Source organism: Emydura macquarii, unplaced genomic scaffold, assembly GCF_026122565.2.
Source record: "Emydura macquarii macquarii isolate MOO-44397 ecotype Brisbane River unplaced genomic scaffold, CSIRO-AGI_Emac_v2 contig_561, whole genome shotgun sequence".
In the NCBI taxonomy this organism is placed as follows: domain Eukaryota; kingdom Metazoa; phylum Chordata; order Testudines; family Chelidae; genus Emydura; species Emydura macquarii.
The window spans coordinates 4,774,208-4,907,232 of NW_027130698.1; the positions used below are offsets into that span (position 1 = coordinate 4,774,208).

At 41.5% G+C, this 133,025-nt stretch overlaps 1 protein-coding gene across 1 annotated transcript; it reads left to right on the top strand.

Annotated features, from left to right (window-relative positions):
• Positions 1–3,267: 3,267 nt before the first annotated feature.
• CDH16 (cadherin 16) lies at positions 3,268–63,172 on the top strand. The gene is made up of 18 exons (XM_067540092.1): positions 3,268–3,296; positions 8,665–8,722; positions 12,491–12,589; positions 15,638–15,778; positions 17,784–17,922; positions 21,398–21,556; positions 26,861–27,057; positions 29,448–29,573; positions 31,569–31,719; positions 32,535–32,765; positions 34,545–34,621; positions 36,981–37,169; positions 44,586–44,842; positions 47,793–47,926; positions 51,169–51,408; positions 53,971–54,087; positions 62,608–62,724; positions 63,045–63,172. The coding sequence occupies exons 1-18, from the start codon at positions 3,268–3,270 to the stop codon at positions 63,155–63,157; spliced, it is 2,574 nt and encodes an 857-aa protein (XP_067396193.1). The 3' UTR covers positions 63,158–63,172.
• Positions 63,173–133,025: the final 69,853 nt, after the last annotated feature.

Here is a 133,025-nt window from a genome sequence, read left to right on the forward strand (position 1 = left end):
TGAAAGATGCTAAACAATTCCCCCCAAAAATATTTACCATATAAAGAGTCAAAGCCCTGGTGCTTTATTATTCCCTAGCTGTCTGTTTCTTGGCTAGATTGTAAAACTACCAAAAATAGTTTCACTCAGCTGTATTTTCCCAAAAAGGTATTACAAAATTCAGCCCAGCATCACCATAGGAAGGTGTAGGACATGATCACACTTAAACTTTAGTTTACTATTCAGTCTTTTTCAGTGAAGAGTAAGAACCCAAAGGAATGCTCACTAGGAGCTCAGTGAAGATAGGATAATTTTGTTATGGTGAAGTTATTGGCCACTGTACCTTACATTTTATTCAAGAATGATGTACAGCTTAACCACACATTGCTACATCTCAAAGATCTCACTGCATCTCTATCCCCAGACAAAGGTGCTTGTCTCTATTTACCATTTTGTCTATTTTATTTTGTTGTTGTCCATCATTGTTGGGACAATTTGGTTTCCTTTTAAAATAAAAATAACTAGACCTTGCAAGTGTTGAAATTTTTGAACATTTAAAACAAATTTCCATTTAAAAAAAATGAAATGCTTGAACGGTTTAAACTGCCTCCTACGCGGTGACAGTTTGCCCTCATCCTCTCCCTCTAGGTGTATCTGATATTTATCCCTAAAGAAAGTTAGACAAACACTATTTAAAAATCAAAGGAGGAAACACAGTTATCATGCCCTTATAATTACATACCCTGAAAACGGTCAGTCTGCTTACCAACATATTACCCTCTCCCCCAATGGATTATTACAACAGAGAAAAATGGATAAAGAACATTTAAAAGATTCTCATTTTTTCTTTGTCTCCTCAAAATGTACTGTTTAAATTAATCAACTGGAAGCCATGTGAGAGTTGGCAAACTTTTTCTATTTCCCATATATCATATGACTGACATAAATATGGCAGATAAGATTCAGCCCAAGAACATGTATTTTATACATAACTATCAGTTTTCCCATCCTCCTAAAAAACACTTCCACTAAGCCCCAAAATGATTCATGGGTGGTAGCTGATGGGCAGGGCTTGAGGAGTGGACACAGATTCTGTGCCATGGCAGAGGAAAATCATTTGGAACTATTGGCCCTGGCGGCAGATGAATTAAGTTGGGGGAGGACATTTCTAGGTGCAATGCGGCTCACGGTACTTCCTGGGGGGGGGAATTCAGCTCAAAATGACCTGACACAAATGAGGCATCATAGCAAAGATGTAGGTCACAAGTTTCACCTGGCTGAACTAGAACCTATAATACATTTTAAAACCAAACCAACTCGGCGGCGGCAGTTCAAACAATGAATAAGAAATGGGGGGGTATCTCAGTAGTGACTCTCTTTTATTACATGACCACTTTATTTTTCCCAGTCTCCATTGCGGACACTCAGCTGTCTTCTGCGTACCACCATCAGGCCCTTGGCAGAAAAAAGGTTCCCCACCCCTGTTTTAGGCCATGTTGCATATGGTCTTTTGCGCTTGCTGTTCACAGAATGGTTTATACTGTTTCATTGTGGCTCAGCCAGGCTACCCAGTCCAACTTGGAAAATATCCTTAGAAACTTGATGCAAGATCTTAAGAGGCGATCAGGTCAGTATCAGGTCACAGTTAAGAGCAGTAGAAAGGCTTCCATGATTTTTTTTTTTTTTTTTTAATTCTAATTAAAACATTTTATTCAACAAACCAATGTTTCTCTGCAAAATTTACAACCTGCACATTGCAGCCTTGTGAGAGTCCATGAGAATCTGGAAATGTGAACTAACTATGAAAATATAAAACTGGTTAGTGTCTATCAATAATCTATATATCATGAGTTCTTCTCTGTATTATCTGAGCACCTGACGTATATTCACTGCCCATGCTGAAATGCGAAGACATCACCAAACACAAATAGGGAAGAGTAGATTAGGCTTTTTAATTCTTTCCATACTAATAAAATAAGGTTTTACTGGTAACATAGGTAAGTAAATAGAATTATATTATACACATGAACTGAGTACATGTACATGTGAGTTACTACTATTTATTTGTATGGTAGTACCTAGGAGTCCTCATCATGGACCAGGACTGTGCTAAAGGTTGTACAAACACAGAACAAGAGATAGTCCCTGCCCCAAAGAGCTTACAATATAAGACTTAATGTGGACATGATACTATGGTGACAGGCAGCAGCTCAAGAGCCTGATAAGTATAAGGAAACACCTATTCTGATAAAAATAAAAATGATTCTGTTATGGTATGGCTTGAACTGAGCTTGGTGCTGAACCAGAGGGGACTTGTGTCTCCTCTTTCTCCTTACCCCCAAAACCTGGGTTTGCCTGGCAGACAGGCTAGACCCCAGTGTAAAATGGAGCCACCGCAAGGTTGTCCTGACTGGCAGGTTCCCATGAGGGAGTTTAGCAGTCAGGGATCACCAGGCATAAGGATATCCTGGTCATGCTGAGTGCTAGGAGAAAAGCAGCCTAAAAACCACTATACTAACCCAACACCACTGGAGAATGTGTCTAGGAAGCAGGGAATTCTCTGCTAAACAGTTCAAGGAGACTGCTTAGCACTGCTGGAGTTATCATCACTTTGTAAACAAAGTTTTTGTAAAGTCCCACTAAAAAAAGCCAACCCAGCTCTTTTTTCTTTTACATGGTTTATAAACTTTCAAACAAACAGACTGCACAGGTCAAATTAATATTAAATTCCAAGAATAAGTGGCAGTGGTCAAGCCAATAACTGCTCCTGCAGAACAGCATCTCATTCAATGCACATTTGGCAATACACGCACATTCACTGGATAGCTAAGTCAGCCATGCATTCATGCACAACACAACCTAACTTTACTAAAAAGCATTGCTAATTAATGTTAGATTGAAGACTGAAATCCATGAAAGTAAGGATTTAGTATGGAAACACATGACCACACACCCTTAATCCTAATGGTCACGAATGTTTCACTTTGCACTTGCATTCAACTTGTATTATAATTCATAGGCCCAATTCTGCTCTCAATTAAATCAGTGAGTAGACTCCCACTGTTTTATGGGAGTTTAAAAGAGAAGGTATGTTATTGTCTAAAAATTCCATGAATTCCCAAAATACTAAGAGCTTTTTGATAAACAATTTCATACCAGTTTTTGGAAAATGAGCTGTAAATGAAATGCATAGTTAACCTCTAGGGATCCTGGTTTATGATTGGTTCACGTTTAATTATAAAGTAAATCATTAACCACCATGCCTTTATTATTTCCATTCTCAATGTTATGTTGTGCCCTTCAAGGAGCAGGATGAGGTAAGGAGCACTTTCCTTTTATTAAGAAAAGTATGGAATAGGATAGATTTTTCATCCCCCTGCCCAAATCAAGAGCTAGATTGTGAACTTCTTACTCACACTGGTCCCATTGACGGGACTACATGGGTGTCCCCTGCTAGTGGGTGAGACAGTCATGGTCTGGCCTCGTGAAAGTGAACCCTAAACTAGCAGTTCCTGTTTCCTGGATTTTAGGTTCTGAAGCTTCTTGTTTTGTGAATATGCTCAGAAACATGCTAAGCAATTATTAAAGTGGGGGACATGGTGAGCAAATGTCAAACAGAAAGAACAAACCACAATGACAATTTTGGAAGAAGTCAAAACTTTATGACAATTGTAAAAGGCATGTTACTATTGTGGATATAAACTTCACATCTTTCTTGCTTGGGTAAAGGTTTTGAACATCAATATTTTGTTGGTTTGATTTTAATGATTCCCTAAGTATTCATATATTGTAGGAATGTAGCTTTATGCTAGATGTGATTTATCTAGATGGCAAACTAATCAGAAATCAAAGCTAAAATCCTTTAAATAAAAAGAATCAGTTTTAACTGGAATTTTTCTTTTAAAGACTTGTCACAGCTTTGGGTGTAAAACAAGGGTGAAACTTTTTGTGCTAAGGGAAGCCATGTAGAAGGGTAAGCAGGTTAACAGAAAAAAGGTGAAATTAGACAAACATGCTCAGCGATTCACTATATTATGAAGTGTACCCTTCATTCTCTAGGAAAAAGGACAACCTATTGTAGACCAAAATTGGATCTGGGGGCATCTCCAGTGTTTTAACGGGAGAGGTGATTATGCACTGATCCACTGCCATTTGGAAAAAGAAAGGGAAAAAAACCTTGACCGACACACACACACTCCCTGCTTTGAGGTGTCGGTTTTGCTTTCATTGTGTAAATTGTTGACATCAAAGATTTTGAATTATGAAGATCAGGTTAGAGATGTTATGGTGTAAAATAATCCCATATCATTTAGAACATTTTGTGCTGTGTGCATTGTGTACATGCATGTGTTCTCCCCTCTAGGTATCCCCTCATACCTGGACACCACATTCCTGGAAACGTCATTTCTTGTACCCCTCTCAGTGGGCACTTCCTTGGCTGGGATGGCCTTTCCCAGCTGCTGTCTTCGCCTCACTTCCTCATTAGGAATTCTGTGGCCCAGACCTCCAGCCATGTCATGTAACAGTTTACTCCCCATCTGGGATTTTAAAAAAAAAGGTCCCACTTAAAGTCCAAATCAAATGCCCACACTAATAGTTCTACTCAGATACCACTGCAGTCCTCAACCCCTTCTCTGGGCCCTTCAAGAGCCCCTTTTATCTTGCTGCTTCTCCAGCAGGAATCCCCTGCTGCTACTTTACCATAACTGACTGCCCTCAGCCTTTCTAATTAAGCACCATTACACCCAGCTGGGTCACTAATTAGCCCTTATTTTGCCAGCTAACAAGTGAGGGATAGCTACTAAATCTTGGGCAAGGCTGAGCCCAGCTTGCCTCAAAGGGCCGACCAGCCATGACAGGGACCAATAATTAACTAATACAGTGGATAAAATCCTTGTAGTCAGTGAATGTTTTGCCATTGATTTCCATAGGGCCAGAATGTCACGCAAAGATCCTATATCTTCCTTGCAGTCCCAGATGTCATAAAATCTGATTTTTTGCATTCCTTGCAGGTTGGGTCTATACAGCCTCCAAAAAATAAAAGGGGAGAAGGGGGAAGAAAGAACACTAGTTTTTGTTTGTTTTTTTAAATTAAGATTTGTGAAAATGAGGAAAGAGATGAGCTTATGAATAGGAAGCATCTGAAGTTTCTTCTTCTTGCTCTGTGTTTTGGGCAAGAATGTTTTGACAAATGCATACATCCAGACAAAGCAACTGAGAAAATGAACTCAAAGATTTGCTGATTAGTCTTGTTGCAACAGTCCTGAATATTTGGATGATCTAAACGTGAAATGATGTTTCTATGGCCTGGTCTACACTTACCGTGAAATTTGGCAGCAGTCAACGGGAGATACGCAACCTACATAGAATAGCTTGCATATCTCCCGTCGACTTCCTAAATTCTAATTAGTGCGGCGTCCCCACTACGCTGCACGGATGGGAAATGCCCTTCCATTGACGCAAGCATTAATCTTTTTCTGAGGTGGATTTATTCAGTCAACTTCCAGATCGATTGAGCGGGTCTCCACTTCCACTCAGTCAATCCCAGAGAATCGATTCGGCAGCACCGAATTTGCCGCCGTGAGTGAAGACATACCCTATGTCTGGGGGTTAATTAACAACAAAACTAGTGTAAAGCCCTTGGCTTTATATGAATAAAAATAGAAACTAAGGCCCCAATCCTGCAAAGATGTACCATATGCATTGCTTGACTTTACTTACATGAATAGTCCCACTGAATTCAACAGAATTACACATCTGAGTAAAGTTAAGCCTAAGTATTTACAGCATCGGGGCATAACTGTTCAAGCCACTATTTACTGAACAATCAAAAATCCAAACTAAATTAACATGCAGAAAAATTTAATTTGACCTAGGTCCTGATCCTGACAGGTACATGGGTGCTTAACGCTAGTCATATAAGAGTCACTGGCATTTCAAGTAAAGCACCTGAGTGTTTTACTTGATTAGTGCCTTTGTGATTCATTTTATCAGCTTGTTCTTTCTTTTTTGACATTACTCTTCTCAGTGTTCAATCCAATATTCCTTCCATGATAAATAGATTTAAAGGCATCAGGAAAACAGGGATAAAATAATAACTTACTATGTCCAGTATTCATGTAAAAACAGCAGAAATCAAAATGATTCATCTGCTGTTGGGTTTGTTGCCCTATACTCTGGGAACTGTCAGCTATTTTAATTTATTGTATGTCAGGGATACAAAGACATCAAGTTTCTCACACTGAGCCTGACAGCAATCATAACTGGCTTTTGAAGAATCAATTTTTTTCCCATTTTATTCTCTTGCTGTTGGTCTTTTAATAAATTTAAACGTTTCTATTAAGCCCAAATGTCCTCTCCTCTAATGCAATTCTCTAATAGTGGCCTTAATTGTGGATAAGAAATGTATTTGTTTTTCATAAACATTTTGCTATTTTAATATTGGATATTTCTAACACTTGTAGAATAACTACAACTTGGTTACACCCTGCAACCCCTTTTTCTTTCCTGGAGGTAATTGAGAATTGGACCCAATCTGTCCAATTTGTGCCCACAATACCATCACTTAGTCTACCTTAAGGGCTAATATGCTATAACACTCTTGCACATTAGCATTCCAAGGACATTAGCAATACCAGCTTCCCTCTATTCAGCAAGTTCTTTTTCGCTGAGATGCCTTATAAATATTTACCCTCTTTCAAATATTTCTGTGTAAGGATATTCAAAGTTTAGAACATTGAAAACATTATCATATCTTTACATTAGATAGGAAGCCCCCAGCATTGAAAGGGGGCAAAACTTTTTAGAAACCATAAATGAGAGCTTAGAAATCCTAGCACCTTATTTTGTTTTTTGTTTGTTTTGGAATTGGTTTGGGTTTTGGTCGTCTTCTTAATTTTTGGCTTAAGGGCCTGCAAGTAAATTAATGTGAGATATAAGCAGTGTTTACGTCAGGTTGAGCTTGTGTGAGCCAGTATTTTCCTGAAGTGAATTAAGCATAGTAAGAGGCCTATTACCAGCTCAAGTTGTTTGGATTCAGGAAGAGAGAAAATAAGACTACTGTAGGACTATGTTAAAGGTGACCTACAGAAGAAAAAATGTGTTTGTGGCTCTTTTTGATTCTTTATGTTGCATAAAGAAAGCTTGAAAGTTTTTTAAAAAGTTTTTCTGTTTGATGTTTTTACATTAGAAACAAGGAATATTAAGTCTTGGTTTTTAATTTTTCTACTACTTAACTCCTTGGACTTGAGTAGGAGCTTTCTCAGTCATCCATTGAAGGAGAAGAGGATGCTTAATCTTGAACAGAGAGCTTTCCTCCCAAGTGTTTGCCAGAAGTTTGAGTTAAATAGGACTTAATACAACTAAATAAACAAACCATTTTTAAACAGCATGTCAAAATCCCTTCTCCTTTAAATTGCTCAGGTTTCAGTCTTGTGAAGTTATAATCCACCTAGCTCTCCAATCGTACAAGTAGCTTTCCAGCAAAGGTAGGGAGTCAAGACCTATTTCTACTGTAAAAAGCAAAGTAGAAAAAAGTGATTTAAAAATTCTTTTCAAGTCTTCATCAAACAGCAGAAAGAAGCAACAAGAGCACACCTATATTTTACCCCCTTTGTAAGTCCCTTAAAAACATGGACACACAAAACAAACCACAAGGCCAAAATTCTGTTGCATTAAGTGACCAAACAAAAATGGCTACAGCTCTCCAAGTTTAAGAGCTTTCTGGTCAGAAACTACCTTTACAGTGGTTTGTTTTGGGGTATCAAACCATTGTGCTGTGCTTCTGATGACCCATTCTTTGGCTGAACCTCAGTCAAACAAAAAAGTGTTGCAGACAGCAAATTCCTTTTAAATAGTTACAGAAACAACGATTCTACATCTGCATGCAAGGCGTGACTTTGCACGTATGGTGAGTGCGAGGTCATGGTGTATGGAGGATGCCATTTTGTTTTACTTAAGCCCTAGCACCTCTTTCTTTCCAAATTAAGCACTACCTAACATGACAGGACTCCTTTGATTTGGCCTTTCAGCACTGCAAAAATAATAGCAGCAGCAGCAACAGCAGCATCTGTTACGGTCATTGACTGAAATCTGATGCAGGTCAGCAGAGATTGAAAGTCATTACTAAATGAATGAAATGGGGTTGGTGGTCTCAAAACTGTAATGCTTGCTGGCAGTCCCAGAGGAGAGTGTAAGGACTGCCCTCTGCCCTGGATGGGTGGTCCATGCAGGGCCAGGCTGAGACACATTGACAGTCATGTGTGGGGAGCCTGCTTTAATTCTGCTGGCTCTGAAACTGTTCTGTTCTGTGGTTAGCTGCAGAGCTTCATACTCTAGTTCTATCAACATGCAGTAACACATCTAATAGATAATAGTAGATAAAGTAATATACAACTTTAAAAATGGGGGTGACCAGCTATACCATATAGCACCTCTTCTATTACATTAGGAGTATCTTCCAGTTCTACATTAGATGGTATGCCGGTTACATATTTCCTGGTCAGCTCATGTATATTTCCAAGTCACTGACTATTTCAAATGGGCTCAGATATGTATTTTTAACCATGTTTCACCACATCAATTTTATCTTATGTGATTTCAGAGGAAAAACAGAATTTAAGTCAGAGGGGAAAAAGGTTGGTTTTAAGTGAATTTCAACTCGTGTTATTTTTCATTTAATTTTAGGGTGTGTAAGTGCATGCCTCCTGTCTGGCTACTGATTGTGTGCTCTTCTGTTATTCAAGTGAGTGATATATTTACATATATGGTGCTTATATTGCATATTAGGTGCCTTGCTTTATGTTAATAACTTTACTATGGCACATGCTGTAGGACTCCATGTACTAAACAACCTTGAAGGCAGACAATAAAAAGCCCTTATAACAGAATGAACACAAACTAGTACAATAACCTATCACAAAGTATCAGATATAGCTCTTGAGAACAAAGAGGAAAACAATATTAAAGTCTAAAATTGCTGCACCATTTACATTACAGGTGTGGGATTAAACAAAACAACAACTTTTAGCTTTAAGAACTATTTTGTAATTCCTCACCCATTCATTCCTCCATGTTTCTAATATCCTATGATGCAAAGTGCAGTGTAAATTTCTTATGCCATAAATCTGGCTTGTGCCTTTTAATAAGAGAAGAAACAGGAATCAGATTCTTTATACCTAGAGAGGTTTCTGGCTCAGCATCACTAATAGGGGCTGATTCTGATCTTGCTTACCAATGTGAGGCCCCAGCTCAGCAAGCTCCTTAAGCATATGACTAACTTTAAGCATGAGCTTCCCACATGACTAGTCTATATACTTATATGCTGAAGGTAAAACACATGATGGAGAATCTTGCTGAATCATGCCTCAGTCAGGAGCTATCCCCACTCAGTCAAGTTTACATTGAGGTAAATGAGATCAGTTCAAGTGCGCAGGCAGGGTCTGATTCTTCACTATCAGGTACCTAGTGAAGCTGTTGTACAAAGTGGGTGTAAAATGCTACCAAATCAGAAATATTGCACTCAGGTGTAAATGGCTACACAAAGATGCAATGCTGCAGAAGACTGGACCCAGAGAGTTAAATTCTGGATATGTAGCAGTCTTTAAAAAAGTCTTAATTGTTCAGCATTTCTAACATCTTCCAACACAACAACTATCGACACCTACAAATGCTGAAGCCAACACTCCTCATCATTGCCACATTTACCAGCTGATCCATACTCATGAAGTTGGGTATGGCTGGGTGAATGGTTTGGGGAGGACTGGAATCCAGTCCCATCAGAACAAACTGAGTTCTAAAGAGTAGAAAACTAAATCCTAATGTCCATGAATTTGGGGTTGGCATACATAGTGTCATAGGGCTGTGTTGTGATGTGATGTTGTTTGGCTCATGATATCGTGACACAAATCTCCCCCTATTACTGGTTCAGAAGAGCCCTCAGCTTTGCAAACACTGTTGTTGAACATGGGAAGAAGTTTGGTTTGAATCTACTCCTGAAGCATAGTGTGAACCTGCCCCAGGTATATACATCATGAGCAGAGGAACTAAATATGATTAGGAAAGCTCTGAACACAATAAATCCATAATACATTTGATCAAGGTGCACTTACTGATGCATCAGTTGTATAATTAAGTAGAAAAGGGAACAGGATGATAAGGGCAATGGCCTAATAAGAGTAGACAAGTATGGACACAAGTACATAACACTGCAGGAAGTTAATGATGAAGAGCTTATAGAGGTTAAAATAAATCTTTTTTACACCCACACCCAAACACACTGACAAAACGCCTATCCACATCTCTCTCTCTCTCACACACTCAATTTACTTCATTAACATTTCTTGATGTTAGGTAATGATATCTAGACATTAGGATCAAAGAGACACATGCTTCTCCATTTCTAGTTATTAGTACTCCTCTATTCAGCAAAAAAATGTTCGGGGTGTTTGTGAAGGGCTAAAAGAGCAGTCCCTGCTTATTCGAGGTTTTCTTTCCTTCTTGTCATTTAGAGGAGGATATTTTTATATTGCTGTTCTGTGAATCATTTGTATCTTTTGGGATTTTTTAAAAATATGTTCATTGTCCATTAGAGTAGCATTGTACATTATAATACAATGTGGATTCTCTCCAGTTCAAGATTCAGCTATACCTATTATTTCTCTGCAGTAAAATAATGAGTAATAATAGTGTATTTTCCTTTCTCAGTTGCTATTGCATGTATAATTTGTTAACTCTAGTTATCAAATAAATAAAAGAGTGTCACTTGTGATTCCAATTTCTATAGGGTGGTATATACTCTATGTCCACACACAATACAAAACACACATATGGACCCAATCTCAGAGACATTTTTTACTGAAGACTGTAAGGAGTCCCGATTACATTATATAACTAAACAGACTGAGCAAGGCGTGTGTATAGCCATATTCAGAGGTTTCCTGTTTTTCATTTTATATAAGATGGAATGCATGAAACATAAAATACAACAAAAGGAAAGTTCTATATAAGGCTACTCTAACATCTGTCATCTAGGCATTTTATTTACCATCATGATAGCTGATAGCGGTTACAAAGAAGAGGTCTTCAAAACATTCATTGGTGTGTATTGAGGATAGCTTGCAATTGCAACACAATCACTTTAAGGGTGGGGGGAGTGAGTTTCTGGCCCTGCTTTCAGGCTAAGGGGCTCTGTAGTGAAGCCTGTGATCCAGGTCTCAGCAATCAATGTGGAAAGAGCCAGCCTTGAACAAGGTGGAATAGATTGTGCCTCTCTGCCTTAGGAAGCAGCCTGCTTTCTCTGTGTGTGTGTGTGTGTGTGTGTGTGTGTTTGGTTACTGGGAGAGAGAGAGAGAGAGAGAGATTGTTCTGGATTCTAAGAAGAAAAGCTGGGGGTACATTGCAACCTTCCAAAAGGAGTATTTTATTTTTTTCATCTATCTTCTCTGTTTGTATGCTGTGAACGTAACAGATGTAAGATGGGATTCAGCTAATCTATGGGCCCCTTAAAATGTAGTGGCTCTATTACGAGAGCAGTCTCTTGTCTTTTTCTCTTATCCACAAACACAAGAATCAGATGTCTGTTTAATAATCTGACTGAGATTTTAGTCAGATCTGATTCAAGGTTGATGGATTATAACTAGGGATGGGCCCAAACCATAAAGTTTTGATCCTGAGACAAACTTTCTCAGAATTTCTAGGGTGTTTGGATCTGGAGTTTTGCTCTGGGCGTCCTTAATCATATCAGAGCTGTAGCCCATTTATTAAAGGAGAATCACAACCTGACCTTTAGCAGTTCTCTCACATGTGTACTGCTGCCAGATGAATAAGTAGCCCAGACTTTACAGTAGATCAGAAGTTACATCAAAGAGGGACTACTGATTTCAGAGCTGATCCAAGAAGACTAAAATACACCCTGAAAAAAGGTGTTCAGATCATAATGACAAAAAGCTAATACTCAGAGGTGTTGAGAGCATGAAGCTCTGCTGATTTCAATGGAAGTTGTGGGCACTCAGCACCTTTCAAAATCAGGTACTATGTGAGGATCTGATTTTGAAATCAGGACCTATCCCACTTGCTGCTAGAAACAGGTTGAACGTTGGCTGAGACTCTAGCTGTTCTGTGTCAGGCCACTGACAGTGAGGATAAAAGAAGATGGATATGTAATAGGATGGTCTATTTAGATTGTTAACTCATGGCAAAATGATTGCCATTTCCATATCATCTCCACATCTCTTACCTGAGCAGAGACAGATTAGAGTAACACCTTATGGACTCTGTATACACATTTATTCTCACTAGGAAAAGTCTGAGAATACTGACCCCCATCTAATCTCTTTATATTGGTGTCAATCCAGAGTAACTCCACTAATTTCTATGGAGTCACATTGGTGTCAATGAGATCAGAATCTGGGCCATGATCTTGAAGCTAGGAACATGTTGCCTGGAAAAAGATTAAAGAAAGAAATATTTTCATTTGCTTTTAACAAAACTAAGGCTAAATCCTCTTCCACAGGTTTTCCCACTGTTGTCTACAATATATCCCACCAGCAGCAAAGAACACATTGAGGTACCTGAAAATTATGGTGGTTCATTCCCACTGTATCTGAAGAAGGTAGGAATTTAACTATTGTTTCATACAACCAACAAGATGTGGTGTAAAATACTTCAGACTTCAGTTAAAGACCTAATCAAGACTTCATTGGCCTGATCCTCCTCTTCACTGGTGTAAATAAGGAGTATCTCCACCAAAATTAATGGAGTCACAGCCGGGCAAACCTGGCATGTGACAGAGGAGAGTCAAAGGAATATGTGCCATTGTATATATAGGATCTTTTTGTTATATATCAAAAAGTTAATTTCACTCTTTGTTTTCTCTCTGCTTTCTAATACCTACTAGCTCTCTCCTATCCTCAAAGTGCTAGTATCCAGGAGACAGCCATTGTCACATATAAAAATATATTGAATTAAATATATATATGTATTTGGCAATCTGTTTTTTGCTCCATAGCTGATTAACTATTACAAGCATGTCTTGTGTTATTGAAGTGGTTTGAACGTGGGAGTTCAATGTGGCCAAGGGAAAAAGGTTAGATTAATCTTAATTTGCCTAAAGAGCTGAGAACTCAATGGAAATTTTCTACTATATTTTTGTTAATTTCAATGACAAATTGTTGAAATTTTCCATGGAAACTTCTGAATTTTTAGCAAAAAACAAAAAAAACAAAAACAAAAACAAAAACCTGAAAACTTTTCAGCTAAGTAACAAACCATTTTGATTGAAAGCTGAACCTTTTGATTGAAAATGCTGCTGTGGTACATACTGGGAGCTTTAGTTCAGATACCTCATGACCTCATTCTCCTCCATCGGCTGGGGTCCCTGGTTGCATTGTATCTCCCATAATGCACCAGTCTTTCCTCTTCTTGAACCACAACCAGCTGAATATCATAGGAGTTCCTGTCCATGGTGCATCAGAAGAAATGCCTGTCTGGAGAACCCTGTCCATAGAGAAGAATGAGGCTGTGAAAGACCCAAACATCAACAACTCCATAAGACACTCCGCTGGCATTTCCAAATAGCAACTTTTTGGTTTACGGTCAAAATTTTTCAGTCTCCAGATCCTTAATCTTCACAGAAATATGAAGCAGATCCAATCTATTTTAGGTTTTACTATAGTACCCTTTAAGTACGGTCTTTGCATAATGTATGATGAAAAGCAAAAATGCTGACCAAAATTTGAAAGTAAATGTAAACATCATTTAACCATAGTCACTCGGTTTAAATGTGTATTTTAAATAATCCCATGCCATATAGATATTCTTTGCATTAATGGAATCCAAAAAGTCATTCCCTAGAAACGGGGAAAAGTCAAAAATATATAAGAAAATAAAAAGCTAAGTAATTTTAACACAAAAGTCATTCTCCAACCCAAACTACTAAGAGAGCATGTTACTGAAACAAAGTAGGGTCAGTAACTATCACTGATAGTTGCTTTTGTTTTTTAATTCATAACAACCTATTTGAATTAAATAACTGATCTCTGTTAGAATAGCAAATAAAGCGTCATTTTCTTTCACAGTCATAAGCACCATCTGCCATTCAATAAGTGTTTTCTGTGACTCAGTCTGTACTTAAATTGACTTTGAGCAGATCGCTTCCATTTTATTGCTGTTGTTCTCAGCACCACCAATTAGGATGCTTTAAAGTCAGCTTTGATAGTCTGTAAAGATAAAGCCAGTATCAGCACAAAAAAGTGCGGGTATTTCCAGGCCTGAGTCATTGGTGTCAGAATTACTAATAGCAGAACCACTTTCCAGAGCTGGTACCTTCTGAATGCATGAGCATATGGATTGGTGCCAGCTATAGAGACATTTTAAAAAATAAAAATATTAAGGGCCATATTTTCAAATGGCCTCAAAAAACAAGCCTTGCATGTGCAAGTAACGATCCCGAGGCTGGTGCCTGTTTTGAGTGCACAATTGTCCCATTGTGTGTGCAAATTCAAGTTTTTTGCACATAAATGGATGTGCCTGCAAATATTTGTAGGCATATTTTTTAAGACTTTGAAAATCTGCCCCTCAATTTTTATTGGAATAATTAGAGACTAATAAACTCATCTTATTGTGTGTGTCAAGCTGCCTCTTCTCTTAAAATAACTTATAAAATGCACTTGTTTCATGAAGCATTCCAGCTAATCCTTAATTTCCTACTTAGGCAAAATGTCCTTTGAAGTCACTGGATGTTTTGCCTGATAAATACAGAAAGAATGTGGCCTTCAGGACCAGACACCACTCTGTATTTGTCTGTGTATTGTACTTGCTTGCACCTTTAGATTTTAAGGCCTGCATTTTGAGATCTATGGATAAAAAGTGCTATATAAGAGCTAAGTGTTATTGTTCTTCTTGAGACAGGGATTTCTTTGACACAGATTAGGTGTTGTACAGTGCCAAGTGCACTTGCAGCTCTATGTAAAAATAATTTGTAATAGCAACAGAACAGGAGTCAAAAAGCAAAAGAAATTAAAAACAAATATTAATTTAAAACTAACATTGTCAGCCAGGATCACCATCTGAATGAATTTGCAAATGAAGGGTAATAGATTGCTTTGGATCCATGGTGGGGAATGCCATTTCTGGGCATGTCTAGCTTTGAGCCACACAAGATCCCTTGTCAGAAGATCAGAGCCTCTCCCCAATACGCCCCTCTGCCTCTCCCACTTGCTGGCTCAGCACGGCCTCCCACTTTGAAACTTGGAGACTCAAACCTCTCCCAAAGACAAATGTCACTTCCAGTTGACAATACTCTTCTGGTATCCACCAGTGGTAAAATACTTCCCCAACTTCTGCCTACCCCACAGATGTATTGCACTGTTCGGGGAACTCCCCTGAGACCCTCACTCACCTTATCTACCACAGGGCCTCACATGTCCCTGAGCCACACCTGGTGGTGAACTCCCATTAGTATCAGCAGAATCTAAGCATTAATCAAGGGGAATGAATGGCCCTTGTGGTCAGGCATTACAACAGCAGGCATCGCAGTTTGAGAATTAGTAGCTGTGAAGCCCCAAATGGCAAATAAGATGCATCTGCTAGGAGTAAAATGTTTTCTCCCCTTTAGCTTTGCACTAACATACTCCCTTGATTATCTGATTTCCAATTTCAGATAAACATCAGAGTCAATGGCCAGGCTGACATTCATTTGGCTGGAAATGAAGAAGGTCTATTTGGAATAGATCCAGAGTCTGGCATTCTCTACCTCAATAGACCACTGGATCGGGAAAAACAAGCTTTCTACACCCTTCAGGTATGGCATACTCGGATGGCACAAGCCCCATCTCATCTCATCTCACTGCTCCACGACACATCCCCCAGCTGTCTAATGCCATTGTCATTTGTTCTGTTGGAAGCAAATATTGCCAGATGCTGGATGGAGGAAACTCAAGGACCAAATCCTGAGACCTTCCCTCAGTTTTTATTCAGTCTTTACATTGGCAAACTCCCATGGAAACCAATAGAAGCTACTGGTGCTCTGAGCCTCTGAGATTCATTTAGGTGCCTAAATTTAAATGCCTAATTTGAGGCACACATGTTTGAAAATGGTGGCCTGGACCCCAGGCTCGAGGGGCGGAGACTGTGTCCTACTTGTTTCTGACTCCATGGAGGTCTGTTTCTCTTCTTTGAATCCAAGATGCTGTATTCACATAGACATCAAATGCATTAAATCTAGTCTGCTCCAGTTGATCCAGCATTTAGACAGAGCAAAGCTTATGTACTGAGCTCTGTTTACACGCTGAGCCTTACAAAACTGCATAGGTGCACTGTGCATTAATACACTAATTATTGGCACAAAGCTTCTTTTGTACCACCTTGTTCAGCTGTTGGGGCCAGATCAGGAGAGTTATGGAGCACCTGCTGAGAACCTCCAACTCTCACTGAGTTCTACAGGAATTAAAGTAGCTCACCATCATAGCTAGCCTTTCCTAAGAAACATCTGGACTGCTTCCAGCTGGTTCTTCCTGGCCCAATTCCCTTCTCTCTAACATGTGCTCTGTTCTTAAAGGCACGGTACATACTTCTAACACCAATTTCTATTTATCCTTCTTCAAATTCATCATAAGAATCTAATATACCACACTGCTGTTCTAATGCCCTCAGCCCTGATCCAGAGACCTCTCAGGGTGGTGGATAGATAAGCCTGTTTTCCCTAGGGCAGAAATTGTACTTTTTCCCGTGCAGGGGTTTGGTGATGTTAATGTGTATTTGTGATAATCTCAGGTGAGACAATCATTTCAGTGGACTGCCCAGCACTAAAAGAGCTGGGCTGTTTTCTGCATATGAAATGGGAATGCCATTTAATACAGATATTGGGATGTCTGGATCTATCTACACAGCCTTGTCTGTGGACAACCCAAAGGGCCAGATTATGGTTAGCCCTGTCTGGATGCACAAGAGGGTGCAAGGAACTCTCTCCCTTTGTTCACCTAGTCAGGGACAACCACAGTCCCTGAATGTGTGCTTCCTTAGGGGCTGTTAGCACCAGTGACAGTGGTGCAAGACACCCTGAAAGGCCTGGGGATAGGGGAGTGAAGGCAAGGCCGTGCTCCCCTTCCCCTGCTGCACTGGCTGGGGACCTAAGTGAACAGAAGAGCGGTGCATACTGCATCCTCACAAAGGAAGTACTGGAGCTGTCTCTGATCATCCTCTCCCCACAGCCTCTGGAGGCATATTGCCGGCGTTAGCACAGTGGCCAGGAGAGGCCAGAGGGCACCATTGCTTTATCATATAAACCTCTATGTTACGTTTTGTTTTTCTGTTCCATTTTGAGTATTGCCCTCTACTGGATAGAATGAGAACTGATCTGAGTATCATAGACCCCATACTGCTGAAAACTAATTAGGATTCTCCTTCAGTTCAAGTGCTAGTAGCCTGTGCCTTTTAATGCAGGATGATTTTGGTCCAATCCCCACCAGTGTGGTAAATTTACAGGTGGCCACAATGAGCAGCACATTAGTCACTAAGAAATCATAGTTGGCTGGTGTATATACAGTGTATATTAATCTTACTGTCATGTGACAACAATAAAGAATCACAACTGTCTTCTAACACTGAACAATGAACTTTAAATAAAATAGCATTATCCCTAAACCTCTTCTAGCTTCCCACTGCTTCTGCCTAGAGCCTACCTCAGCACCCCTCTTCTTGGCTTCATGTTATAGATTTAAAGAAACAGTACCCATACCTTCACATTAGCCTTAAAAGGTAGCATGTGCAAATGAGTATTATTGAAATGCAGGTTCTCTTAAAATCAGGTGACTGTAAAAGATGAAGACGAGCAGCTGCTTTTTGACCCTGTAACCATAACAATAGCAGTAAAAGATGAAAATGACAACATGCCAGTGTTGACTGAGGATATGTTCTCTGGAATTCTTAGCAAAGGGACAAAGCAAGGTAATAATGACCTCTCTAGCTCCTTTCTATAAAGATCTATTTCATTTTTACTTTCCTCTGCCATTTGACTCATGCCAAGGTTTTTATACACTGTGCGCACTAATCTTGGTACATTTGATCAAATGTTCCATTTTTAACACTATCCATTTATATAAATTGTATCATGTTTGTATTAGAAACAACTCAGAGATTATCTGCTCTCTGAGGACGATGGGGCTAGAGGGAAAATGAACAAGTACAAAATGGCTTCCCTCCTTTGAGATAACCACAACCATATGTGTGGATGTGAGAAGCTGAGTGCTTTACTCTTTGGGATTAGCACGTTCTTTTTATTTGCCGTTTGGCCGATATGTATGCAGTAAACAAGAGAGAAAATATAGAAACCATGTGACAGCTTGTTCCATAGCCTTTTGCACAGGGCTGCTCTGTAGTTGCTTTCAGATGTCAGTACAAAGCTTCCTGATCACTGATGCTCAGTAGTGAAATGTCAGGAAGGAGATAAGAAGGCTAAAAGGAGCTATCTTAGACGCTAGACTGTTCTATCATTAGTTTTATAGATAAACTTCACAATGTATTTTTAAACAAACGTTATTGCCTAGCTGAGCATTAAGTCAAAAAAAGAATGTTTTTAAAATGGAGCCCAAGGTAATGTCAGGGCTTTCATACAGGAAGTCGGAAAGTTTGATCTGGTTAAACCATCACCATAATCTGCCTGTGCATCTGACTCCTCATGTCAATAAAGACATTTGAATGTGAACTGTGTTATCAGAAACACAGGGAAAGGTTTCTTGAAAATTTATTCCCTCCAAAGTCAGGCACCTCAGTGAAAGGAGTTAACTTCCAAGTGATACATCATGATGGCATGAGATGACAAGGGGCTGGACTAGATGACATCTTGAAGTCCCTTCCAGCCCTACATTTCTATGATTCTATGAAACAGGGGCCAAAGTCGGCTCTCATAGACACTAGTACAATCCCACCTTGACTCAGCATCTGCACTGAGTACATGCAAGTTGCTCTGGGGCATTTCCTATCTTGTAGTTGTAGTAGACGTTGAGGTACTTTGAATTTACAGGCTCACAACTGATGATCTCAATGTGCTTCACAAACATTAATCAGTTAAATCTCACAACTCCCTTGTGGAAGAGCAGAGTGTATTACCCACTTTACAGGTGAAGAAACAAAGGCACGGTAGTTGTCTCAATTTGGGCACCTTGAACTGAGGTATCCAACATTAGTGGAAACTTCAGAAAACTTAAGTCTAAGTTAGTCACCTAATACCACAGAGAAGGCCAAGATCAGAAAAGATGTGTAAGTGAGATGAGATTGCCCTACACTAACAGACTCCCTTAGCAATACTTGCTTCCACTCTATCAATGCCAAAGAGGTCTAAGTAGCATAAGTAGGGATAACTCCCACCCTACTTTAACTTATACTTTCTTCTGGCTCCTCAATGCATAAGGATTTGTCTTGAGTAGCATTTAAAAAAACCCCACATTCTAAGCTTCAAGTGGTGACATGGCATGTTGTATTTTAATGTTAGCTGGTTGAGGTAAACTCTAAGGAGGGAGTTTATGTGTCACCTCTACCTGCTAGCATGTTAAAATACAACTTCTTTCTACAGTAGAATTTTAACACGCATTAGCAAGCATCCTTTTAAAAACATCACTCATCCTTGTCTAACATACCCTAAGTGTGTCTAGGTTAAATACTGGGGCTGATTCTCCACTGACTTTACTCCCCTGCAAAGTGAGAGCAAAGGGGGTGTAAAAAAACTCTCATGTAGGAAAAATAGCATTTTATGCTAACACAGGTGTTAGTCAGGACACAAAGTAAGAGGCTGTGGTACTTACACTACTGAAATTCAGGAGTAGCTGCATTGAACTCCTGGTTTATACTGCTGTAAAGCAGGTGTAAATAAGAGAATAAGGCTCTAAATTAATAATGCAATTTCTTTGTCTGAAATCTGTAGTTGCCTTAAGTTTGACAGCTTGCTCAACGCTTTCATGTGGGTTGTTTTGGTCATGCTGCTTTGCATCATATCCCAGGAGGGGGTTTTTGACAGCGTTCTTTGTATTGTAGCTGTTATAAAAAACGTGGAGTGCATTTCCATATGATTACTTCCACATCTCTCGCAATCTCATGCCACAGTAACAGAAGGTTTCATAGTGTGAAGGCTAAATGAGTTTTAATGGGTACTTGTCGTTTGCTACAATTTGTCACAAAAACGGAGGACCAAGGAAAAACAGGCAGAGAACTATACTGCTGCAATCTGAATATATTACTGGCATTTAACCTAACAGCATTTCCTGATTCTATTTTCCAATTTTTATTAGTCCAACTATTAACCCTTATGCAACTATACTTTCCCCTACTACACTAGTAAAAGGAACATAGCAGAAGTGTTGAGCCTCATAGTTCGTACCATTCATCCCCAGGAATGATCCTTAAAGACATTAGTGGACCATCATTATGGCTTATCCACAAAGGAAGGGAGCCAGGTCAGTTGGCAGGTGCTTGGGACTCTGTCCACCTCAATTCCGGTGTGTGTTAACCCGCCAAATGACTGTGATGTCAGTGTGACATCAGCACTTTACGAATACTGATTATATAATCCATTAACCATGTCCTGCTCTCAACTCTGCGTCTGGGCAACTCCACTTAAACAAGGAGCAAAAACAAGGGCAGAACTTGGCTCTTCTCTGACCACTACTTAAAGGCAGCCGGCGCTGCTGTTTTTGAGTCAGGCCTCAAAAATCATGAGATTGTCTTAAAATCAGGAGATTAAAAATAAAATAATAATACTTTTGCAGGGGGTTATGTTTGCCTTCCAGTTTCTGAGCCTTTAGGGTGCATTCAAGTTACATTTTCAAACTTGTCTCTGCCACCATGAATGCCAGACGTTTACTTTTTCCCCACTAAAAGCTGGGAGTCTCACCGAATCAAATGACTCCAGGGATAAGGACTTTAAGAAAAACACGAACTATTGTGAGAGTTGGCAACACAGAGCCTGTAAAACAGGGATAATAAAGGATGTTGTGAGGCTTACCTCACTGCTTGTACAGAACTCCAAGTGCCTTATGTAGAAGGTGCTGCATAACTGCAAAGGATTTAGTGTACCATCTCACGTATGGTAGGCATCTGAGAGAGCCTTGGGATTTAAAATCTTAATTGATGTAAGTTTACAAAAAAATCTATTATACGTGCATGAATACACAAAGCCAGGTTAAATAAAGCAATCGAGGGGAAGTTATACACACACAATACTTACTCTGTCACTTTTAAATTAAAAAAATTAATTCATGTATAAAATGCCTATAGGTACAACACAGTTAAATTGATTCTAGATGGAAAGATTCAAGCTAAGGAAGGAGAACTAAAATTCTGCTACAGAAAGCATTTTTCATGTTGAATTAAAATGTTTTTTAGATAAATCATTGTGCTACCAAATCCAATCTGATCTTTCTAAACCCAGGAACATCTTTCATGTGTGTCAGTGCTATTGACTTGGATGACCCTTCCACACCAAATGCTGATTTACGGTATAAAATCCTCACTCAGACACCAAGCCAACCCTCAGAGAATATGTTCCAGGTAGACTCAAGGACAGGGGCTATTTCATTATCTGCAGAAGGTAAGATACTGGTGGGTAGCTCTGTCCTTTGTATTGAAGTGTCTGACTAAATCTATTCTTTAAGGTTGAAGGGCCCGAGGTCAGTTGCCTCCTTTTGTGTGCACACATGCAGAAAGCAAGCAGGCACAGTAGACAGAGAATATTTTGACAAGTTTGCTTGTGCTCTCCTTTTGAAAACTGGCACATACGTTGTTTATGTACCAATAGACTGGAAAGCCTCATTGAAATAAACTTGCATATGCACTCTGCTGATAAGGCTTCTGGATAGTGGAAATTCCTACACAGTGGAAAAGTAACTGAGTGCAATAGCCAGTCCATGATGGAATTCCTTGTTACATTTGTATATATTACATTTCCAAAAGCATCTATTACCTTTGACATCATAAGAAAGCCCCTTCCAAGAATCTTCACCAGGACTCTAGCATATTTAGAGGATTTAAAAATCTGAATCAATCTAATCCCATGACATTACTCATTTTAGTATCACTTCATCATGACCTATGAGTTGACTAAATCATCTACCATCCTTGGTGGAATCCCTGCCGTTGGCTTCTAGTTGCCTTTCAACTGTGCCACCAGCTACCCAGCCATATTGTCATACTGCAGGAAGCCATTTAATCATACAGATTTCTACCTGGTTTGTGAATAAAATCCTTTCTGTGTGGAACCAGGTTTTGGTTTGTGTTCAATTTTTCTGAAGCTGCAAATTATAAAATACAGCTGAGCATGTAAACATTGTTATCCTTGAAAAATACAGCCAGATGTTTTCTGTCTACCCACACACTGCATCGCCAGTAATGACAGGTTGTACTCGTGGTTCTGTAATGCAATGAACAGCTTTTTAGAAATTCATTTTGGGCACAGACCAGCAGTCGTTGTGAACTGGAAGAAAGAGTCCACAAAGACCAAGTCCATGGAAATGTAACAGCCATAGAAAACTCAGGAAAGTGCAACTAAATTACATCAATACAAATGGAGAGGGGATTAAATCAATCTTTATAGCTTTTTTAAACCCATAATTTGAGTCATGGAACAAACTGTGCCTATTTGATATCAGTGGGGAGGGGGGAACTAAATGGCTTATGAGAAAAATAACTTTTATACAAAGCCTAGAAAAAAAATGGAATAATATTAAATGTTGGCAAAGAGAAGTCCTTACTAGGTTAAATGTCAGCTGCTCTGTCACAATAGAATACCCATCTTTAGAGTGGGTTTCATCACATGCTACAACAGCTGAAGAAGGAATCTCCTTGTGTGGGTTTCAATACTCTTAGCAGGTTCTGCTGGTTTAGACTTCCCTTTCTTTTACAACTGCCAGGTGTTGTAGCAAATTGTCTAACCCAAGAGAATATTAACATGATTTTAATTAAAGTATGCAGGTAGGTTATTATACAGCAAAATGCCCTCAAAATACAGGATCAATATAGCAGCAGCTAGAAAATAACAAAAGGGTGGAACAGAAAGAGATAGTGGGGCCAGATTTACAGAGCCCTGTATGAGCAAAGGTGCATTGTTTCAACAGTGCATGCACATGTTTGTGATACATACTGTGACAAAGCTCTTCTATCTCGGTGGGTCCAGCACTTCCTTCTAGTGCTAGGTCAGGGAACTGCTTCACCCTTGTGTGTTCTTCCACCCTCTAGTGGTGGGGGAGGGTAATGCAGCCTCTCTAAAATGGCTGCTCCTGCTGGGAGCTAGTCCTGTCTCTGGTTCTCACAGGCCCTTGTCTCTTTGCTGGGGCTCTTGCCCCTCCAGTGACTGGCCAGTAGGGGGTGGGGTGGGGGCTCAGTCCCCCCCCTTGACTCCAGGCCCCAACCCAGGGACCCTACAAATAGCAGCCTTGTGCTGTGGCTTCAGGAAAGCTGCTAGCTTCCCTGGGTTACTTCCCCATGCTCCTTGATTTAATGTCTGTACCCTGCTCGGACAGGGGCCCTTCCTGGCCTCCTTGCCAGGGGAAGCTCTGACAGCCCCACTGGGTGTGGCAGTGCTGAGCCAAATGTCCAGTTCTATCTTCCCCTTCTGGTAGGGTCCTTTCCTTCAGGCTTCCAAGCCTAGGAAAGGTCCTTTACCCTCTTCAGGCAGGGTTTCCCCTCCCCCAGTCTCTGTACCTGCAGGGCTCTCTCCTGCCAGCGTGCTGCTCCTTCTCCTAAACCCTCCTGGCTCTTAATAGCATCTTGCCTGCTCACACACTCTCTGGTAGCTCATCTCGCTTCCACAACTCCAGCCACACCATCTCTCTAGAGGGGCGGCTTTTAACAAGTCCTAGGTGGGGCCTTGATTGGCTCCAGGTGCATTAATTAACCTGGAGTAACCCCTGCTCAGCTACCAGGGGAAAAGGGACTTGCTGCTCCTGGGGCTGATATATGGGCTCTCAAGCTAGCACTCTCTTTGGGGGGCTACTCCCTATGCACCCTTTGCTGCTGCTGTTTGGGGGCTCTGCTGGCCTCCCTCCCTATGGGGAGTGAATGGCCCTGCTGCCCCTGCTGCTGCTACCACCACCTGTGGGGGTGGGGCCCTTCCTGGCCGGCTATTTGCTGCTGCTGCTGCCGCCTGAGAGCTTGCTGCTACTGTTTGCTGCTGCCTGTGAGGAGAAGAAGGAAGACCACCACCACCACTCCTGCTGGGGGAGCACTCAGAACTGCACCAGGAGCTGTGGAGAGGGCTTGCTTATTGCAGGACTGGGAGTGACTGTGCCATCTCTGCTCTTGTGGTGGTGGGGGAAGTTACTATTGTTGCTGTGGGGAGAGGGGTAAGCAGCATGGAGCCCTACCCCCAATCCATCTACTCCCCACCCCACCACCACCGCTAGCGCCCCTCCACCACCCCAGCTACCATCTACATTGCCTCCTCACCCTCAACTCAGCTGCCTGCTTTGTCATCTGGACCGCTGCAGAAGCAAGCGAGGACTTTAACACCACCCAGGTGCATCTGACTGCACAATCTGTGTCTCTCCTCCCTCCCCCAGCTACCTGTGGCTGGAGGGCCCCCCCCACCCTCCAGTTTGCCCTCCAACCTTCCTGGGGCAGTTTGCCCCTCCTCCTTTTCTCCTCACAGCTCACCCTGCCCACCCCTTTCTGCCCACTTTGTCCCTCCGCTCCTAATTTTCCCTTAGCGTTTCTTTGTTTTCATGCCCAGCCCCAGCACTTCTGCTTCAGTTGGTTTCTCTGCCCTGCCCCAGCCCTTCAGCAATACATTGTCACAAAACACTGCATCATAACTACTTATGAAGCTGGGATAGCTGGTCATTTGTGAATGGTGTTACGGCAACAGTGACTGCACATAATTTAGGTGTGCAAATGCAAGCCCTCGGGTCTGAAAACTGGGCCCTGGTTTTACTTATTACTTATTTTTACATTTTCAAATGCTAGATAGGAGTTGCTAATGTATGTGAAGTGCCCTTGAAAGCAACCCCAAGGCTGAGATAGTAGCTCTAAGTTTTTCCATGCGACTGGGGTTCAAGAGTTGCCTTGAAAAATAGTTAGGGGTCATCTCTTAAGAGAGGTCTTGTCTGGATCTTAGATAAAGGTTAAAGGTCACAGGAACAGGAGACCAACCACGGGGATTTGTTTGCATCACTTATAGCTGGGCTCTGTTCTAATTAGACTAATCAAAAGGTGCATATTTAGTGCAGCGACAAACCCATAACGAGGCAGGGTCAGCTGAAATGAGGCTAGAGGAATATGGAGGCATCTATTGAAGTATTGCTCCCAAAGTGTCTTAAATACATTTTACAGGAATTGACTTTCAGTGAGATAAAAAGTTGAATTATGGAACACAGCCTCCCTATAACAGGGACCAGGGGACCCCCGGCTTCAATTTTTATTTATTTACTGATTTGACTCCTGGTTCCTATTATTTTTCCTACTAAAAATGCAATTTGAGATAAGCCTTAGGCTGCTGGTGTGAGGCAAAGTGCTGTCCCTGGCTCTCCCCAGGAACCCGCACAGCACCGATCTTTGGATTCATGTCCTGCTTCATTCAAGCACCTCTTTCAGGTATTGGCTGTTTTTGAGACAGAATCACTTATGGGCTTAGACCCTCATGTCCAACTTGACAGAGCTGTAAGGAGGGGGGGAAGGTGTTTTTTAAAGCAAATCTGGGGGCCCCTGCAAAGCCAGCTCCTACTACAAGGCCCAAGGTTCAGTGTGTGAATTTCTCCTCCCCCTACCTGTTCCATACTTCCCTGCCATCCAGCAAGGGGGACATGTTCGCACTTAGACTGGGCTGGTGGGCAGGTAATAATGGATGGGTTCCACCCTGGAGAGTGGGGTGTGACAGGAGCTAGGGAAGGGGGAGATGGTGGTTTTCTGTTAAAGAACAGTAATGGGGGAAGTCTGTGATATGCCCCAGCCAGGGCTGCACTATAGTGAGAAACATCCTGAATCCCTGGGGTTTTAAGTTATTCTCCCCTCAAAAGCTTTCTGTCAGAATGAAGCAGATCAGCATCGATCACTTTCAGCACTACAGTGTGAGCGGCAAACATCACACTGACATGGCCACCAGCCAGGAGCTGGTGGGGCCCAAAGGCCGTAGGACCCAATACAGCTGCAGATGTGGCAGCATTAAGTGAATGGACCCTAATGGGGGGAACAGGATAGTCCTAATGAAAACCACGGAAGCCTTTATTCTGACGTTCTGCAATGGGATAAAGTTGTGCTACACTACACACAGAACAGTTAGTCGGTCACGGGAAATTTGCAGAACAGATTGCAGGTAAGTGATGGCAAATTCCAGTCACATCCTGGACCTGAGCAGAATTCTTCCCTTGCTCCAACTCTCATTTTTCCCCTTCACCTGCCTCCCTGTCACACCCTTCCCCAGGGAGCCTACAAACAGCATTTCCCTCCCATGGTAGGTTCTTCTACAGTCTGCAACTGTCAGATGGTCTGCCCCAGGCAACGCTGCTCCATGTGGCTTTCAGCAGCAGAAGCCACCTTGGAGGGAAGATTCAACAGAAAATATTCCACCACTGCCAGCAACAAAAGATGATATCAGGGAAACAATATACTTACCACCAGTGCCCCAGCTTCCAACTGGAGCGAGCAGAGGTGGCACTTTTACCCGACTTTGTTGTGGCAATGGCAGAGCTGAAGTTAGCTTTCATTGTGTGAGGCAGTGGGGTGGGGGATGTAGAATATAGGAAGTTACAGAATCCCTGACTCCCACAGCAAATTTACTGGCCTAATTATTTGGTCAAACCTACCAAAGAAGGGGGGATACTGTTTTCATGTCCCCACTCCAGTTTTCATGTTTCTGCTAAAAGGGATGCAAAAAGATATTTGACAAGATTATCTTTATTTGCAGGTAGCTCTTTGCTAGACTCATCCCAGGTCAGCCATTATAAACTAGTTGTGCAAGTCAAAGACCTGGGAAATCAGTCTCTGGGATATCGTGCATTAGCGAACGTGGAAATTGCAGTTATGGAGAACACCTGGATAGCTCCAAGTCCTGTTCTCTTTCAAGAACACCTAAATGTGACTTATCCAAAGATCATTTCAAAGGTGAGTCAAGGAGGCAGATTTTTCAAATGCATGTTACTTGGCTGAATTGAGGACATCATGTTCCTTAGAACTATTTCTGAGAGTTCTCCTGCATTAGTAGGATGGGCTTTGATCCTACAAACTCTGATGCAGGTATATGAATAGTGTCATTGAATTCAATATTACTTACACGTGCACTTACAGAACTGAAGCCTGGGAGAGTAGCTTCCTTATGAAAGGATTTTTGTGGTCGAAATATAAAAAGACAAAGTAAAACCTGCATGGCAGCAGGGTGATTTTAATTAGGAGTGCTGAAAAGGATTATTGTTCTGTGATCTTAAAGTGATGACTGATGGATGTATGTTTCATCCACACCATAGTATTAAACACCCATTGGTTTTTTCAGACTACCATATATATTTATCTATCACATGTTAAAGCTCAGCACCAGTGTTTGCCATTCATACCCCTACAGATAGAAACAATAGCTGGTATCACTGCTAGATTTCCCCAGCTTTCTTCATCCCAACCTGCCTGATTTCCTGTAGAGCCCTCCCCATTCCAGCAATGCCAGAAACCCAGCACTGTGTAATGTACAGACAGAAACCTGCTGTTGTTCTGTTTACTGGAACTCTGAAGGGAATCCCTCAGGAATGAACAGATGAAGAGAGGGAAAAAAGGTTGCTTAAAATAACATTCTTATTTTAAACACTGCTCACAGACTGCACTGTCTCTCCTCCTCCTCTCTGGTGGCAAGTCAAGAAATGCAGTAAGGGAGTTTTCAGCCACACAACTCCATGTACATAGTTTGGGAATAGAGTCATCTGGGTTAAGAAGCACAAAATCTAAACAAACTCACCCAAGAAACACATTAGTAGTAACATAAATAAATGGGCGTTTAAATTAGAATAAGGCCTCCATAATGGCTTCTCCCCTGTTATTTTGAGACTTGATGAGGCATTATACTCATCCCATTTATAACAGTTACCATTCCACTTTCTCCTTGTTAGGAACTGTTCTGCTCTGTTCATGGAGCTGAAAGGGTTTATGCTTGTGAAAACAACTGACAGGCCATATTCTACCAGGGCTGTACAATCTAAACAAAAGTGTTTGTAGCTACTACCTTTCTATGGCAACAGTAAAAAATTTGCTCTGAGTTTGCTTGTCCACTTTCCCTTATAATATCTGGCCTACAAATTGTTTATCACTTTTTATCAGTATGATATTGCAGATCTTTTTAGCTCTAGTAATTTAATTTTGGATTTAAATCAATCTCAAGTGATTTAACTTTCAGTCTGTTAAAGAATGCCAGGCAAATCTTTTGCTGATTTGATTTTGCTTTGGCTTGTGAGGATGTACAGATTATACCATATAACTAAGAGGAAACCTGTCCCAAAGTTTCCTAAAAATTTCAGTTATTTTTAGCACCCAGTTATCCAAGCATTATTATCCTTTTTAATTTAATTGATATAAATATTGATGATTGGGATACAGTGGACATTTGCACCTCTTGTCTGAGGCCTGAATAACAACAATATGGCCTTATAGTGCATGTCACTGAAGGATCTCAAAGCACACTTACAAACATTAAGTATTTAAGCCTTGAAACACTCCAAGGGCCAGGTAGGCAACTACTATCCCTATTTCACAATAACAGAGGCATACGGGTTAGGGATGGCCTGATTTTTAGAAGTGATGAATACCAGCAACTCCAATTAAAGTCAATGGGAGCAGCTCAGCTTTGAAAAATCAGGCCATGAGTGACTTGCCAAAGGCCACACAGTGAATCAGACAGTACTGAGGATACAGCTCAGTTCTCTTGATTCCCAGAACCATGTTTTCAGATAATATAAATTGTTTTTAAAAGTTGCTTGTGGCAAAGCACAATGGCTTGGTTTTCAACCACAGCTTCTTTAAAGACAGATGTTACATGTTATCTTGGTGTCAGAGCAATGGCGCTTGTTCCAAGTTTCACCCCCTATGACTACCTCTAAAAAAGTGAACACAATTTTAAGGACAGGTGCTGAACTGGTAACTCCATAGATCAGCAGCCTCCATTCATGCATCACACAAGGCAAGTATGGGTGCTAACTGTGCAAACAACCCCATGATGCTCTGCCAATGTACCTCATCACTGACCTGAATGGAAGACCTGTAGGGGTGAGAAGACAGTTCATTTTCTGTGTGTAGCCAATCTCTTGTTTCTCTACTGAGACTACGCAAAGATGCCAATTAGTGATCATTGTGACAGTGGCTGTTGCTGACCACTTGTCCACTAGGACTGAACTGAAACTATCAACTTGTTTCACTGGTGCACAGTCTGGAGATGGAGCCTTTCCTATTTTAATGACATTTCCCGTGAAACTTGCAATACTTGTCATTTGTGTGACTGTCTGTCCCCTTGATTCCAGGTTAACTGGAATAGCAAAGAAGTCTGTTACTATCTGAAGGGAAGCTTTCCTCAAGGCCTTTTTTCAATTGACCTACAAGGGAATATCTATGTGACACAAGAAGTGGACAGAGAAAGTCAAGCAGAGGTAAATATGAAAATAGGGACCAGATAGGGAGTTTAGCTGAATAAGTCTGAAGTTTCAGTACCCAACCCTTAATTAGCACTTGAAGATTTGACAAAGGAGAAGATTCACTGGATACTTATTCACTAACTAAACTGCATATGTGTGAAACAGAATCTTAAAGTTAAAACCATGCAACTAGAGTCTCTATCTACTTATGTTCTTATATGGCTCTCATCACTGCAAGATAGGGAAGTACTATTATCACCATTTTACAGATAGATAGGGAAATATGGGTTCTATTAAATGACTTGCCCAAGTTCATATAGGAAGTTGAGCCAGGAGTTAAACCTAAACCTGTGCCCTATCCCCTAGATTAGCCTTCCTCCCTTATTAGTGATAGATTCTGCTATCATTTATACCAGAGCAACTCTAGCTTCTTTATATTCAACCTTCGGCAAACTCCCAAGTATAAATAAGCCAATATTTTGTTTTTCTTTTATCCAAATACAATGGATTGCATTAATACTGTCTGTCTTTGTGAGTCAGTATCACTCTGACCTCTGCTTGCTCAGGTAGCTGTTTCCACTGGATTAAATCTTAAAATCTTCAGCCAGATTGTATTCAGTCATGGTTCTGGTGAATGCCATTACTATTAACAGGCATTTACGGGAATAAAATTGGAGTAAGGACCTCAGGCTTTGGCCCACTGAGAAGAACAGAGACAGATTTTGGGCTGTGCTGTGTTGCAAATAATCCCCAGATGAGACAGAGCGTTTAGATGTCTGTTTGGGTGCATTCCTGAGCAAGGGGAGCCTGGATGGAGCACTGTAATTCTCAAGCAATCCCTAGCTGTAATTGGCCTTTGGGGTCTCTTCTGAATTTGCTCCCACCAGGCACCTGGGCCCCATTGTCTGCACATTTTTGAGCTACATGTTGATAGGAGGCAATGTCCTGACCACAATGCCAAGTGTCACACTTTTCCAAGGGGTTTATTTAGGACAGAGTCTGCTGATTGTTCAGTATTAAGGGAACATATGGCCTTTGTATTTATAGAAGGACCCTTGGCCTTCCATGTAGTTGAAAAGCCTGCAAGCTGGCATTTGGGTATCTAATATCTACTTTCTACCATCAGTGATACAATTTTTACCTTCAAACTCTAGATTCTTATCACTAGGATATATAAAGCTGATGTCCAATGCACCATGTCCAATGAAGTGGGGGTCTGAAGATCTGTTACAAAAAGAACCTTTATCTTACTGTCATTTGAACCTTGATCAATATTTATCTGCATAGTTTATAATCAGAATTAAATTCTGGCTCTGTCTTTCTGAGGCATGCTAATCCAAAAATGATTAGCTCATGGGACAAAGTCTCATGTTCAGGATATGACCCAAGATTAACATGTTTAGGTAAAGCTTAGTTTCCAAGTTAGACTGTGCTAGCAATAGTACCAATGTCATGGTTCACATGCAGCACAGAGTAGCATAAGAATTAATTTCATATGGATCACTTCCTCCAGCTGAAGGAACAATCTGTAGAACAGGGAAGGGAAAGGGGAAACAATTTTAAATGCTATGGGTCCAATCCTACACTCTTTTCTCCAGAAGAACTCCCATTGGTTTCAATAGAAAAATTGCCAGATTAAGGAGTGCAAAAATATACACTATGTAAAGCATAAGAAGCTGCATTGAAAAATTCTGTACAACATAATAGAGAATGAAATTAATTTGGCTTGTTATCACACAGAATTATATCCCTGCTATAATATTCTATAGAGATGGCTTAAAATCCTAAAGAAAGCATCTCATTCTCTATTAAAGTCTGTAGACTTTTAGAGAAATTTCTATAGAATTCCCATTTAATTTTTACATAATAGTATTGGTTCCATCTCATTTGCATTCAGTAGGACTTTTCCATAAGGGCAAATAAAAATGTTAAACTCTATTAAATGAATAAAGTTAATTACCTCTTAGGTTAATTATAAAGTTTCTTACGAATTCATTTGAACGTTGTCAGTATGAGATTCAGATTTTTGCTGAGAACAAGGATGGAATGCTGTACACTGATCCGCTGGAGCTCCTGATAACAGTGATGGATGAGAATGACAACAGGCCAGTATTCTCCCAGGAGATTTATCAGGTAGAACTTGAGGAGATCACAGCCAAAGGTGAGAGTCATCTATCTACTGCATCACAGGCAGCAAAATGCTTATTATGGTCAACATATGGCTGGAAGCAGTACTAATAATATGGCCATTCTCTACCCTGGGTCCAGTCATGCAATCCTTAGTACGCAAGACTTCATTGAGAGCTTTGCCTGCACAAGAGGCAGGAGATGTAATTAAGAGTCATAGATTTTTAAGGCCCAGAAGGGCCATTAGGATCATCTAGTCTGAGCTAAAATAAAATTCAAGGAGAGCATTTGAACTCAGTCCCCTTGCATTCAAAGAAGAGTGCTTGTTCCTGTAAGTCATTTTGTAAACTGCATCCAGAAGTGAGTCATAGAAAACTAAATACTTTGTGAATCTGTTATTCACCTTAAAACGTACAAATTAAATATAAACCAATAGGATTAGTAAAAAAGGGAAATGAAAACCTTTGTAAATTAATTATGGGAAAATTTGGCTAGTATATTACCTAAAAGGATACCTACTGGTACTAATATTACCTAAAGTACCTAAAATATCCATGTTCATTTCTCCTATCTCTTTGGTCCAGTTTCTTGTTTTGGTTGTATTCCTGTGAAGATATAATTTGCCAACATATTCATTGAATCCTGTATATTATTAAGTAGAAATTGGTCCAAACTGCAGATCTTGGGAAAAGTTTGGATCTGGTTCTAAACGTTGCAGCTTGGGCTCATTTCTTATGCTAACTGAAGAGTTGAAATGACAAATAAATCACTGCTTTAAAAAGACTTCTTTAACTGCTGCATATACGGTTTCTTTATTCACTGGTACTGGTGATGTTTTTCTGTGTGCAGGAAGTGAGATTATCACAGTAAAAGCAGAAGATGCTGATGATCCAAAGACCAACAATGCTAAAATTGCATATGAAATATTGAGGCAGGAGCCTCAAGTGGCAGAAGGCTTTTCATTTCGTATCGGCAAAGACACTGGAGTGATAACATTACAGGATTCTTTACAGAAGACAAATGCTGCAAAGCACTATCACCTCCTTGTTCTAGCAGCAGATCTTGCTGGGACTGAGGGGGGTAGGTGTTATGAAGGATCATGGGGTCTATTCAGTGATGTGTTATTAAGCTGTTTTAGTGCCCAATGTCAAAAAAACTCACCTAAAACAAACACTCCCTCAGTTAAATACATTGACCAAGTTGCAGATGGCATGAAATTGTCACAACATGTATCACTTCCCAGGACTGAAATTCACTAAGTCTAAAAACAATTGCCTTTTTTGGGAAACTGCTTAGCATAGTAGGCCTCCTACATGTAAATATTTAGTCAGACAGTAGCTGTGACATCCACATTCTGGATACATCTTTGTTATGTGGCCACTGCCATGAATCAAGATGATTATTTAGCAGTCACCCAATGACACAGCACCATTAGAGCTCCTGAACCTGCTGGTTTTAGCCATAGGGTGCAGCTTAGTGACTGCGACACTTGGCATTTCTATAACATTTCATGGGAGGATCTGAAAGCACTTTACAAATACTAAAGACCACTTATGAGTCTGGTAGCATACCTGCACAAGGACGCCCCTGTAAACCCCCACACTGGGTCCTGGCATTGCCGGATGCTGTGAAGAGGTGGGAGGAAAAGCAGCTGCTGCTAAAGTGTAGAGATGGGGTGGGAGTAGAGCCTGAGGTCTGCCCCTCCAATGGGCCAGCCTGTGCAGCTGAGCCGTAATGGAGGAAGCAGTAAGCTGCAAAAGGAGGCTGCCACAAGTGACCCACTCCAGGAGCCAAGCACAGGTCAAACTGCGTCTGTCAGAGTCTTCGTTTGGTACCTGCCTTGCTCTTGGCACAGTTCTGTGCTGTAATTTATTCAGTCTGGATTGTAAAGTTTCACTCTCTCTCCAGTGAAATTAACCTGCTACCACCCTGGGAAAGAAATTAGTATTATTAACAGTTTGTACAAGGTTGGCAGAGCCAGGTCTAGAATTTAAGGGTCAGATTCTCAGACACTATAAAATTGGTGTAACTCCAGTGAAGGAAATGGAGCTCTGCTAGTTTACACCAGCTGAGAATCTGGCCTCAGTTTCATCTACTAACCAATGTATCTTGCTCCATTCCACATGCAGATGATGGTGATAAACACATTACAGCCCCTGGAGAAAAACAACCCAAGTATAGTATAGTATTCCTGAATTCTTCTGAGTGATCGCATGCACGAGAGACATATAGTACAACCGAGTGGGAGGCAGCATTTCAGATTGGAAGGGCTGAGGTAGAGAAGAGGGGGAGGGAAAGACTATTTCTGAGTGGATCTGTGTGTTGTACATGTTAGATATATTTTTTTATATTTGTGTGCGCGTGCACATTGAAATACAGGCAATTTTGGAATTAAGGAACTGCTATTTCAGCTCCCTTTTATGATGTCTGCACCCATAGAATTGCATTCCATCCCCTTGAACATATTTGTTGCTGGCCTCTGGATCCTTTCCAGTTTCTCTACATCTTTTCTATACAGCAGTGACCAAAATTGGACACAGTTCTCCAGCTGAAGCCTAACAAGTGGCGCAGTACTGACCCCAGCATGCTATGCTTCTGTTAATGCAACCCAAAACTGCATTTACTTTTTTTGCAACATCACTTAGACTACGCTCTCCTGGCTTCTGTAGTCTTCAGATAAGGCCCAGAATAGTAACAGATTCCTGAATAGTAATAGATTATCATCTCTCTTCAAAAGCACAATATTGCTGACTCTGTAGCAGGCATTCTAGACACCTTTCCATTACAGAATAGCTGCTTCTGTATCAAACCCTTAGTTTGGTCAAGAAATCTGAAAAAAATCTTCTGTTTTGTTTCCAGGTTTCAGCAGTACTTGTACAGTTTTGATTAATGTTGTGGATGTAAATGACAGCCCTCCTGTGTTCTCACAGACAAAGGTAACCCTCTCACTCAGCATGTGAGTGATTTACAGGATGTGTAGATCAGTGTCTTTGAAGGTACGGTCTAGTCTTAAAGACATCCACAAAGTGATGAATATTACAGAAGTGTAAAGACACATGCCATATTCATCTCTCAGTTCTACTGATGAAGGGAACGCAGAGCACACTAGATTCAACAGTCCAAGCAAGAGAGAGAGAGATGTAGTGTGGGGGTAATGAAATAATGTCTTTATTAATGAAGAAACACAAACCAATGTCCATGAATAGGTGGATGGGGCACACGGGTAGTTGTATGCATGCATGCTTGCAAATGGAGTGTATGGAGGCTTATATTTGTGCATGGATGGGTACATGCATGCTTGTGTGTGTGTGTGTACTGTTGTATTTGTGTCTTGTACATGTGTACTGCTGTGTAGATAAAAGGTGTCTGCAGGTTTGGAGTGGATGCATGTTTGACTAGCAGCATGTAGTTTTGCTAGCTTCATGCGTATATGGGGGGGGGGGGCTGTATATGCAGGTGTGCATGTGGAGATATGGATGGATTCCTGCATAGGTGTGTATGTTGGTGCATAGATGGTTGGTAGGTACTTCTGTTGGTGTGCATAGTGCTGTATTTTCCAATTCAAGATACTGCTATCCTGCCTGCACATCCCAAAGGTGATAACAGAGGGGATGCAAATAACCCCCCTAGAAGAGTAGGGTGTGTGCATGTAGGGGCGCTTATGTACACATGGAGTTATAGTACTGTCAACACCAGATCTTCAAAACTCCTGGAGTCAGGCCCCGCACAGCATGAGATTATTTTAAACACAAGATTTAGAAAAATAAATAAATAAATGTGGGGCTCTTTTTTTCCCCTTCCTAATTTTTGAACTTGTACGAGGTCACACTCAGGTCACAGTTTTAAGCTTTTCTCCACATACATAAGGGCAAAAAATGTTCTCTTCATATTTTTAAATCAAAGTTGAGATTGTCACATACTCTGTCTCTAGGAGCTGGGCTATAAGCAGACCATCACATTTCACAAGACTCACAATAAACTCGCAAACATTAGCAACACTGAGTTGGGTGTATAAAGACACGTAAAGAATCAGTAAAACACTGAGAAGTGACTCATGAAACTTTTAACGGTAGATGACAGTTTGACTGACTGTAGCAGCTTTGACAACATCCCATTTACTGATTGCGACATTATTCTATAAAAGCAGAGGCTTGCTTGCTTCAGACAAACAGTCCTGATGAACTGAGTACTACTTCAAAAGGAATGACGACAGATTTTGCTTGTAATTTCAATGTTTCCCTGGGTTGCTTAAGGGCAAAATAAACACAGCACAAAACACAGAAGCGATTCCAAGTGCTCTCGATTGTTATCAGCCCTGTTAAGATGTTGTCACTCTTATTATAGAAGGTGCAATGTTTGATCTCAGTGGGGACAGAATTTAAAGATTAACACACCAGAGTTGGAAACTTTATTCTGATAGCTAGCTGTCAAAGGAGTGCTGACATCCTACAGCGTGGCACCCTGGTGCACTGAATATAATGCAAAGTAACCCTGCAGTTTAATCACTTCCATATGTAGATAGATATAATAAAGGTTAAGGGTAGGATTTTCAAACATGCTCAGTGTTGGCCTAACTCTGCTCCCACTTAAGTCAATGATAAAACTCTCATTGACTTCAGTGGGAGCAGAAATAGGCCCACAGTGAGTGTTTTTGAAAATCCTTCCCTTAATCTCTATGTATGAGACCTTGCACTTCATCACAAATATTAATTTAATATTTCTAAGGTTACAATAACAAATGCATTTACAAATACATTCAGATACACAGTGCTAGAGAGTCAAAGATCTGTCAGAGTAAAAAATGAAAAATGGAGCATTTGTCTGGATTTCTGGTACTAACATGTTTATTTACTATTTATATAAAGACTGTCTACTTACAAATTGTGCATATGACTTTTCTATGCAACAACATATTTATATTACTGTAACTTTCTCCTTCTTCCCTTATCCCCTTCGTTTGCTTTATAACCACTTGGTATGTTCATATGTAAGATCACTGAGGCGTGGACAATTTCCTCTACATGTCTGTACAGTGCATTGCAGAATAGGACCTCTAGACACTATCACAAAGAAATAATACAAATAATAATCATTAGTTAAACCAATCCTAGATTAAATGAATAGAGAGAGGATGATTATTGGATAGTATATCGTTATAACCACTGGAGCAATCATCATGAATTATACCAACTTCTTTTCTTTTTCTGCACCTAAAAGTAACCTGAGGGAAGGTGTAAAACAGTAGCACAATAAGAAATAGAACTTCTAATTTCTCCTTCATCTTTTTAAATGCAGTATGGGCCATTCAGTTTTCCTGAGGATACAGAAGTAGGTACATTAATAACAACTATTGCAGCAACAGACGAGGATGAAGAGATGAAGTTCAAGTTCATAAACTTTTCTGTGGAATCAGGAAATGAAGATGGAACTTTCAAAATTCTAAGCAATCCACAAAATGGCACAGCCAGCATCTGGCTTGAAAAGGTACTATGTGCTTTTAGTCTGGAATATGGTCACTGAAATCATTAGGAGTTATTTTGTGTGTAGGAATTGCAGGAGTAGGCCCTCTAAGTTTAAATTTGATCAAATCAGTAGCCTGCCCCACTATTTTAATATACTCCTATTTACCTCCTCCTACTCCTACTACATCCCTTTCCTCCAGTCTGTCAATTACACTAATATAGATTCCCTTAGACTTAGTGGGCCAAAATTGGAAGCGATGTGTAACTGGGTGCAGGTCACCTATTCGTAAGCAAGTGTGAGTGTACTGAGTGAGGGCTGGTCTACACAGAGACTAAGTGCATGGCCAGCTGGGGTGGAAAGCTACAGAGCACTAGCTAACCGTACACTAATTGGCCATGCAGATCCTGCTACACTAAAAGTTCTGTAGTGACAGCAGGATGTCAAAATGCGCTATAAAACTTTTAGTGCATGGTAGCAGGATCCACACAGCCAATAGTATGTAGCAAGCTAGTGCACTATAGATTTACACGCCAGCTTGCCATGCACTAATTCTTCATGTAGACAAACCCTGAGTCTTAGTTGGTTTTACTCATGCTCAGGAATAAGGTGTAAATTACAGCAGTTTAGACTCACTTCTGAATTAAAACCCCCTGTGGCAGATTTTGATCTCAGTTCTTCCAAAGTAAATGTAAAGTAATTCCAATGACTTTAGTAGAGTTATTCTGCATTTACTCTGGGGGAACTGAGAACAGCATCTGGTTATTCATGTTGTGTTCTGCATCATGAGACTGGCTCTCCTGAAAAGCGTTAGGAAGTTGGTCGCTGCTGAGGCAGTAACAGCATATTGATGAGAACAGAATTGAAGAGTGATAGCAATTCTAAAATAATTAATTTAATGTAATATACTTTTATTTAGCTGGTATTTAGCACATTCTCTACTCATTACAGTTTACTTATGGTGTAATTTTTCCTCTGTCTTGTGGCATCATGAGATAATGTAAATGCCATTAGCACTGATCTGTCCGAACATAAATGAATCTGACCAGCTCTATATGACATTCCAGATTCTACTCAAAGTGTATGAATTTATCTTTGATGGCAGTCTCACCTGTCCCTAGTTTATGGTTTAATGACGACGGGGATAACTGCGACTTTAGAAGCAGCCCAGCTCCACCTCTGACCATTAATCCAAGGGACTTTTGTTCTGATTTTTTTTTAAGTCTATACAATGTTTGTGAAAGGTTAGACCTAGGACATGTCTTCATTGCAAAAAAGGTGCTTTTTTACCTTGTGGTAACTAATGCATGTGAGCTATCCTGAGGTAAAAACACTAGTGAATACATGGCACTTTAGTTTTATGACAAGTTAAACTAGGCGAGGTCAGAACTATATCCTTGCCTGCCTAGGGTTGACTCATGTAGTTTACCTCATGGTAAACTAAAGTGCCTTGTCTTCTCTGTGTTTTTAACCTCAGGATAGCACATGCACATTAGTTACCCTGAGGTAAAAAATGAATCTTTTTAGCAGTGAAGACAATCCCTCTAAAAAAGATTGTCCCCCACTGCCCTATATTTTAAAAGATAGTCTCATATGATGCCTAATGTTCCATTACCAGTCTCCAAAAAAATGCCACTATGAAACTTATCTTTTTTCTTCCTTCTTCCTAAACTTGATACTTCATTCTTCTGAGGATCCACAAAAAGAGCTAAGTTAATGGACACTGACCTAAAAAGAACATCTGCAACAGGAGAAAGGAGTTAGCATGATCTCTGCTCACACTTTCCTCAACACTTCTGGGAGGAATTCTTTGCTAAAATATCCCACTGCTAAAATACCACTGGTACCAATTATGGGAGCATTAGTTTAGCCAGGGCTCTAAGCAGCTTAGAGCAGCTGCTGATGTTTTAAGCATGGTATTGTCTAACCCTGCTCAAGGTCTACATGACACGCTGCTCATGAACACCAGTGACCACTGATATTATGTCTACACTAGTACTCCTACCAGTGGCAATCTCAATAGGAAAATTTGAAGGAAAAAAACCCAGACGAAGCCACTGTGAGCAACGTTATAGCAAACTCCTTATTCCTATCAGGGATATTTCTTTTACTCTGCTCTTTTGTATAGACTCAGCAGAATGCAATATAAAGTTACAGAAGAAAGGGGGAAAGACAATACACTACTTTTCTAAAACTTTGAAGTTAAACTATTTCCTTTCTCATAAAAAATCTCAACTCCTGGGAATTAAGTTTCAGTTTTTCTATTCTCTTTAATCTGGCAATTTTGTCTTGAATTTTAAAGTAGTAAGTAGTCAGGCACAGACAGAGTAAATAATTAAGTCACTGCACTTGTAAAATAACAAGCAGCAGAATTATTGATATGGCCATCGTCCCTAGGAAAGGAGATTGCCATTAGAGATCTGACCCTGCACTCCTTGTCTTCAGTGGAAATTTTGCCTTGTAAGGACTGTACGATTGAGCCCTAGCATATTATCATGTAACCATTTTTCTTCAGCTTTCAAGAAGGAATAATCTAAGCCATTAAAAGCAATGAGGGTTCTGTCCTGGGACCATATGAGTCACTAATAAATAAAAGCTACAAACAAAGGAGATTATCTTTTAGTAATTATATAATGCAGTACATCCTTATTGGTTTATTTCTGTGTAAACCAGTCTTACCTTTCCATTGACGTCAGTGAGAGAGTAAAAGCTGAAAGTGCTAATACTTTTCAAGAAACAGCAGTATAAGTGATAATATCCTTTTGGTGAAGTCAGCTAAAGCCATATCTTTTTACGTGCTGTGTGCCAATTATTAGGAGAGTTAAGCCATTGACAAAAGTTAGCAGCATAAAGTTAAACATAATATTTAAAAACTAGGGGCTTAATGGCATGGAGCTTAATTTTTAGCATATGACTTTGTATACACAAAGGTGAGAGGTGATAAGTGACATAGGAACTAGTTCAAATAGTTCTTTGTTCAAATTGCAGTGTCTGGCGCATCAATACAGAGTTTGATGGTATCAGCTATATTCTGGGTGGACATTTTGTCCACAGCACCAAATATACCCCAGTGATCAGGAATGATGTAATGAGAACTATTCAGAAAATGCAGATCTTGAATCAACAAATTTCTTTATGGGATTCAGCCACTGACAGACCATTAGACCCTAAAATCTGAAATACAAAACCCAACCCTGCCCAGAATGCTCTATAGGCGTAAGTCATAAGCCATGATCCAGAATTCATTGAAGTCAGTGGAAAGACTTCCATGAATTTCAATGGGCTTTGATCAGACTCCTGAAGCACAAAACTTAAGGAGTAAATTCTAATCTTGATCAGAGGGATATCAGGCAAAATTCCATCCTCAGATTAGCACATCACTGGAGTTAAAGGGGTAGCTGAAGTCACAAACATATATTCAAGACAGCATTTGGCTCATAGCCAAAATGGAAGAATCCCCTTGTATCTAGGCTGGCCTTATGGTGAGTGACATGGAGACCACCAAGGGCGCCGTGGTTAGGGGACACAGTGCACAGCTCAGAGGTGCGCGTTGCCAATGGGCAGGGGAGCACCCATAGCAGTGAGTGACAGCGGGGAGCACCATGCATGGGTGGAGTTTGGAAGGTCATGGGGGTGTTGCCCACCCAAACATTCAGACATGACATGTGGGGGGTGCTCAGATTTCTCCCTGCTTCCTTCCCGTGGAGGAACATTTGGAGGGGAGTGAGCGGTGATGCACAGAGCACCTGGCATTGCTGCTTGCCTCCCCCAAACATTCCTTCGCAACCCCCCCGGGGCTGGAAGGGGGAAGCGAGCAGCAATTCCAGGTGCTCTGTGCATCCCGGTCACTTTCCTCACCTAGGATATGTGGCATCAGGAGCTGATCTCCTGCCTTCCCCTTACAGAGCCCACAAGGAGAAACTGACCAGTCACCATATACCATGCCACCCTTACTTCTGCACTGCAGCTGCCGCTTTCCAGCTGCCCAGCCAGTGCTTAATTTGTGCCAAGGTTGAGCCCTGGCACCTCTTTCAATACCAATTGAGCACTGCAGGGGGGCAGCAGGGATCGGGGGTGATAGGGGTGCCAAAATACAAGTTTGCCTAGGACGCCATTTTCCCAAGGCCAGCCCTGTCTGTACCAAAGCAGAGGATACGGTGCACAAGGCCAGGAACACCTGAGTTCTAATCCTCTGTCTGACACTAAGTCCTACTTGCTATGCAGCTGTGTCACTTTCTCCCACGTCACAGCTTATTCATCTCTAAAATGGAGATGATACAATTCACTTTCCTCACACAGGTGCAGTGAGAATTAGTTAAAAAGCGTGATGCGTATTGAAAATGTAAGTGTGAAGTGTAATTATTACAGGACTATGGTTAAACCTACTGGGAGAGAGCGTAACCTATCGGAGACCTTCCTTCTCAAGTCTACAGTTCAGAGAGATACTGTAACAGAGGTAGTTACACATAATCACAGAGGTAAGCTGTAGGAGATGGAAAGGAACCCTGCACCAAAGAGTGAGTGTAGCCAATCCCAGAGTGCGATTTCAATCCATGAATGTATTTATTTGGTCTGTGTTTTAAAAGTAGCCCTTGCAGAGTAATGATGATTACATTATTCAAATCCTCTTTTAAATCTTTGAGATGAATGTTAACTTGGTTTTAGTGTTTAGTAAACCAGCACGGTTACTAATAATTCTGCCCCATCTCTGCAAATGTGCTGCAGTATGTGTGCTCTCTCTGACGCAAGCCAGACACAGCTGGAAGTAAATCATCGCGGTCCAGAAGAGTTGTAAAATCAAAACTCATCATTGTTTTCAGAGTGCTCCTCCTTGCTAACTCTGACTTGGGGCCTTTGGTTTTCTTGTCAGAAGTACCAGTTGGCTTGGTTGAGGCCTCTTCTTCCTCCTAAATTCCTACTCCCTTCTCATCCTGTAGACTTTTGTTTTTGGCGAGGGGAAGGGGAAGAGGCTAATTTGATGATTTTTGACATATAAGGAAGTGAGAAATTAAAGCATTTTCTGTATCTAGACAAATAAACACATTAGAACTGAGTTTCAACTAAATTCAGACATGAAAAGAGAGCAGAAGATGAGGCTCTATGGGTATGTCTATACTGGAGCTGGAGGAGGTATAATTTCCAGCTTAGGTAGACATACCTGCGCTAGTTCTGATTGAGCTAGTGAGCTGAAAATTGCAATGTAGCTACAACACTTGGGTGTCAGAACAGGCTAGCCGCCCCGAATACAATCCTGTGTGAAACTCTAGATACGTAGTTGGGTGACTAACCCTTCCCTGTGCCCTGTGCCCTGCTATGGTTACATTGCCATTCTTAGCATGCTAGCCCGGGTGTGCCTACTTGAGCTGGAAACTACACCTCCAGTGTAAATATATCCTAACACCAACTCCTCTTTGTGGCCTGGGGGGGCAAGTGGCTCTGCTTCAGTTTTCCATCTGGAAAATGGGGATAATACTATCAACCTTGTATTCTGGTTGTTCAGTTTCATTAGTGTCAGTAAAAAAACAAAAAACTTGGAAGACAAAAAGTATTAGATCAGTGCTAAGTAGTGGCAGTAGCATTCTGTATTTACATGTAAAAATGTCAGACAGCCATTGCAATTTATATGCAGAATAAAACAAAACATTTTACATAGCATAATAATTTAAATTTATATAGCACCAGGATCTCCCTTCAAAACCATTATTAATTACTCCCATAGGGCTTGACCCTGTGCCCACTGAGGTCAGTGGCAAAGCTCACGTTGATTTCAGTGGCGCAGAATCAGGTCATTAGTAGATATGTATTAGCCCCACTTTACCCCCAGGGAAAGCTGAAGCACAGATTTGAAATGACTTGAGCAAGATCCCCAGTGACTCAACAGCAGATCTGGGAATGGAACTAGTATCTCCGGGCTCCCAATAGTGTGCTTAACTGGCAGACCACAGTTCCTCGCTGGAATGAAAGATGCAGCGTTATATTTTTGCACTTTGGCTCTTTTAAAAGATCCCATATTACAATTGCATCTTCCTTTCAATAATGTTGTCATGCCCCTCATTATGAGGAAGGCAATATGCCATAGTCTCCCCAGGCTCAGTTTACGAGAGGAATGCTTACAGAATAAGTTAGTTTATTAGCAGAGGGATTTCCACACACACAGAGGAGGCAGAATGCTCATGGGGAATTGTGCCATGACCAAATAAGGAAGAAAGAAGATTTCCATACCCAAGCCTTAGTGAGATATTGCGTATAATGGGCATCGCTCTGGTTTGTTCCTGCTGTGCTTGCTGACCTGCAGGTGTACATGTTAAATCACAAATACTAATAATGAAATGGGAAACCCTTTCACAAATGGACTAGCATATTTGATAGTAATGGTCCAAAAATACAACCGTAATTACTGTAGTAGTTTTATAGAAGGGACTAGAAAGATTTATTATACAGAATACAACATAAATGCCTTGAGGGGTAAGCTCCTCAGTCAAGATACCTGAATGCAGAACTGAGCTGTAAGAATGAGAGAAAAGCTAATATCAAGGTTATGTTTAGGCCAGGGTTTGAATTTGTCCCAAGTGGTAGAAATCTCAAATTCTCACCATCTGAAGCTCTCATGGAAAAAAGTCTGTTCCCTAGAAATTTAACTCGTAGACAAACCAAATTTGGGAAAATATGTCCCTTCTAGCTTTGGATCCAACCCAGAACAAATATCTAGGCATAGGTTTGTATCTGGCGATTCAAATTTCCGCTCAGTGAAGTTCAAAGGGCTTTAGATATAAGTTGCTGTTTTTTGTACCTCTCCATTAGGGGTTCAGATGAAACACTTATTTCATTCATTCTTTTTTTTTTTTTAATCATTCAAACTCAGTGATTGAAATGGCTCACCTTTAAATATAATGACTCACAAAAATAGCTCATTCGAAAATGGTTTCTCCCCATAGATATTTTTGACTTTTTGGCAAAAAAATTGAAAACCACAAATTTCTAGTCAGAAATGGTACCACAGTGCCGCATGGGAGTTGTAGTTTGTGTGCCTTCTATCCCCTTTCTCTGTTTTAGGCTGCACTTCTTGGCCAGACTACGTCTCCCTTGATGTACCACAGTCTCCTTTCTTGCTGAGCCACAGCCAGCTGAACATCACTGGAATCTTTAGTTTTGATGCATCTTGGGAGATGTAGTCTGATGCAGGATCCTGGCCCACAGAGGAGTATGGGGGCATGAGGCAGACAGACTACAACCCCTATGAGGCACCAGCATTTCTGAATTTAAACTTTTTGGCTTTTGGGTGTTCAGCTTTTTAATTAAAAGAAAATATTTTCTGCAGAAAGCAGCTGTTTTTAGTGAAAGACTTCATTTAGTCACAAAATCCAATTTTCTGTCAAAAAATTTGTCAGGAAATTTTTGACTAGTCTGACTTACAAAGAAATCCAATGAATGTGATTACAGGAATTTGACTATGAGACTGTTCAGGAGTATGTTTTGATTGTCTCGGTGAGAAACAATGTAGAGCTGGTTGGGAGAGAGCAGGATGCCAGCTCTACAGCTACATTGCACGTGTTGGTTAAGGATGTAAATGAAGCACCAGTGCTTACACAGAAAAGGTATGAGGTCAGCATACCAGAAAGCATAGATTTGGGAACAGTGCTACTGACTGTTAAGGCGACTGATCCTGATATCTTCTACACATCATCATCATCATTAAGGTAAGACTTTCCCTTATCTAATTAGATTGTGCTATGTTGCATCGTTTATGACTGATGATTTTTTTTTTTTGAAGCGCTCTGAAATATTCCCATTTGAGGAGCCTGAAATTATATGTTCATTTAGCATGGTCATTTCTGGTGTCTTTACGTGGTGGTTAGCCCAAGGGCAGGCTTTATTAGAGACAACCACCTGATTCTTTGATATTTGGGACATGACCATCTTTAGTAAATGAATCTGTAACCATGAAATGACAATGTGTTGAACTAGAATAGTCACACTAAGGAATTCATCACACTAAGGAACTGTAGGGGATGATGCCTGGAGAGCTGATTGATCAAAAAGAATAATATGAGATGCTGGTGTGATTTTAGAGGGAAATACATTATTTCAACCCAAAAGGACACTCCCCATCCTGGCAATGTTCCAACATTTGGGGTCAGGCCCTACCCTCAGAAAAGCCCGATAGAGGATGAAGTGGATGGCATTGTGAATTTCCCCTACAAGGGAGAAAACTTTTGCCAGAAGGGTAAAACACCACTTCCATACATTGGAAGATCCATGACTGGAAGAAATATGGCTGGGCAGTGAGGAGCCAGAAGACAAACTGTTCTCCTCAGCACATACCACACTCAAACTTGTAGACATTTCCTTGTGAATGATATTGCCATCTTTAGTCCTGATCCAGGTGGACAGATTGCTGCTGAGTTCAATGGGCAATAGATCAGGCCCTGTGTTAGCAATTTCCTAACCAGGTGGCTATTCTGTACTGTGAAACAACCTGAGGGGCAGAGGTGGGTAGAAGTGAGTCAGAGTGGGAGCAAGGAATAGAAAGGTGGCACAAGGACTCCACACAACTATCCCAGCCCTCCATGGCTCCCCCAATTCAATTCCCTGTAGAATTTCCTGTAGAAACAGCATTACCCATGGGTTTGAGGTCTACACCCACACCTCTCTTGCTAGTAGCAGTGAAGTAAATCCACCCCTTAATGGGATGATCTGTAGGAAACTGAGTTGAAAGATGTAGACTTTTCTGGTCTTTATTCAAGCTTTTCCAGTGTAGGCCATAATCTGACTTCTATTTAGGCAATATAATGCAGTCAGTATCACATATGCAGTACCCACTCTTTGATAAATATAATTACATTTATATCCTTTACTTTCTGAATAAATGTAAAAGCCAAGATGTATAACATATCCTAACTGTGAGATTATTTTGTTCACTGGGACATGTGGCGTTTGTTTCCCTAATGATGCTGGAGAGGTTGTGAAATCAACAAATGCACAGGAACTATCTGTACCTGCATGTGAACGTTACCTTTAAACTGGGGACAATAGATAGAAAAATATATTTATAGATGAATACATTCAAAATGCTAAACTCATCTGCACAAGCCCACGAATCATGGGTTTTGTTTTTTTGGATCAAATAGGAGATTAACAGTTCACTTTTTATTCAAAACCCTAAATGGAAATTGCAATTGTTTAAAGAGCATTCAGGGTAACAGAATGAAAAATTCTTGCATGTTTTAGAGGCATGTGCCTGGGTTTCTGGCTAAAATGGAGGAGGTAAATTATAGATGTCCTGGAACCATGCCAGAAAACAAGCAGGAATTAATGAGCTAGTGTATAATTTCCTTCAAAGCACAGTCTATAGTTCAAATTACCTCTTATTTGTCCCCGTAAATATGTACTCAAACAGCATTAAAATAAGAACACAGTTTTAATCTGATCTTTTTAAAAATGGACTAACCACTGATCTAGTAGTGTTTGTTATTAAATATAAACAGAAAGGGAATCTTACACAGTGGATTCCTGAGGACCTTCAAAATTCTGGATTTCCATTTTGCACTCATATTTGAAATACAGTTTTCCCTGGGAAAGCCAGAGGTAACTTTAGAAAGTGCTCCATGGCTCTATTCCAAAAGCATCCTACAATGTGCTATCATTGTTTTGTCATCTCCCATTCTGGCTATTGCAGTCTCCTCCTCTCTGGCCTTTCTAACATCCATATTGTCCCCACAGGTTCATTCTCTAGCTCCCCTTTCTCCACTATATCAGATATCCTGAGTATCAAAGTCCATGAATATGCAGGTGTTGGGTTCTTTCAATGCTATGGAATTGTCAGCTGGCATAGAGTTGGTGTAGCCAGCTCCAGGAATCCTCCTTGCAGTATGCCGGGATGGAACTCGAGTTGGTGCAGCTGATGATTTGACCCTAAAAATTCCACCACCATCCACCAGTCAGACAATACATCAGATTGAAAACAGATGTGTGTGTTTCTCTCCACCTCTGTCTCTTCTGCCTGCCACCCCTAACTGGTCCATCACTCTTCAGGCCTGCAACTGATTTTACTCATGCAAATTCAACTGAAATTGATCTACACAGGCCCCATACTCCACAGGATAAGAGGCCCTCTCATTGACTTCAGTGGAAATCACCTGTATCCCTCTATGGAGAATATGGCCCCAGGAGAATTTCTATCTACTGTCCCCTGTTTAAAAGTAATGCTCCTTTAAGAATTCCTTAAAGGGAATGTTCACATAAAGTTGTGTTCACATTTATTTATATAATGAAGTGCCTGTTTTTGAAGCTCTGGGCTTGAATATTTCAGACTCATTAGATATTTTATCAATTCCATCTTAATTTTTGATTTAGCTGATTCTTTGATTTAGCAGATTGGAGTTTTCTTCCTTTAACCTCACCTTCGTGATTTTGACTTTACCCGAAAGTCTGAATCTTACTGTTCAATGGAAAGGTAAAGTGAATTATAGAATTAATAGCAGCATCATAAATTTGAATGGTAGGAATAAAGCATGTTCTATTCGCTGTGAACTTGCAATGATATTACAGGTTAATAACTAAACAGAGTGGGCGGTGGTCTTATATTTCATTTAATAAAATATTAAACAAACATACTACAGATTACCTCTATCACATTGCACTTTGCAGTTACTCCCTAAGAAATGATTCAATGAATTGGCTTTCCATTGACGAGCATTCTGGAGAAGTTAAAGTCATGCAGGCTTTGGACAGAGAAATGGTGCAGGATGTTTACATGGTGCAGGTTATTGCTCAGGACAAAGGTAAGAATGTGTGTTTGGTTTTGGATGAGAGAGGTTTCTTTTCCTTTCAAGCAGAGGGAAGAGACAGAGGACTAAACTCAGAGGTGATGCATACGGGGTTTGTAAGTGGCACATTGGTAAGTGGGTATGTGTCTAAATAAGATATTCCGTCCACATTGGTATAACAAATACATTTGGAAAATGGAGGCAGAACAGTTGTACTGACTCTAGACATAGACAGACCTCAGTTTGGCTCTGTGTCTCTCCATGGAGGCTGTCTAGAATCTGATTACAAAGACAGGAGCATCATAAGTCTATGAAACCATGCATGATTTCACTAATTTTGCAGACAGTATGGAGAAAGAGATTTTTAGCTTAAGATTTCATTCCTGCTTACTTTAGAGACCTGGAACTAAAGATTTGTGTAACCAGTGCTGAGCTTATGGTTACATTATGAGGCCAAAACTGAGAGTTTTGTCATGCCCATATATGAAATGTGCAGCAGAACACACCTTTGCAAAAACCCTTCCTTCATGGATTTAGTGGTGGTCCATTTACTACTGGAAAAGGCAGGTTACACTTCCTGGACCTATGCATCATCTACACAACCATGTCTGGGATATATATACAGACTGCAAGGATTACTAGTTGTGATGATCTGTTACAGTCAAATTCTGCTCTCTTTTACATGGTTTAAATTTGGAGTAACTCTGCTAAGTCACCAGATTCACTCAATGTAGTTGAGAGGAGAATCTAATATTTTGTTTCACCGTCAAACCAACCAACTAACCTCAGATATCACATTTTTCCTCCAGGGTATTTTCTTTGCCAATTTTAAAAATAAAGTGGCCACTATGGAGCTGGGAAACTTAAGGGAAATTGCTTAATGTCAGGAAAATTATTTTAAAATACTTTACAACATACCTAAAGAAAAACTATTTACTTTTTCTGTGCTGAATGGCTTTGATTAACAGTCTGTCTTTCCATCCCCCTCCACGCTAAGAACTGTATATGCCTGGCATTACTGAAATGTCTAAACTTAAAATTCTTTCAGTTGTATTTAACAAGAGGGATGGCTGAGTGATATTCCATTCACATTCAGCATCATAAACAGCATAACTTGATTTTGATTTTTCTAACTCTACCACCACTGCAATCAGTGGACACAGGTGCATGATCCGATTGTATGGATGGAAAATGAAGAGATTGTTTTTTAAAGACCAAAGCTGTTAAGCAAAGCACAGTTGCACTTACATAACAGCCATTTAGTCCTACGAAAGCTGCTTCTCAGCAATGATTCACACTTCAATGATGTCACAAACAATTTTACCTAAAAAAAACCCAACTAATTCAGACAAGAACATTTCTCTTTCAGCATATCTGATTCACACCTGTGTCTGACACCAGACAGAGAATTTACTATTGTCATTGTAAATGAAAGAACCATATGTGAACGCAAGTATTGTAATTTACAAAAAATGTTCTGTGTCATATGAAGCTGCAGTCATCTAGCTGCAGTGTGTAGTGGATGAAAGGCTTGGCATTCATATTGCCTAAAGCCAACACCACCACTTGAATGGTAAATCACTGAATGCATTTAAAAGGGCAAGGTCAAGGAGATGACTGATCACATTTCTTTATAGACAATTGCAGTGAGAAACAAATAGGATGATTCATTCCAAAATATAAATAGCCACAAGCGCTCATAAAGTCCAATCCTGCAAGGCACTGAAGCTAGTAGGAGTTGGGTGGCTCAGTACCTTATGGAAGGAACTCAGCGCATCCCAGGATCACGCCCTGATTCCTGAGCTTAGTGTTCCCTGGTTACTGGGGGAGGGTCCATTCATGGTACTTTTTGTAACCGTACACATAGTGTTCTGAATTCTGTTGGCTGACAGGCCAACAGTGGAATCACCTCCACAGTGCGAACACAGACACTCACTGTCACTACTTAGTAAGGGATCATTTTTTACCTACTATGACTTCATCTAATTTATATTGATAAAGGTGTTAGTAACTCAACTTGAGGGTCACCAGACCTACCATGCGATATGAGGAGTCATTCTGGCTTTTGATATTTGGTTGGGGTGTAGAGTACATGGACAGTTTTTGCATTTATCTTTGTCCATTAACTCTGACAAGGATTTCATCATTATAGATCTAATATTTGGGAAATATTGCCAATACATGTTGTTCGTTACAATTTCTAAGAAATATCGGTTAGTTCACCTCAGAGTGTCCTCCTCGCATAGGCTGAAACTTACCTTCTAATCTAACCTTTGAACATCTTTGTCACCCTTCTTTAGATTCTCTGGTCTATGAACATCCCTTTTATGAAGAGCTTAAAATTATAGGTATTCCTTTGAGTGTGGCTGTATCAAGGCAGCAAAAAGAGGCGTTATTATCCCTCTGTCCTACAAGTGATGTCTATATAATATATCACATGATAGTACTTTGGTCTGAATGCAGCCTCAGTTAAAAAAAAAAGTAAAGATTGTTGGTTTTAATTTTAACAATGCACTAAGAAGACAACTGGGGCCATGTTTTCAGTTGTTGCCACTACATGTGAAGCCACAAAAATGCATGCATATGTGTGTGCACAAATGAGCATCTGGTCATGAAGACTGAATGCTGTAATTGAATGCATTTCAATATTTCACTTGTATGCTAGCAATCAACAGGTGTAAATGGTTTGAGAACACCTGAAAATTTGGCACTGGGAAGTCTACACCGAGTCCCTACAGGGAGAAAGGACTAGGATTTCTGATAAAGCTAAATAAGGAAATGGAAATGTGCTTTCATACGCCTCCTTACAAGTTACTTCAATATTCTCAAGACCAAATGATTCATGCTGTATGACCAGGCTGAAAGTGTGAGGAAGCTTCCAAAATACTAGCTGTTATATTATCTAAAATTTATACCATGATTGCATTATAGTGTCTGATTTAGAACTGTATTCTATTAAGGCTTTCTGTGAGCCTCATTTCCTTTATATGACTGTCTGATTTCATGGTTCTACTCAAACCTTGCCACTCAGTAAAAGTTTTATGGCCAAAGCTTTCAAAAGAGCTGAGCAGGCAGAGTAAGGTTCAGGTTTTCAGGGTTCAGCTCAGAATGCTGGATGCCTGTGGGGTACAGAACACTTTTGAAGATCTGGTCCCAAATTTCCAGAAGGGCAAGGTAACATTGTAAACAGATGTAATTCAAGTTTAGAAGTAATTTCACTACAGTTTTATTTGCTTCACTTTGTGGTTTTCTTGCAGGTACCCCATCAATGATGGTCACTGCTGATATAGCGATCCACATTTTGGATGTCAATGACAACTCTCCATTCCTAGTAGGAGACTACTCCAAATCCCACCTCTGCACACCACAGAGGGAAAAGCAATCCATCATTATCAGTGCATTTGACCCTGATGGGGCAGAAAACAGTGTCCCATTCATTTTTGCTCTTGCCAATAGCCCCATGCTTCGGAGAAACTGGAGGATCAACCTAATCAATGGTGTGTGAATGGTAAATATAGGCTTCATTATGGAGAAGTGATAGAATGCCCTCTTTTAGTCCCCCTCTAACTTTGTCTTGGGAAATTTGTTTGGGCTGAGAATTCCTATATTGAACACGAAGGCCAAGGAGAATGTTTGTGTGAAGTAAAATGGGAAGGACATCTGGCAAATTGCTTTTGCATTAGAGGTCACTAAAAAGTTATTCTGATTTCAAAATCTGCCTTGTCCCTTTTTTTTTGGTCTTACACTAACAGCTTTTTTCTACCCCTTCAAACTTTCCACATGGCTAAACCCCTTGAAAACCCATGATGTATTTGAAGGAGAGGAGTTTTAATTAAGCCAAGTGATTCTATATTGTTTGTTATGGATGGGTTTGGGGATCCAATCCAGCTCCTTTTGATTTCAATGGGAGTTACTGACCCAATTCCTGCCCTTAATAATGCCAATGGGAATTTTTGTCACTGGCTTCAAGTAGACGCAAGATCAGCACTTGGTGTGTGTGAACATGCTGCCTTCTATTGATTGGTTTCAGTCTAGACTGAGAGCAATAGCTGACTGCTAACAGAGTTCTCCCTTCAGCACAGTGATGGAGGGCTGTATTTTTGGAGTGGGAAGGGGCCAGCATTCCAGCTCTGCACATAAGGGCAGTTTTATCAGGGAGAAGCAGGAGGGTTTTTTCCCCTAGTTAAGACTGAAAATATAGTCCCAATATAATGTTGATTTTGATCTTGTAACTTTTGCAAAAAAGTAATATCCTCATGCATTCCAGCTCTTCCGATTAAGTCTCAATGGCAACTAGCAGATTTTCTGAAAATGCTGATTAAACTGAGTCAGCACTTGGAGATCAAAAGACTTTAAAATGGCTCCTTGTTGTCCTTGTTGAAACTTTTGCAAGTTGTCTCCTGTATGTTTGTGCCCATCTAACTAACCCATTCGACAACATTACACAGCAAATTTCAAACATTTTAAACTTTGGTTCACACAAATGGCCGTTTTCCAAGGCAGGAATAGTAAAGTGTTTAAGAAATTGTCAATATTTGAAAGCCAGATATGGTTACTTGTCAATGAAGCTTACGGAAAAAGGAATTACAGTAACAGAGAAAGGATTTGTCATCAACCTCTGAATTAACTCAACCTGGTTACGTTTCAAAAGTGACAGAAAGCTTTCGCATCTAGTAAATGGATCTACAAGGTGCTTGATTGATTTACAAAGATGCACAGACCCCAGCTATATAAAACTCTAAGATAGAGAGAGATGGGTCAGTAGGGATTTTTAATATAATATTTGTGTTACTTTGATTTTGGTATCTGGCTATTTTTTTATTTTAAGGGATATTGCTAATGGGAAATATTAGTTAAAATATTTTATTGTCCACTGACAAATATATTAGGAAGTCCTTATTATTGCTGCTTCTTGAGAATAATGTTGTAAATATATTTTAATAGGAAAGCGTATATTGTTGTTATGGTAACATTATATATGTGTCCTTGCAGTTGAGATTGATCAGTGTGTGTGTCCTTCATGGGTATTTCCTCTCTTCTTTGTGTTGCATTTGTTTTTTGAAGTTACTTATGTAATGGGGATTATTTTGGGTCAGAGTTAAAGTTGCTATATTGTGACATAACACGCATTTCTGATAAAAATTATGGGTGAGATCTTCACTGTTGTTCTGATCTCTTTATGCTAGGTAAAATTGCTGGAGCGCAAAAAGGGGTGCTACAAATCCTGGCTCCAAATGGGGGACATTCTCGTGGTGCATGGTCTGTGGAAGACAGCTGTAAGGCTGTCTCCTAAGGACTCCTCTGCAAACCCTCGACAAGAGTGGGGGGTGAACCGGGAGGAGCACGTTGGAGCACACAGGGCTGCAGAGAAACCAGGCAGTGCTACAGACTCTATGGTGGCCCAGGGAGGCTGCCATAACTTAGCCCCAAAGTACACTGGGGGCCTCCTCAGCAGCCTAGGATCAGGGGAATGCAAAGCCACAATAGCCTCCCTCCCTCTGGGCTGTGAGTTCTGTGTTGCACACTTTGGAGGTTCAGCCCAGCATCTTACCCAGGGTATTGTTACATGGGCGATGTAAATTGTATGGTATCCTTAATTCCATTTCCTTCCCTTTAAGTGTATAGGCTTTGTAAACGATGTGACAGGCAACTGCACTGGTGTCACTTGGCAACCTTGGCTGGCTTTTGTAACAAAGATTTTGGGGTTTGGATTTTACAGAGCCGAGTGCTGCAAGGTGCAAAGTGCTTCCTGCTTTTAGAACACACAGCACCTTGCGGGAATAGGCCCTTGATCAGCAACAGCACTACTAGTGTTGATGCCTTGTAATGATGATGGCACCAGAGATTACTCTGTAAGTAGTGGCACTGGCAGCCACTGGAAAGTATACTGAATATTTTCAGTGTAAGGTTAGAAGAGAGGATGTGAATGGAAGCCACAGCTGGTTTATTACTTGCATTCTTTCTTTAAAATAAATCCTCTCTCTCTCTAAAACCACCCCCACCCCAGCTCTGATATTTGTCCTTCTTTTTCATTTTGCATGTTCTCTGTTACTCCGCAGATACACATGCTTATCTCACCATGGGGATCAGCTGGCTAGAACCCAAAGTGCACCTTGTCACCATTATCCTGCAAGACAGTGGAACTCCATCTAAAACGCAACACATTCAACTGGCAGGTAATAAGAAAGCATTTCATAGGTAATGGTGTTGAGAGGGTTCTTACAATTCAGTCCATTGATCTGCTCTTTTCTCCCCATTAATAAGTTAAGGAGTTAAACATCTTCCTTTGTAAATTATGGTCTTTACTAGCCTCTCTCTTTTCTCCTCTTTTTGCGTGGCACCTGTAATGTAGCACCTGCAGTATAATGTTGTCCCATATAGCATTCAGTTTATTTTCTGGGTTTTAGTCTGGAGGGTGTTTTTTATAATCATGCCGGAATTCTGTTATTTAAGCCTTTCTCATTATATACCCCTGTACAGCCCCTCATGCACCAGATGGGAGCATCTATTTTTAAAGCTATCAGTAAAGACATCTGATGGTAAAATAGGTCTTGCTTCAGGCAGTGCAAAGAGTTTGTAATAGAGAGAGATCTGGGACAGGGAGAGACACGGTGTCAAGTGCAACCTCAGGAAAAGTCCCTGATTTGACAAGGGTGCTCAGATGTGCTGGCTGCAAAGTTGGACTGCCAGCTAACTGTGAATAGCAGCAGCAAAACATCTTGGGGTGGCTGATTGCTCATCATCTCAGCTAGAGAGACAGTGCCCCCATGGCAACCCTCTGAAAGGCAGAAGGATCACTAAGGCTATGTCTACCCTGATGGCGGCAAATTCGCCGCCATCAGATCGACTTATCTGGATCGACTGAGCAGTCAGTGAAGACCCGCTCAGTCGATCCAGAAATCGACGTATTAAGACCACCTCCTCAAGTGGCGTAGTGTTGCGTTGACGGGAATGCGATTCCCGTCGGCGCAGTGCATTGAAGACGGAGCGCAGAACAGAAGCACAGAAGTCGACGGGAGTTAGCAAGTTTTTTGCATAGTTTGTGTAACTCCGGTCGACTGCCGCCAAATCTCCAAGGTAAGTGTAGACAAGCCTTAAGAGACAGGATGGCAAAGAGAGGACACAGAAAGAATGACAGGAAAACCCAAGGAACTCTTAGGACCAGTCTTGGTCACTTCCACATAAAGGGCTAAATAATTCCAGCTCCCCTTTCCCAATACCTTAGGAAGGGAAGAGGGTCCAGGGAGCCTCTCCAACTAGTACAGCTGTGCAGGAGCCAGACAATGTGGACCTAATATTCAGGCTGTGGGGGGCCAGTGACTTCATGGCCAATGAGGCTAGCAGTGTGCCCAGGACCCTGCCTCCTCGTGGGTGGCAGCAGATGCTGGGATGGAGAAAAATTCACACTGTTCTTTTTTATAGCAAGCTTCCGCATAATACAGCATGTTCACTGTGGTAAAACACAGGTGTCTGCTTTGCACTGGTGAAAGTCCTCAGAATATCTCCAGCCACCTTCCCCCCTCATACCTCCTTGAGGGAAGCAAGTCCATAACTTGGCCCATAAAGGAGACTCATGACAGGGGGTTTAGACTAGATTGTCAGAATGGTCCCTTTTGGCCTTAAAATCCACAAGTCTGACGTAAGAGGTGAGATACCCATAGCAAGCTATTCAATATGTGCCTAACTCATAGGCTCTTCCAAAGCTCTTCAGCCAGTGCAAATTATTAAGCACAACAGAGAAAGATGTTGTGCTTGTTATGCAAAACATCCAGGTTAAGAACATGCTTAAGTGTTCAGCAAAAACAAAAATGAATTTTCCAGAGAATAAAACCCTATAGCACTGAGCTTCTGGTGGCCTAATGCTGCGGCTGTTCCATGCATTTCCCCTGATGCTATTTTTGCTGCCTTCCTACAGACTGTTCTGAGTGCCAGAATACATTTTTGGGAAGAGCAGTTTTGTTTCTCTGACAGCATGTACGTGAATGCATGAATGATATTTTCACCTTGTGCCAAGAACCAAAAATCTATATTTCTGTTTTGCATCTGAGCTGTTGCCTTTGCATTTGTGAAAACATTTGTAACTTCAACAGAGAGGTATGCAGTACATTATTTTATTCTCTACCTTGTTTGTGCCTCAGTCATTACCAACATCCCACAGTGCTGAAGGAACTGGTCCAAGACTATTTAGAAGGATTGGACATACACAAGTCCATGGGGCCGGATACAATGCACCCGAGGGTGCTGAGGGAGTTGGCTGAGGTGATTTCAGAGCCATTGGCTATTATCTTTGAAAGCTCGTGGCAACAGAGGGAGGTCCCTGAGGACTGGAAAAAAGCAAATATAGTGCCCATCTTCAAAAAAGGGAGGAAAGAGGATCCAGGGAACTACAGACCGGTCAGCCTCACCTCAATCCCTGGAAAAATCATGGAGCAGGTCCTTAAGGAATCCATTTTAAGGCACTTGGAGGAGAGGAAGGTGATCAGGAAGAGTCAACACGGATTCACCAAGGGAAAGTCATGCCTGACAAACCTGATTGCTTTCTATGATGAGGTGACTGGCTCTGTGGATGTAGGGAAGGCGGTGGATGTGATATACCTTGACTTTAGCAAAGCTTTTGATACTGTCTCGCACAGTATTCTTATCAGCAAGTTAAAGAAGTATAGGTTGGATGAATGGACTATAAAATGGATAGAGAACTGGCTAGAGCATAGGGCTCAACGTGTAGTGATCAATGGCTCCATGTCTAGCTGGCAACCGGTCACAAGTGGAGTTCCCCAGGGGTCTGTCCTGGGGCCGGTTTTGTTCAACATCTTTATTAATGATCTGGAGGATGGGGTAGATTGCACCCTCAGCAAGTTTGCAGACGACACTAAGCTGGGGGGAGTGGTAGATACCCTGGAGGGTAGGGATAGGATACAGAGTGACCTAAACAAACTGGAGGATTGGGCCAAAAGAAATCTAATGAGGTTCAACAAGGACAAGTGCAGAGTCCTCCACTTAGGAAGGAAGAATCCCATGCACAGCTATAGACTGGGGACCGACGAGCTGGGCAGCAGCTCTGCAGAAAAGGACCTGGGGGTAACGGTGGATAAAAAGCTGGATATGAGTCAGCAGTGTGCCCTGGTTGTCAAGAAGGCTAATGGAATATTGGGCTGCATTAGGAGGGGCATTGCCAGCAGTCACGGGAAGTGATTATTCCCCTCTATTCGGCATTGGTGAGGCTGCATTTAGAATACTGTGTCCAGTTTTGGGCCCCCCACTACAAAAAAGATGTGGACAATTTGGAGAGAGTGCAGCGGAGGGCAACCAAAATGATTAGGGGGCTGGAGCACAGGACTTATGAGGAGAGGCTGAGGGAACTGGGCTTGTTTAGTCTGCAAAAGAGAAGAGTGAGGGGGATTTGATAGCGGCTTTTAACTACCTGAAAGGGGGTTCCAGGGAGGATGGGGCTAGGCTGTTCTCGGTGGTGGCAGATGACAGAACAAGGAGCAACGGTCTCAAGTTGCAGGGGGAGGTCTAGGTTGGACATTAGGAAAAAGTTTTTTACTAGGAGGGTGGTGAAGCATTGGAATGGGTTACCTAGGGAGGTGGTGGAATCTCCATCCTTAGAGGTTTTTAAGCTGAGGCTTGACAAAGCCCTGGTTGGGATGATATAGCTGAGGTTAGTCCTGCTTTGAGCAGGGGGTTGGACTAGATGACCTCCTGAGGTCCCTTCCAACTCTAATATTCTATGATTCTATGATTCTAAGAGTCTAATTAATTAATTCAAATTAATTCAAATTAATCTCTGGTGGAACCCCTTGTGTTAGTCCTGTCATGTAAAGAAAATGAAAACTTTCCTCAAGGATAAACACTGGATGTTAGAGTCCCAAACAGTTAAGGTGCCCTGCTCAGGGACTGTATTAACAGTGCAGAACGTATTTTTAACTAGTGGACATGTTAACAGTTCACTTACCACTCCTCTCCCAAGCAAATACCCACAATAATTTTCCTACTACAGATCCAGATCCAGATAGGGTAATTGGATGGAAAAGCATCACCTGTGAATTTTGAGAGATGGCTGGGGTGGCTGCTGCTCCAAATACAGAGATTTCTAAAAATGGTAGCTACTTAGAGAGAGAGAAGGGGAAGTATTCAGTCTGGAGGAAGAATGAGGGTCTAAAGAATCAGGGAAGGCAAGACCAGCAAGTCTGACTTCAGTGTTAGGAGAGATTCAAGCTACATGAATAAGAGATGAGATCACAAAACAGGGAAGAAATATGAGCTGGTAAAAACAAGTCTACATAAATAGTAAATCTTATTTGACAAACTTAATGGAATTTATTTTGGGGATAATGGCAGAACACACAGGACTGAACACAGCAAATAATCTATTCCAAGTTCAAAAGACAGCACACACCATAACACAGCACAGTCAGCTAGTGTATAAGGCTAGCAAACCTGTTCTACATGGCACCAACTGCTCTAGAACAAATTAGAACGTTAAAAAGTGAAAGAGCAGCTCAGAAAAGGAGCATCACAGGTGTCATCTTTTGGGTCTGTGCCAGAGTAACTTTGAGCAGTTTATATGAGCTGTATGTTTGAGAAAGGGCCTCGTAGCTTATATTTTATACTGAGCTTTGCCTCTGGGCTTCTTTGTCTTTACAAAACTAGGATTGGACAGCTGTGTTTCCTGTTAGAAGAGCTGCTACTGCACCTTTAATTAGGATTAAGAGCAGATCAGGAAGATTTCTGCTGTTGAGGTGTGCTACCAGTAACAGCTACCAGTCCCATTTATAAACAGGGCTTGAGAGTTACTCACCTGTGGTGGAAGGCTAGGCACTGTTACTGCTGCAGCATAGCTGAGCAGGATGACTTTTCCCAGAAGAGGGAAGGAAGCTGCCTGTTTTGCTTTTATATTAGGACTGATAAGAGGCAGCACCAGAGAGAAAGTTGCACCTGAATTAGGCCTGGAATCTGCTCCTAATCAAGGTGGGCTATATAAAGGGTCATGAAAACTTGGAACATGACTGGTGGATAAGCTCACTGTACTCGGTTGCTAGAGAACACAAAGCTACCCCATGGGCAATGACTTCATGTGGTATTTGTAGGAGACTTTAAACATTCTCTGTGTTTGATGTCAGTTCTTACAGTTTTGTTTGTTTGTTTGTTTTAGCCCATAAATCACTTTGCAGAGACAGAGTTGGACCATCTCCTTTCCCTTGACCTCAGAATGCCCCCATGGACAGATGGTCGGTACTGCTCACTCATCTTGTGTGAAAGTGCCTGACAGGAATAGCCCAGTGGTTCACCCACATAAAGTGTGAATTCATGGGCATGTTTCCTCTCACTGCATAGGTCAGGAGTATCAGACCAGATTGTTGTACCATGTATTGATGAGCCTTAATATAATAAAGCACATTCTTGGCTATGTATCTAGCCTGGAGTAAATCCTGGTCTGGTTCACACAGCTACATGCTGTGGCAGTGCTGAATACAGCCTTTCTGAGACAAAGTGGGGTGCCTGATTCGTTCATCCCTGCCAGTACTCAGAGAGCCCCTCTGGCTCACCACTATTTCATAAATTCATCCAAGCTTTGGGACAAGCCTAAACGGTTAGGACAGACTTGTATTAGCAATGAACAAACTACACCATAACAACTGCAAAACATTTACAGACTTAATCTGGGTCTGATCCTGCAATGAGCACATGTTAACGTCATTAACGTCAGTGGGGCTCTGCACAAGGATTATCTGCCTGGAGCTCACTCCAGGATCAGGGCTGCCATTGGTAGAACCATATTTTAATGTAGACGTTTCCACTTTTACCAGACAGTCTGCCCTACAAAGTAGTGTATTTTTATTTCTTCAGTCTAGGGATTCCTGCAAAACCTAGAAACACGCAATAGATACGAACAACCTACAGCATAACTCAAATACCTCAGGTACATCAGACATAGCTCCGATTCAGCACAAAGTCTGGGACTCACAGGGTACTTTTTTATGTTTCATGTGCTGTTCTTATAGTTCAGTTATAAAACACTGAATGGTGTAACTGGAGATGTGGGTACAGGGAACAGATCCAGTTGCAAGAATCTACTACATGATCCCCCCTTTATTAAGATTTCTAAATAGTTAATGCACTGTACTTTGTTTTATCTGAATTCATAAGACGTTTCAAATGCCCCAGTTACATTTTATAAGGCCAATAGGAAATTACATGTTTGAGAATCCATTGCAGTAGGTGTGCGTGGGTTCAGTACTTTGTAATGTTTTGATGTTTGTATTTAAAATTGCTACACAGATTCATCTGCATGCATTGCACTTGTATTTGAAAGAGAACCATTTAGAGTGGCTATTTTAAGGATCATTAAGTGGAACATCATTAGTACAAACACACTGAAAAGATAAATGGAAACATTTAATATCAATGCATCACTATTCTGCTGCACTCCAGTACTGTGTAATCAGACCACTGTTCCACAACTCCTTTTTAAAGGCTGCAGTAAGAAAGTAAATACATGTAATGAAATGTAGCAGAACCACCATTCATTAACACAGGCGCTTACTTTCAAATAAGAGAATTCTGTGTATTTAGTGGCAAAACCCTAGCACACCTATTGTGCTGGGAAGACAGGAGAGAAGAGTACACTAAAAGATTCTTTCACCCTCACAACAGCATGGCAGGACATTGAGGTATTGCTCCTTTAAGCACTAACGACATGGACCTTATGAATGGAGGCAATGCCCTACAAGGTCGAACTGAGGTCTATCTACTCCATAGTCTCTGATAGGTTATGTTTACACAGGGATAAAAGCCCTGAGGCATGGCCATGGCTGGCCTGGATCAACTGACTCGGGCTATGGGGCTCAGGATGCAGAGCTAAAAATTGCTGTGTATACATTTGGGCTGAGGCCCGGAACCCAAGCTCTCGGATCCTCCCCCATCACAGGTCCCAGATCTCGTGCTCCAGCCCAACCCCAACAGTGTACATGGTGATTTTTCATCCCTGGAGCCCAAGCCCCGCAAGCCTGAGTCAACTGACCTGGGTTAGCTATGGTTTTTTAAATCCCTGTGTAGATGTAGCCATAAAGACCAGTGCCTGATGTTTCAGAGGAAGGTCTAAGAACCCCACAGTAGGCAGACATGGGAAATCTGCCCCCCACATTAATCTACCTATCTAATCTAATAGACATTGGTTTAAACCCTGATGCAGGAGGTTTAATATCCCTTCCAAAATTTTTGTTAGTTTTAACTGCTATCACTTTGGATATTCTTGTTATCCATTACATGATTTTTTTGAATTTTTGAATCCTGCTAAGTTCCTGGCCTCAGTGATTTCTTGTGTCAATGAGATTCACACGCTGTGTATTGTGTAAAAAAGTCTTCTCTTTTATCAGTTTTGAATTTGCCACCTTTTAATTTCATTGACTGCCCCATGATCCAAGTCTTATTGAAGTCAATAGAACAGTTCCCTTCGACTTCATGATCTTGGGACTGGGTCTGTAGTGAAACTGACTAGTGCATCTGTAAGTTACATAGATAAATGTTCAACTTTAAGCACATGATTAGTCTCACTGAACTCAAAAGAACTGCTCATGTGCAAGTTAAGCACGTGCATAAATCGTTTCGGGATGGCTGCCTAAACATTTAAGATTTGGTCACACAAAGCTTTTGTCAAACACTTTGAATCTCAAATAAATGTTTAAAATCACAGATCTGTTTGCAAACAATCCATGAACAGGAAAAATAGCTACATTCATCTTATACATTATTTGCTGTAAGTTGTTCACCTGGTTATATTCATGCAAATGATTTCCCCATGAAAGGGTTAAGACAGATGTCTCAGAATTGAGGCTTTGTTGGTAAGTATGGAGTTGAGTAGAATCCAAGCTCATACTTTTAAAATGTTAGTTTATGCACCTAACTGTGCTCAGCAGAGTTGAAAAGTTGTTATTGCTGAAGATGTTCCTTACTATTTTAAAATAATTTTGTTAATGATTTCTTTGCAATTTTTCTCCCTGTCACACTATTTGTTAGGGCTAAAAATATAAGGAAGATGTTTTTTAATTTGCCAAATAGCTAGGCAAGGACAGAGAAATGGTTCAGGGTGGTTTACACATCTGGTATGCTATGTGCTCATCAAAAACTTGATTGAGAATGGGGATGGGTGAACTAATCTGTTTGAGTTTTACTCATGTGAATACCAGCTCTTTGCTTGTGCTGCTTTTCATAGTTTTAAATAATTTTCTCTGATTCCTGGATGGTCAAGAAGGAGGATTTATTTTGTTACAAATAAGGCAGAATTGAGTTCAGCTTCAAACTCAGGAGCCTCTTTCTTTCCCAACCTTCCCTTACATTTTTACTATGCTTTATCACAAGAATCAGTAAAGGATTTGGTGAAGGAGGCAGTACAGGTATGCCATATCCCACTATTGTTAGTACAGACTATTAAAAAAAAAGGGGGGGGGGCCGAACATGTTAGAGAATGTACCCACTTGGGACCTGATTCTGCAAAGAGCTCCAGGCAGGCATGGGGTCTGCCCACATGGAGTTCATCGTCTTCCCCTCTAGTTGGAGATCTGATGAGAATGCTCTTCTAGCTCAGGTGATTTGTCTGAGTGTTCTTCCAACTCAGGGGATTGTCCCTGCTCACCTCTGATCTCCCTCATGGGAGTTAATCTTGAATTCTTTTTCTTTCCTTTTCTTAAATCCAGTGACTATTTGCTTGTGTACCATGGAAGGAGAATGCATGCAAGAGGTTGGAAGGATGGAAGGGAAGCCTACAGTGATTTCTGCAGTGAGCATTATCATTGGTACCTTGGGAACTATAGGTATGGAATTGACCACAAAAATGAAATAAAACCAAGTCTACTTTGCATTAGAGAATCTATGTCTGCTCATTTCTAGCTGAGGTAGCATTTCAGTGTAACTATTCTTTGATGCAGAAGCTCTGTTTTCATATTCTTCCTATTACCTGCCATTATATTCACATTTCTTTCACTTCCAACATCATTTACAAAAACAAAAACAGAACAAAAAAGAAGCAAAAATAACAAGGTCCGGTTTGTGGATTGTTTTGATACAAAAATGTTGAACACTGACAAAGACCTTGTTAGCTTTAAACTCATTTTGTTTTTCATTTCTCCCTTAGGTTTATTTGTGCTTGTAATCTTTGTTCATTTGACCCTCCTGGGAGCTAATAAAAAGAAGAAACGCAAAGCTTGTGACAACCTTTACAGACCACAGCATAACACAACAAAATGATGGGCCAGCTTATTTTACAAAACACTTCTGAATGGATAGGTGAGTTGACACAGTGTGTGTGTCAAATCACATTCAATGCGGTACAGTCTATGGGATTAGGACACAAGCAGTGCAGTGATTTAACTCCCTATGTAACTGAAATTTCATCTCTCTTTAATCTAGGAAACTTCCTTAAACTAAGCATGGGGCATGGGTCACTTGCTGGTGGATTCTCTGTACCTTGAAGTCTTTAACTAATTTGAGGACTTCAATAACTCAGTCTTAGGTTGGGGGCCTATTACAGGAGTGGGTGGGTGAAGTTCTGTGGCCTGAGTTGTGCAAGAGATCAGACTAGATGATCATAATGGTCCCTTCTGACCTAATAGTCTATGAGTAAAACAAACTGGAACGATTTTTGTCACTGTAAGAATGCTGAATTGGTTTGAAAAAGTAAATTGGGGACAGACCGAGAGGATCAAAGTCACAGGGCCTCCAGGTTTGTATCATCTTCAGCAGCAGCAGTGTGATTCCTTTCTCTCTTTAAGGGCTTGATACAAAAAGGTACTGAATAGGTGTTCTTAGCTTCCATTGAAATCACTGGGTGTTCAGGGCATTCAGCATCTTGTAGGATTGAGCCCAAATAGAAAGCCCTACCTTGTTCCCATTCACATATATGGAGAAACTCCTGACAACTTGAATGAAAGCAGGATCAGGCCCCAAGTAAGTAAGTAAAGAGAGCAGCCCAAGTCTAGGTTAGTCTGGACTCCATGGAAGCCTTGCTAATTGGGCAAAAACTTGTTTCCCCCTTACTTTAGATAGGATGCTTATTATTACCAAATTGCTTTGCATCCCTGTTGTGATAAGCAGCGTTAGCCTGCCTTGCAGTATAATATGATCACATTGTCTACGTATAATTCACTTCAATCCCCCATTGAACTTTTAACGATAATTATTGCTGAAAAACAATCAGTAGTAGTTTGACTTCCCTGTCCATTCTTACAAATAATATTCTGCACTCCCTTCTCCCTGCTTCTTGGAAGTTCCTGGGTTCTAGTTATAAAATGACAAGATTAGAAATTGCAAATGAAAATTGAAGTATTTTTCAGAGCTACCATTCTAGTGGCCTCATTCAGGACTGTGGAAAAATAGTCCTCTGTTCCTTCTACTCCATAGCTTACTGCAACTGAAAAATAATGACTTTTGCTTTAAAAGATATTAAAGAATTGTAGATTTCTGGGAAGCTGTTAGTCATTTTTTACCTGCTGTGAAATTTTCATGGGGCACTAATCAATTTGAGACGCTAAATGGTGACTGGATCTCATGAATTTTATAGTCTATAAATTGTATGAATCCCATAGAGTTTATTTAATATTGTAATTAAATGACCCTTTTGTTTTTCTCTGATAAGTGATCTGTAGACTAGACTCTGATCACTAAAGTATTTCTCTGCTTGTCTTTATATTATATCTAGAGCATGTTGAAAAATGAATATGCACTATAAGAAATTAAAGCAACAACATTAATGCTCATTTCAGACTTCTGCTGTTCACTAAAATCTGGGTAAGGGGAAGGTACTGCTTTTCACATTGCTTCCCATGGCTGTGAAACTTCAGCAAGGAAACACTGCCAGTAAACACGGAGATTTAATATTTACTGGGCCTGAATCTTAGGTCTAACACAGTTGCTGGGAAGCTGGCTGAACTGACTCCCTGAGGAATGTCATGGACCATGACTGACATTGCATTTGGGTATTTAAAGGTGTGGGACAATTTCTGTGTTGACTTACAGCCTCTGCATCCCTGTTGACTTTAACTGACATCATCAGGATTGACGTAAAGGGGAGTTAGGTACTTAAACTACTTAGGTGATTATGTAGATTTCACTAGGCACCTATCTTTATATGCTTAGCTACCTTTGTATATCAGAACCTAAGTCTCCTAAGTCACCTAGACACCTATGGGTACATCTACACTACAGCAGCACAGTTGCGATGCTGCAGCTATGCAGCTGTAGCACTGTAGATACTAGTGTAGACACTTGCTACAGCGATGGAAGGGGATTTTCCATCGCTGTAGTAAATCCACCCCCTCTAGAGGTGGTAGCTAGGTCAACTGAAGAATTCTTCTGTCAGCCTAGCTGTGTCTAACATGGGGTTTAGGTCAACTTAACTATGTTGCACAGAGTACAAAAAATTTCACAACCCTGAGTTACATAGCTAGGTCAACATACATTTTAAGTGCAGACCAGGCCTCAGTAACTTTTGAAAATGTTACCCCCGTGTCTCCCAGTTCTGGATGGCATAACTAACTGAGATTCTATTAAAATACGTAACTTGGATTTTAGCCAGACAAATGAGGTGTCTCTTTCATAGGTAACCACAGAAACGACCTATAAATCAGCTGCAGTTTATAGAGCAGTCTATTAAAAATATTGACTATTTAAGATGGCCTGTGCTTCTGCTTTTCCTTTAATGCCCAAATATGAAGACCGGTTACGTGAGGGCTTAAAACGGGAGGTTGAGGGGGGTGAGAACTTGTGTGGATGCTTGATGTTAACAGTTCCTCTGCCCAAAACTCATGAAACCAAACTGGCGTGTACAAAAGATGGATCAGTGCAATGAAAGCACAAAAGTTTGCATTCATGCATTTCACTGGTAAAAATATGCCTGGCAGATACAGTTGCTGACCGTAATAACAATCCACTTTCTTCGGCACCATGAGGGTGATAGAGGAGACAAGGTGGGGATGGCAGTTCAAATCTCTGGGAGGGTTGTTTGTAATCAGTGCTATTTGAATCTAGTTGTTGGCCTGCGATTTCCTTTATTTTTGCTGTGTAACTAGAATCAGCTACATACATAGAGCGGGCGTGATATTCAGAGCCTGGCTCCAATTTGTGTTAGCACTATTCTGCACAGGAACACTCCTGAGTGTACACTTTGATGCAGCACCACCTACAAGCAGAGGTAATAGAATCTAACCCCCCAGGCACTGAGCTGATGGGTAGGACATGACAATTCTATCAGCTGTAGTTGCACGTGTGAGAATCTCTATGGGTTTCACAGGTCGTAATGCGCAAGGTGTGCATGCTGGTGTATGTTCAAGATTGCGGATGGGGGAGTTTAGGCCTCCCTAGAAACACAGCCTTGTATTTTTCCTAAAACTATATTATTTACTTGATAGATTTGCACAGCTTCTCCAGACTCTGCTGTGGTATCAGAAGTCTATGTATTATGGGCTAGATAGTTGTTTTGAAAATATGTGTGGTTTACTGAATACTCTATGATTCCTTACAGTTACTACAGTCTAACATGTAAAGCTAGGTTTATTCCAAAGGAGCCTAACAGAGTTAGGTGCCCAACTCCCATTGCAATTTGCTGAGAGCTGGGCTCTCAACTCTCTTAGGCTCCTTTGAAAATCTCAGCTCAAGCCAGAAGTAGGCAGTTCTTAAGAAGTAGTCACTTGACATTATTAGCCATAAGAGGAATTGTCACCTGCTGGAAGAAGCCCTTCACTCCTACTCTGTTGCACAGTAAGGATACTCACTCTTCCTGCCAATCATGAGCATTACAGTTGCTCAGGCACTACCTCACCTATGAGAACTCTGAGAGGAAGGAGGAAATCCACGTAGGGTCCACTCTGTCAGCTCGGCCTCCCTTTTCTAATTCACCTTTCAAAGGAGCTTTCTTTTCTGGCCTTTCTCTAACTGGTTTTTGGTTTTCTGTCAGCAAGCACAAACAACCCCTCTTCACGCTCTTTGGATACGCATCTGCTGTCACCATAAGCTACACATTGTCTTTTTAATCAGACAGGGACATCCTATTTTATTAGTCCAAGGTGGCAAATACACTTACATGCACACACTGAAAATGTCACTGCCAATTAGGTTTTCATGATGAAAAAGCAGGGAGCAAAAGCAGCAAGAACTATTTCTGAGGCAAGCAAGAGAAATCCAGGCACCTATTGTTTTCCTGGTAGCTGTAAACACCTCCTTATTAGCTGGCTTCACTGTTGGAGTTGATCATCGGCTTTCTGTGGACATAACTCGCTTATGTCTGACTAGCAGAAATTCTCATTTCACTGCCTGATGAAAGTAAGCTTTAATAACCACAGCCTGTGCCTACAATCCCATTTAAAGCCATTTTCTTACATGGTCATGCTCATGGGATGAAACTTCAGGCCCTTGCTGGTCTGATCAAAAATGGAAAATCATTTTTAGAAACTGATATGCCACCAGTCGACTGAGAGGGCTTTTGCCAATCCAGACATTTGTTTTATAATTCATAAAAAACAAAACAAAAACCACAAAAAACCCCATACACACAACTATCCTGGGGATTAGGAGAGCATTTTTGCTATTTTGTAACAAAGCTCTATTGAAAGATACAGGAAGGGGGGCAGTCATTTATTACAATTGAGGTTGATATCAAAGCTTGTAACTTGTACAGTAATTAAATCCACCATCTGCATGTTGTTTGTCCCTCTTTTTAGTAGCTTTTTTTTTTTTAGGGGGAGGAGGGGGCTGGAAAGAAAAACTGATCTACGAGGCTGACGTGACAGAGTGAGAGGAGCAGTGTACCCAAGGGCACGCAGTACAGCCTGTTCTGTTTAGACTTGGGACTGAACTCCACACAGAAGTCAGACCTGAGACCAGGATATGCTTTGCTCGTTTTCTGGGGGAGAACACACTTCCATGAGCCCATCATTCCATTTCTTTAGAAAGTAAACTACAGTGGAGTTCCTATCTAGCAAAACCAGACAACTGAGATTAAGTAGCAGAAGAGTGGTGGATTCTACCAGCCGACACAGGGATGCAGATCTCATCTTTAGGTGCTAAAACTATAAACGATGGTGCAGTGGGGTTAGTACTAAACCAGACTAATGGTGGATTCAGTTAGCTTCTTCAGGTTAGAGGCTCAGAGCCAAAAGGAACCAGGGTCTGGAATGGAGAGGCATTTCCATCAGTGGATTTGCTATAGCTAGGTAAAGCTTCCCATAATAAATGTGCAACTTTACTGCATGAAAATTTCTCCTCTTGTTGTTGCCCTTGTATTATGCAAATTCATTCCCTGTCCTAAAAAGACACCTATGAGTAAAATAAATCTCTTTCCTAGCTCATGGAATAGGGTCCGGGTTCAAGAGGGGAACACTCTGAGGAGTACCTGTATTTGCTTAGTATTACCAATATTTAGACAGAAAAGCCTGATAAAAGTTGAACCTTTGTTTGAAAAAGTGTCCCAAGAAGATGGATGTACTGCAGCATGGAATTAATACAATATATTCAATTATAGGTCAAACAGTAAAAACATTTGCATTCATTAAAAAAAAATCTAAAGCTATAATTAAACAAACGGAGCAAAGATGTCTCCTCACTGCATAAGAGGTTTTTTTTTTAAAAAAAGAGTGGCAAATAAAAACGCGTTATCTCCAGAATTAAGTTTTACATCAAGAAGAACTTAATTCCCAAGGTGCCTCTCAAGTCATAAACAGGATCTGTCCTGCACAAAAGGTAACAGCTTGTATTGCTGTCCCTCCTCAGGAACTAGTCAGATGAAAGTCTCTGCCCTAGTGATACACCAGTATCACAACTCCATATTTAAATAAAACATTCTGATCTGTCCTGTGGAAGGCCTTCCTTTGGGCAGTCAGATGTTGCTTTGCCAAATGCAGCAAGGTTCCTTCATTCTTTTACAGCTAAGTCTACACTACACCATTAACATTCCACTGAAGTCATTAGGACATACCTCCTATTTTTAGCCGCACAGAAAGTGCATTCTGTCAGAACCTACCTTAGCATGCAGTAGCTAAGCAGTTAAGGGGAACTGAAATGTATTTTTGCTGAAGTCTAAAACCAGACTGTTAAAAGTGTAAGATATTCACTGTGATACACTGATGACTTTGACAGCACATACTTCCCCACTCACGCAACCCTCATACAATTTTTGGAGTCATGGCTGAAACAGAAATTGGGTGATAATTGTCTAGATCCAAATATAGCATCCAACTAAAGAGGGGCCAAAACTAGTTTCCAATCCAAAATAAGCTTAAAAATCAGCAATCAGCCATTAAACAAATGAATCAAAAATGAGAATAGAGCCATTACTGCAAAAGGAATGTAAACATGAAATGTATTTTTAAACTTTTTTCCATCCCCAGAGTGGCTGTAACACCTTAAATATGGTAATTGTTTTCTCTAGACCTGAAACAAATGTAAAAGTTTATAAGCTCTATCTTGATCCTTTTGATTTATGCAGAAGTGTGTCTGACTTGAACACGTAACTGCTGTGTGGGTGAAAGAATGGGCACATTGCTCAATTAACTGCCCCTGGAACAGCTAGGGACTGATTTTCGGGAGCAGGCACATATGCATTTGTGTGTATGTACATACACTCCTACCCTGTGTGGGAACATACACACACCCACACACTACCAAATATGCCAGTGCAAATGCTCATTTTGAAGAGGCACATGACTAGACATAACTATATATGAGTGTACAGAACAGTGATCTGCACTCATAAAAGTACACGCCCACCTCCTTTGAAAATCAGATCCCTACAATGTACTGTATTGAACCAAAAGATGTCAAAATCTTTAAATTGTAAATTGTTCAGGTCAGGAATTGTCTCTTTTCTGTGTTTGTACAGCAGCAGCTTGCACAATAGGGCCCTAAACTCAACTGAGGCCTTTGGATGCTATTGTAATATAAATCTTTATTACTATTACTACTAATAATGAAATTTGGTTCTAGGCAATTTTTCTCCCACGTTCATATACAATATAGCTAGAAGACACCATTCAGTCTTCAACATATAAAGTAAAAATGCAAATACAATAGAGCAACTTAAGGGGACCTATTCTGATCCCTATAACCAGAGAATGATTTGTGTGAGGAAACCAGGGAAATTCCCTTCTGATCTGTTTCAAGGCTCTACATGGTCTCCACCATGGGATATATTCTTGCACCCTTCCTGATATGCTTTGCTGAATATATGATGATACACAATTCAACTTAGTCCACAAATTCAAGATCATTATGTGGCTTCTTCTGCATCTAGAAAATGTCACGATAATATATACTTACACAGACAGTCAAAGCCAACCTCAAGTGTCTGTCTCCATAGAGAATATGGCCATGGATTTACAATATCAAGGTGATCATTATTACCTGATGCATGGCACTATCTCTTACATTATGTGCTCATTCATTCATGTGCATGCAGGGGGAAATACTGATTCTTCAAAAGGTGCCATGAGAACTCTGTTTTTTCATATACAGCTGTGATGAGGTGGGTGTTCCCTAGAAGCTGCCAGGCAATAGTGCATATAGTTGTGTCTCCATCTCCTCCATTGCTTTTTCTCACATATAGGGCTAGATCCTCAGCTGGCATAAACTGGCATAGGTAATAATTTTTCCTCTGAACCATTTTTCTTTAGTGCTTTGTGCTGGGTGTCACTTACTCCTACTGCTTTCCCCTGAGTCTGAGGCACCTTTAATAATATCACCTCTGCATAATTCTTCCCCATCCTTGTGTCTGCTGTTATATCATCCAGCTGGAAAGGAGAAACCTTGCACACACAGGAACTTGAACTACACACACATTAAGGAATGAATTAGTCCAGCACTGTATCTATGAGGCAGGTAAAGAACCAATGCATAGACATTAAGGGGGGCTCAGATTTTTTTAAAGTATTTAGCTCTTGTTGCACTCAGCATAGCAACACCTAACTGATTTAGGGGCCTATGCTCATTTACAAAAGAGATTTAAGCATTTAGGAGCCAAAATCCTAGTGATCTAATCAGGGCCTAAGAGACCTGCCTATAGTGTGGACACTGGAAAAAGGCATCTGGTTAGAAAAGATGTGTGCTAACACATTTTAACTATCAGAACATTAAACACCATTTTGTCCTTAGTATGATCAAGGGCAGTTGTGTTCCGAAATGTTTAGACGGTCATGATTGACCCTATCCTGTCTACACTAAGTGCTGAGGCCCATTGCCATCATGCAAGTTAAACCACACTGGAACAGCATTTATGCATACAAATTTGGAAAATAACAGCTAAAAAAAAACCTCAGATCCAAAGACCTCCCAACTTTGGAAGAATTCAGATCTGGATCTGAAGCTGGCAGCTCAGACCTTTACTGGGTAGTCAACTAGCTTGTAGATTCTATCTTCTGAATGTCAAAGGCACTCTGGCAAGAGATGGTAACAACAAATCTGTGAGTGGAAAAAAACAGCCACGACTCCTTTTTCTCACAATCAAAGTTCTGCCAGGTGTTAATAAGCATGCCTGCAAAAAGATGGATGCAAAATTAAAGGCAGGTTTTGAAAGTATGCCCATAAGGTTCCTTTCCTCAGCTATTCAGGGTTAGTAACCAGACAGAGCAACTCATTACCAGTCACACAAAGAATCGTATTTCTGAAAAATGCAGAGGAACAGAGTCAAGAGAACTATGAGGGGTCAGTTCAGTTTAGACCTTTCCCCTTTGTGTGCTATTTTTCTCCACATACTTAATCCTTTCTTAAAGCAACACAACAGCATCACACAGCAGTTATGTATATACAAACTTCCTTCTTATATGGGAAAGCAGAGATAACACAACATTAATCAAGCTTTATAAATGTATGCATTTAATGTCTAGGTATGAAAGCTTCAGGTCTATTCGAAGGGCTGTCTGGGGAGCAGCTTCAATATGAGAACCATTCTGGACAGGAAACACATGCAGTAAAAAAATAAAAAGTTGAAGGCAAACAAATCAGCCACCGAATTATGCTCTATTGGGTGCCCAGTCCAAGATAGGATTTGCACAGTAGCTTTTCTTATCAGTGCAGCTGTTTTTGTTGTTGCACAATTGATTTGGTAGGAGAGGAACAAGCACTAGATAAACTTGAAGGAACAGAACTGACAGAACTATACAATGTAATCCACACAAAGCAACCTCCCCCACTGAAATTTATAAATAGCAACTCAAATTCGTTACTCAGTTTTGTCAGTCAAATGGAAGGAAGGAAGGAATTAAAAAAGCAATGTAAATGGACAAATGAAATTGTAAAAGATAATATAGTGGAAATGTTATAGAAACAGCCTTACTTAAAAAAAATAATCATCTCAGGAAGTACAATCACAAATTTAGTTTGCATTGCAAATGTAATGATAGGGGATAATTTAATCTAGTGTAAAATTTCCAAAACCCAGACAATAAGATTAGCTGACTCTTTCTTAGTCATTAAGGTGGAATGGAATTGTTCTGTTGATCCATTAAAAAAAATTAAAAAGATTAATTTGCATTTCAATTTTGAGGACAAAGAGGAGAACAACATGCATGGGCTGGGTTGTGACATCAGGTTCTGTTGCTGCAGAGACTGATTCTTTTACTGTGTCAGAACTCATACATCTGTGAAAGAAGTCTGTTAAGCAGCCCACACATTCATGCCTTGGATTTTCTACCCGTCAGTTCCAACTCCCCTACTCATCAGTGGGAGCTCCTCATCTGAGTCACTGGGATAGCTTGTTCAGACATTGTTGTCCTTTCTGATTTCCATCTACCCACAGCTTTTCTCAGACGGAGCAATCCAGGCTCAGCCCTAACCTACAGGACTACTGGCTTTTGCACCACCTCTCGTGCAGAATGCCAGTAAGAGGGGCTTCACAAGGGGAAAGCACCACAGAGGAAATGCTTGGAATGTGTCCACCTGAAGTTGTGCAAATGCCCTTGCAAGGTCAAACTTCTATTACAGAGGAATGGAGTTCTCATAAAAGACACTGGATGATCAATCCCAGAGGTTGCAGTCCTCTTCTTATCCACATACAAGCACACCATGGCTTCAGCTGAGAGTATGCCCTGGTTGGTGACAGATGTATGTCATTAGCATCCTGGAGCTGTTCAATGGCTCTACATGCAATGAGTTTAATGGTCTTATTTCAAATCCCTAGTGATCAGTTCCCACATCACCTAGCCAGCCAGCACAACTGGAATGAACGACTTCCTTGTTATCAAGCCCGCAGATGACAAGAACTAAGGAACTACGGAGGCAGGGTTTGAGGCACATGGGCATTAGCGCCCCGGCTTGCCCTGTTCTATGGATACACAGAGGACTTCCTTCTCTAGAGTGCTCCACACACCACCTTTCACCAATATTCATTTCACTCAATGCTTTTTGAAGTTTAAAAAGATGTTCAGGGGAAATGTGTCCTTCTGGTCAGAGAGCTGGGAGGCAAAGAGTGAACATCCCCTGTCCTCTGTAAGTTCAGCGTAACTTACCTCCCCTAGACACCCAGATCAAACCATCTCTGCCTTACCGCACAGCTTCAGTGTTTGGATGCTCCAGGTCTTTGTCCAAGATTTTTACTAAGTGGCATTCCAGAAATAGAATAACTTTTATTTCTTCCATTACAGTCCACATTAATTTATCAAGTGCCATTGCATAACTGGAATTAATTACATGACTTCCTCATTGCCAATTGTGAGCATAGAATGTCTCCACAAAGTTCAGAAATGTATTTGTGAAAGCTCTTTTCAGGAGAAAGACTATTCAGCCATCAGGCATAAGTAAATGAGGATAAGCAGAGTGCCTGGATTTACCATAAACAGGGTAAATCCAGGTCCTTTCACTGAGGCCAAATGAGATACATCCATATTGGTCTTGACGTTATTCCAGCCATTTGTGACTTATTTTGCACTTTTTCATGAAACACAGAGGATATTTAAGAAACTCTGGACCCATAATGGATTATGCATTTCCTCCAACCACAAACACACAAACAATTGGTGAAATCCTGGCCCAGCAATGACAACAACAATGTTCCCATTGACTTCAACTGGGCCAGGATTTCACCTGGAATCTTCAAGGTAGCAACTGCACATCTTGACAGGCTCAGAACCATAGATGCTGGAGATGGGAAGGTATTTTAAATGTTTCATGCAATACAGGCTTCAACTACTGACCATGAGAGATTACAGCATAGAGCATTGTTGGGAAATTTTTTTTGGTGTTTAATTTAAAATGTCCTTTTCTTAATTTCTTTAGACTGCATTTGGTTATTCCCTCCTGTAAACCACTGGTCAGTGTGCAATAAATACATCATGCTAAAAATTCTTCTTCCTCCAGTCAGTGTTTCCATCCTTCAATATTGTAGATAATTATCAACACCCTTTTAAATCATCCCAGAGACATAGTTAGTTCTTTTAATCTTGCCTGTTTTTGCAGCCCCTAAATCCTTTGAGTTTCTCTTCTCTAAGCTCCGTTACGTCTGTCTATACCTCCCTGGTAATAAGTGATTCAAGCAGTGTTGCTGGTAGTCTCACAAAGGCTGTATTAGGAGGATACTTGATTATCTACCCTAGATCCAGAATGGGATGTCTCAGTGCACGTAACCAAAATTACATTGGCCTTTTCTGCCATCATATTATGTTGTCAGAGAGGAGATTTGCCTGATTTATCTTAGTTGTTTCATTATTCCCTTAAAGAGTCTGACCCATCCTGGAGTGAAAAAGATTTCAGATGAGGGACCAAATTCTAATCTCAGCTATCCTGGTGTAAATCTGGACTAAATCAACTCAAGTCATTGGAATGATTCTGGATTTATGTGGCTGTGGCTGAGACCAGAATCTGGCTCATGGTCATTTATTTATATGATATTTCTCAATGATTAATAGCTCAATTCAGTTTTAAAAACCCAACCTGTCAATGTATGCAGGTGCAAAAGCTGTGCAGGTCCACAGAAACCATGGTAAATAAATCTTTGGAGGGGTTTCCTGCCAGGTGTAAGCATCAATGGTATACAACCCAGGTGTGGCTTTTTACTGATTTGGGTCAGAAAAGGGAACAACAGATATAAAGAAAATGACTGCCTTGTCTTATTTAAGACACGATAGGCTTGTCACCAGTTGGCTTGCTTCCAGTTGGCTGGAAGGAGAATATCCTTTTTAAAGCCCGGTGCATGCAGTTACACTCATACATTTGTGTATGCCTTACTAGTGCATGTATATACCAAATGTATGCGTGTAAATCAGGGATTTTTGAGTGCAACCATATAGCTATCTGCCTAACAGGCCAACAGTATCTGCAAATGCCAGATCTGTGTGCACACACTAGATAGCTGCATGCAAGTTAGGTATGTGCCACTGTGTATATACACTTGTGCCTGTCTCTAAAACTACCACCAGGAGGTAACATTTCAAAACATTCAGTGGTTCAGAGCAGGACTTGGTAATGGAATACACGGCAGTTCCGGTTCCAACTCAGCCCACATCATTACCATCTAAGGCATGTTTGGTGACCTATCTGATGTAAGCTGGTGGTCTAAGTCCAGTTCCTTGAGGACAGCTGTCCATACAATTAAAAACAATATTGCAATTGACCAATAGGCACTTGTGCTGGTTGTCCTAACAGAGCAGCCGACAGGATGGGCTTGGAGACCAAACTACCTTTTCATTCTCAGAAATGGCTTCTCCAAGCAAGGCTCAAAGCACATGAGGTGGGCAGCAAAGGGACACAACTTGTACCATAACCACTCTCTGGATAAACAGCAATCTTCTGCCTTCCAAGCTATCAGCCCTATGCCATGCACAAGCCCTACATTTATTTTAAAGAAAAGGTACAGAGGGAGAAAATAATGGGTTTAGCCCCCATAAAACACATTTTAAAAAACATCGTTATGATATAGATTTTTAGGAATCTGTTAATGAGATTTCTAGTCCTGGGAATAAATATAATTAGATCCCTAAAGCCCAGAGTCAGCTCAGTCAAAGCAAGGAATTGTGCTCTCTAACTATTCCCCACAGAAAGAGTCAGGGCTGTCTCAATTTGGCATGTCACTTTTGTAAGAAAAAAACCCTCAGCCTGATCACAACAATGAATGCATAGTCCATAGTCATAAGGCCCTGAACATCTGTCCACTGCTTGGGGGAAAGGGAGGCAATGAAATTACATCTACTGAACCAAGATCCATGCAAATTAGATAAGCAAATTCTTATTTTTAGCATTTGCCCAACAGCAAAGGCAAAGCAGCAACACATAAACAACCCAGAGTGGAGCAAGTAACATAGGCTAAGCCAGGGCACACTCAAGTATTCAAGTTCCAGTCACACTGGTTGTTCTTATAGTCAGTGCTTAATTTGTAATGAAAGAGGTGCTGGGGATCAAGCAGTTTTTTTACTTTCATAACTGACGTGACAAACCCAGACATGCCGCGGCCATGAACTGCCAAGCCTGGAGGTACCAGGGCTCAGCCCTGGCATAAATTAAGCACTGCTTATAGTACAAGCACAGAAGGAAAACTACAATGAAGGAAGACAAGGTGGGTGAGGTAATATCTTTTATTGGACCAACTTCTGTTGGTGAGAGAGACCAGCTTTCGAGCCACACAGGGTCTGTCTACACAGCAACTAGACACCCATGGCTGGCTCGTGCCAACCGACAGGCTTGTGGGGCTGAGGCTGCAGGGCTGTTTCATCGCTGTGTAGATTTACGGGCTTGGGCTGGCGTCTGAGCTCTGGCAACCTCCCACCTTGCAGGGTCCTAGAGCTTGGGCTTCAGCCCAAGCCCAGAAGTCTACACAGCAATGAAACAGCCCTGCAGCCTGAGCCCCACAAGCCTGTCGGCTGGCACGAGCCAGCCACGGGTGTCTAGTTGCTGTGTAGACAGACCCACAGAACTCTTCTTCAGGTCTGAAAAAGGAACAGTGGATTTATGGCTTATTACAATCTGTAACCCCCTCTTTTTTGTCCTAGGACTGCAGATATGTACAATATGTACTAATTAATTATGCTCAACAATCTATTCCACCATGCATTTAGCTGTGACGCTGATAGTACCTTTCCCAGACCTGAAGAAGAGCTCTGTGTGGCTCGAAGGCTGGTCTCTCTCACCAACAGAAGTTGGTCCAATAAAAGATACTATCTCATCCACATTGTCTCTCTAATATCCTGGAACCGACACAGCTACAACTACACTGCGTATAATGGAGGAAGTTCAACAGGAAAAAGAAAAAGCATGTATCTCCGTCCCCTGATTATCCACACAGGAATTGATCCTGCAATATGCCAGATGCCTTGTATTAGGTGCTGAGAGACCTCAGTTCCCACTGACTGAGTTCACAGCACCTCACAGGATCAGACCCCTAATGCATAGCTCTCACAACACAGGCCTTATCTGATAAAATAACAACATTTGTGCTGATGCATGGGACTGGACCGTAAATATCTGCAATCCCAGAAATAACAGACATCTCAGATGTCCGCTTTCACCTGGGCTAACCCTGCATTGTGTCTGAGGTCTCGAGTTGGCAGGTGTCAGAAGGAGCACTGCTGTGATGCACACCGAGGCTGTGGCCTTGGGCCAGTCACTGGTTACATTCTGATCCCTATAACTATGCAACTTGCTCAACCCCCAATCTCTACAGGAAAACTAACATCCCCATCCTCATGGCTTTCAGCATAGCTAACCTACATCTCTTTCTAAAGGCTCATTCATGATACATATATGTGAGAGTCAGGCTACCCAGTTACAGTTCAGTTGTCCCCTGACCTAGACAGAACACAATTGCAATTTGTAGTGTAAACAGGACCTTACCTTATTAAACATAGTTAAAACATGGTTAAGTCTTGTCCACACAACAAATTGCAGTTATGTTGCAATCATGTCCCTTGATTGAGTTGTGTTTGTAGTAGGGACAGGTGTTAGTAGTACAGAGATTCTGTTATCTGGTATTGGCTATGCTTCTATCTTTCCTACTTGAGCACGTGCCTTTAGTCAGCAAACCTGCAGTTATCTTCATGACCCCTCAAAATCAGTTCAGTCACAGTATTTTCCCTTCTACCTCCATGAATGTTACCTTCTCAAGGCTCATTTAATTATGTTAATCAGCCATGTGAAGATGACATCATTAAGCCAATTTAACTTATTTTGGAATCTTTTACCATGATACCCATCCAAGGAAGGGTAGGGTCCTTCCAATGAAAGTTGAGGCCTAGAGATACAGGGCTAAATGCAAACCTGGCACAAGTTGCACCATTTATAGTAGTTCTGAATTTGGGCCAAAGATTGTCCTTAGGATGGCTGGACAGATTTATTACATGGAGCTCTGTGAAAAAAGGAAACACTAAGTATTCTTTGAAAAAAATCCCGTAAGTTATGGTCCCATGGTCTTAGTATTGAGCAACAAAAATGCTTTCCAGGGTAGGATCACCAAGATTTTGGCCCCCAGATGGAGTTCTTCCCAAAGCTTATTTAAAGCACCCTGTTTTGGAATCATATTTCATTCAGGCCATATCCCAGAATGAGATCTTTTGGTACCTAGTTCCAGGGATGTTCTGCCCTTTCCATATTGTATTTCAATACAGAATGTAGAGAAACAACAACTGTAAAACCAATGGTCACACTACCACCAGCCTTCTATCTAACTATATCATGCTGTTACTATGGCATCAGAGCATTGTTTGTGTGCTTTCACACAAAGCATTGGAGGAAGAAGTAGTAATTCAGCTATTTTCAAAACTCTGCCTGACAATCATTGCCTGTGTTTTCTGTGTTATGATAAACAATTGAGACAGTTTCCTACTGCTGTCAGTCCTTCGCACTTTACCTAACATTCCATTAAAGACTGAATCATTTCTCATTGAATCTATTTAAAATGTAATAGTCTTTACTACTATTTTAGTGGCAGTATTTATTTACATGCCTTTCAGCATGATGAATAACAGATTCATCCAACCTCTTAGCAGAATTTCATTAAAACAGGAATTCTCTTCCATAATGCAATAAAAAGGATAAAAATTCAATAGCACAGTGTGTGAAGATGCTTAGAAATGAGTATACTGTGGAGTAAAAAAGAAGCACGAAGATAGAGTTGTATTAAATGTTTTAAAGCAATAAACAACCTTATTAACAAGGAAGAAGGAAAACACTGCAACATGTGTTTACATTTGCTAGGAGTAAATTTACTTTATATAGATTCTTCTTGAATGAATAATCTCATAAATGGATCGAGGCCCAAGTGGCAGAGTATTCCCTGAAGACAAAGTTGGCAAGTTCTGCTTATGTCACTGCAGAACATATATAAACAACAACACTGTAATGCCTCAAAACATTTTCCTGGAAGCTTTACTTATAAACCCCACCAGAAATAAACAAGTTGAAACAGTTTCTATTAATAAATTATGCAAAGAGCTAAGTCTGGACCTGCTAAATATTTAGCTAACCAGATAGTCACTATAAATTATTTCTTTTGTTCCTTCCCTACATTTAGGAATTTGTTCCAATAACCACAGTGACACCTATGAGTTGATGATATAACAATTTAATGCTGTTTCTTTATCTCAGATCCTAATCATTTCATTGCTAAGGAGCACTGACTTAGAAAAGCAAGGCAATTCAATTTACTCTTTCCATTGTTATATCCTCAGAAGGGCCCTTCCACAGAACCAGAAATCTCCACCCTCTAATGCAATCTATCTAGCTATTTATACTATGCTCATCAGGTTGGTATTGGAGTGCATTGGAAACACTCTACATATACTGAATTTGATTCTGAGCTTCCAGACCTGACACACGGGGCAGGATTTCAATTAATCTGAAAGCAATAAAGTGCCTCAGGCCATAGTTGTCTGGGCATAGAGTAACTCCAACAGAGATTCACCAAAATCAAGGCAGGAGTTACTTAGACCTTTTTTCCACAGTACTTTGATATTTAAATTATGGCCACAAGAAAAAGATCTTTCAGGAAGAGGAAGAGATTCCACTATACTTCTTTGTAAAGTTTATTATTCAGTCCAGAAGAGACTACTTAAAGAACATTTCTACTAAGTTTGTTTTTAAATCCCCCACACAGGCTTTCTGGGCCTTGTTTTATTGTCCTTCCCACACAATACTGGAAACATTCAAGTGTCCAAAGGCCTTTGTCACTGGGACGTGGCCAGCTCAGTTACAAATTTTCTGAAGTGGAAATGTGTGTGCACCAACCTGCCACACATGCACAAACCAAGACTCTCACTCACTGCATACAAGCTACCTGTGTGCAAAAGCATGCTCTGAGATTTGGGCTCTGATAATAATCAGTCACAACACTGTCATGTCTCAGAGTCTGTCTTACATTACCCCATGGCTGCCTTCACTGGATGACATTAAATAGTATTGGTTTGGCAATTCCCTGCTGATGTTTTAAATCCAAAATGTAACCAGAGTCAGGGAACTCTTCCCTTTCAAAACTATGACAGTAATAAGTATGATATAAATTATAACAACTAATGGAAGAAAGAACAATGATGTGAAAATTCAGGCTGTTGCCTGAATGAGTCAGTTTCTGGGAATAGGATTCCCCCTTGCTTTTCCTATCCAGATCAGAGATCTCAGCTATAATCCAGATTCTCTTTCTGAGAAACCAAGTAAAATGGTTACTGCTGATCCTGTGGCCAAATGGGAGAGGCTGAATCATCCAGGAGAAATACCATGCAACTTACCCCAGGTGCCATTTGCCAGTTAACATCAATCAAACAATAATTCCACCAGCAAACAGCATCTTCAGAAGGTTAATGGATCTCCAAATGAAACCCAGAGCCATGACTCTGGCTTGGACAAAGATTTGTAGCCACAAACAAAATCAGAGCAACCCACTGATGGGTGAGGATGAGCTGGAATCACAGCAGATTGAGTGCATTCAAAATAAAGGTCTGCACTTGTCTAGTACAGAGCAGAGATGGGTCTGAACCAAAACACCCCACAGTTTTGAGGAAGATTGAGAACTCTGCAGCTCAGGCCCCTTCCTCAAATGCTCTCATTTTAGTTTAATCTGCTTTCTTTGACAATCTTCTACAGCACACTGATTTAAAGGGCCTGGATCCTTAATGTAGGTTCTGTGCCAGTATGAACCAGTGCAAATTTTGGTGGAGGGCTCTTGCAGCTGGAAAATCTGCCAGGAAGGGAGCTGTGGTGGTGCTTCAGCTGGGCCGGCTCATAGCAAGACAGCATAGCCACCCAAACAGGTCCCCTTTGCAGCCACTGCTCCTAGAGCCCACATAACTGCACAGAACTAAATCTGCTTCTACCCCCAGGATAACTCTTCCCGCCCCTACAATGCAATGGGCCTTGCTGGTACCATGAGATTCACTCTGTGCCAGGAGAGGAGTTGGGGGGGGGCGAGGCTTGCTGAACCCAAAACGGCCTTTTTACTGCAAAACTATTAAAAATTCATTGCTCTGACTTTTTTTTTTTTCCCACTAACACCAGGGGGTTCCCCTACTGTCTTTTAGCACTTATTGTAAACCCCTTTTTATTACCTCACCCTGAAACGGTAACATCTTTTCCCTGTTACAGCAACCCAGCTCCCTTCTTTAAAAATCACATACATGATAAAATGGAAAACCTGTTCTGTTTAGATAGAGGCCTGTTGTCAGCCTCATGCTATTTTGGGCACCACACTTAAATACAGTAACTGGGACGACGAAGTTGGATTAGAGAGAAATGCAGGAATACAGCTGTGTCTAGAGCCCTACACAAGATTCCAATTTTTATCTAGATCCTAGAAAAAAAATTGCAAAAAACTAGTATTATAAAAGGTGTTCAAATTAAATCTAGATTAATTCAAGCATTTAGCCTGTCCATAGGATACAAATCTTACCTATTCCTTTGTATGCATTATGGCTCTGATTCAATAAGGTACTTAAGCATGTACTTAACTGTAAGCAGATGAACAGTCTCACTGAAGTCAGAACATTGCCTAAACACCTTCATGAACCAGGACCCACATTACTAAGAATAAACTATTGAGTCAGATTTTCAAGAAGAGCTTTTTATTTTACCCTTTGTGCAAATGCGTTCCCTGTTGCCTATTGTGGGTCCAATATGGATGCTTAGTAAGAGCCCACTGTAACATTATTTTTATTCAGATAGCTCTGTAGCATCTGTTTGCCTAGTGGAATAAAGGTCATGTTTTTAAAAGTTAGCCTTTAAATTTGTGCATGCAATATTCACCCACAATTCATTGATTGAAGCACGTGCTTAATTAACCATTGATGTCAGTGTTTGCTATATTCAGTGGGATTATTCACACACTTAAAAGTTAGGAATGTGCTTAAGTACCTTGCTGAATCAGAGCCATAATGCCATAGCAAGGTGATGAGAACTATACCTGTTTGGCTTCTACAGTACAGTGCAATAATTCACTGTGGATCTAGATTTCAAAGAGCATATTTTCAAATGAAACCTCACTGCCGTTTTAACTGTATTAATACACAGGTTTCTTCTAAGGACTAGTTCAATTGAAGTAGGGGGAAAAAAATCACTGTCAGCCTTGGACAGTACCCTTAGGAAAGAGGTCTCCCTTTTCAAGCAAAAAATCTTTTTCCTATAGGAGGCTGGGAGTGTTTTTCCAAAGCTCATGCTATTTATATAAAGAAACCTTAAGGCTGAACTCTCTGTAACCCTCCCTGCAAGTAAGGATCTACTGTAGCACGTAGCTGTAACAAAAACAGAACTAGAAATAAATCCAGGCACAGCAGGATTTCTATGAAAAGAAGGAGCAACGCAAGGGCATGCCCTGGGAGCACTGGGGGCAGGAAGAAGAGCTGTTCCCACCAATTTGTTCTTTGGGGTTTTTGAGGGTTTTATGGAGATTACATGAGGGATGGCTTTGCCCCGTTGTGGATACTTCACAGAGTTAAATGGAGTTGCATCAAGAATTCATCTGACTCATTGCATCTCTTGTGAACAGTGCTAGGGAGAGGATCAGTGACCTCACTTCTCCTCCCTCCTCAGAATATCCAGAGATCGCAAGCACTGTCCCAAAGGACAGCAATTCTACCAGACTTGTCCAGCAAAGCCCATGTGTGCTGACCGCCAGAGCACTTGGCAAGATATTTCTGTTTTCCAGAGCTTTCAGAGGGGTGGGGACTGACAAGGGCAGTGGAAAGGAGAATAATTCATGGTGGACAGTGGGGAGGTATATTTAGGGCATTTTTTGAGCCAAACCATGTTCTTTTTAATTTTTGTTCAGTGCCCAGACCTTGGATTGGTGATTTCTATATGGGAATGAAGAATAAATAGTGCTTGTCCACCGATAACTCAAAAAGAGTTCCCATACGAATGGGTGATAGTTTAGAAAAGTCTGCAGGGCAGGATTTTCAGTGGGTCCTACAGGAGTCAGGCACCCAACTTTCAACGAACTTCAATTAATTAACTGCTTTTGGCCCTTTTGAAAATGCCAGGCAAAGTGTCTGTTATTTTTTCCAATAGTTTCCTCAAGTGTCTCTTCCTCTCTAAGATTTGCGTTCTACCGACTGATTTATTTTCATGTACCCCAACAGATTTCCATTGTCATCAGCGTGGCTCTTCCTCTGTCTCTATTTAGTAGGTTTTAAGCCATCTCCTCAGTGAAAGGCCCTGATGTCCCGGAGGCATGTGTTAGCCACAATAAAAGACAAATTGGCTTTAAAGCTTCTTCTTCATCCTAAGTAGGAGATTATTTTTCCTGATGTGGTTGCATGGCAATATGCTCCCACCTTGCCTTGGGCTGTCCTCTGGAGTCTATCCTGTCTACTTTCTAATGTACTTTGGGGCTAGAGTGGGAGACTGAACCACTGAATTTTACTCACTGTCTGACTATCAGCAAGTTACATACCCTCTCTGGAGCTGAGCCCACCCTGCTGTATCAAGGGGATAAGAATTTGCTTTCTGGCTGGGGGGTGGCCAGATTTTTGTAACATACTATGAACTCATCAGCTCAAATGTGGTACAAGGGCCCAATCTTCTCAGCTGCCGCAGAAGTCAATGAGAAGTGAAAAGGTTGCAGGATCCAGCCACAGGGGATGTAAGTATTATTGGTTTATTACAACACATGTACTCAAAGGGCCTTTGGAGCACCTCAGATTTTCCCCTTTGTTATTTGGATGAAATTCAGAGCACTACAGCAACAAGTAGCAGAACAACATTTTGAATCTAATCTCTCATGGCATCTATGTTAAGCAAAAAGCTGACTAGATTGGAAAGAGGCCTCCTCTGACTTACTTCAGGAGACAGGCCAAGCTTTAACTAGAATCAATGGAACTACCAAGGAAAGAATAATTAAAAAAAACTTTAAAAAATGCAGGGGGTTTGGTGATATGTCAGGTTTCAGTGCTCCGGACACACAGTTGGGGATAATTCAGCATCATTAGGATGCCAGGGTTATGACAGGCTCAAGGCTCAGCAAGGGAAGTTACTTGTGTGGCACCTGGCTATCACCAGCACTAAGAGTCCCTCACATCATCAGTTCAGTTTTTATTTCAAATGCTCCACGTTTTCAGAATCCCTTTGAAACTAAGGTCCCAAATATATTTTGGAGCTTATACAGTCTTATAATAATGACCCAGATCCTGAGCTACATCCAGCTCAGATCAGGAGGGGGATGCAGAGGAAGTCTTTTGGTCAGTCACTCTTGGGCTGGATGTGCGTCAGACAAGTTCCCCCTCCCCTGCAAGTTACAGCAACCTGAAGGCTGCTTTAAGTTACACTGACTGCCAATAGTCCCAAGGAGCTGATATTAACAACAGGAATCATTATGACATGGAGGAATCCCAGCCACCTCCCCTTCCCCAGCCACACCCCCATTCCTGGCAGATGCATTGAGGAGGGTAAATCATCCCTTAGAGAAGGAACTGAGACAGAAGGGAGAAGGAGGAGGTAGAAGCTGTTACACCTGTTCCATGTTATTGGAGGATCAGCTACACTGAGGTGATTCTAGCATGGCTGGCTAAGTCACCTTAAAGATCGCTTAGTGCTGGTGGTTTAAAAGACAAAACTAGCAGTAGTGGGGCCCACACAAACCCATAAATGACCTGTCTTCATCTCTGTCTCCCTGACAGTTTCAAAATTCAGAATCCCTTGGGTGTCACTTTCAGAAAGTAATAACTCAGAACATGATTGCCATTCCCCCCAAATTTGGTTTGTGTTACTATCAGCCCCATCCAAGATTGGGTCTCTTGATGCTTCTGTTTTTCTGAAATCAAAGAAAAAAAGTTGATTTCTTCATGTCAGTTCATCAGGAGTAAAGGCAGGAGTAATTACTTTGAGGAGCTGAGTAACAGTATTTACAGAGCTGCCAATAAACAGTAAAGATGCATTGAAGAGGGTAATCACCCCTCAGAGAAGGAACTGAGAAGAAAGATAAAAAGTCTAATGGGACCAAATTGGTGTATAATAATTTTCCCCACTGGTGACATTAACAAATGTTTCATATATGGCAAAAGAAATCCATGTACATTCTGGAGCAGAATCCTACAGCTTTCTAGTCACAGACTTGAGAGAGTGAAGGGGAGCCACTGCCCATCCTCCAAAATCTCCCCTCCAAGAAAAAAGATCCCAGATACTCAATTTCTTCTGTGTTTGCTACTTCCTTTATTGCTAAACTTCACTTTGAGAACTGGCTGTGCCCTCTTGGGATAAGTAGCAGGCGTTATGAGTTCCCACTTTACGTATTTCTGATATTCAGTAATTCAGGAGGTACCACAGCCCCTACCCTATATATTGCATAACGATTTTCATCTTCAGAGCTCTTCACAAATATTAAGTATTCAGTTCTCACACTACTCTTGGAAGGTAAGTAGGAACAATATTATCATCCCATTTTTCAGGTAGGAAAACTAAGACAAACACAATTGATTTATCTAAGGTTGGAGCTAGGATTGGAATTTAGAGTTTCCTGGATCACAGTCCTGTGCTCTGACCACTGGTGTCTAGTGATTAGACCATGACCCTATAGATCATGATTTCCCAACATTTGCACTGAATGTGTTTTTCTTTTGTTTATACAAAAGATAGGTAGGAATCAATGGAATCTTTCTTTTTCCCCCTAGGAGAAACAAGAGATTTTCCAGTATTCCACTATTCAGTATTTTCCATCTTCAGTGTTCAGAGAGGAATTCTACCCTATTTCAACTGCAACAATGCTTATTAATTGAGGGCAGTTTGGGGCACTCCCCTTATGCCTCTGCTTTGACTGTTCAGCAATTCAAAGAAGACCTATGGCTTTGAAGCCCCCTACTGGAATATGAATATATGTCCCATGTAGTCTAGAGTTGTGTTTCTCAATCTTTTAAGTAGCAAGTACCCCCTAACTTATGAAAATTTTAATAGGTACCCCAACCCTCAATAGTCCATGGGATTTTATATTTACAGACTAATGTGAGCCATATGTTGGCAGAAGGGCTGATATATAAGGCCATGATATGACGGATGTCAGATCTAGTGTGGGTAGACTTACCACCTTTACACCAGGGCTGCACAACTCAAGTATGTACCTGGGCTAGAGGTGATGTTGGCCAAAGCTAGCAGGCTTTGAGTGGCATGCCAATGCTGGGGAATATAAAGCGCCGGGAGATGGGCGACTGCCACCCAATCTGAGCTGGGGCAGAGGAGGCTTCCACTCCAGCTGGGGCCCAGGGATGTGAGCAGGGGGCTGCTGCCCATCTTCAAGTCAGGGTGCTGGAGGCTGTCCCTTGGCTCGGAGCTGGGGCGCAGGTGGCTGTCACCCAGTTCGTGAGACTCAGGAGGCTGCCACTGGGCTCCCACCTGGGAGCTGAGACCTGGCGGGAAGTGGGCGGCTGCTGCCCGCCTCCCCCAGAAGCTAGCAGCTGCCACTTGCCTTCCAGCTGGGAGCTGTGTCTGGGCGGAAAGCAGCGGGGGTGCTGCAGCCCGGCTTCCCAGGACTGTAGCGGCTGCTGCCCGCCTCCCATCTGGGAGCTGTGACCGGGCAGGAAGCAGGGGCCTGCCGCTACTGCCCACCTCCTCCAAGAGCTGGCAGCTGCTTCTCACTTCCCAGCTGGGAGCTGTGACAGGGCGGGGAGTGGGCGGCTGCCGCCGGCTTCCCCAGAAGTCGGCAGCTGCCATCCACCTCCCCTTCACTCAGTTTTCCTCCGGGTACCCCCTGCCTGTGTCTCATGTACCCCCAGGGTTACACTTACCACAGGTTGAGAAACTATGGTCTAGGGCATTGGAGCAGCTAACCCCATATTGGTTCCTTCCTCTAGAAAAGCTAGAATGGCTACTAAATGAACAGCTGAGAACGTTACACAGAATTAAGAGGAAGGTACATTTTATTAATCTAATTATATTCTCATCTTCCTAGGAGGGGTAGGGATTCAGCTGCCTCTTAATGGCAGAACCACTGCTGCCAATATGGGCTCATCAGAGATTGCAGCTCAGCATAGGGTACTGCAGGCCTCCTTGAAAACAGGCAAAATCAGTCTGATCTTATTCTTGGCGGGTAACTCAAAATAAAAACAAACACAGCCTATTGAAATGATTGAAAGCAGTTACTCAGCAGAAGGGAAACCTCACTCCACCTCCTCCTCTTGACTCCCCCCACCCCTTTCCTGGTCTGAGAAGTCACCTTGCACATTGCAAGGACTTTCTCTGCATAACTGACGACTTGGCAGCCCTGACAAGAACAATTTGACTTTGGATGGAAGCTGGATCTGTGGCAAGTATATAGTTACAAAGTAAGTCATGCTTTCCTTCCACTGAGTGCATGCTCTATTTATGGCACATTCCAGAGTCTGCAAGGATTCCCAGAACACTGCCGTGTCCAGTTGAAAGTTATATCTGCAGAGCACTGGGTGGTAGGAGTAATATTAAAAAACCCATTGTTAGCAGAAAGGGTGCCTTGCAGTTCAATGTGCAGAGCCAATGGGGAATATATGAAAAGTTACTGTCATTCAATACAGTCGATTTTGTCTTGATTCCAAATGGTAAATCATTGCATCATTTAATGTAATTTAAAGAGCAAAATAACAATTACATAGTAAAATTTCAAGTGCAAAGTCACGTACTTAACATATGGTAGGAAAGTGAGATTTTATAATAGAATGTGAATGTTAGAATTTAAAGGCATCTTAACACTACTTTTGTCTAAAAAGAAAAAGATGCAGAAGTACAACAGACTGCAACCCACTCAGCCATGGGATAAAAAGTTTCAATATTTAATTTGCTTCACTGACAAATGTCAATAATCTATTAGACTTTTGCATTTGAAAATATAGTTCTAATAATAAGAGCTTTTAACTCAATAGCAAAAAAAAAAAAAAAAAGGCAGTGACACATAAAATACTCCCAAGCCATTAGAAAGACTAATGAGGAACAAGATTGGAGGAGAACAATCCAGATTTTCTTAAAAGAAAAACACATAAATCACCGGACTTTCTTAATAGTTTAGGGAATTGGTGGGGCCAGTACATTTCCTAGTGGTCCAAACAACAGCAGAAGCACCATCATAACTGGTGCTGATAAGGATCTCTTGACAGACCATGCAGAGATACTAAGGTTAGAATGGAAAATCCCTCCTCAAAACGAATCTCTTTTGGTTAACTTTTCTCCATTAGGGTTCAAATCCAGTCTAATGCCCAATTAAATCAATGGCGGTCTTACCACTGAGTTCAGAGGGCATTAGATCAGGCCCTTAATATCCATTCTGGTGCTATCTCAACCAGCATTGGAGTCCAAGCTTTTAATAGTCTATCAATAACTTTACTGAAACCAAAACACCTTATATGAGCTGTACCCAGCTATGCTCTCACAGTGGCTGCATGATCTCTGCATAATTTACTTACTCCCTAGTCACATTATTTAGTTAGTTACATGCCAAATTTAGGGCCCAGTCCTGCAAATTGTTGGGCACCTTCATCTCCCATTGCTTTCAATAAGACCGGAACACCCTAAACAAATTTCAGATAATGAGCATGTCACAGGATTAGGCCCTTACAGTTTATGCTTTTCAGGACAAGGGCCTACCTTATCGATTTGTAAAGTGCCAGGCACACCTGATCCTATATAAATATGTAATAATAATGGGCCTTAAACTATTCTCTCACACTCTGAAGTGCTCCATCCATCTCAGAACTGATGCACATTAGACAGAATTTTCAGAAGGTCTCATCACCCACAATTGATTTTGTTACCTAAATAGGAGTCGTGCATTCTGAAAATTTGACCCAGTGATGAATGCTGAGCATATTTGAAAGTATGACTGAGCGTGTATGAAAATCTAGCCATGCTGTACCTGTCCTATGATCAGACTGAGAAAGGTTTGCGGTCTTCTGTGCTTGCTATATATCACTTCTTATGAAAACTTGGTGAGTGTGGAAGGAGGAGGGAGGAAATCACTGGAATCTAAGAATAAAATTATAAGAAAGAAAGCATTATATTGGTCTGATTAGGAGAGTTGAACTAAATTACACCACCTCTGATACACAAATGATCTATCAAGGTCTTTTTCTTCTATTGTCAGAAAGATTCCTCAGCTTCCAGTAGTCTAGAATAGATGGTAATGATAACGATAGTAAGAGTATGTTCTCAAAGCCCTGTTCAAAATCAGAATGGAACTAGCGCCTGTGTGTATTTGTACCCCTGAAATTAGTTGCTTTAGTTGGAAGGTCAACTATATGGCAAGAAAAAATGCTACTTAGAAGAAAATGTTATTTAAAATAGAATAAAACAACAATAAATTGTAAGTCTTCTTCATGCCTGCAAGACATGTTTGAAATTCAAAATAAAAAACCTTCCTACATTTGATTAAAAAAATGATACTCCTAATTATGTCTCAAAGGTTTGTCACTACTGAACTGCACAGGTTTTCATTGGCTAATGTAATAGAGGCATTGCTTTCGGAGAAGCCTAAATGAACATTTAAACCATAAAGAGCATTTTCGTGTCAGTGCAATTTGACATTCTTCACAATCGTGACTGAGAAAAAAACAGATGCATTGATTGGATGTGCTAATGTGTTTTGGATGAGTTGAATCATTCTAGATCCTGCTAACCAGTTTGGTTGGCTGTGAATTCTATATAAGAACAAATTGTACGCTTTAATATTTTGTTGTAGTTTACTACATAGTGGCTAAGCCTTGTTACTGTGGGAGCTAGGGAGTCAGGCAATCAAACATATTTACAAAGAGTCTTTAAATTTATCTTCAATAATGAATTATATTTATCAATATAGCCTGAGCTCTCCTATAAACTTTTTCATAACACTTTAAATGCACTATAAAGCAGACAGTTGACAAATATTGAAATGAACAGCAAACCCTTATATGTCCCTTTTCACTTGGCCTGGTTACTGTACATTAACTGTTGCATAGTAGGAGAGAACATTAAACTGGAAGGTGGCATTGGGAAACAGAGAAAGATGGACTATGTCAAATACAGGCAAAGCTCTCTGTGTACATTTTTGGTACTGAATGAAATTCTAATTATTTATTAGGTGCCAAGCCATGCAGCTGTCACCATTTTAAAAATCAGCATCTATTAAGTCACCATACTGTAGTATCTGAGAAACTGGAGTATTTCCCTATATTTAAAATGGGAAACAACTGGTTGTTTTCAGATGCCATGGTGTGATACTGGGGAAATGTTGCTGTGTTTTTCTTTAGTGGTGACCACTATACTTTTAGTTTCGCTTCATGATATTTAATTGCTGAAGTGCTATTTTTCCATTTTCAACCTATGGAAAAGAAGGAAACGTGAGCTCCCCAGTTGTCTATCCTATTATTCATAGTTAATGTGGTGAACTGCAACGTAAGCCTGCATGTGTAACTTTACCTTCAGAAAGAAGCCGGGTGAGAGAGTATTTTAATTACTTTAGAGTTACCATTTGAATTCTCAATTTCTATACGCCTTTATTTTTAAATCAAACTTCCAGTCTCACACATCGGTTTTAGCACAACACCAACCAGATACTGGAATAATTTACGCAAGGTGTGAAGTAGTCTGTTTTTAGCTATCTGTTACAAAGTTAGCAATGTTACTATTCTTATTCAGCATGGTGTGCAAGATATATTCCCACACCAGGGGTAGTATTTAGTGAGGTCACGAGGATGCCCAGCCCTTATCAAACACATTCCCTGGAAACTTGGCAGGGTCTTCACTTTTACAGGAACTCAGGGCAAATCAATTGTATTGTTTCTAGACTTGTTTGAACTTTTCCATGTTCATACAGAAAAAATGTGTAACCAGTGTGACAAAGAGTTTGTGAGCCTCTAAGGAGAACGGGAGCCGTTTTCCCTCTGGTAACATGTAGACTATAAAGCCTGATTGTATTCTCATGCAAGCTGGTTTTGTAATGGTTTAATTCCATTGACTTTAGTAGAGTTACTTCAGATTTACACCAGTGTAAACAGAAAAGAATCACACCTCATGACTGTTCATACAAAAGAGATTTAGTTTAACTGATTTAATCATTTCATAAAAGCAGCATGAAGCATTCAAACCCGAGTGTGCTGGATGGTTGTAAAGATGCTTACCTCAGGGTTGGAGGCAAATGCAGGCTCTCATTTATGTGAACATTGGATGCACAGAGTTCTCCACATTGTATCATTTTTTATATAACCCAAAAACCGAAGGGAGAGCTTTTTGCATAAATATGCTCCCTGCAGCAAAAAAAAAGACTTGCTCAGAGACTTATGTACATCTCATGTTTTGTAGGATAGGAGTGACCCTTCCCCTCTTGCTCATTAGTTCCCCATCACTCCCTCCTGCACTGTTTGCACACTCTGCATGTCTGTGGGTGGGAAGCTCCAGGGCAATGTGAGGTTCTCGCTGAGGTTCTCCACAGGCTGAGCATGCTGCCTACACAGCACTCCCAGTCCCTGTGAGAGTAGGGAACTTGGAAATCTTGCTGCTAGACTTCCAGGCAAGACTGAGCCATGTATCTTCCAATAGAGCTGCACTCTATTTGACATGCTTCTCGGCTGATCGGAAATGTTGCCACCCGCACGTGGAGGAGTGGGGTTTCAAAAGAGATTTTAAAAAAATAAGGAGGGAAGAAAGCAGGGGGAGTACGGGTCCAGGTTGGCACTGTACATGGAGCTCTCGCTCAATGTAGGCAGGAAATATTTTCTGATTTCCTGGAATTTCAAATTGGGTAATTCATTAGTTTTAATGTATAGGAAGGAAATAAAGGCCTTAGTCCTGCCCTCTGCAGAGCTGACGGGCCAAGATGGCACAGGGACCCTCTTCCCCACCACACACAGAAGCAGTCGGGCAGGATGAATCCATAGCACACAGCAATGCATCAATAGTACAGCTGACTAAGCTGCCAGCTCACACACCATGCTCTCAACAGGACAAATCTTGCTCCACAGTGGCACAGCATGTGTGCTGCCATCAGCAGCAGGCTCTCGCCTGAAGACAGCGTGTGGACATAGCTTGAGTTCAGTAGCCTAGCCTGCCCCACAGGAGGTAGCCCTTTACCCAAAGGATTCCTGTGAGAGAAGACATACCAGATTGTGTCTGTTCTAGCCTTGGCTGCTCTGGTGAAGGGAGTCTTCATGTAATCTCTCTGTCACTTTGAAGGCCTGTTCCCTAGCCTCCCAAGTGACCAAATCATTAGTCCTCATCCTCTCTCTCATCCTCCCTCACTCTGTGTCATCTGTTCCTATCTTCTGTAGAATGATAAGATCTTCAAGGTAGGGAGTCTCTCTTTATCTGTGTTGCAAACCACTGTGTACATCTATGACATCCGCATAATACACAAAAATGGAAATAGCGGACTGCTTCCTTTTTCAAAGAGTTCACAGAATTTTTCAACTCTGCTGTACCACCTCATATTGGCACCTCATCACCCTGTGAGAGGAAGCCATCATTCGTCAGTGAGAGGAAGGATAGTCCAGAGGTTAAGCAACTAGAACTAGGACTTGAGAAACCTGGATTCAAGTCCTTGCTCTGCCACAGACTTTCTGTATGACCTTGGGCAAGTCATTTAACTGCTCTGTGCCTCAGTTTTACAAATGGGAATAATAGCACTGCCCTACCTCACAGAGGTGTTGTGCAGATAAATACATTAAAGATGGGAAGGTGCTCATATGCTATGGTCAGGATAGATCTATAAGTAGATAAAGAGTCTCCATTGATTCAGACTTTTTCCTGAAGCATGGCTTTGGACATCTGAAGAAGATACACAGGGAGCCAGGGAGTCTAGCAGCCATTCACGGAGTCAGAGTTCAATGTTTCCAGGTCAGAAAGGGCTGGGATAATGCAGAGGCTGCAAATTCAGTTCTTGGGAGAATGATATCTTGTGGCACTCAAATATCAAACCACACGTAGCCAAGACACAGTGCAGCATTTACCCCTTCTAGAGTAAAGGGAGGATCACCCCGCTCAAGGGCCTTTCAATGAAGGAAAAAACAGGGATGCTAGAGGACTCGACCAAAACGAGGAGAGGTCCATATTACACCACTGAAGAGACCAGATAACTACATAAAGCTCATGAGTGGTAACCTTCCCCTCCTTAGCTCACATGAGAGTCATGCTGTTCTTTGTACAGTGTTACTCTTGGAGCTCACGGTTCACCGGCTGTCTTTCTATCAGACTTGATTTTCAAGTGGTGGTGTCAACGCTTTCAACCAAAATAAACCATCCTGACAAATGACACGGATATTCTGCAGGCTTAGAGGAGTCTATTTATAGCAACCTTTTGATTTTAGATAGTGAGCGTTTGCTATTTTTGACAAAGACTTGGAGAAACTGTAAGGAACTTTGGCCCATGTGACTAGCTTCATGCACAGCTTGGGCCCTGTCACAGAGCTTATGGCTTCTGTTAAGCTAGTGGAATATGTTTATTCCAGCAGATATTTATATGCACCAGAGAAACAGCTGACATAGAAAATAGAGACTATGCTCTCACACGTGTGCTTTTCTACTTTGCTGCTGGGATATTAAGGACTTGTCACCTCAAGAGGCTTTAAATGATCCTATGGCTTGAGGTTCAGTGCAACACCAAAGAGTAGCTTTGAATTGCACTGCCCAGCTACATTCCCTTACTAATTATCACCGAGCCGTAAGATGTTTTCTCAGTTAACTATATGGTGACAACTTATTTGTACAATAATTTTTAAATAGGTGAACATGGTACTAGTGACAGCTGCCAGATTCATAGCTCTGGAGATCAAAGTCCTGTTTATCCATAACAGACAGCTCCATGCTTCCCCATATTAGGGCCCTGTTGCTACGACACATTTTGTAAACATTATTCAGCATTAGTGCAGCTCTGACAGCGATCGAATGGCAAAAGCGGAAGCTATCAGCTCAGTACAGAACATACTGGAGACCCTGCCTGCAGTACAGCTTCCACCACTGCCCACGTCAGTGGAACTGTGTACCTGTTGTGCACCAGGAGTACGAAGTTCGCTAGTGTAGTCAATGCCAGGGTGTGGGCATGTCTGTTACTACTAGCTGAGTTTGCTAGTGAACATGCAGCATACTGTGCCTTGCTGTTGGTCTGGAGAGACCCTCAGTAGGGAGTTCAAGCTTCTGGCCCCTCACACCTGGACCTCTCTGCTGAGATTACCAACAAGGATGGCAATTTTCATGACAACTGCAACCTGCCTACTGGAAACCAGATTGAGACTACACAGTCATTTTATCTAAAACACCAGAAGATGGGCAACTGGTCACTACAGAACTAGATTGAAATTGAAACTGATTTAAAAGTAAAAAACCCCCTATATTTCATATTAATCTACGTATCTGTCTCATCCCCTCATGAGCTAAAACTGTTCCTTATCTGACTAAGATTTTCAGCAAACATTTTTCTTCTATAGCTCTCATTCAGCTCACGGAGGTCTCATTTTCACTCTAGTTCACTGTTCTTCAGATATTGCAAATTTTCTCTCAACTTGCAGTAAGACGAGGGAGCTGTAATACTAAGCATTGGAACTGTTTACTAATTGGAGTTACTTTAATACAAGTACTAGGTGTTGTGTAAACACAAAGCAAAAGCAAGTCACCAGCCCTGAAGAGCTTACGGTCTGATTAAATGACTTGCCCAAGGTCTCACAGCAAGTCATGAGCAGTGGCAGGAATAGAAAACATTTAAAAAGCAGCACTTACATGAAGGCAGTTCAGAGGCCCTATTTTTTTTTTTTTTTAATTTTTGCAAATTAGTATGTTCCTAAGTACCAGTGTGATAAGGTTTCTTAAATGAGAATAGAATGATTTCAACCAGTACTACTGTAGCAGACATCAAGATACACATTTTAAGGCTGCTGAATGCAATTCATTCCGCAGTTGCTTTGAAAGGATTAGAAATCTGACCCAATTAGCTTCAGCACATAGACCCTCCTTTGCAACAGCTGAATTTAGAACTTCACCTATCTGTTTATTTTTAGGTGCATGATAATATAGATGCAATTGATCATTAAGTTAAGTAAATCCTCCATTAGATAGAATTCCTCTCAGCAGTCCCTTTGTCCAGTGGATTTATTGGTGGAGGCTAATGAGTTATTTTTTCAGTACAAAATCTCCCTCCATTTTAACACATGTCCAATTCTAAAGTTCGAGAGAGATGGCAGCTGCCAGCTCAAAGCTGTTCCTGGACTAAATCAACTCCGAACTGAAGGGGGAAAACCCCGCCCCAGAGAATTGTGACAAAGTTTAGTCTTTCAAAAGTTAAGTGAAAACAAATAGGGCTTTGATCCTGCAATTGGTTGTGTGTGGCTGCATCCCTGCACCCAGGCAGAGCCCCTTTGACTTAACTGGGACTGGTGTAAAGGTTTGGCTAAATGGAATATCTTATAGGTAATAAAACCTACAATAAAACCAATCCTTCACCTTTCTGCATTGCATCTTTCACCAAGTAATTTATTTGTAAAAATCTCAGAAGAAAGGAGAGGGGGCTAGGCAAAGATAGCTTCCAAGTCAGAATGTATTCAGCCCACCAGAATGTAAAGTACAGAAAAATATGTAGCCATGGTGGGGGAGAATTCTTTCCTGACGTGGGGAGCCCCATTGTGCTAAGCTCTGTACAAACACAGATCAAAAGAAAATCATCAGCACTGCAGAGTTTACAGTCTAATTAGACATGTCAGACGATAGGTGGGAGGGCAAAGAGAGATGCCTGCCTTGCCTAAAGTCTTACAGCAGGGGGTGTGAGGAATTTTTCCAGGCTTCATCTACAGATAAATCAATGACTCAAGTTTCTAAAAATGGTCAATGAAAAAATACAAATATTCTTATAAAGTATTAGAGCTCAATTGAACGGCAGCAATCACTGCAGTGGAGCTGCACTCTTTTCCACCAGGTTTGAGTATGGCCCACTGTTTATATTTATTTCATAAGAAATTAAATGTGAATTACAAGATTGTGTAGATGGAACCTTTTCTGCTATAATTTTCTAAAAGAAACCAGAGTTCCCTTCAGACTTGACTGACATGGACTGCCCACTATTCCTCTTACTACAGTGACATATCCTTGCTTGGCAGGCGTAAGTGCTCACTTTAAACACCAGGAAGTATCTACATAGTATTGTGTAGTGTGATAAATTGTAAATGGATCTGGTTTAGACTAAGATCTCCATTACATTAGTGTGCACCCTGAATAACTCCAATGATGTCAGAGCAACTAAGGATTCACACCAGTGTAACAATTCAAACCCTTGATCCATGTCTCTCTCCTCCAGTTTCCATGTGTGTTTTTAATAGAAACCTTTCCCTATATCATAAATTTTATCCTGGGGCTGCCCTGTGTGTCAGTCAAGTGATGATGTACTGGCAGCAGCACAGAACTCTGCAGAAGGTAAGTGGTTCTCAAGCTTCATTGAACTGTGACTCCCTTCTGACAACAAAAATTACTACATGACCTCAGTGTCCTGTGTTAACTCTAGATTAGAAACAGGGCTGGCGTTAGGGGATGGCAAGCAGGGCAACATCTGGGGCCCCGCATTGCTCAGACTCTGACTTTAGCCCCGGGCGGCAGGGCTCAGGCTTTCTGCCATGGGCCCCAGTGAGTCAAACCCCAACCCTGGCACCCTCTTTAAAACAAACCCACAGTTTGAGAACCACTGGCCTAGACTGAAAGGCTGATTCTCAGAGGCTAGCAGAGGCTGAAACATCCTCACTCCAGTGTAAATGGGGAGCAACTCCAGTGAGGTCAGTAGAGCTACAAATGGTGTAAGGGAGATCAGAACCAACACCTGAAACTCTCTTCCCTTGAATGGGAAGGTACTAAAACAGCCAATAATGATGAAGACTGTACAGATGAATGTCATGATGCGGTTTGTTCATGTGCATGTTAGCAGTTCATTTATTAATCTTTCTTTATAAATCTGATGCCAAAGGTGATCATTGCTGTTAGAGGATGCACAATGCAAACTGACAGGAGTCTAATCCTCAGGGAGGCTTTTTTCTGTCCCCCTCATTTGAGGGGATGGTGGGAACAAGGACTCTGCTGAGAGCAACACAGATGACTGATAAATTACATGTTTTATACTAAGTCTTATATCTCACCTCCACCCACTACATACACACACAGACATTTCTGTAATTAACATTTGGCAAGCAATAGGCAGATAAGTAGTCAGTAGGTGTTTTACTCAGAACTGAATAGCTCTAGTCATTTGTGTAATATGTGCACCTGCCAGCCATCAATCGGAGCCTGCAGAGGTTCCTCCAGGCAAACGGTGTCACATGGTTTCCCCTTATTATTTCACAAAGGCAGTATTCCCTCTGTCCAGGAGGAGACACAAATAGACCTCTTAGGAGTTGCCAGCACAAAGGAGATTGCCAGAAATTCTATATATGAGGTATGTGGGTTGGAATCAGAGTAAGCTTAGCATATTCCAAGTGTTTCCATAACCAGGAACTACAGAAGTTTAAAGTATCTATTTTGAAGTGCCAACCCCTCAGAAAAGCAATAGCTGTACTTGAAATATACATTTTCAGCAGAGGTCATCAGGAGGACTCTCTCCGTATGACCCTGACCCCTTGCACCTAGGGTGACCAGATAGCAAGTGTGAAAAATCAGGATGGGGGAACAGGGGAAATAGGGTCCTCTATAAGGCAAAGCCCCTAATATTGGGACATCCGGTCACCCTACTTGCACCAGTCGTGTGCAACTTACTGGATCCACATCTATATTTGACATTCTGTTACTCTGCTCCAAAAGCCAGGAGGACTCTTTCAGGTGGAGGCATGGGAATTCTAACAGCAACGTCGTAAGTCAGAGCATCATCTTAACATTTTCTTAAACAGAAACGGATCCAGAAATCCTGCTCTTCACCCTGACCCTCTCCCCAAGCCTTTGACAATAGATTAATTAGGAAGAGCTAGGATGTTTTCACCATTAGAGCTAACAGTGCTCAGCACCCTGATTTGAATGGGTTACCTGCTTTCTGTGTTCTGAAGTGAGACACCAATGCTCTGAGAAGGGGGCTCCCATTTTTCCTTCCCCAGCAACACCCCCTCACTTGCTGTCTTTAAAAGAAAAAAACCCAAAAAAGTAGCAACTCACTGAAACCTTCCATCACCACACGGCCAGACAGATTGTGGAATCTGTTCCCAGTAGGATCCTTTTTCCCCAAAGAGTTTAGGGTCCTGCCCAATTGACTGATCCAGGTCACATTTATCCTTAATTCACCCACTTATATGTATAACACACCCTCAAAGTAATTGCAAAGAATTAAATTGAAAATGGGTCAGTTTTTTGAGAGTGGAATTGCAAACAAGAAAAAATATATTTATGCTCATAACAGCAGATTAGGTTTAGAATGTGTTATACAGTCCATTTAACAAAGAACAAACTTACATTAGATGTGGGAAATGGGCACAGAGACCATCAAACATGGTTAAATGGATATATAAATAATGATGTTGTATTTCATTTAGCACAGGTCATAATGAAATTCACTGTTCTGTGGCTTTCATATGCTAGTCACTCCACGGGGATGGAACTATTCATTTTTTTCTTTGATATACTGTTATAGCATTTTAGCCAAGCAGATAACTTTGGATGATCTAGTAAACATGCATAGCCACAATCTGATATAAAAGCATAATTTGATTGGCATAGATTCCTGTTAGGTAACTTTAATATTGAATGTTGTCTATTTCAATTACAACTTCTCAAGGAGAACCAACTTGCAACAGGGAACAAAGTCAGCATAGGCCTTTGGAGTATTTCATGTAGGACAAGGCTGTCACTTATCCATAGATACCTGTTCTGAGGAGGAAGGTGCATAAGGCCCTACCCCTACACGGCCTTTCTGGTAGCGAATATGAGTGTTGAGAGGAAAGAAGGCTCTGCAGGGCTACTTCTCCCTCCCCTCTTTCTACCTCTCTAAGCCAATGGGTTGCATCTGGGTTCTGTTCCACCAATGCACTGGCCAGCAGAACTGAGATGACACACAAGGGGAAAAGAAAGCTGCAGCCTGCTGAGGGCTGCTCTGACTTACTGCCCCACTTTGGAACACAGGACGTAGGACAGAAGGGACCTCCTCGGTCATCAAATCCAGTCCCTTGCTATTGCAGGCACCCCTGTCATGTGATCCTATTAATAAATGTATCATGATCCATCTTGAAACTAGTTAGGTTGTTCACCCCTCCTACTGGAAGGCTGTTCCAGAACCTTGCTCCTCTGATGGTTAGAAATGTTCTTCATTTAAAGCAAGAGGGAACCAAGAGGTGGTACAGCAGTTTGGCTCAGTCTTGTCCTTAGAAAGCAACAGAGAACACCCTCAGATTTATTCTAAAATTTTCCTAATCCAAAGTAGTTTGACAGGTGAGGTTCAGGTTTATCTCCAGTCATTGTTTGTTCTGCTCTTCCAGATGTACTCTCAGCCATTCTAGCTGCAGTGTGCGCCATCACGTGAGACAAACAGCCACCCCCACGAACACTAGCTGAACCACATGCCTGCACTGGGAATAGAACCCAGGAACTTTGACTCAAAACAACAAACCAGCTACCACATCCACTAAAGGAGAATCTCCTTTCACTGTTACAGTATGAGAGCAAACACTTGAACATGTCTCATTCTAAACAGCATGCAAGAGTGGAATACATAAACCCAAACACTGCATGTTTATTCCAGGTGTTACACTTGAAGAGTATTTGATATATCAAGAGGGCAAACTAAATTGGTAAAATAAGAACCAACCCAACTCACAGCCCAAAAGCTTAAACTCAACCTTTGAATGTCATGGAAGATTAGGTAGGAATCATCCCTCCATCCCAATCTCATCATCTTTCATTATTTGTGGTTTTCAGCCTCTTTAGGTCCCATGCCAACCAGGAGGAGGAGGTACTAGAGATTTAATTAAACAGCCTAATCCCCTATATGGAGCCACTGAAGAATTGGGGTCTTAATCACCATCTTTCAGGATCCTGCCCTCGAGAGACGTTTAGCCAACAAACATGTTGTCATTCTGATATAGTATCTTGATGGGACAGAGGTCTCTGGGAAACTAAGGGAACAGTCCTTTAGCGTGATTCTGAAGTTAAAAGAACCCCTCCCCTCCCCAACATTTGTTTTTCAAGAATAATTTGAATGTCCTAACAAGAGACAGATGTATGTGCTCTGCTCTGTCAGTTGTAGTTCTGTGTACTATGTGGCTGGTCTGGTACAGTTGTGCTGTGTTTATTCTCCTACAATCCCTCCCCCCATTTTTTGGTTTTGTTTTGTTTAAATTACTCCAGATATCTGGACAGAACAGACTTTTTGTTTGAGCTGTTCTTCTCGTGTTGCTGTTTCCTCACCTACAATTATAATCTTTTGTTTTTCTCATCATAAACATTGTCACAGCAACTAAGTGTGATGCTACAATTAGACATTGTGACATCAGGGGAGGAATATGCAGCAGGAATAAATGGACTGCTAAGGAAAAATGTCTTAATAGAAATGTTCTCAATCATAAATGAGCAAAGAAAAATTGAGGTAACTTACCTTTAACTGGGTTCTTCAAGATGTGTGGTCCCTATCCGTATTCCACAGGTGGGTATGCAGGCACACCATGTGCCCCAGTCCATACATTTTTTTTTTTAATAACAAGCAATGTCCATTGGCCCGCACGTGCACCAGAAAGAAATTTTTCCTGAACCCTGTTCTGGTCTTCAAACAACCCCTCAATCTCTTCAAGCTCATCATCAGAAGCAGGACACACCAATTCAAAGCGGCACCATCTCCGCCAGAACAACAGATGCCAAACCTGTGGACGTAGCTCCACTGATCACGATCAACACTTCCCACAAAACACCTTTCAAGATCCATGGGTCCTACACATGCCTATCACAACATGTGGTGTGCCTCAACCAGTGCACTAAATGCACCAACAACAACTATGTGGGTGAAAAGAGACAATCAGTGTGCTCTCAAATGAACATACACAGAAAAAAGACAAAAAACACCATATCACCTACGGGTAAACACTGTTCACAAAGCGATCACTCTATATTTGACCCATCAGCCCTAATCCTCAAGGAAACCTGCACAACACCTTCAAAACAGACGAGCCTGAGAGCTTAAATTCATAACTTTGCTAGACACTAGAAATTGTGAACTGAACAGAGACACGGGATTTATGGCTTATTACAACAATCTATGCCACTACCTACCCAGCTTTCCCCCCTCTTCTTTCCCACCATGACTGGAGATGTGTTAATGGGCCACTTCGCGTTGAATGGTCCCTTGAACTGTGTGCTAACTACTTATGCTAAACAAGCTGTTCTGCCTTGCATTAAGCTGCAACACTTTGGGTCTGTCTACATTGCAATTAAACACGTTCGGGTGGCCCATGTCTGCTGGCTCAGGCTTGTGGGGCTCTGACTACTAGGCTGTTTAATTGAGGTGTAGACATCCCCCAGCCTGAATGTCTACATCACAATTAAATAGCCCCGAATCAGCTGACCTGAGCCAGCCATGGGTGTTTAATTGCAATGAAGACATACCCTCTAAGTACCTTTCCCAGACCTGAAGAAGAGTTCTGAGTAAACTAGAAAGCTTCTCTCTCCTACAAACAGTAGCTGGTCCAAACAAAGCTATCACCTCACCCACCTTGTCTCTCTAACATCCTGGGACTGATATGGCTACAACACTGCAAAAACTAACATACACAATATCTTTACAGTGATGATGCAGCAAAAAGGAGCTCAGGACGATGGGTGGCACGTGACGCCTGTTTTTGAGGAGGCTGGGTGGGAGGGGCACCACCTCCCCACCCTCCACCCTCGCTTTTCCCCCAGCCTCCACATGCCGCTGTGGGAGAAGTCAGCCTGGCCTGGCCTGGCCCGGCCCAGCAACTACCGCCCTCCAGCACTGCGGGGAATGCAGTGTGGGGGCCTGAGGCAGGCAGGCATGGGCTGTGCCCCCTGGAAAGCCAGGGGCGCTTGCCCTCCCTGCCTTGTGGCATGGAGCCCAGCTGACCTGCTCCGCCCACTCCACTGAATCCTCTCTCCCACCTGCCACTCTCACCACTTCGCCTTCTCCCCCAAGAGGCACAAGCAGTGGGTGAGGATAGGGGGCAAAGGGCGAGTGAGGGATGGAGCCGAGCGGGAGCAGGGCCCGCCTGGACCCTCCGCGCCAGCTGGGTTCTGCACTACCAGGCAGGGAGGGCAAGTGCTCTGCTTTCCATGGAAGCAGTCCAGGCCCTGGCTGTGCCGGGCCCCACACTGCGTTCCCTGTGGTGCTGAAGGGTGGTAGCTGTGGCACTGGGTCCATCCCAGGCTGGGTCTGCCACACACAGAAGCGGCTACCAGGGGCGGGCTGGGCCCACTCCTCCCGCAGCATGTGGAGAGTGGGCGTGTAGCATGGGAGGGGTGGAGGAGCTTCCATCTGCGGTTGGTTGGGGAGGCTTAGCCTCTTCCAGCATAGCATAGCTGGTACCACAGATATAGTAAGGACACTGAAGATTCTAACTTAGACCATGCAGTGGTAAGAAGGAACTGGAGAGCCGTCAGCCTGCGCCACCCTTTATGCCTTTGGTTTGATGTACAAGGAGCACTACAGCGCACACGCAGGTCAACAGACACTGCTTGTAAAATAAATTCCGAACGCAGGCACATAATGTGCATGAGTACCCACATGCTGAATACACATGGGGATCATCACTTGAAGAAGAATATTCTGTCTGTGTTTTTTTACATGTATGTATTTCCGCAATGGTTTGTAATTTTTTTCCTTTAAAAGTTTTCACTAGTCGTGAATGGTTTTTGAATGTTACAACTTTCCCTCCAAGTCATGTCAATGAAAGGGCAGAATCATGTTCACAGATCTTAAACATTGTCATGTCAGCTAAAGGGAATTATCACTCTCTCTGGTGCCAGTGAAAAAGTAGTACCATTCCCAATGGCATCAGTTAAAGGGTATTGGCATTTTGGCTGCACCATGTTTTATTAGAGAATGGAAGTGGTACTATCTGTAGAGCATCAGTGTATTACGTCTGTGCCACTTTAGAGGAGAAAGCAGTAGAGGTTCTGTGATCAATCCCCTGTTTACAGGAGTTTATAGTTTTTTAAAATGACATTTCAGTTTGAATCTTGGTACATACTCATTCTGGGAGAGAATTTTTGTGTAGCTTGTTGAAAAATGTGAGAGTTTGGGTCTGGGGTTTTTGTTGTTGTTATTAGAAACAAATGCCAAAAATAGTTTGACATAAACACAGATTCTATTTAATTCATCTCTTTTTTAAAAGAGACTAGCACTAAGCTATCCTTCAAGATTGGGACTTTTTAGGGGGAAAAAAACAGACATATATTTTACTGAAATAAGAGATGAATGAGGGGGAGTGAGGCTGAATTTCTAAGACACCAGAATAATACAAAGACCTACCTTGATTTCAGGAGAAGAGACAAATGGATTCAAGTTTCTCCCTGAATGTTTGGATAGTACTGAGCACATTTTGGGTGTTGCTGCACTGTAAATAATAATAGGAAAAATTATATTCATTAGAAATCCTCCACTGAAATTAACAGAACATTTCTAGTTAGTGCAGCTTTCTACTGGATCCCAGGAGGTGCTTCCACTGAAATCTAGGGAACATTAAAAACATAAAATCTATGGGCCAAATTCCCTGACACTGTAAATAGGCACAGCTCCACTGTTTCAATGGAATTTCACTGATTTACATTAGCAGAGAATTTAGCCCTTCTTTTCTAAAAAGCTGAGCCAATGTGAATATAAGCAAGAAAGGAAATTTACACTAAACTAGGGCCCTGAATTTTAGCCCAACCTCAACTTAGACTTTCTGCAGCAGCATTGATGTGGGCACATAAATTTTCAGGCCCAAATTATGTCACGTAGATGCTACATTATGAGCACTCCACATAAAAATCACCACTTGCAGGTTATTTTATTGGCTAAGATTTGTCTGGTAGTGTTTAGCTACTAGCTTACTGACAATTATCAGCATGTCCCCACCAGGAGAAGTTGTCATTTTGTGAGAAGGAGGAGATTTGCATCACCATAACCAAAGGTGAAATGAATCAGAAGAACTGTACCTGGTGCCAAACAATCAACCACTCTTCCAAAATTTAGATCCTTAGAAGGACAAAAGAAATTAAAATCCAAACAAACACTCTGTGAAATTAAAAGCTGTTAAATATTGCAGTGAGATAGTTATCTGTTTTCAGTCTAAAACTGAACTGGATTCACTGTCATTAGAGATTTTGCTAATGCTTGTCAGCCAAATTTGCATTGTCATTGGTTTCTTCTAGAAAGAAGAATTAATAAACCAGAAATAGGAGTCATGTTAGTTACAATAAAATGGCATCCTTGCACATTATGGCTCTACTATGGCATCCAAGAGAGACAAATGCTTAAAACTGTCAGGGATAGCTCTTCAGCCAGGCCTGCAACAGGTGGGCCCCCATTGCCACCCCTCTGAACATGCAAAACCCAGCATTTGCACACAAAGCAGCATTTGCACAGGCAGATTGCGTAACCACACATTTGAATGGTAGTTAGAGTTTGTGTTCATGTTTACGAGGCCACTTTCTGTGCCCTTAGCTGAAAATGTATTCCTTGCATGTTGTTGCCTTGAAAATGCATTTGTGTTGTGCCTTTTTCTGTTCTTGTTATAGTTTTTTTTTCCCCACAAAAAAGTTAGGTTTTAAATTCTCAGCAAGTCAGTACACTCTGTCAGAGCAGCCTTAGTACAGCCTATTACTCTTCCCTTTTCAATGTCCTGCATGATCGCATTATCTGGCCATTCTTTTTGTTCTCTCTCTGACAAACAGGAGGAATGCCAGCCCCAAAAACATGATGTAACAATGAAAAGTAAAATAGCTAATAACTGTCCTTCACAGAGCATCAGGGCCTATTTAATGCTTCTATTCTCTCCAAAAAGACCGTCTGGAGCTGAGCAAATACTGTCTGGGTCAGCTCATAATGAGTTTCTGAACTGACTTTTCAAGTTTTGGTTCATGATGTTTGGAAGCAAACAAGGTTCTGTAGGTTCACTAAGCCTTCCAGCCTGAGGTTCTGGTAACAAAACAACTGCTTCAGCTTAATCTTGAGTTGTTGGATTTGGTGCTGTCACCAAAGCTATCTACAGACTAACAAAGACATAATATATTAGTCCATTAAGATATTGGATTGTTTATTTTACAAAATTTGTTATATATTTTTAAAGTCATTAGATAAAAAAAACTCAACAGCATGTTTGGTTTACAAAGGAAGGAAAAAGAGACCAACACATACCAGGAGTAGAGAAGATGTGCATGCAGCAGCAGGAGAGAGAGAGAGAGAGAGAGAGAATTGTTAGCAAAGAAGAAAAGTGTTTATTTCATTATCATGTGTTATATGAAAAAAAAAAATCAAATTCACAAAATTGTGCATATAGAGTAGCGGTTTTGTCTCGGGGTCCTAATGACAAAAAAGCTCTTTTAGCCAAGGACCATCCCTTCTTGTGTGCCTAGGAAGTGCCAGCCACATGGTGGACACTGCCACAAACAAACAGCGATAACAATGACAACTACTCAAGCTTTGCTCTTGCAGTTTATGTCGTCACCTGCACACTTCACTAGAATGACATTTGGATGTAAATAATTCTATATTATAGATGTCTGCTGCTCTGTTACCCTGTTTTTAATGGCAAAGAATTTCTCATAATGTGCAGTGCTAAAGTTAGGAACTGGCACATTCCATATTTCCCAGCTGGCCTTTAACGCAAACAAATGTCACATTTATACAACTGCTGAAATATTTCTCTCTTTGAACATTATTAACTTGTGTGTGTGTGTGTGTGTGTGTGTGTGTGTATATAAACGTGTATGCCTTTTATATTTAGAATATGAATTGCATGATTTTATAAAAACCAATCTTTATTTTAAATTCAATAAAACAGACATCAAAAGTTGTATAGCTATTGTAGATTTTTTTCCTGTCTTTATATTGTTACATTAACATCAATTATTGTTTCTGAAGACAGACACAAAAGTCAAATAATGTCACATCAGACATGTTTTAAAATTAACATACTTAAATGTACAGCGCCTAGAAGCAAACAAAGCAAAATGAAGTGCACTCATATCTCTTGTTTTAATCACAGTTATCAAAACCAAACAATCCTGCAGTACCACAAAATATCAATTGCCAATAAAGGTCCCAGCCATGGCCAGACAGTGTTTATGAAAGTCTCTGTAGCATTTTCAATGTTCAGCTGCCTTCAGATACCTTAAGACAATTTCTGCCCATGGTTACACCCATGTAGCCATATTGACTTAAGTCACTGAGCTTTCTGAATGTAACATAGGGCAAAATCTGACCCCCATTTTCTGTGCTTTTACAGCACAAAGAAAAACTTCACATTATATGAAATTTCCTCTTGAGAAGCCTAAACAGGAACCTCAGATCTGGTCTGCACTACAAAGTCAGGTTGATGTAAGCTGCTATGAATCAACCTACTTGTTGCATGTGTCTACACTTAAATTTGTCTCTGACCCTCATAAGTGCCCCATTACAGCGATGCAGTAACACCACCTCTCCAAGTGGGACTAACGCATGGTTGATGTACTGAGATCAACACTGTGTGAGTGTAGACACTGCAATACTTACATTGACCTAGCAGTCCCCCAGCAGCTTTCTCACAATGCCTGACAATGACCACTCTGCTCACAGTTGTGAACTCCATGGCCCAGGGATCATGGAGACCAGAAGGGCCTTGTAATGATACAATACTGAGCATAGGCAGAAGGAAAAGGAGAGTCTCCCCTGCTTACAGGCAATCAGGTTGAACTTAACCCATGCAGCCACTAGAACTACCAGTCGTGGAGACATGCACCCACAGCTGTGACCAATAAAGAAAATAAGCCCAGTTATAAAGGAGGAAAAACAGAGGGAAAGAGAAGCAGAAAAGTCTGGACAGGTGACAAAAACTGGACAAAAACTGACAGACTAAAGGACACTGCAACTAGTGGAGTTTAAGGCCTGATAAATTCAACATACAGACTGGTCTAGTGGTAGATGAAATTGAAGGGGATGAATTTAGAGAAAGCTAGAACCCCTAGAGAGACTGCCCCAAGAGCATTTGACAGCCCCCTCCTCTTTAAAGCCCTGCAAATTTGTGAAATGCCTTTTCCAGATAGTTCAGCTTGATGAGCACACCTAGCAGCTCTCCATTGTTGTGTGCATTTGCCCAGCTGACCAAACTCCACCCTCCAAACGTTTTCTGGCTTGGAGTAGACAGGAGATATTGGATATCCTGGGCCTGTGGGGAGAAGAGGCTGTGCAGACACTGCTATGGACCAGACATAGAAACATGGACATCTACAAGCAGATTGTACAGGGGATGAAGAAGAAGGGGTACAACAGGACCAGCAGCAGTGCCACGTAAAAGAGAAGGAACTGCTTTAGGCACAACAGAAGGACAGGGAGGCAAACAGCCAACTCAGTGCTGAGCTGCAGACCTGCCTAACATACCTGGGGGAGACCCCATAGATCACTGTCGCTACCTCCAAGGAGCCCAAATTACAGGCCCCTGGCATGACCAGTGAGGATGAGGAGGAAGTGGAGGATGACGAGGGGCACGCGACCAGGTGGTCCAGCTATGTCACGAGCCACGACTTGTTTGAGACTCCACTCCAGTCCAGCCAGTCCCAGCAGTCGAGCACAGGCAAGCCCAAGGCAGGGGAAGGAACCTCAGGAAAGTGTGTAATTGTATTTCTCATTGCAGTGATGTAGTGATTGAAAAAGTTAAGAATCTAAAAGAAATAAAATAGTTGTAGGTATAGAAAAGTAATATTTTTGCTATATGCATATATTAACTTAGAAAGTTACTTAATCAGCTTCAAGCCTAAGAGATGCTTTAAAAAGAAAAGAAAAGGGGGGGCTAATAGATAAAGAAGAAGTTGAAGGCCAAACAGACATCAAGTGCCTGGATACAGATAAAGGGCAAACCACAAGATGTAGAAATCAAAGTCTACCCCCTTCCTGCTTTTGCTAAGGCTATGTGCCAACCTAGGTTAATTAACGGGCCCAGTAGTCGAGAGTTGTCTTCCTTGAAAGGAAAAACCCCTGACTACGCAATCCCGTTAGAAGAAGGTCAAAAAGGCACCTTAAAAGACGCATGCGTAATGAGGTGTTAGAATATTATCGCACACCCTGCATAGAAAATTGGTTCATTAGCATGAACATGGAACGACGTTTGTATGAAAAAGACAATGTATGTAGTAGGCGGTCGCAAAAGGTGTAAACCTTTTAGTACCCAGCCAATGGGGAACGAAGGGAGGGATTCTTTCGGCCGGGATAGGAAATATATACTGCTGAATAATAAAGGAGGGGCGCGCTCCTTACAGAATAGATTTTTTTGTTCTGGAGTTGTGCCCAGCTTTGCAAACCTGTTAAAGAAATAAAACTAGTTTGTCTTTACTCTTTACCCGCTTGTATCCGATGTTCTTTATTAGACCTTTTTAGTCCTAAGTGGACAAATTGAAAAGGTATTTCTTACATGATGGTGCACCCAACTTAACAGGACACAGCTACTGACTTCATTAATTTACTCACTCAGACTAGAAGAGATAGCAGCACCACAAAGAGGTAGCATTGTCATCTGCTTTTCATTCCCCTGTAGAATTAGGTGGAGGGAGGGAGGGTCACATGAAGCAGTTTGTTTACATACTGTGACAAAGCTCTTCCTCCATCTCCCTGGATCCAGCGCTTTTATCTAGCTTCACCCCTTAATGTTCTTCCACCCTCTAGTGGTGGTGGAGGGTAATGCAGCCTCTCCAAGATGGCCGCTCCCTGCTGGGTCCCAGTCCTCTCTCTGGTTCTCAAGGGGCCCTTGTCTCGTTGCTGGGGTTCTTGCCCCTCCAGTGAATGGCCAGTGGCAATGGAGGGGGCCCGGTACCATCCTCGACTCCAGGCCCCAACCCAGGGACCCTACAAATGGCAGCCTCACTCTGTGGCTTCAGGAAAGCTGCTAGCTTCCCTGGGTTACTTCCCCGTGCCCCTTGATTTAATGTCTGTACCCTGCTCGGACAGGGGCCCTTCCTGGCTTCCTTGCCAGGGGAAGCTCTGACAGCCCCACAGGGCGTGGCAGTGCTGAGCCAAATGTGCAGTTTGATCTTCCCCTTCTGGCAGGGTTTCTTCCCTCAGGCTTCCAAGCCTGGGAAAGGTCTTTTGCCCTCTTCAGGCAGGGTTTCCCCTCCCCCAGTCTCTGTACCTGCAGGGCTCTCTCCTGCCAGCGTTCTGCTCCTTCTCCTAAACCCTCCTGGCTCTTGACAGCATCTTGCCTGCTCACACACTCTCTGGTAGCTCATCTCGCTTCCACAACTCCAGCCACACCCTGCCTCTGGAGGGGCGACTTTTAACAAATCCCGGGCGGGCCTTGATTGGCTCCAGGTGCATTAATTAACCAGGAGTAACCCCTGCTCAGCTACCAGGGGAAAAGGGACTTGCTGCTCCTGGGGCTGATATAACGGCCTTCTGGAACTCTCCGATAGCATCTGGTCTGACCCTGTCACAATACATACATAAGGATGTTCCTTGAATCGTCCCGAGAGATCTTAATGAAATTTTCATGGGAGGGACTCTGCAATCCTCTCCCAAAGATTTCTCAGGGTGGCAGCCTTATTTCTTCCTCTGCAGTAGGACACCTTCCCCCATCAGTCGATGATAACTTCGGCAGCATTATTGCAATACATAAGGTAGCAGCATGTGGGCCTCGGCAGCTTTTGGACACCAGCAGCAGCTATGTTCTCTGTGGTTTTGTTAGCGTCAGGAGTGAGGTATCAGCCAACATCACCACCACCTGTAGAAAATGGTGCCAGTATTCACTGCCATTGCCCTATACTCAGTTTCATGCAACCAAGCAATTCCCTCCTCATTTCCCTTACCGCTGGCAGGCCATGCACACCATGAATGGAGCTATGAGTGGTGCTGTGCATAACACTCAAGCAGAAGCAGCAATAAGCATGTCTTGTTTAAAATTTATGGGGGAAATGGCAAGAGAGTTCTGAATCTTAATTTCTACTTTCCGTTGTGACCATACTGACAGTGGTATCTCTCTGTGTGTTTTATCTGAAGCTGCAGCCATTGCAGCCCTGAGGGGCTCCCCCTCCACACCCACAGAATGTGTGAGCCAGATAAGGGGGAGAAACCAGAAGACGGGGGATGACATGTTCAGTGAAATCCTGCAAGCCAGTGCTGCATCAGACGATGAGCAAAAGTCCTGGAGGGTGAATACTGCAGACAGCCTGGGGAAGGAAAGAGCAAACAAGAGAAAGGTCCTAGAGTCCCAGCAGGAAGAGGAGAGGGAGATGTACCAGGACATAATAGGGCTTCTCCAGCAGCAAACACAGATACTACAGACTCTTGTGGATCTACAGGTTCAACAATCATGCGCTCACCTCCCTCTGCAGTCCAGAGAGAACTCCATTACATCACCTCCCCATAACTTTCCACGTGACATTAGCGGGTTCATCCCCACCCCACCCCGGGGGACATTAAGGACAAGCCCAGCTTCACATAGACTGACCTGTGAAAGCCACAATTGCTTTATGTGTAGGTAAAATGGACATAAATGTTCTTTCCGCTTTTCAAGGTCTGTTCCATTAATTTATTAAGTTCTTTTATGTATTTGCTTTTAAATTGCACTGATTTTGTTACTGAATAAAATTATTAATCTTTATTAGTTTACAACATATGCTGCAGAGTGCCTAGCAGTTCTGAAAGCACCCACTTACTTGTCACACACTGTACAGTAACAATTCATAGGACCAGTGAAACAGAGCAATAATCATAAATGTACAGCAAGTGCTGCAAAATTAACAGGTGGATTGACAGTGTTATGGGTGCACATCAAGCACCACACAATTCCTGACAGGCCCCAAAACAGCAGGGCCAGGCAGAGCACAGGACACCACAATGCATTACTGTGGCTCACTGTTAAAGTGCTCATTCAACAGCTGTATAGCTCCGCATTGAGCTCTTTTAATAGCTCTTGTGTCTGGCTGTTCAGACTCAGCAGACAGCCAATCCACTTCCACCCTCCACCCTAGCTGCAGCTTTCCCCCCTTGGCTTCACAGATACGCAGGAAGCAGGAGGCAACTATACCCATTGGGATGGGTTTTTTTCACTGAGATCCAATCTCGTGAGTAAACAACTCCAGCATCTCTTCAATCTACCTGAGGCGCATTCAACTGTCATTCTGCACCTGCTGAGCCAGTAGCTGAATCTTTCCTTGGTGCTGTCAAGGTGGCCACTGTACAGCTTCATGAGCCAGGGGAGCAAGGGGTAGAATCACTATTGGCATTTCAACATCACCACTGGTCAGGAAAGAAAGTCACTGCTTGTAGCTTTCTGAACAGCCCTGTGTTCCTCAAGTGATGCAAGCGTCATGCACCTTCCCCATTCAGCCAACGATGTCAGTGAAACATCCCCAGTGATCCACCAATGCTTGCATCACCATAGAGAAACAGTCCTCAATGTTGAAGTACTCAGTAGTAAGGTGGTCTGGTGCCAAAATAGGGAGATGCGTGCCCTCTACGGCTCCACCTCCACCACAGTTCGGGAACCCCATTGTTGCAAATCTATCTACTATGTCCTGCACACAGCTGAGAATCTCAATTCTGTGTAGCAGTAGATGATTAATGGCTTTGCACACTTGCATGACAGTGGCCCCCACAGTGGATTTTCCAGCTCCAAAATGATTTCCCACTGACTGGTAGTTATCCTCAACATAGTAGTATTAAAAGCACTACTGCTGCCAAAGAGCATCCAAAATCAAAACAGATCTCTTTTGACTGAGTCACAGGACTAATAAATACTAAATGTCACATTCACATAATAAAAAGAGTGTCCTGCCATGAGTCAGTTCCCCTAATCATATGAGATGCCATCAAAGAACTTTCACAATATGGTACAATTAGTCAGTTTCCCCCAACAGTATGTTAGGCTCCTGGAATCCTCAAACAATGCAGTAAAATATGCAACAGCACAGAATAGAGCATGGTCCCTAATACAAGAAGAGACATTGGTGTGTATTCACAACAGTGTTTGATATGAGCGAGTTTCCAACAAGATTTGATCCAAGTTTCCACTGCGTGGGAGGTAACATGAGTCAGTTCCAACCATAGCACAAGATACAATTGGAACCTAATTCCAATGCACCATGAAACAAACACACATAATTAAGCCTAGTGGTATTCAGATCCTCATGCAGTGTGATGAGTCAAATTCTGTTGTAGTTCTGCTCGGCCACTAAGTCATTATTAAAAGCTTCTAACATTTAGACCATTCCCCAATATGTGAGCCAGTATTAACTCAATATGTGATATAAAGCACCCAAAAGATTTTAAAAACATGTGTTCCAAAGAAAGAATTTGTTTTCAAAGAAAGAATTACAAAAAACCACAAGTAATTTAAATGTTCAGGCTGGCATGCCAGTCATTAGCTCACTCTGGTGTGAGGGGAATAACACTATATTACTCTTGTTATAATGCAGGTGTGGATGTGAAATTCTAATTAGCTTACGGAAGGAATGTAACAGTTAGAGCAGGACTTCTGTGTTCTTGTGCTGTACTCTGCCACTGGCTTGCTGTGTGAAAGTCAAGTGATATGCTGTAAAATAGATATAATACAGTACTTATCTACTTCACAGGTTTGATCAGCATTAATTAATGTTTATGAGGTGCTGAGATGCCCAGATGAAGACAGACAAAACAAAAACTGGGACAAATATTCTTCAAATTAGAAGAGTATTTTTTCCTGCCTAGAATAACTTGAAAAAGTTAAAAGGATTTAAGTTTAAACTAATTTTTAAAGGTTCTCTCTCTCTCTCTTCTTTCCTGAGAATGATGGGGGAAAGTTAGAATAGACAAGAGTCCTGTGGCACTTTAAAGACTAACAAATAATAGAGATTCTCAACCTTAACTTCAGTACAGCATTTTGTGGATAGCCACAAACACTATCCCATATATTGCATGTCTCCTTAGGATCTAAATACTGAAGATGGCATTGAAACATGTTAAGGTGATCATTTTTGAAGTTTTTTTTCGTTTGCTTCTGTGTCTCAACAACTGAATGCCCAGTGTGAAAACATTTTTTTAAAATGTATGTCATTTTACGTTTATTCAGTTTTCACAATCAACTGAGCAATGCCAGATGGTTTTCATTTTTAAATCATATATTTCAGTCTACTAGTATGTACATGTGTGTGTGAATGTAAACTTAATTACAAATGCCATATTATCTATTTGATCTTTTTCCTCTTCAGTTTTTAAAAATATACCACCATAATTATCTCTAAGCACAAATCATAAAAATGTGGAATTTAATCATGGTTAGTTAAAAATAATCACAATGCCAGAATGCATCCATTAAATACAAATAACTGCTCCAATTTCCTCTTGCAAAAGCCAGATGACCTTTAACACTCAGGTGGGCTTGCAAGCTCAAGCCAAAAGCTGCAACATCCACATTGCTATTTTTAGCATGCTTGCTCAAGCCCTGCTAGCAAGAGTCTGCCTACCTTCCTTGGGAGGCTGGCTCCCAGCTCCAATGTAGATGTACCTAACCCCTATAGTTTTTCAAGCGCAGCTGCATTGCAGTAATCAGATCTGAAGGCCACAAAGGAACAGATGTATGTGGCAAGGATCATGTCAGAAAGAATGGTTGCATATAAAGCAGATGAGAAAAGGTACCTCCAGGAGAGCTAAGCCACCTGGGACTCCAGCAGCAACTCAGTGACAAAGACTGAGAAAATTCCCTCCATCACAAGGGCAGAGAGAGTCCTCACCACACTCTCTAGAATGCTTTCCTCAGCAAGCTAGCATCATGCCAGTCTTGCCTGGATGGAGCCTCAGCAAGCTTGCTGTCACGTAAGCCACTCTCTTGGCCAGGTGCTGGAGAAGCAGACACCCTGCCACCTGGTTTCAGCAACAACAAAATTAAGAGGTATGCAACTATCACATAATCTTCACTTGTAGGGGAAAACTGGTTGGACTTCTGCAGCTGCAGTGGAACTACGCCGTCATGAGTGGCCCATTAACAATATCAAGGCTGCACACAGCTGTAGAATTTAATCAGTTAACACACTAAGGTAGTTGGGCTAATTTTGAAAACATTATTCATCCAATGGACTATGATCTTTTTCATTTTCAAAGAAGTCTCTGAATTATTATACAATAGCAGCAGCACAAGGCTTTTGAAACCTTGATTTATTTTCCTAGAAAAATCTTCCCATAAATTAAAAATGGCTACTTTTGTTTTAACTCACTCCCAGATTTAGATCTTATGTGCCAAGTTGCAGCATGGAGCAAGTTTTACAGGCATGTTATAAATCCCTGAAAATAGACATCAATAATAAAAATAATGAGACAATATTTTAAAGTGTGAACAACTACATTGCCATGTAAAAGCTATTCCCAGCATCACCAATGATGAATCAGAGGCCCAACAGCGCATAAAGGTTTTGAAGATGAGTAGTCACAACATACAGTGCTACACAATATATTTTTATGAACTCCACAAAAGCCTCATTATTTATCTTCTCCGAGCTGACAGCATCAGATATGGGTGAGCCCCAAACAATTGGGAGGTTTGGTTCATACTACTATTTATCTCAAACTTATCTAAGCTGCTTTGGTTTGGTTTTGAATTCCAATTTAAAATCTTACGAGAGCAGGATCCCCCTTTAGTACTGCTAGGTATTCGGGTCATAATACTGCAAGAAGCATCTTTCCCTTGATATAACCACTTCACCCAGGAAGTATACAAGCACATAAAGTAATGATTTAAAAAATCCAGACGTTTTGCAAAAATCAGAAAGTTCAAGTTCAGCTCAGTGAGAATTTTAAGCAAACTTTATTGGAAGTGATTCACTCACCCCTCAGTACCCAATTAAATCTGAGTCCAGCCAGATTATAACATGCTATATTGGGGCAACTGATGTCAATATCTAATCTGCTATAATGCAAATCAGCATCCAATACATATACTATATAAGCAATTGAAATTGTGGTCTTACAATGGAAAGTGATAGGTAGCATTCTTAAAATGTGGAGAGATATTATTACCTATTAGCTGCAACATTCTTTGAATCTTAAAATGATCAGTCAGGCAACATTTCTAAATTGACAGAGTTCCTTTAAATAGACCCCAGAAAAGATCAATTTCCTGACAGCTAGAAAAAGTTTTGCAGAAGTTTAAAATGAGAAAATATTAAATTGTGCCCATTCATGATACATATGTGAATATTTGCATTTCAGATTATGCTGTAAAAAGTCATATTCCATTTTTCTGATGTGAAAGACATAGGCCATCAGTTTGTGTCCAGGATGATGATAAGGAAGCAGGATTGTCTCTCATTCTGTGTATATACAGTGCATACCATGATGGGGCTCAATGGGACAACCATGACTAGGGTTTCTAGATATTACTGTTAACACACAACAAAATGGAAAAAAACATTTCTAAACAGCTCTTTTAAACTGATCTGCAGTTCCCTGGATCTTTGCTTGCTGACAGCTGTTTAGTGTGGGACATGGTCTGCTGCCATTCAAGTCCCCCATCTTGTACTTCCCTAGGATTTATTTCAGATGCTACACGGTCATTGCTCAGATCTTTATATTATTTAAAGAACATGACCACAACAACTGAGTTACAGGGAAAACTGTTCCATCAAGAGATTCTACTGGTGTCTGTAGAACCATCAACAGATGTAATTCACAACAGTCCATCCACTGTTTCATCTCTTGTCTAATAGCAACCTATGGCAGAAAGTAAAGAACTAAAATGAAGCTGTTCTAGGAAGATGGTAGTAGTGGGAAGGACTGGTTCATCATCACATAATACTACACTGTGGAAGGAGATTACAATTCCTATAAGGAAGAGGCAATAGGTCCATTCCAACTATAGATAAATTCTAAGATGGAAGGGCCTTCCCTCAGCACGGCACAGCACAGAACACCACTGTGTCCAGTCTCCCAGTTCAGGCTATCGTTTTTGCTAAAGGAAAATTGTCCTTTAAAAAACTGAGATTAACACACTTCATCTTGTTTACTAGTTTAAGATACCAATGCAGGGCAAAACAAATGAACTGAATTGGACGTATAAATCCAACTATATTTGAAATCAACTGCAATAAATCAGTTAGACCACCAAATATCTCATGTCTGTTTTGGATAAGTCAGCTGGTGCTACTGATTTGCTGTTGGAAAACATTCTGTCAAAGGGTCAGTGCTTTAAACTTCTGGAAGGCATTTTATGCCAGATGTTTTTTCAACGCAGTATTTATGCACAGTTATTCACCAATGATTCAATCCAAATACCTTCCTGTACTGAAACAGTAAATCTTTAGTTTTCAATGGGAGTAGATAATTTTAGTAATTCACGGGTCTTACATTAGAATTACACCATCAGAAGCCTGTCCCCTGCTGCACCTTTTATTTGACCCAAGCTGGGCTGTAGTTTTACAGGCTGTTTCTAGCACTAAAAGGTTGCAATTAATAGAAGCATCTGCCTTCCACAGACCAGGAGGAAGGGCAAAGATGCTTTGTACCAAGGCTTTCATTTTGTGCAAGCCTCATCTCTGGAGGTAGATAATCTGCCATACCACAGATCACCAATTTGTTTCCATCACATTCTCTCCACACTTAATCCTTAACATTCACTAGCCCAAGTTTCCTTTATCTTCTCTCTCACTTCCCATAAAGACTTCCTTGAAACCCTCTCTTTTCCAGGTCATTTCATTCACCCTCCATGGAAATACAAAAATAGTCCATTTGTAATGTAACATTCATTTGGTTTAGCACCAATTAGCTAAATCTTTGCCTTTGCCTTCTTTTCATCAGTGCAAAACTTCTGTAGATCAAATCATGTTGTTCTTCTGACAGTCTCTAATGAACTAGAATTTCTCATATAGGTGGCTCCCAAATTCTATTTATAGCATCTTTTCCAACAATGAATTTGTCTGTTCAGAAAACAGTTATGCTCAGAAATAAATTGTAATGAGCCATGTCAGCAAATACTAGATTGTGGTATTGCTGAAAGAGGGAAATGAATACTTTAGGTTCATTTATGATTTATGAGCTCAGAGTTAAAATGGAAATGGGCACATAACAAGGGATGATGGAGATATCTGTTTCTCTGAGTTTGCAGATGACTGGAATTTTTAGGTTTGCTTACATCAATAATCCATCAATAACCTATCCAGTTACTGCTGCAAAAAAGGAGGAAGTCTTAACAAACTAGTCTTGTGTGGCCATGAAAATGGAAATAGAAATAGCATCACTATATTTTAAAATGTGAATGATAATGTTTCCAACTAGTGAAACCTCAAGTGACCACTGAAGGAAGGAGAATGAAACAATCAGTTTCTCGTAGAGGTGGGTCTGTAACCAAAGGTAAAAAAATAAAACAGAACAGGGAAATCAAATCCTCCAAGACATTTGGTCCAGTCCTGTTGAGCCATCCATATTACTTCACAGAAGCTATTGCATCCTACTGAGAAATTGCTGAGCAGCTCAGAAGAGACTGCCATAAGAAACTTCCTCCATTACTGGAAAATATTTATTTCTATTCAGATTCTTTACCCTATCTTAAAACACACACAAACTGGACTTGGAAAGGGTCTTAAATCATCTAGCAGAGAAAATAATAGGTGAAATCCTGGCTCCAATGAAGTCAATGGAAAACACCCATTGACTTCAGTGGGACCAGGATTTCACCCAATGAAGTGACCTCTTTAGGGAAGCATTTAAGTATTTTCAATTGTACTATTACAAATAAGCAGCCATTTTTGTACAAACTGACCAATAGTTCTTTTTCAGTTTAATACCCACTCACCTTTACCTGTACCTTTCACAGCTTGAAACATACAGTGCAGAATGTATACATGTTACAACTATGCAAAATATATTTAAAATCAAATCATGAAATTGTTATGTGATTATGTAAAAATTCTGCAACAGTTCAAAGATATAGGTTTTATTAAACATATCTGCAAAATAGACAAAGTTGAAATGCAGGTATTAGGTCACCAATATGCAGAGTTTTGCCGGTTTCCTGGTATTACTGAAGAGAGGCTGGTAATTAGGAACAGATCATGCACAATGTATTTCCAGCTTTTTTGTTTAGTACCTGTGAAAGGTAAGATAACAAGTCTCTTGACCTAAGCAGAAATTGCAGGGTCATGTAAATGAACAGTTATGAAAATGAAAGATGAGGAGGATGGAAAGATACCACAAAGCAATTACTATTATTTTAATAAAAATTGAGTGAAATCCATTGAGTAAATGGAAGTTTTTTCATTTACTTCAGTGGAGGCAAGATTTCATCCCATGTGTTTTTCCTGAATTCCCTTCTTCATACAAATCTCTTCTAATCCCCTCAGAGTCCCCAAAAGAATGAAAATGGCAGCCAGCGATAAGTTCAGTTCTCATGGACCTTCCCTAGCATATCACCAGTAATCACATTGCTTAGCACTTGATCCTACAAACACATAAGCATATAAGTAACTATGTAGGTGAGAACGACTACTCATGCAAGTGAAATTAAGACTTTAGGCACAGTTGTGCAAATCCATACGACTGAGTTTCAAGATACTACAAAGAAAATACATTTGTTTTTTTATACTGCATTTACATTCTGCAGGAGGAATGTGCACAGATTAAAGATGTGCATTTTTATTTTATCTCGCTATTTTTATTGAGTAGTAAGTGTGGTCTACCCTGTCTCTGACTTCTTTGATTATCCTAAAGAAATGATGTAAGCCTAAAGAAAATAAAAGTATGCTATTTTTAACAACTTAGAAACTTTACTAACATAAGTAATAGAAAATTGTTAAACTAAGTGGAAAGGGAAGCTGTTAATTCTGCATAGAAAATTATGTTGACCCTTCTTTCTGCAATGCCAAGTTTCATATATGATTTTGCTTCTGTTTTCATCAGCAGGATGAATAAAAGATGAATTGGCAGGTGGAGACAGCAGAAGTATCTATTACTAGGCAGGCAAAGAAAATAGCACTAAAAGCTTGAGTGAAGAAACCACTTAAAAAATTATGTGAGCTATCCAGGCCAAAAAAGGAAACAAAGGTAACCTAGGACACTCTTCTTCCAGTCAGTGGCCTGGAACATGACACTTCAGTTATGAAGAAGTTACTCACCTTGTACAGTAATGATGGTTCTTTGAGATGTATGTCCCTATGGGTCTCCAACCCCCTTTTTTATTCAGTATCAGGAAGTAATGAGAATAGAAGCATATGCCCCTTAGATGTGTGGGCACTGGCTCTCTGGCTCCTACACTGAGGAACTGGTTTATCTCCTGATGTAATAGGCTCTCCTGAGAAGGGTCCCTGGAGAGGGACAAAGAAAGGTGTTTGGGAGAAGGGAGGGAGGAGAAATGGAGTGGAATATCCATGTCGGATGATCTCTGGCACCCATTTGGCAGAGGTTATCCGTTCCCAGGTTCTGTGGAATGGAGCGAGGCAGTCTCCAAATGGATGTTTGGGGTTTTCAGCATGAATTGAGGGGTGTGTTCTACAGGCACCTCGACCAACCCACCAAAACTGCCTCTTCAAGGTGGAGGACTGAGAGAAATTTGCTGAGATGCAGATGTGTTCTTCCTGAGGAACCCGGGTTTCTTCCTCGGGGGTTCATATGATCTCTGTGCATATTGAGATTGATATTGGGATGAGTGTTGTGAGAGAAGCTTGAATGGTAGCTGAAAGGTGTACTTCCTTTTATACCCAGGTGTATAGATCCTGAGGGATTGAAGAGTGACCCCCGAATCTTTTAACATGTTGAGAGAGGCATCAGTCTTTTCAGCAAATCGTTTCGTCCCCTCAAAGGGGCAGTCCTCCATCATCATTTGAAACACCTTAGGGAAGCAGGAGAAATGAAGCCACGAGGCCCATCTCATCACAATGACAGCTGAAATAGAACGTGCTGCTGTGTTAGCTGCATCAAGTGCAGACTGGAGAAACGTTTTTGCCACCAACTCGCTCTCGTTAACCAAAACTTTAAATTGATCCTTATGAGAATCAGGGAGCTGTTCAATAAAAGAATTAAGTTTCAGATAATTCTAATAGTCATACTTAGCCCAAAAGGATTGATAGTTCACCACTATATTGGAAGGTGGTGGAGGAGTAGGCTATATTGCTATAGCAGAACGAGTGAGGATACACAGATCTTATACATTGATAAATACTCACAGTCTTCAACATGTGTACATATGGTGAGATTTATGAAACACTTTATATTTTCCATGTTTTGAAAGGGAAAGTACAATATTAAAAAAGTGGCCTTTGTCTAAACAGTGCATAACAACTGGGCAAAAACACCACCTTAAAGTAGATCTTCACATGTAAAACGTAAATATTTTTGCCCTTCAATAAAGACAAGTGCTTGCTACACTGTTTAATTATTCAGCATAGTATTTAAAATACACATGGGCTCAAAAGTATCCAGCCCACCCCTGACTTTAGAGTAAGATCACATCTATGGAAGACTGAATCCATACCCAAAACTTGGAAACTTACTTTTATTACTAAATAGCTGGTCATCTTAATCCCTAGAGTGAAGTCAGCTGGATTGGTGAGATCCCATTTATTTTGATGGTAAAAGCCCAGGATGCCACAAACATATCTGAGATTGCACTTTGGGATCAAACAGAAGGGGAAGCTGGGCTGTTTATTGTGGAATGAGGAATAGTATCAATAGCTCTGGTCCTCCAGCACTTCAGTGCTTTCATTATTTGCTCTGCTATAGTACATCATACTGTGGGAAATTGCAGCTCTGACAAAAGATAAGCCCCAGAAAACTGCCATTTCTAACCCAGGCAGGATATGTCACTATGTAAGCACCTCATTGATAGAGTACCGATCTGTTCCTTACATCACTTGATTTAGCAATCAACAAATGAGCCTTACACTGCGTACACTGTGGGTACAGCCACATTGCAATAAAACCCCTCAGAACTGAGCCTCAGAGACCAGATCAAGCGACTCAGGTTTGCAGGGCTAAAAACTGCAGCGTAGATATTTGGGCTTGGGTTGGAGCTTATGCTCTGAAACCCCAGGAGCTTGAGCCCCAGTGTCTACACTGCACTTTTTAGCCTGCAGCCCAAGCCCCATGAGCCTGTGTCAGCTGACCCAGGCCAGCCGTGGCCATGCCACAGGTCTTTTATTGCAATGTAGATGCATCCTGTGGGCCCTGAGGTAAGGAGGACACAGACTACAGCGGTATTATTAATGATCTCAACAAGGGGATAATGATCTAAATGGGGATAGCTTTGCTTAGGAACTGACTCGTGACTTCCACAGTAACTAACCCAATCCTGATCATTTTAAAGTTGAAAACAGATACTGCAGCTGCAGCAGGTAACAGCTCTCCACATTTTAATAAAGTGTTTCCAGGGATAGGACTCCAAAAAAGTTAGGGGCCTAAGGCCTCCAGCTCTGCAGCCAACAGGTTTGTTTCAGGTTATTTTTAATCTCAGTAACTAAATTATCCAGATCTAAAACACTGTTACAGCTTCAGGCTACTTTTAAAGATCTGCACTCTAAATCCATCAACTTTCTGCTCCCTATGCTACATCCTGACTTTGCATTAATACAGAGACATACACGCATCTACAAGATAAAAACTTATATTCAGCCAGTTGTTTGGAAAAGCTCTTATCTGTACATGCTTATCCAGACCTATGGAGATCCCAGCAGGCCCCAGCAACCCCTCATCTATTGCCTTTGTGAGGATGGGAAAAGGCAGCCTGCCATCCATTTCTGGTACAACTTGGGACAGCAAGTAGCATGTTCTCCTCTCTTCTACATCTTCAGAGGGTGGAGAGTGGTTCTGCTCCTCCATCCAGCATCTTGGTGAGCTATATCCCCCTTCACTGTGTTGCCCATCCTCTCTCACTCAGTCAGTAACTGCACTCCCCACATTGTCCTAGAGGGTCTCATCTTTTCCTTCCCTTCCCCATCAAGATGTCTCATCCCTGTCCTGCTGCGCAGTGCCACATCTTCTCCCCCACCCCATATTCCTGCCTCCTTTGGGAGGCTGAAACTGCCCTGCTGGGGAGGGCCAGTTTTTAGGAGCGTGGGGAAAGAGAGAGTTGTGGGTAAGGCTGGCTGCCTCTTTTCTTGTCTCCTTACCCTAAGTACTTTACTGCAAGCAGTCAGCGGAGGGGGGAAATGGAAGACAGAGAGAACAGCAAGAGACGCAACTTCTGACAGTCATGGCAGCTTCGGGGCAGTTGCTAGTAGTGCACAGTATGGAAAACTGTAGGAAGAGGAAAAACAACTTGTTTTTTTCTCAGTCCCAGCTGGTCAGGAGAGGGCTTAAAAGCTTAAGCCTGTCTCCTGTGAATTGTATTGCTGGCAAGTCTGAGAAAAGGACAGGACTGCGGGAGATGAGCTGGTTTGGTGTGGGATTTTGTTTTGTTCGTTAGGGCCATTTGGCATTCATAGATCTGCCAGTGAGTCTCCTGCACCTCTCCTCAGCAGCCTTCTGAAGGAACAGAGATGCATCAGAATATAATAGCCCTTCCAGGCCATGACTTTTTACTGCCTAGCACAGGGTGAATAATACACAGGGCTGAATGGTAACCATCAGCAACTTTTTGACTGTGCCAGAGTGGGAGCCAGAAGCAGGGATCATGCTACAGCAAAGTCTTCTCCAGAGTAGGGAGTTTTGTCCTTTTCCAATCTATGTGAATTAAGATTCTTCAGGAAATTCAGTTGAGTTCTGCCTGCCCTCAGTGCTATGCCTGTATATGTGGTAAGGTCAGAATGGGGGAGCAATTTTCTCCTAACCCAGGGCAATTTGGGATAACCGGGGCACAGAAAGCCAGCTTGAACCAAGACAGGCTGTGAAGAAGCCTAGAGAGATCTGGGCAGGTAGAGACCATGATTTCAACAATCTGCTCAATAGACGAGCTGTAAAACTGAAGTGTAGAATTTAATTTGGCCTCCAAAAACTAGAGTTTATGTTTCAAATGTGATTTAAAGTCACTTAAAAAAAATCTGTAGATTCTGTCTGCATTCCACACAACCATGTGGAAACAGAGTCAGAGTGGTGAACAGAACTTTCAGCGAGAGAAGAAAACAATCACAGCTATGAATCTGTCTCTCTGCAAGATCAAACACTGACATCTTGTGGTTGACTTTTACTCCACCCTTTTAAGTCCTAGCTAGAGAACTGCCCACCAAACCATTGCAGTATGCTAACATCATTTGTGACTAACAAAATCTGATGGAGGGGCAGAAAATGGAGGTGATACAACTTTTAGAGCTTTGCAGTGGCTTTTGTTTCAGAAAGGATCAATGTATAGCACTTGTAACAAAATAAGAAGGGACTAGATCGATCCATCAGGGACTTGGTAGTGGAATATAAAGCCTCCAGCTTCTGCCACAAATTCAAATCCAACTCAGTTTACAGGCCACAGCAATTGTTGATTTCTGATGAGTATTAGGTGGCCTGGGTGTAATGAGTGTGGCGGCTTCACCTCAGTTTGTAATGGACGTCTGATCACGAAACCACCACAACGGGACTCTTCCAGCCTGCGCTGGGACAGAGCGGAGAAGTCAAGTCAGCAAGCACAGGCATTACTAGCCCTCTCACTCTGGAGGTGGTGTCCTCCAAGGTGCAGCTAGGACATGTTGGCAGGATAACAAGAAAGAATGAGCAATGACAATGCAGGTTATCCTCATGCTGTGGATAAAAGACTTCTAGTGCCCAGGGGGACCCATCCAACACCTTTCAAGAGCACTAAATGCATTTAAACATATAGCAAAACAAAACAAAACTTAAAATATATCTATATCCCTGAAAGGCAAGTATAACCTTAACAGCACTATTCAGAACATGCTTCACCCACTGATTGTTTATTTGTCTTGACTTCTTCAGCCACATCATGCATTGCTCACTCAATACTATGAACATTTCTTTTGCTGCTCTCTCTGCTTTACTTGATAGAAGTGAAGTCCAGCAAAATGCAGAAGCAGGGGATGTTTCCTCTTGTGAAGATAAAAATTGTTCCTAAAATGTAGACTAGGTTTTGTTTTTATTTAATTTCAATAGGAACCCTTTCTCTTTCCATCCCCCCTCTCGTCCCCAAGATCTTCAGGTGAAATCCTCCCTCCCATCCACCTCTATTGCTCCAAGCAGCTATTTTGAAAGTCTTGCGCTCATATGCACAATCCTGCTTTTAGTCATTCCTCAATTATGGCTCAGGGGCTCGTTCCATACAACTATGACTGAGACACTTTTCCAGGAGACAGAAAAGCAGATTAATTGAAGCTCCTATCACTATCCCTCCCTGTGGCAGACCTGAAGTAAAGAAAGAGATTGACAGACAGAGCTGTCAAATAAAAAGAAATGGATATGAGGACTCCATCCCCCATCATCAGAGCAGAGTGCCTAGAATTCACATGTTGGGAACTGGATAGTGAGGGTTAAGTGGATTAGGGATGTGACGGAGAGACTGCCAAAACTTATCAAGTCCTCAGACCGCTACCCCTTCCTGCTCCTCCATGTGGGCACCAATGACACTGCCAAGAATGATCTTGAGCAGATCACTGCGGACTATGTGGCTCTGGGAAAAGAGATTAAGAGTTTGAAGCGCAAGTGGTGTTCTCGTCCATCCTCCCTGTTCAGGGAAAAGGCCCAGGTAGGGACATTTGCATTGGGGAAGTGAATGCGTGGTTACGCAGGTGGTGTCGAAGGGAGGGCTTTGGATTCTTCGATCATGGAATGCTGTTCCAGGAAGAAGGATTACTAGGAAGGGACGGGATTCATCTAACAAAGACAGGGAAGAGTATCTTCGCAGACAGGCTGGCTAACCTAGTGAGGAGGGCTTTAAACTAGTTTCGACGGGGGACGGGGACCTAAGCCCGAAGGTTAGTGGGGAAGAGGGACACCGCAAGGAAGCAGAAGTAGGAGGGTGCAGCAGGGGAAGCCTCCCGATTCATACTGGGAAAGTAGGCCACTCGGCTACTTATCTCAAGTGCCTGTACACAAATGCAAGAAGCCTGGGAAACAAGCAGGAAGAACTGGAAGTCCTGGCACAGTCAAGAAACTACGACATGATTGGAATAACTGAGACTTGGTGGAATAACTCTCACGATTGGAGCGCTGTCATGGATGGGTATAAACTGTTCAGGAAGGACAGGCAGGGGCGAAAGGGGGAGGAGTTGCACTGTATGTAAGAGAGCACTATGACTGCTCTGAGCTCCAGTATGAAACTGGAGATAAGTCAGTTGAGTGTCTCTGGGTTAAGCTTAGAAGCAAGAACAATAAGAATGATGTCCTGGTGGATGTCTGTTACAGACCACCAGACCAAGAGGATGAGGTAGATGAGGCTTTCTTTACTCAACTAGGGAAAGTTTCCAGTTCACAGGGCCTGATTCTCATGGGAGACTTCAATCACCCTGACATCTGCTGGAAGAGCAATACAGCAGAGCACAAACAATCCAGGAAGTTTTTGGAGAGTGTTGCAGACAATTTCCTGGTGCAAGTGCTGGAGCAACCAACTAGGGGCCGTGCTTTTCTTGACCTGCTGCTCACAAACAGGGAAGATTTGGTAGGGGAAGTACAAGTGGGTGGCAACCTAGGCAGCAGTGACCATGAGATGGTCGAGTTCAGGATCCTGACGAAAGGAAGAAAGGAGAGCAGCAGGATACGGACCATGGACTTCAGAAAAGCAGACTTTGACTCCCTCAGGGAACTGATGGGCAGGATTCCCTGGGAGGCTAATATGAAGGGGAAAGGAACCCAAGAGAGCTGGCTGTATTTTAAAGAGACCTTATTGGGCACAAGAGCAAACCATCCCAATGTGCAGAAAGAATAGCAAATATGGTAGGCGTCCAGCTTGGCTTAACAAAGATGTCCTTGGCAAACTTAAACACAAAAAAGAAGCTTACAAGAAGTGGAAGTTTGGTCAGATGACTAGGGAGGATTATATAAACACTGCTCGAACGTGCAGGAATGAAATCAGGAAGGCCAAAGCACAATTGGAGTTGCAGCTAGCAAGGGACGTGAAGGGGAACAAGAAGGGTTTCTACAGGCATGTTGCCAACAAGAGGAAGATTAGAGAAAGTGTGGGCCCCTTAGAGAATGAGGGAGGCGACCTAGTGACGGAGGATGTGGAGAAAGCTGAGGTACTCAATGCCTTTTTTGCCTCTGTCTTCACAGACAAGATCAGCTCTCAGACTGCTGCACTGGGTGGCACAGAATGGGAAGGAGGCGAACATCCCGCAGTGCTGAAGGAACGGGTCCAAGACTATTTAGAAAGATTGGACATTCACAAGGTGGTGGATATGATATACCTTGACTTTAGCAAAGCTTTTGATACTGTCTCACACAATATTCTTATCAGCAAGTTAAAGAAGTATGGGTTGGATGAATGGACTATAAAATGGATAGAGAACTGGCTAAAGCATAGGGCTCAACGAGTAGTGATCAATGGCTCCATGTCTAGCTGGCAACCGGTCACAAGCGGAGTTCCCCAGGGGTCGGTCCTGGGGCCGGTTTTGTTCAACATCTTTATTAATGATCTGGAGGATGGGGTAGATTGTACCCTCAGCAAGTTTGCGGACGACACTAAGCTGGGGGAGTGGTAGATACCCTGGAGGGTAGGGATAGGATACAGAGTGACCTAAACAAACTGGAGGATTGGGCCAAAAGAAATCTGATGAGGTTCAACAAGGACAAGTGCAGAGTCCTCCACTTAGGAAGGAAGAATCCCATGCACAGCTATAGACTGGGGACCGACGAGCTGGGCAGCAGCTCTGCAGAAAAGGACCTGGGGGTAACGGTGGATAAAAAGCTGGATATGAGTCAGCAGTGTGCCCTGGTTGTCAAGAAGGCTAATGGCATATTGGGCTGCATTAGGAGGGGCATTGCCAGCAGGTCATGGGAAGTGATTATTCCCCTCTATTCGGCATTGGTGAGGCCGCATTTAGAATATTGTGTCCAGTTTTGGGCCTCCCACTACAAAAAGGATGTGGACAAGTTAGAGAGAGTGCAGCGGAGGGCAACCAAAATGATTAGGGGGCTGGAGCACAGGACTTATGAGGAGAGGCTGAGGGAACTGGGCTTGTTTAGTCTGCAAAAGAGAAGAGTGAGGGGGGATTTGATAGCAGCCTTTAACTACCTGAAAGGGGGTTCCAGGGAGGATGGGGCTAGGCTGTTCTCGGTGGTGGCAGATGACAGAACAAGGAGCAACGGTCTCAAGTTGCAGGGCGGGAGGTCTAGGTTGGACATTAGGAAAAAGTTTTTTACTAGGAGGGTGGTGAAGCACTGGAATGGGTTACCGGGAGGTGGTGGAATCTCCATCCTTAGAGGTTTTTAAGCTGAGGCTTGACAAAGCCCTGGTTGGGATGATATAGCTGAGGTTAGTCCTGCTTTGAGCAGGGGGTTGGACTAGATGACCTCCTGAGGTCCCTTCCAACTCTAATATTCTATGATTCTAAGTGAATTCCCACTCCCTGATCTTCCAGCTAGTGCAGGCTCATTAGTTTTAGACACATTACAGTATGTCACAAATAAGATTTTTTCAAGAGAAGTTTCTCATTTTTATATGTTTACTAGAATACTTAATTTCAGCAACCATTTTGTGAAAGCTATTTTTAATGACTGTTTAGCTGCAGCTGATCCCGCTTAAATATTTGTAAACCTACCATTAAAAAGCCTTTCGTACACCTTTACATTTTTTACACACACACACACACACACACACACACACACACACACACACACACACACAGAGAAAAGAAGTCTTTCCGTATCACTTTCTTCATGACAAAAATAGCATGATCCAAGGTCTCAGAATTGCTGGCAAAACTGTATGTGTTCCAGTTTTGACAGATTGGGAGACCCACACAAACTCACTCCATTTGATTTTTAAGAGCTGGAAGACAGAAAAACAGCAGAATTGCCCACTCAGGAGGTTGCTAAGGGCTTGCTCCCAAGATATGCCAAGTACCCACAACTCCCAATTAGCTTACTAGAAATTGCAGGTACAGTAGAACTTCAGAGTTATGAACACCTCAGGAATGGAAATTGTTCGTAACTGAACAAAACGTTACGGTTGTTCTTTCAAAAGTTACAACTGAACATTGACTTAATACAGCTTTGAAACTTTACAATACCGAAGAATAATGCTGCTTTTAACTATCTTAATTTAAATAAGAACAGAAACAGGTTTCCTTGCCTTGTCAAATCTTTTTTTTTTTTTTAAAATTTCCCTTTTTTTAATAGTTTACGTTTAACACAGCACTGTACTGTATTTGTTTTGTGTGTGTGTGTGTGTGTGTGTGTGTGTGTGTGTGTGTGTCTGCTGCTGCCTGATTGCCTATTTCTGGATCCAAATGAGGTGTGGGGCTGACCCGTCAGTTCATAACTCTGAAGTTCTACTGTATTTAGCATCATACAGTTCAAAGCTAAAAGCAGCGAAAGGATCACTACACCCCCACTGATGATAGTAGTATCTTCTCTGTCAAATAATTTGTGACTATTGTTCCCCATTCTATCTATGGTACCTCTAAGGCTCATGATTCTTACATTTATTTTTTAAATCAGAGTTTGTGCAGTTGCTGATTGTTTACTATTGATGGTTTTGTTTCCTATTTATATTTGGAAAATGATGGAAAAAAGTAAGACCCGTGTGTGACAAACAGCCCAAGGACATAGTGAGCAATTGGAAATATTCCTTGGAAACCAGAGCTGAATCCCACCATGAGAATAATTTTAGTCTAGGTTCTTTTGCCTTCACCACAACAGTCCCTAAGTTTGAGAATGAAGAAACAGAAGAAATCTTCCTCTTAGGCCACTTCCACAACGTCCCATTGCCTCCCAACATGCCCCCACCACTCTTTCATAGATCGGCACTTTTAAGTGACTAAATTTGTACCAGTTGCCCGGGTATTGCCAATTGAATAGCAGCATCTGGGTGAAGCCTCCATTAGCCAAGAACATGTGAAACACTGAGTAGTGAAACTAATTAATGAGTTCAAAAGGCTTGCACAAGCACATTCAATGTTATCACAATGTATATTCTGCTATACAACATACAGCACTGAGGGATAAGCAGGAAAAATACAGTAAGTTTTGAACCCTTACTACACTGAAATGAGAAGCAAATGTTTGATTTACAATACTATCCCCATTTCAAAGGCTTTAGAAAAACAGAGGTAGTTTTTCCTATAGTTAAGAAAGACATCTCCCCACACCTCCTCCATCTTTTTCTACATGAGACACACTGATGTGTTCTTGCACTTTTCCCCACCGGCGCTGAGCCTTATTATTGGTGTCATGTCCATTGCAACACTAGGGGAAGCGGATTGCTAAGCTTGTGCGCCCTCTGCCGGCTGGCTGCTCCATTAACCACCATGCAGAAGGGCTTGGTTTGTTTTGCTTTGTTTGTTTTTTAAAACCAGGACATACACCGTGAGAAAATGATAGTGTAGCAGGATGGATAAAAATTGATTAAAAAATAAAATTAGAAATGTATTTAAATTGGATTGTTATGTACAGTTTCTTAAAAATAAACCTGTTTTATAATTTTGTATGGAATTTAGATTTAATTTGATCTCTTAAAACATGTAAATAAATATGCTCAGTCCATGAGCCTCTTATCAAAAACTTTGCATTAAAGGCTGATTTTTATATAAAGAATCAGATGATGTTTCTCTGATTTTTTAGGTCAAGCTTCATAAATACAGCACAATACATCATATACTGTATTAAGAGCTTGATCCTCTCAGAGAACCTAGGGGCTCTGCGACTGGGTGCAAGAGACTGGCAGTCATCACTGATCTTGGGACCTGGTTTCTGACATCCAGGAGACATCATGAGGATCTACCTGGGATGTTCTCATACTGTTATTTTATAGCTTTTCCCTACCTGACCTCTGATTGTCACAGACAATCATAATTTGAAAACTGATTCTGACTTCACCTCACCTTGCAAAATTATTCTCCAGTTCATGGAAACAAATTGATCTGCCCAGTAACTTCCAGACCTTGCTTCAGGATGGTATGGCCATTTCAAGTAAATGGCCTTGCTCTGTGTATAAATACATGCAAAGAGACAGAGATATAAACAACCAAACTCATTAAATTTCTCAACTGCCTCCCCTTTTTTTTTCTGAATAAATAAATACTATAGTGGAAAAGGCATAGGGGTTATACAAGCAGAAGTCTTGGATTATTGTTAGTTAATTTTTCTGAGGGTAGGGGAGTTTTGTAACAAAGGAGAAGGAGCAAAGTGTGCAACCAGAAAGGAGCAACACTGGGGTCAAAGCAAGACACAGTGTGAAGAAAGGACAATATTCTTCAGAGTGCTGCCTCCTGCGTTGATTTCAAGACCTGGGGATTGGAGAGAAAAAAATAAATTAGACAGGCTGGTAGACTGTAGAAGAGATCCTATTTGGGAATATTTTCAAAAAATTCCTGTACCTCTGGATTAAAAAAGAAACATGTGCCACATGTAAACAGTGCAACAAACAAATGCAAGGCCAGGTTGTCACAATGAGACATTATGAAAAATGATCCTCAGAAGCCAGACTGAAGATATAGACACATCTGAACAATCTGGATCAATTGATTAGTAAACTTATTTTTGCCCCATTCTTATAGGCTTTTTGGCTCATTCTTCATGTCTTACCATGCTAGCAAGTAACTTAGATTCTCATAAATTTGTGTTTTGGATGGATTACTTACAAATTTCAAAGTGTGGGTATTCAAAATATAATTAGTATGTCAATTTGTTATGTATTTATTAATTACATTTACGTTTAAGTTTTTTTATTGCTCAAACATCCTAGGTGAAGGTTTCCTGTTTAAAAAGTGAAGTTATTAGGCATTTATAAATTAACATTTAAAAAAGTGGAGGATTTTCAGCTATCTGATGTGTTACTAGAGATAAGGGTTTACATAATCTTATGATGTATTATTTATTTTTCCTATAAAACTGCGTTTAGAATAAACCATAATATTTAAAGTGTACAAACAGCGGGAGGAGGAGGAACAGTGCACTGAGTAATATTCAGTGGGTGTTTTTGTTTTTTGTTTGTGATTTGTTTTTTAAACACCATTACATTTCAGGCTCCAGCTGCAGTTTAGACTAAGGGGATAATGAAGATGCATCATCTGCAATGTCTATAACTTCAGAGTCATCTACCACCACCACCACCAGTGATATAACTTATGCTACGTCAACACTACCATTTACGTCGCTCAGAGGTGTGAATATTCCATCCCTGCGTGAAACATTTTGCCGACGTAAGCACCGGTATGGACAGTGCTATGTCCTGCCAATATAGTTTCCAACACTCGTAGGAGGATGCATTAGTTACATTCACAGGAGAGCTCTCTCCCATCGGCATAAGGCAGCTACATGAGATCTTACAGCTGCGCTGCTGTATGCTCTCTAATGCAGACATAACACCTCTGCAGTCACAGTTAAGGTTAATGGGGTGGTCCCTTAGAATATGTATTAGCTGCTTATGCTAAACAAGCTATTACACCTTGCATTTAGGTGTGATACTCAGAGTATCTTTCCCAGAACTTAAGAAGAAGTCTGCGCAGTTCTCTGTCTTTTTGTGACCGAGTGCACTCACCACAGTGGCACCTCCTGCTGGTCGTCTTGGGGATTAGCTTTGCCAGCCAGTGCTCCCTCTCCTCTAGTGCCCCTCTCATCATCTTCCCTGCCTGTAGATCTGCCTCAGTCCAAGTTCCGCAATTGGAACTTGACTTGGCCCTGCTGCCGTGTCACCAACTGTATTTTCGCTTCTAGGGGGTGAAGTATGTCCGTTCAATTGTCCAGCCACTTCCCCAGTGGCAAGTGGGGGGGACCCAGGGCCACCCACGACTCCAGGTCCCAGCCCAGGGACCCTGTAGATAGCAGCCTCCTGATGCCTCTCCTTAACTTCTCTGCCAATACTGCTTCAATTCCCTGGGCCACCTCCCTGCGGCCCCACCACCTTCTTCACCCTCTTCTCAGGGCCTCCAGCCCATGAGTCCCAGCAACCAGCCAGGAGCTCCCTCTTGCTCCCTCCTTCACCCTCCTTGCCAGCAACAGCTCTGTCCAAGGTGCTAACTTCCTGCAGCCCATTAGGAACATGCAGTCTTCTCTTCTCTTGCTCCCTGCAGCTCCTTTTAAGTAAGCCTGCTGGGCCCTGATTGGCTGTTCCCTGCACGGCCACCCTAGGCTGCTTTTAACCCCTTCCTTTCCAGTGTGGGGTAAACACACCATCACGCTCATCAACAGAATTTGGTCCAATACAAGACATTATCTCACCCACTTCACCCTTATAAAAAGCATCAGACAGTAAATTGTCTATCAAAAAAAAAAGTAAAACCATGGATGAATTTATAATTAGGTCCAAGAAATTCCAGAATAACTCCATAGATTAAAAAATTGTTTGATTCATTTATACAACATTCTGCCTTTCATCTTGTTCAAAACATTTCATTGACATGGTTCAATCATGATGACTGTTAGAGGCCCAGTGCAACTGGAGTTGCTTGACTATGGTTTTGAGGCTTAGCGTAACAAACTGCTTGCTTGCCTATTTTGACTCCTACAATATGATATTTTTCGGTTGGCAGAAACAAATAGAATTACTGAGTAACTTTGTAGATGTTTTAGTTTTTGCACACTATGGCACATAAGACAAAATACATAACACGTATGCTTGCAGCCGCATATAGGTAACAGCGAGGG

Excerpts from the sequence above, each read along its gene's own strand:
- CDH16 (XM_067540092.1), top strand. The coding sequence starts at position 3,268 with ATGTTGTGCCCTTCAAGGAGCAGGATGAG. Across the intron at positions 21,557-26,860 it reads TATTTCATTATCTGCAGAAG|GTAGCTCTTTGCTAGACTCA; the intron begins GTAAGATACTGG and ends CTTTATTTGCAG. Across the intron at positions 37,170-44,585 it reads CCAGCATCTGGCTTGAAAAG|GAATTTGACTATGAGACTGT; the intron begins GTACTATGTGCT and ends ATGTGATTACAG.